At 42.5% G+C, this 144,179-nt stretch overlaps 2 protein-coding genes across 2 annotated transcripts in view; one reads left to right on the top strand and one right to left on the bottom strand.

Moving 5' to 3' along the window:
- Positions 1 to 38,481: 38,481 nt before the first annotated feature.
- LOC132990763 (retinoic acid receptor beta-like) lies at positions 38,482 to 113,351 on the top strand. The gene is made up of 8 exons (XM_061059163.1): positions 38,482 to 39,065; positions 51,876 to 52,024; positions 68,461 to 68,602; positions 82,145 to 82,305; positions 93,703 to 93,879; positions 102,651 to 102,855; positions 107,400 to 107,558; positions 110,932 to 113,351. The coding sequence occupies exons 1-8, from the start codon at positions 38,909 to 38,911 to the stop codon at positions 111,264 to 111,266; spliced, it is 1,485 nt and encodes a 494-aa protein (XP_060915146.1). The 5' UTR covers positions 38,482 to 38,908; the 3' UTR covers positions 111,267 to 113,351.
- Positions 113,352 to 118,895: 5,544 nt separating this feature from the next.
- The window catches only part of top2b (DNA topoisomerase II beta), a 29,330-nt gene continuing 4,046 nt past the window's right edge, over positions 118,896 to 144,179 (bottom strand). The window contains exons 4-36 of the mRNA XM_061059158.1: positions 141,779 to 141,842; positions 140,001 to 140,146; positions 139,654 to 139,751; positions 138,748 to 138,960; positions 138,448 to 138,621; positions 137,564 to 137,665; positions 137,332 to 137,469; positions 137,074 to 137,212; positions 136,102 to 136,259; positions 135,047 to 135,172; positions 134,856 to 134,966; positions 133,912 to 134,017; positions 133,694 to 133,803; positions 132,974 to 133,066; positions 132,534 to 132,648; positions 132,165 to 132,286; positions 131,924 to 132,072; positions 131,601 to 131,832; positions 131,215 to 131,349; positions 130,908 to 131,108; positions 130,347 to 130,542; positions 130,174 to 130,265; positions 129,744 to 129,899; positions 128,540 to 128,623; positions 127,502 to 127,696; positions 127,283 to 127,418; positions 125,671 to 125,835; positions 124,252 to 124,447; positions 123,889 to 123,971; positions 122,028 to 122,111; positions 121,460 to 121,594; positions 121,282 to 121,367; positions 118,896 to 119,350 (exon numbers count right to left, since the gene is read on the bottom strand). Of these exons, the coding sequence (XP_060915141.1) occupies positions 119,195 to 119,350; positions 121,282 to 121,367; positions 121,460 to 121,594; positions 122,028 to 122,111; positions 123,889 to 123,971; positions 124,252 to 124,447; positions 125,671 to 125,835; positions 127,283 to 127,418; positions 127,502 to 127,696; positions 128,540 to 128,623; positions 129,744 to 129,899; positions 130,174 to 130,265; positions 130,347 to 130,542; positions 130,908 to 131,108; positions 131,215 to 131,349; positions 131,601 to 131,832; positions 131,924 to 132,072; positions 132,165 to 132,286; positions 132,534 to 132,648; positions 132,974 to 133,066; positions 133,694 to 133,803; positions 133,912 to 134,017; positions 134,856 to 134,966; positions 135,047 to 135,172; positions 136,102 to 136,259; positions 137,074 to 137,212; positions 137,332 to 137,469; positions 137,564 to 137,665; positions 138,448 to 138,621; positions 138,748 to 138,960; positions 139,654 to 139,751; positions 140,001 to 140,146; positions 141,779 to 141,842 (4,496 nt within the window). The 3' untranslated portion in view covers positions 118,896 to 119,194. The remainder of the gene's footprint in view (positions 119,351 to 121,281; positions 121,368 to 121,459; positions 121,595 to 122,027; positions 122,112 to 123,888; positions 123,972 to 124,251; positions 124,448 to 125,670; positions 125,836 to 127,282; positions 127,419 to 127,501; positions 127,697 to 128,539; positions 128,624 to 129,743; positions 129,900 to 130,173; positions 130,266 to 130,346; positions 130,543 to 130,907; positions 131,109 to 131,214; positions 131,350 to 131,600; positions 131,833 to 131,923; positions 132,073 to 132,164; positions 132,287 to 132,533; positions 132,649 to 132,973; positions 133,067 to 133,693; positions 133,804 to 133,911; positions 134,018 to 134,855; positions 134,967 to 135,046; positions 135,173 to 136,101; positions 136,260 to 137,073; positions 137,213 to 137,331; positions 137,470 to 137,563; positions 137,666 to 138,447; positions 138,622 to 138,747; positions 138,961 to 139,653; positions 139,752 to 140,000; positions 140,147 to 141,778; positions 141,843 to 144,179) is intronic.

Below are 144,179 nucleotides of genomic sequence, written 5' to 3'. Positions count from 1 at the left end.
AAAGTATGTGCAGTATTAGCAGTATAAGAGCTAAGTGTGAGATCAGTCTTAACGTTAGAAACTGTAATGATGAGGAACTGCACATGCATGCAGGTTTCAGGGAAATCTGTTCCTTTAAAGCCCGGGTTTCATTTTCACATATGATTAGGTCTAAAACTGATCGTTGCAAACATTTTGGAATTGCTCCTGAACATTTCTTCAGACTGCAGACAATAACACAAAAACATGTATTTTGTATTTTCATCAAAACATGTGAGTTACTGGTCCACCACTGCCTCCATCACGTAGTTTGTATGTGTTATTGAGCGACTTTAATGTTTTAAATGGAGGGTTTGGATCAAACAGAAACTTGTGTAACACCCAATAACACACAGAAAAGAGCCGAGGCAACAACTCCTTTGTTCACCAAGGTAAAGTCACTGTTGATGGAATTTGGTGGCTTGAAAGAGAGACTGACGTAAAAGCTTTCAACAGTAAAAAAAAAAAAAAAAAAAAAAAAAGCATCTCACTCCTTAATAAAAGATAAAAAATCTCTGTAGGAACCCTTTCTGTTGTCAGTTAGAATAACACTCCTGTGTGTAATTTGATTGGGCCAATTGATCCTGAAATGTCTCTTAAAACTATTTTACCCAGCAGCCCCCCTAAAGAAATCAAGCAGAGCACTTTCAGTTCCTGTACCTATTATTCATTTACACCTCGAAATTCTGATAAAACATGACCCAGTTTTGAAGAGATTATTGGATTTGCTCAGGGCTTTGTCATTAATATGTAAATTTAAAAGGAAATCCATCTATTGTAATATATGCAGATTATTGCACAGTATTTCAGTTATTGATCACTTTGGCTTTAGGCAGGAATTAATCATCTGAATAAGATTGAGTTCTATCTTCATTTTATTCTGTGGACAAAAAAACAAATTTGTTGGTTGCACGTCTTGCTTTATGAAAATACTTTATTAATTTTACCTTTTAATCCTTTTTCTGTTTGCTGACTCTTTTTATTCCCTCTTTGTACCAATAACAGTTTAATGACAATTCCTTCACCGACATATGTTACTCAAACGTATGGACAGTCACCCACGTACAGTGTGTGCCCATGATGACAATAACTAATCTGACCAATACCGATTTATTTTCAGGCTGTAAACATGTTTATTTATGCTGTAAAAACTGGCTTTTTGAATGTGGTGTGTAAGTGACTTCCGGGGCTCGTGGAGCCAGCCTCAAGAGGACACTCGACAGACTGCAGGATTTTGCACTTCCGCATTGGTTTCATTTTTCAACACCGGAGGTTGCAGCTTTGTTAGAAAGGAAGACAGCAGACTATCAACAGCTGCTAAAAGGCAACATGATAAAAGAAACTATATGAGAAGCTAAATAGAGGATGATCCAAAGCATATTTATCACAATCTGTGAGAAAATTCTTCACAACTGCTTGAATACTTCACATAGTGACTCACTCCAAGCTATTTAACATAGATATTCAAAGTGACCTGAAGCTGATTATTGCTCTCACTGGACTCGGATCAGATTTTTTTTTTATGAGAGTGTGAACAGAACAAGTCACAGGGAATCTGATCTTTTCAAGTCAGATGTGGGCCACTTTCATGCGAGGATTCCCAAATTAGGTACAGGTCAGATTTTAAGTGAAGCAAAATCAGTCTGAACAGCCAGGACAGAATGCATTGGGACTTTAGACATCACTCGCTGGCAGCATGATGGGCGGGAGAGGGAGCTTACAGGACAAACTGTGTTCGACAGACCCGGGCTTTCACGACCATAGACAAGTCTGCTGTCAGCAGATCAGCATTTATTAAAAATTCAGAGCAAACTGCAATTTAAAAAAAATATATGATTAAGTTTAACTCATGACCCAAAACCAAAAACAGCTGCAGCTAGGACTGCACACTTTGATTTTACACTTGCGTTGTGAATGCAGCCATAAATACAGATTTGTTAACATGAAGAGCCAATTAAAGACCAAAGCCTGAAGTTCGGCCTTCACTGTCACTGACCATATTTGGACCTCAGCGGGGTTACACATTGCTTCACCTATGACCTTGTAACAGTCAGAATATTGTTGTATTACCACAAAAGAGGTGCCTATGTTATGTTTTGAGTTTACGATGGAAAAAGTTGTTGATCTCTGACAGCCATCTTTTCTGTGTGTTAGACCGCGAGAGGACTTTCAACCTCGGTGATGAGTTGGTGCAGGTTATTTCTGTTTTTCTGTTTTAAGTATCATTGAATATAGCGCCGTAGAGACCTGGCTTTGTGTGGTCGATATTAAGTATTGCAGAATAAAAGTGCAGTGTGGAAATCCCCACTCTGTTGCCTGTCAACTGTCCAACGCTAACCAGCTATCCCGAGACTTCTGCTAATCGCTACCTGCCGCTATAGCATCTCCACCTGTACCCACCACGTTACAACCAGGATGTAGCCACACCCTATAGCTTACCCTGATTTTATGCCTATTTGACCCCAAAAAGGTCCATAACTTAAATGTTAAACATTCAAGTACCTGAAAATAGATATAGGACCATTAACTCATTTAGTAAAGGTATAAGTTAGCTGAGAGGATATCAATTTTTCTCAGATCAACACATCTTTTGGCAACCAGCGGGGTCGCCCCATCTGGCTACTAGAAATAACTTTTTTAGATTTAAAGCATTCCCACTTTAGCTTCACTTGAATAACCAAAGGCTGTGTCTATTCTTAATGCAGTCTAATTAGCCGATTAGATAAATGTTCTTCTTTTCTGAAGAGCTGATGCAGATTTATGTCTAGACTCTGCCTGTGTGAGGGTTTAAAAGAAAAATTACACATCATTCAAGCCTTAACGTCCCCTTGGCAGATGAAAAGAAAATCATTCTGACCTCTGACACACACACAGCACCTCTAGTAGTCAACCTGACATTTCCTCATCGCTCTTTCCGCAGAGCTTCCTGCTGTACCTCAGAGATTTTCACAGATTTTCTCGAGTCTGGAGGACCGGATTACCCTCAGGTTTATCACTGCTTCAGCTGGATCTATAATCTGCTTGTAATGCATCACCATGCTCCTCAAGGAAAGTGTTACCGAAACAGTTTCTCAGACTTGAGAACTTTTCGCCGGAGCTCATGAGCAGGCAGAGCTAATTGGACGGATAGAGCTTAATCAGGACAACGGCGCTATTGAGGACAAGGCTATTCCATGCAAAGCAGACAACAGGATGCTGAGGGGGGAAACAGGAAACAAAGACACAGCCACTGTTGCCAGTACAGCTCGTACTAAACAAGGTGATGAGCGGGGCGGGCTGAGCCCCTTAGGGTGTGAACGAGGCTCTCCTAACTTGAGCACTCGGTGGTGACAGAAAACAGGCGTGAAAAGCCAAACATGGAGCTGAAATATGTTGTTTTTTGTTTTTTTTTCCCTTTTTTGTTGCTGTTGTGTGTAAAGCTGCGATAAAGAGCTGAGTTTGTAGATCTGTGAGTGTGAGACAGGAGGAGAAAAGGCCTCTTTCCTCTGAAGCCTCGGTGAGAAATGAAACAATATTGTGCCTGGCTCAGATCCAGGCTCAGCGAGGGGACGGACAGCTCGGGGTGGCTGGGAGTTTATGAAAACAGCCGAGGATGTAGCTGTGATGGCTGGTCTTTAAGTGTTTCTCTTCAAATCTAAAAGGGGGCTTATGTCCCTCAGAGCTGGTGTTAACATGCTGCGCCTCCCCTCTTTATTGGCATCTTATCAGGCACTGTGCTTTCCTGAGCCTGTTTTTATAGCAAACCCCACTAATTACACCATTATGTAATGACCCCATCCCTCGCCCTGATGAAACGAGAAACATAATGCTCAGCATATTAGACGTCAGAGTCCTGATGGAAGCTCTGTTTGTCTGTCAGCTGCTAGTCGCTGAAGAATATTTGTCTAGTTGTGTTGACACTGATGATAACATCACACATTACATTAAGTATGTTTTCTTTAGAGCTAAAGCTGCAAATGTGTCACGATTAGCAGTTAGTGTATCTTCATGAATACAGTTTCCCTTCTGTGTCAAACGGGAGCGCTGATAGGGCTGACAGGCTGCATGGAGAAGCTCTAATCCACATTCGGTGCAGCAAATTTGAAATGGGACTGAGCTCCTCTTTCTTTAGATTTTACTGTAATTTACTGTAGCTTATTTTAACATCAAGGCACTGAAATGAGAAATGTTCTAAAGGACGCTTGGACGTCATGTAGCTTGCTCGGAATTTGGAGTCACTTGCAAATTTAAGAACGACTGCGTGGAAAAGGGAATTAAAAGACCTGAAGATGGGGGCGCCAACGGCCTAGCAGTTTTGTTACGCCCGCCCGATGTACAGACGCTATAGCAGTTCGAATCCTACCTCGGCCCTCGCCCACTCTCTCCTTCCAACATTTCCTGTCTCTCTTCATCTGTCCTATCAAACTAAAGGCAAAAAGGCCCCAAAAATAACTGGAACCTGAAAATGAGGTGCACCTCAGACAGTATGATTCCAAATATGAACTCGTAATTTATGTCAACCTGAATGAGGAAGGTAGTGCATACTGAAGTCACGTACATATGAAATTCAGAGAAAAAAATTGAGAAACTACAGAGACTCCCTTGAAACCTGATATTTCACCCTGATTGGCCTACGTTTGTAGCACACAGCAGTGCATGCTTCAGGTTTTTCTGAAGCATTTAGACTGCTAAATAAACTTTTTGATAGAGGAAAAGTTTTTTTACTGTCTTGAATTTTGTCCAAAAGCTTCTTTTATTGAATTATTTTCCTAATGTGATGTCATCTGCTTTTACTCTTTTTTTTTTTTTTATATGCCACAACAACAATCACAGAAACCATGTCCTGCACCGTGTTTGTGGCTTTCTGCAGCCTTCGTACTCTACCGCATCCATACTGTACCCGCTGCAGAAATACATGAACACATCACAGCAGCGACAAAGGCCTGAACCGGCTGCTTGTAACCGTGTTTCCTTCAGAAGTTATCATCACAGCCATACGTGTGTGTCCCGAGGAGACGGTGGCCAGGGTTGGTTAGTCACACTTAGCATGATTAGGAGCAGCTTTCAGACATTTTTCCCGGCATGCCTCTGTGTGGAGATAATAACAGCCAGAGGAAGAGTTCCCTGTTTGGACACCTCTCTGAGCTTGTCACTCTGCCAGACAGGTATCAGAGAGTTTGGGGAGGTGAGCTCTCTGCAAAATAAACCTACTCAGCATTTAAAGAGCAATACCACCCATATGTTTTATCATGTTAGCTATGGAACCATTTTCTCTGTGCTCACTGTATTAAGCTCTCAGAACATGACTTGATTTTAAATGATGAAACTTCAGCTGACTCTATTTACTGTTTACAATTTGGAGTCACGTCACACCAGTGTTAACCCTTCTGCATATAGTTAAAACTTGGGGTAGCTTGTTGGCTGGATTTGGTCTGATATATCAAGATTAAATAAATAGATTAAGAGGTAAATAATAATTCTGAAAGCAGCCACCCACCATCAGTATGACGCTTACTGTATGTGTTATTTTTCCCCCTAAAAAGTCAGTTTTTATTCTTTTACAAGTACTCCTGTTTTTATCAATTATTCATGAACTTATAATAAGCTATGTTCTTTATATGACAGTTGCTGATCTTAATAGCAACCTTACTTTTCTTTCTTTTTTTTTTGTTTAGGATAATTCTTCTCCAAGAAACCCGCCAGTACAGTCTGAGATAATGACTATATTTTCCGCAGTGCAGGCATGTGGGTGTGGAGTGTTTCATGTTGTTATGACCAGGGGTGCATGTGAATTAATGAAACCAGTTGTACTGTAACACCATGATACATAGAACGGGTCCCCAGACTCCCAGCTGGAGCAGCTCCACACTCCACATGAAACGGACGCTCCCTGCATGTCTACCACACTGAGGGGCTCCCTTCATGTAGCATAATGAATAATGCACAGGGAGAAGCCTGCATATCTCCTGTATGTATAATGAAGGTAATGTGTTTGTGCAGTTTGTCTGATTAGGTGAGAGCTGTCATACATCTCGCCCCTTAAGGGTGCAGAGGCGGCTCGCTTTGATTCCCCTGCAACTGGAAATGATGCAGGAATGATTTCACAATTGATCCCACACTGACTGATGTACAATCAATTGTTGTCATGCCGTTGTTCGAGCCCCTCCAGCCTCTGACGGATGACGTTGTCGATACCTGCATTGCCATTCAGGTCTGTTGACCTTTCTCTGAGGCATGTTAGCACCACTTGGCCCGGTCATTATGGCGGAGATCCAGATGCCAGGGGTCAAGATCGAGAGAGCTTCCATCTATCAGAGAGAGAGCTGCTGGAGGGAGAGGGGAGAGAGATACTAGAGGAACAGAGATAAACACAGAGCGGTGCTGCACACATACACATGTACAGTACAGTGGAGGATGTTGTATGGCTGATTTACAGTATATTGCATCGGGAAGAAAAACAGACCTAAAGAAGACATAGCATCATCTTATTCAAGTGATAGGTGGATGTCTTTATACAAAATATATTCTAAGGGTACTTTCCCACCTGTAGCTTGTTTGCTTTGTTCTGATTCAGATGGTAAAAGAATGCATTGTTGCATTTTTCGGCCCAAAGGACACAGCCTGGGCTGTCCTTACACTATTATGTGACAGCATCCTTTCCCCAGGATAGGATAACAAATGGCACGCATACGGTTTGCTGTTTGCATTTTTGGATGACTCCAAGACGCTTACTAACATTAGCTTGTTAACTTACAAAGAAAATGAGTCGTGGCTTGACTTGGAGCACAGAGGAGTTTGGGTAGACGAGCGTGTTTGTCAAATGCCGAACACCACTCAGAGAAATACAGAAGTTTACAAACTAGTGAGTCAGCGCATGAACAAGAGGGGCTTTTAATGCTCCTCCAAGTGGTGACGCATGTAGGCCAAGAGACGCTCTCTGCACTACATGAAGGTACAAGACCAGTTTGGCAAAAGTGGAGGTTCTAGTGATGAGAAGGTAAAACTCTCCTGGTAAGACGAGCTGGACTAGATTATCTAAATTAAACAAATTGTTGAAGGAGTAGATGTTGTTGAGTCCTGTGATCTTCTGCTGATGGAGATGGTGAGTAATCTTAGCCTATCGCTCTTTTTATGCTGATTATTAGTTGTATTTGCCTGGTAGCTGTATTACTGCATCTATTACTATTACTCAGTGTTTCCCCTAGGTTTACAGCATTGGGGGGGGGTGGGGACAAGGCGACACGGCGACACAAACACTTGAAGCAGCCTCTACCATCAGTGTGTGAATGTGGAGGTGTGACATGCGGTGTAAAAGCGCTTTGAGTAGTCAGAAGACTAGAAAATAAATATACAAGCTCAAGTCCATTTGTGTTCAATCTGCAAACTACTGTAACACCTCCAGGGGTCGATTAGAAGTGAGCTTGTTGTTGTTGCTGTTGGGTGGCCATGTTGCACGCACGCACCATGTACAGAGGCTATAGTCGTCGTCCCAGCAGCCATGGGTTGGACTCTGACATCAGCGAGTGCTGCATGTCATCCCCTACTCTCTCCTCCCCACATCTCGTCTCTCTTCAATACTAATGTTTATACAATAAGTTCAGAGATCATTTTCCAAGATGATGGTTTTTAATGATGACTCATATCTGAAAACAATTTCCAAGGATTGAGTCATTGTAAAGAAATGGATACGGGTAGCACGAGTTAATATATGGATACAAATAATTCTCAAAGAACCTTCATGGAGCTTCAAACAGAACACACGCACAGATGAAAGGAGTCAAATGCACAATTGAGAAACTGTACTGTTTTGTGCAGCATAATCATGCCAAAAATAAGATGTCCTTGATGAAAAGCCCAAAATATGTTCGGTGAATAATGCAAAGCTCTGCACGTCGTAGCTGCAATCCCCAGTACAATAGCGTACAAATGTTCTTAAGTAAGCAACTCTGTCAACTTTTATGCATGCTTCAGTGCATCATATCAGAGAAGGATTTTTCCTTTAATCCATTACACTCACATCACAATGCTCTGTTTAGAACTGTAACATTAGCTGTCAGCAGCTGCTGCAGGAGCTCATGTGAGCAGCTCCATCAAACTGTCACTCCTCTGTGTGCACTAACTTGTTGTTTTTAATGCCTTTCTATTTTTATTCCGCTCGTGCCCGGCGCCGCGCTGTTATCAGGTTTCTATCGGCTACAGCAGCACGAGCTACATTTCTAAATTAAGCCTCATGAATTATTCTCACACTGCACTGCTGCCTCCTGTTTCTCCCCACAACGAAGCACAGAAAGTTTTCTTAAAGGAGCGTGTTTAGAAGTCACAAGGCCCGAGATGCAGAGATGCTGCCGAGTCAATAACAGCAGAGAAGCTGCAGTATAAACATGTCGGGCAGTATTCTCAGGAGAATCTGTCTACCTCCATTCGCTTTAACATTTTTAAAGCAACTCCTATGATAAGTCCTCTGGTTACCCCTCAGTTGGATCATGTTGACCTGTTTGTTCCAGAATACTTCAAACTGAGAAGAGGAATAGATAATGACCCCTGTCGAAGAAGTTCATTCTTAAAAAAAGACACTCAAGGGGCGCTGGTGGTAAAGTGGTTGGTGTGCACGCCCCATGTATGGAAGCTGTGGCCAAGCGGGCGGCCCAGGTTTGAATCCAACCTGGGGCTCCTTTCCTGCATGTCATTCCCCCGCTCTCTCTCTCTCCCTGATTTCAGACTCTATCCACTGTCCTATCTCTAAAATAAAGGCACAAAAAGCCCCAAAAAATCTTTTTTAAAAAGACACACTACTTTCTTCAGTGGTTAAGGATGTTTCCCTTCACAGAGTCCACTTAGAAAAGAGTGCCCCTTAAAATAAAAACATAGAATGCATTTTTATTACTGGAAGGGAAGTATATGTGTGTACACTTCCCCTTGAACTGCTGAATCTTTGCATTTGTATCTAAACTTAAAGGGACACTAAAAACCTTTTGTTCACAGTGATTGCTGCCCTTCACAATATCCTCACTGAATGTCACCTAAAAGTAAGACTAATGTTGTAATTTAAGTTTAAATTGTGATGGAACCTGCTAGCTCTGGCTGCTAATCCTGCTAACATTTTGTCCACAAAAAAACTGCGCTCACAGGGGGCAGCTGTGACCATGATTCTTTTATCCTCATTTTCACCAGAAGAGTTTTAAAATCATAACCTGAATGGAGCAAAAGCAGTGTCTTTAGTGTTCCTGCTGGATACATGATCTTCACAAAAACATTGTGCATAATTCCTAAAATGCCTCTAGATGTGAGAGGAAGTCACAGGATTATCTTTGAAAAATCTTCTGATAGGCATTAAGCTAGCGGATGTATTATGCCTTTGAAAATGTCTTGTATGTATATTTGTATAAAGTCTCTTTTATAATATTACCTTCTTTGTTCAAGTGCATATGCTCAAGGACGGGGATTGATATGTGAAGAATCAACTGAGAGAATTTGTAGAAGGCACTGAGAGGAAACTAGGAGACAGGAAAAGACTTATCCACCAATAAAATTTGACCGTGCTACACTTTTATATCCAGTTTAATCCCATGAGTTTCTCATGATGTTGACTTTGATTGTACTTCCATTCATGCACAGTTTCAGTCATCACCTGCTGTTCAAAGAGCTACAGAGATAACGACTCGCATATTCCACGTGTCTGTGTTACAGTGTTGATGAAAGCAGCCTCTAAGTCGACCTGGGTGACGGTAAACCCCACCACCATGCATCTCTGGAGTGCTGAGGTGGTACCACACCCGCTCCAGACACACTAACCACAGCCAGGGTTCACCCGATGGCCTCCCAGCCACGCCAGACCTCAGCTCGCTCAGTGCTCAGTGCAGCCTCCGCCCGTCGCTGTGATGAAGACCGCCAGCCGCGCCCAGCCCCGCAGCAGTCCTCCGCTGGTCCAGATGAGGCGCTACACACCCGGAGTGTACCCCTTCCTGTTCCCCTCGATCATCAGCTCCCTGCCACAGCTCCCGCCGCCGTCTCCGCAGAGGCTGCAGATACAGCAGCCGTCCAGCAGCGGCAGCACTCCCTCGCCTGTTGGTAAGTACCAATGCTGCATCTGCATTCATTCTGAAAGCACATATCTATCCAAAAAAAAAAAAAAAAAACCTTTTTTGAAGGGAACAGATAAGAGGAAGCAGTGTTGGACAGATTTTTTGAGTTCTACCCTAATCCGCTCTTGAAGCATCATCCAACAGACAATGTCCCCCCGCTCCAAACATCTGGTCTGGTCTTTGTTTGTCTTCTGAATGTTTTGAACAACTTGTTTTTCTGTTCATTGTCAGAGCAGGAGAGGTAGTGTGATGTTATTTTTCTGCAAGTTTTGTGGAGGAGATTGAAAGTATTTTTCTGTGTGTGTGTTTCCTGTCAGCAGTCAGCACTGTTTCACTTTTCTTTGCCAAACCTTAAACAATACTATTCCTGAATCTTATTCAGGACTTCAAAAATACTGAAATGTTTATTCTACAAATGGAAGAACCTGATGAGGTAATCTTAAGAACCCCAAACCTCACATTGGACCTGATGATTTGTGTCCAGTGCCAGTAAAGGAAGCACTTTGCCCTGAATGAGACGAGTTAAAATGTTAGAGTTGGAAGGTTGTCGTGGTGAATTGGTGTTTAAGTAAAGTATTTTAAGTGTTTTTCATCAGCCTGGGTCTACTAGTGTTGTCTAATTCACCCAGCAAACCCAGTTTAGGAAATCATTTAGCTGTAGTCAGAGGAATATATATATATATATGTTGTGTCGCAGGTAGCTGCTTAATAAACTAATGCATTGAAACATTTCTCAATCTAGTGTATGTAGTGTCTACTTGCCCAGAAATAGCTTTTGAGGTTGTTTATTCTTCAAATTATCTAACTATGCAGAACAAATGACCCCAACTGCAGCAATCCACAGCAGGGTGTGAAGCTCCCCACCATTTTTCTTTCATTTTAGGGACCATGAAGATCAGCATCTCCTGTAGCTAATACAGCTATTGAAAAGTATCTCATACAACCTCACTTAGGACAAATAACTATTCTTTTCCATGGGACAGCCCTGATGAAACAGATTATAATTCTGGCCTAAAGAAGAACTGTCTAGTGACCATGTGTGTGTCTAAAATGGTGTGTTCTTTTCCTACCAGTGTGAATTCTTCTGGGGTTACCCATTTGGACCCAGTTAAAAGTGAACTCTAAGCACAGTTGAAGTCTACTTATCGCATGCAGACCCATGTAAGCCCCCCTTGAGTGTGTTGGCTGAGATACTGACTGAGAACTGGTTGAAGACATGTTCAGTTCAGCACACCGAACAAAACTTGTAGCCCTGGCCAATTGGAGTGAACTGAAGTGGCTAACCAACTGAGCCACAGCCGGCCACTAATTATATAATAATAACATCTCTGCAGCTTCATATCTTTAATAAAATCATATCTTTAATTTTGAGTCCATCTCTTTTAAGTCCCCATACTCACTGGATAATACAACATATCGCTGTCAAAACTGTAGAAAGATTTTTTCTAATTTGTCATACTTTATTAATCCCTGATGGGAAATACAGGTTTACACTCTGTTATTGAGAGACATGCTCCAGGGCTGTTGGGAGTTCGGTGCCTTGCCCAGCGGCACCTTGGCAGTACTCATGAAGTGACCTGGAACCTTCCCAGCAGCCACAACAACTCCTGTGCTTTTGGTCCGTACTGGGACTTGAACTGACGACCCTCTGGTTCCCAACCCGAGTCCTTACAGACTGAGCTTCTGCCGCTCAGTATTTTTATTTTTCAAAAATAATTTCTGAACTTTAAGAATCAAGTTGTTTTGAATAGTGCTACTTTCCACTCTAAATCCCTCTTGAGGTTTTTTTTTGGTGGTTATCAGACGGAACATGGTGATAAAAATCTCAGTCAGCATTGAGTGATGCAGATAGCAGCGTTATCTCCTCACTGTAACCGTCCCCCCTGGTGTCTCCTGCTGGTGTGGAAATATTCTGACACACTCTTGTTTGTGTTGCCTAAGCCTGAGCTCTGCGCTGTTTTCAACTTCCAGCTCCACATATACATCCCTCACACTCGTCTCCTCCCTCTCACATCTCTCCTCCGCCATCCTTTCCAAAAATCTGTTCTGACATGAAAACCAGCAGGCAGCTTCACCCATGGGGGACTCCTCTCCCGGTGTACAGCTCAGGTGTGAAGCTCTGTGTGCTGCTCCACTCTGAAATGTAAATACACAAAACACAGAGTGAGTGAGTGAGTGAGTAGAGCGAGTGTCAGATATTCCTGTCTGGATTGTGTCCAAGTTCTTATTTACTGTAGACTCCCAAGCCAAATGGAAAAATGTGAAATTTCAGGATCAAACTGGAAAATCCAAGACCCACTTATCTGTCTAACAATTATTAACACTATTATCAAATAGCTAGTTTCAAAATAGTAACACCTTACAAAAGGTCAAACACAGTTTTCCCTTCAAAATAACTTCACTATTGTGTCTTTTCCAGGTGCCATTTAGCCTCTGCTCGAAGTCCCATGTATAGATTCAGATAGACCCATCCTTTAATGTACCCTGGTGTATAAGTTTCATTTTTTCATCTGTTTCAAGGAAACCTGTTGGGTCTGTTTCCTGGTACCCTCTGGGTCTGTTTCAAGAACCTTCTCAGTACAAACAGTGATTGAGAACGGCCTGTTTTGTATCGACAGTCACTTCCCTCCCTCAAACTTGTTACAGTTTCTTCATGAAGTTTTAAAGCAACAATGTGTGACTTTTCCATCTAGCATATAAGTTTGAATACACATTGACATACTCCACATGCAAACAGTTTGCAAACAACAGAATCTTAAAAGTCACTTTACGGTCTCCGCTCACAACATCTTCGTCACCCTCTGTTTGTCTAACTCAGAACTTGTGCATAGGGTGTCAGCTCTGCTTCGATACGGCTCAGTGCTCCCTCGTCCATCAACTCCCACAGACCGCGTTCTCAGAGCGCAGCACGGAATAGCACCGCCGGACAGCTGGCGTACCGAGACCTAGGAGATCCCGCGGTTATTACAGTATAACACGCGACAGTTCAAAATAAAACGATGTATGTGGTATAAAACCCTTCCAAACATAACAACAAACACACATAAGGTCGTTGTTTTCCATCCGTCAAAACAGAGTGTTTTAAATAAAACCTGAAAATGTCTGAAAATAAACCAGATTTTTTCATGTTGTTCCGGTGTCTGACTTCCTGTCCCGCTCGATCTGCTCCGTGGTAAATTGATGCGCCGTGCACCGAATAGCATCAGGTGGAATTTAGCAGGAAGAGTGGGCGATGTAACTGCACTTTGTGTGTCTTATGACCTTTGGTGGGCGCCAAAGCGGACCAGACAAAGTTCCTACATATTGTTGTTTTAAGTCTCTTTAAAGAGTACTTTCCCTCCGCAAACCATCATTCCTCCAACTCAAGGAGACAAAAGTTTGACTTTTTATTGATTGTATATGCTGGAAGTAAAAACCATATTGTTTGTGTTTAAAAATACCATCAAATAAAGTCAGTTCCTGTAGTTGAAAGAGAGATGAAGAGATCATCAATACATTTATACGAGCGCAGCGTTTTGACTGGAGCAGGATATGGTGTCTGAAATATTCAGCGCTCTGTAAGAGGAAAACAACAAAAACAAAAAGTAGATGAAAAGAATACAGATGCTGTCTTCCCCTTGATCCTCCTTTTGGTGTGTGAAACATAAAACCAGAGACGGTTTTATTCACAACATTACAGACAAAAGAATGAAAATGCCAGGCTGCTTGAAACACAAATATCTGATCACGTCTGAACTTCAGACATCAGGGGAGATGCAGATGAAACAAACGGAAAGGTAATGAGCACTGCTGTTCAGTGTGATTTGTGGATTCACACACATGATCAGGGTTGTCGCTGCGCCCCCCCCCGGGGGACACACTCGCTGTTGTTGGGTCAGCGGTCGGGTCCGCCCTGCCTGCGCGCCCGCTGCCTCCGCTGGGGGGGGATCTCAAAGGAAGCCGAACTCCTCCGGAAACATCAGAAACCTCCGGGGAACGCCGGTGTCCCAGTCAACAACGATGTGTGTGTTTGAATGTGTGAGATAAAAAAGAAAAAAGACAAAGGAAATATTGTAATCAAACGCACAAATTAACACATTAATTTAGAGGATTCAATTCACACTGCAGCTGTTTCTCTTAAAGAACAACAGCCTGTGTTTGTTTGTAATTCTGTTTTTTATTATTATGGTATTACATTTTCTCTCTGAACAGTTTTTCCTCAAATTGTATTTTCCCTCAAAGTAGAAAAACAAAGAAACCTCTAAGGGCGTTTTCAGACCTAACCTGTGTGGTTCGGTGAAAACAAACTCGACTCTTTCCACCGTGTTAGTGAGGTTCATTTGCGCTGGTGTGAAAGCTGTCAATCAAACCCTGTTGTGGACGGAACAACCGTATCGAGACCGCTTGAAAAGGTGAGTCTAGTTAATCCAGCATGAGCACTAAGCAACATTTAGCAAAGTTACAGTGGCAGTAAAGAAAAAAAAAAAAACGTCCTTTTTAAGAGGGCACAAACCTCGAGCAGGACCAGACTCATTTACTGCTGTATTTATCAGCTCCACCTTTAGGGAGCTTAATTCAGCTGTCTCTGGGACGTCAGATGGAGTTCACTCAGTGTGGTCAGAAGCTGTTTGAGAAAGGGCCATATGATATGTTTCAGGTGAATATTTCCCACTCCCACTCTGCATTAAATGGCTCCATGTAGTGCGCTGAAAGTGTCGGGGATGATTAAACACCCCGATTCAACGAGATGGTGAAGAGAGTTTAAGGGATCTGTCGGATAACAAGTGAACTGAAGGGGTTTGAAACGGGGTGACGATGTCGCTTAAGGATGGGAGACAATTAGATTCGATTTGACAAATAAATAAATAAAAGTTTGGTTTTAGGGCTCACGAGAGCAACAGGGTTAAAGCAGAAGATGTTCCCAAAGTCAGGTGAATAAGCTGAGGGAGCGAGCTGCTGATTGGTATAGATCTGCTCTTAACTACTTTAACAAATACTGTACATACTGTATGTTGATATAAGTACATGCATGCACACATTCTTTGCTTAATGCTGACTTCCTGTAATATCAGACTGATACTGCATGTCTGCACAGGAACCCTTCCTAAAAGAGTCTGGTTCCCTCTCAAACTCAGGAAATGCACACTCACACACCTACACATTCATCTTTTTTTATCCTCCTCCTCCTCTCTCTCCCTCCTCCTCCTTTGTCTGCCTCGCTCATTTTGAGTCTGCGGACTGTCTGTCAGTGTTTCCCCCGTTGTTATTTTAGAATCCATCGCAGGGTATTTGGGTCACTCGTGGTTTCTAGCCCTGGCAAAGTATGAATAATGCAGACTTCTCTCATTACACCATGTGCTAACCCTCTGGATTGAAAATCAATGTGCACTCGAGTGGCTGCTGAATGAATGGAGCGAAGTCTCCGGCCCCGCTCCGCTAAGGAGACGAGGAGAGCGAGAGTTGCATCTCGTCCTGTACCCTGAAGGTTTTTATTTGAACAGGTTCCAAGCTTTAACCAAATACAATATGCGAGTGTGAGAGAGAGAGAGAGAGAGAGAGAGAGAGGTGGTGTGTCTTCATTCACCGAGGGCTGAGTGTGATGAGAACAAAAAAAAATAAAATAAGAAAAAAGATTATTGGCCATCGACAATGCAGAGGAATGTCTGCAAACGAGAGCATTGTCGGCCTGTATGACTGATTGAAGAAGGGGCTGGGAGTTTCTTTTACCCCCACTGTTTTCAACCTCTCTGTGCACTCCCTCCTGCAGTTCAACCATAGTTCACACTGCTAGGAGTCCTCCCCCCCCCCCCCCCCCCCACCACCACACACCCCCACCTCCCCCTATGTAGCGCTGGGAGAATCCTATACATACATGCTGCTGCACATTCCACACATACACTGAAATTGTGTTTATGACCTGATATACAGTTTGTCTCGGCTTTGGAAAGGTGCCCGAGCTGCTGCGAGCTACACCGCATACCCACTGCGATCACACTGGCCATGGGGGGTGAGGGGAGTGGGGGGGGGGGAGCTTTAATGGTTCCTTTTTTTTTTTTTTATGGGAGAGAACTCCAGACATCTGGCACACATCTGGAGCTGTTTAATGAGCAGCTCAGTCTGCCTGACTCTTTACCTCGAGCCCACCATCAATCCGCTTCATTTCTGGAGTTGTCGAGAGATTTCAGCCCTCATCTCCTCTCTGACGGGAGCCAAACGATGTCGATACATGACTGATAACAGCCTGTGCGGGGGGGAACATTTGGGAGTCTTCACTTTGGAAATGCATCTTATGCGTTTTTTTTACTTCCCTAAAGCAATAAGCAACATGCGATCTGAGCTGTGTTGATTGCGGAGCTTACTGTAGTTTATTGATATGGTTTCTGTGCCTTCCTCCTGTGGGCAGACCGGGGGGCTTTCTGTGTTTGTGTCGTGAGGATCTGCTCGATAACAGGGAAGAGGTTGTTGCTGGGACTGAATCCAAACTCATTTTTAGATTTCTCTCCTGGAACATGCTTGAACTTCTTAGGCAACAACACAAATTGGTTAGACTCTTAAAGCCTCTGGAAACTCAAATCCACACTAGCCTTCTAACGATGTTATTTATAATCTTGTTTGCATCACAGAAAGCATTTTAGAGTTCTTACAAAAAGTCCAAATCTAAATGTGATATATTTGGAAATTTAGTTTCAGTTAACTTTCTGGTATTGGGTCTGAAGGTCACAGAACGGGCACGATGCGATCAGTGTGACTGATTTAACTACAAAATAATGTACAGCTTATGCTTTGCTGTTGATGCTCAAAGCAGCCATGTTGGATTCTGGTCTCAGGTTACTGAAGTTCCTCTGAGTTTACGAGTCCCCCCCCACCCCCCCGCCCCTGACTCTACCTCAAAAAAAATTCCAGCAAGCCCCCTAAATAAAATTCATTGCAAGCAAGCAGGAGGGGGGTTGTGACGTTGCTGTCCTGCAGCCTGCGTGAGAGCAGTGTGATCTCTGTGCACGTAAAGGAATTATGATTTCTGCTCGCCTCAGGTCGCCCAAATGTTGGCTCCATCAGTTGTAACCGTGAAGCGTTTACACAAGGGCAAATATTGGCATCATAGCTTCGCACTCTGTTGCTTGGTCCCCCTTTTCAGCGTTGTCCTTTTTACATCATGTCCCGTCTTCGGTTACACCCCCCCCCCCCCCCCCCCCCCCCCCCCCGCCCCCTCCCCAGCCTCTTGCTGTGAGGTGCATATGTGAACACATAACTCTGAGAGACATTTTCAGGATATGTGAAAATGCTAAGCATGTGAAACTGTCGAGAAAAGGGACGACACCACTACAGGCTTTTCAGAAGTCTCAGAGAAAGGAGCCTATTTGATTTATTCCTTCTGTCAACGTTTTTCTAATAAGTTAATGATCGCATTCTCTTGTTTCAAGTCTTCTTTGAAACAGCAATATGTTGATTTAGTTAACCGTGGTCCCATAATGAGTAAAATAGACGGCAAAGTGGGGAATGTTTCAGGATGTGGATGCTTTGCGATTTCTTCTTGAACTGTCAACCAGTAAAGAGAACAAAATGTGAATCCAACCAAAGATCCAAAGTCGATTTTTTTTCTTCCAAAAATCTAGGACTAGTTTGCCGAGATACTGGAACTCGGTCTTCAAAGTCCACAGTGTGTGGGTTTTAAACAAAAACTAAAGTTGTTATTTTGATCAGTTTTAAATTTTTATTCATGAAAGTTTTATCGACACTCAGATTCTAGTGAGATTCTAAAGTCTTACACTGTATGCGTGTGTTACTGCAGAGACTTTAAAGCGATGCTGTTGTGTGTGTGTGTGTCCGAGAATATAGATTAAATTATCTCAATGCACCTCTTAACGTATGTCCTGCCCTGCCTGTGGTCACAGTGCATTCTCCATGGTAGCCGCCTATAAATCAAGAAAATGGCTCCTTTTGTATGTTCATTAATAGGCACAACATGCGTCCATACAAAAGCCCAACTATTCTTTGAATGGACTTTGATTGAAAGCCGGCCTTTTTAACAGCAGCATTCTTATTCTTGCCCTGTAGCAGCTTGTCTAGCTGTCCAGCCTCTTATTTATTACCCCTTGAAGATGAGACAATGAAAAAGCAGTTCTCAGAGCCGTGTTTGCATTGAGAGGCCCGCAGCACAAAGCAGCCGCAGAGCATCTCATTGTTCCGCAGCACCGGCAGAGATGCGGCTCGCTTCAAAGATGGTGGAGGTGGGTGGTACGGGAGTGGAGGAGGGGGGGGGGATCCCAAACTATCCATGTGGGGTTGATTTCATCACAGGAAGGGATGTGTGTGGTGTGGTGCCGGGGGGGGGGGGAGGAGGAGAGTGGGGGCGGAGCTAGAGAACCGGGAGTCAAACATGGGCCAATGTGAACTTCCCAGGGCTAAATTTGGTTCCCATCTATAGGAAGCTTTACTGAGCTCAGGTTTGTGCCCTGCAGAGGATGCAAACACTTTGAAATGTGGCCGAGGCTCAAGATTTAGATCACATGAAGTATATCCTGCAACTGAGGTTTTTATAAGAGTCTTATGCAGCGATGCAAATAGAGCTCCGATAGATGCAGCAAAAGTGGCGAGCAAAGTCCAGTTTTCACACTGTTTCCCTCCATTTGATCTGGACCCTGAAAGGCGGAGGAAAAATGAGTGGTGTTCCTAAGCTACACACAAAGAATCCATTTACTGTGGGTGTGTGAGAGATGTGTGAATGAACCTGCAATTATAAGGCATGGAGCCCAAGTCTGCAGTCAGAGATAAGTTGGACGGGTGTTTGCTCTCATTCATGGAGAGCCAATGAGCTTCACTCAGCTAAATGTGCGACAGATACTCCACAACATGCAGCACTGCTCTGAAATACACACAGAGGAAATAGTCACACAGTCACAACATGTTTTTAATTTGAAGGTAGGGCTCTCTTACATTCTTAGAAAGGATGCAGGTTGAATATGAATCAGGTGAGGAGAAGTTTCAGATCATCCCAACTCCTCTTCATGGTTGTAGCCATTCCCCCCCCCCAATAGCTATAATAAAATGGATTTCTCCAATTTATTCCAGAGATGTGTGAACATGGCACCACTGCTGAAGAAGAAACAACTCCCAGACATTGATTCAATTGAGAAATATGATTGTTTATTATTTTAATCGTGTTTAAAGCAGTCTTTGACCACGGAAAAAGGAGGTTTTAACATTTTTTCTTTCTTTGAAAAATGTAGAAAAAATGCACTGATGGGTCTTAGAGTTAATTAATATCTCTTCTCTGACGATAACAAAGTGCGCTGATAAACTGGAACCCTTGATCCAATAGTTTTTTAAAATTACATTCTGCTTGTTGATACAACAAAATAAAAAGGCAGATTACTTCGGCTTTGTTAAAATTGTTTTCAGAGTCCATGTTCGAATGACTTTGAGGGCGCAGACGGCCTATAGCTGTTAGGTTGCGCCCCATGTACGCTGGCTATAGTCCTCCTAAAGTACAGTATAGTCCTTCCAAGCAGGCGACCCTGATTCAAGTCTGTCCCTATGGCTCCTTTCCCGCATGTCATTCCCCTGTTTCTTACTCGATCCCCTGTTTCCTACTCGATCCATTGTCTTATCGAATAAAAGCAAAAGACACAAAAAAGGCATTTCTGTAGGATGATCCACTTTGATCATTCTACCGTTTTGCATTTCAGAGTTAATCCCCTTGATATAATTACAGTCCAAGACGCCACAAATAGATTCCATAAGTACCATGACATTCTCATGGATAGAGATTATGTCAAAACGTATGAAATTTCATCCAAGTTGTGACATACCATTTTGCAAATCCAGATTTTCATTTGAACATTGATTCCATTTATGCTTTTATCTGCCAACAAAAAAAAAGAGTCTTTAATACATTAAACATGCAAATAAATGCATTATGAACATAAATGAAGACTAACTGATTTTGAAAAATGAACATTTCATAGCTAGTGCATCTCAACTCCCTCCTAAATAGCAACTCAATTTTTTTATTTCTCTTAATTTTGTGGCAATGCTCGGGCCTCTTGCTGAACTGTAAAAATGTTTCTCTATGTATTTTTTGTAATTTACTCTCAATGAGAGAGGGAATATGTTGTAAACCAACCAAACCAATCCTGCATGATTTTAGAATTTTTTGTAAATCCAGGTTTAGATTGATTTAATTTCTAAGAATTTAATTTCTATGCAAAAACATCAACCCTCTGTATGCTAACTTTGGGAATGATTGTTGATATTGTACCTCATCATATGGTCAGGTCACACTTGGTTCCCACAGACACCGTGAGTCCTGCTATCAGTGCCGTGATCCGTCACGCTGTGGTGTACACACTGAGCGGTTGTGTTTGTTGTGTGTCTGCCTCTGTCCAGGCCTCTGTGTAGCCACAGGGCTAAATTTAGCCTCCGGTCACAACGTAGCAGCTAGCTCATCAATTACATTAGCCTGAGCACACTCAGCTTGTGGTTGGATGCTGGTTGGTATGTTGGATTCTTGCAGAGATAAGTTATAGCATTATCAGAGCGAAAGAGGCGTCACATGGAAGCAGCTGTCTTCAATGTCTCCATTTGGTTCTTGGCTTTAGGTTCCCGGGCTCCACCAGCACACACAGCCGTGAACAGATCCCTCTAATCGAGTGAGTTTGTCTTGGGGGAAGGCCAGCAGACTGTGGAGCCTTTCTGTTTCTGGTGGAGAGCGTGAACAAAAGGTTGTTTATGTGTGAAGGCTGTTCTCTCATACAGGGAGCCGGGTTGGCTGTGTGTGTTTGTGCCGATGCAGGCAGGCTGGCTTTGAAAGGCGCTAAGCCACATACTCCTGAGGTTCTGCGGAGCGGCTGTTGCGGCGGCGGCTGCAGCGCTGTAGAGCTCCACGACTGATTAACAACCGCTGGATGTATGGAGTGGAAAACAGACAAAAGACAGACAGAGAACAAACGGCTCAGAGACAGATGGATGCTTTCACTCACAGAATCATTGTTCCACACTGGTTCAGCATCATTTAGAAAAAAAAAAAAAAAAAAAGGCATGAATACATTTCAATGAGTAACGGCATGCAAGGAAACAGAACACCAAGGGATGATATGGTGCACGTGGATTTTTCATAGTTTTTAAACATCAGTATGATCTCACAAAGGGAGAACCTTCCCCGAACAGTCAAGCTATTTTCTATCTGTAGAGATAATAAGTCCCTTCATCCCCTCTCTGAAGGACTCCTGATGCCTCAGGCAGAAGACTTGACCCTGTGCCCTGAGCCCGCTCATGAAGGAGAGACCTCTAACAGAGAATCTATGAGGCTGTCCCTAGATGTTTGGAAGGAGCCACAACAACCAGATTTAGTTTCCCTGTTTTCATAGCGAGAAAATTTGGATTAGAAATGTGGCCGTAACAACACGACCATTAATCCTTAGGTTTGGTTTCATCTCGCTTGTGGATACCCAGGACATGAAGCTTTTTGGGCTGGATGGAAACCTCTAAATTTAAAACTTTCATGTTAAGATGTTTACGAGGTGAAAATAATACATCAGACTCAATAACAGTTTGAATGTGGCGTTTTTCCCAGAGCTTTTTGTGGCGAGAGCGGTCTGCGAAGAACTGTAGTGATTGAGGTTGAAAGAATGGAAAGAAAACTAAACAGCAGATTCCACAGCGTCTGTGAGCGCAGCGTTCCTTCTCCAGCGGCGCACACACTTACTGCGCTGGAGACGGACTGTGGTACATGTTTCGGAAAAAACGAGCAATGCCTAGAGAGGGTGCGATCAGCTTGAGAGAGTGTGGCGTGAATGAAACGCGGTGCAAACAGATTCTGTGAAATCTGTCGTAAGTATGCCAGAAACAAAAGTAGTCTGTGTATAGACACTAAAGAAAAGAAGTAGACGTAGCCACCATGACATCTCCCATTGGTTTGTGGACTTTCATTTGATTGATTGAATATGACATATTGGATGAAATCTTAGTTTTCAGAAAAAGATGTGATGATAAGTACTGGACATTCATGAGGTCAAGTTCTGTGTCTGAATTTGCTTTGGATGGACAGCAGACAGCTAATAGCAGCTACCTGTCATCCGAAACAGAACTCTAAAGCTAGGTATACTGCGGGCCGACTGTCGGTAGTATGTGATGGTCAAGGCTGTCAGAGAGAGTCGGTGGTTTTGGTCGGAGTGGTGTGAGTATTTGGCAGATTCAACATGTTTGAACTTCTATTGGAAGCTTTTCCATTCTTCCTAACTCCGATATTTCCAGCATTTTTCTTCTTCTGGGAAACAACCAAAGTACTGTTCACTCTGCCATCAAAGTGGAAACGTTCTTTGAGAGAGAATCAGAAAAAAAAAAAAAAGAAGGAAAATAAAGATGTACATAGCTGACAACAGAGATTCCAATTTGACCTTTCTATCACTCAACCCTCCCTCAGTACATTTTCATTGCACTTGAAAATGAAGTAAGCTGTTCGGTAGAGTAGAAAATGTTCATTGCAGCTTGTAAACACAACGTTCAAACTGGGCCCCTCCTCCTGGGCTCAATAAGCACACGGCCACTGCAGGACTTAGCGTGTATGTTTACTGCTCGTACCTACACTGCAAGCTACCTGATGATATTACATTTATTTTAATGGAAAAGCTGATCATTTAGCACGCTATAGCACAAACTAAACGCTGCTGTTTGGCCCGTGCCTGTCTTGCGTCTGCTAAGTGAATTGTAGAATTGTATAAACTCCGAGTTCGCTGGTAAAAGCCAACCTAAGGTCCACCCTCGTTTTGGAGCAAGCTTTGTTCGCTCTGAGTTCTGCCTCACTATGATTACATTTTCTCTTCTTTGCTTTACGTTTGCATCGGTCATTCTTGTCGGATTAAGTGCCATCCAATCACTGAATTGTATCCACTCCCAAACCCACTTGTGCACACCAGAGTCCCCACCCAGAAATGCCCAGAGTCAAACAAAAAAAAAAAAAAAAACATGAAAATCCAGGAAGAGGACAGGGTCTCTGCAGACACAGTCCCCACCACACATGTATGGAGGCCCATAAGTGATGATCGAGCGATGATGAAAGCGCTTTGGCAGCCTGGATTCACAGTTTGATATCAGGTCAAATACACAGTTCTAGTTTAGCCTGTTGGATGAGACATTTGTTTGTTTAAATGTTTAAAACTCTACACCCAAAATGTTATTTTGATCAGAAGCATTAACATTAACCAGTACCTTAAAGGAACTGAGGATTTGTAGGTAAGACACTGAGCCTGAGAGGAGCAGAAGGAGCAGAGGGAAAGGTTCAGAGTAGAGGTGGGGGTTTGGGGATGTTAGCCATCCTCTGGGCAGGCTCTAGTCCGGGTCACTGTTGGCCCTCAGGAAGGCCCTTCTGCATTCTTGTCCTCTGGGTGACCCTTCCTCTGGGGCCGCGAGACGTATTGGAGTAATCAGCTCCTGTCAGCACCTTGGTTATGCTGCATGGACTCAATCCAATAGATGAGAATGGGACGTGTAATAGCACCTGATGAAAAGTAAGTTTGTTTGCACAGAAAATAGTCCCTCCGACTTTTTTCCTTTTTGTCCAGGTTTCCGTTCCTGCTCTGGGTTTTTCTTTTCTCCCCATATCGCTCTGTTTGTATCACAAACGAGCGTCTGTCCAGGGGAGGGAGGAGGGAGGAAACCCAAACTAGTTATCAGTGCAAAACAAGCCTTTATATGCTGTTGTTAAATATTGATATCAAATTAAAAAATAATAAAGCAATATGATGAGGGTTTAGACAGATGAATATTCTTATAAAGAGAAATGTTAATGGAGCTAGAAAACAGAACTACAGTGTTTTTTGGGTAACGTACTGGAGACATATCGTCCCTGGTGCTGGCATATTGAGAAGAATATTACCCAACTGCTTAAAACATCAATTATATATAAGAGGTGGACAAAGCTATCACCCATTGGTTGGGCAAACAAATCTTCCCTGGTGCCACCATCAGACCAACCTTTCACATTTGAATATCTTAAAATGGTTTATTTAAATATATGCAAACGGCACATATGACGTTGTCATTTTGACGCACAGGTTTAGCTGCGTGCAAGCCGTGCAATCTTTTTGTGAATCAGGCCCCTAATCTTCAGTTTTCAACTATTGGATTCCCCCCCTGCTGGCCATTACTAAGAATGCAGGTTTAAGGGTCTTCTTTGTTGCTTCTCTTTTGAAAACGTCAACCACTTTCACACAGGGCGGGCCCGGTTCTGCGAGGGTGCAAAAGAATGCATTGCACCCTCATTTTAAATTTCTGCCCTCGTCCAATGAATGGATGCAAAAAAAAAAAGAAAGATTTTTATAATGGGTGTAATCAGGGTTTTCAAATCAGTGTCATGGTTAACAGTGACTCATATTATCACATCCATGATCTGATGGTCATGACAAGTGCACGTGACCTCTCCGTTCACCAGTGACAACATGCGGGACCATTAACACCTACACTACTTTTCACTGAAGCTGTACCCCCTTTAATCTTAGATTGCTCCCTAAATCATTCACAGGGCCCGACCCAGTGTGTGGCTTGAGTTCCTGTAAGGGTTAACTGTACACCATTGCATGGGCCTACAAAGCGCTGTGGGTCTTGAGCACATGACTCTGTTACCCCCTTGGTTGAGGATTAATGAATTCTGTTACTAAATTTAGCAAAACAGCGAAGACATTTAAGTCGTGTTTTAGTACACTGAATTGTTTTTGATTGACTAATCGACAAGAGATGCTCACATTTGGTTTAACAATGTTCATGTAAAGAATGATGTATAAAGATAAGAAGAAGAAGCTGAGACAGACTTGGCTTTGTGTTCATGGTGTGTGTTGCTATTGTGCTGTTTGGAGTCCTCCTCATCAGACTCATGGGGAGAAAACAGCAGAAAAACGGCGCATGGATGAAATGTATTGATTTTTCTGGCACCGCCCTGCTTAGATTAAGAAATGCCAATACGAGGATTCCACCCCGACTCTCTGGTTCATGTCGAGTTCACTTGTCATTTTCTATAATTCTGATAAAATCAAGATGCTTAGCTGGTGATGTAGTTAGCCATGCTGGGCCGCCCTGGGGCTTTCTGATTGAATTAGACGTCTGTGTTCCGCCATTTGGTACCAGTCTGAAGTATTCCCAACACTTAATGGGGGCAGAAGTTATTTACTGTTTTCAGAGACGGGATTAAAAAGAAAGACAATGCAGCTGTTCATAAATTTAGCAATTAGGTGTCTGTCAGCCTTCTTACAGCTAATGTAAGTGTTTACATTTTCCTAACAAGCCTGGCTGCCTGTGTGTGTACTCTGTGCACACATACATCCGCAGATTTCAGATGGGATTTAGAGTCTTAAGCAATTGCATTCCTGTTTACTTACATTGCTGCTCCAACCATTACTGTTTTGGTCTGTTGTTGTTTGTCTGATACACTGATGTCAGGGGAAATGGCTTTTTGATCCTCTGTGTGTCCTGCACATCTGGCAGACTTTTCATTAAGGTTACTTATCTCTCTCAACCAGTACTGGGAATATGTCACTTAAAGGTGCATTGTGGTCATTTTCAAAGAAAACTTTCAAAAAGGAATTTTAAATACTCAATGGTGAGCAAAAATGTTCTTTTCTATTGAACTTAATCATATTATCTACCTACTTAAATAGTTTTAAATAGACAGCGTGGGTCCATTAGTGTGAGACCGCACTGAAAATCTCTGATATTTTACATAAACATGTTAATAATATGAGAGCATTGGAAGTATTAACACCAGAAGGGATGTCGTGAAAAATATAAAAGAAATGTTTTAAGGCAGGCTTGGTAATTTTCTCCAGATTCACTTTTTAAGATTTTGGTTGAAATTGTCTTTAGGTCCTGACAGACGTTAATAACTCATGTTCTCTGAAATAAGGAACAAAGAAAATCTGTCATCTGTAGCAGTTTGTAAGTCTGTAAAAACTTTGACCAATGTCTGCCACGAGGTACCAATCTGATGAACCAATCAGGCGCCTCCCTGTCTCCCTGCTCGCTCTCTACCCCTTTGCCTGCTCTAGCTCTCACTCAAAGCACGTCAACGATGACGGAGTTCATACTGTGAGTTTACTTACCGCTGAATGAGACACGAGACGACGTAGTTTCTACACAATGCAAGCGATGAGCTGAGGTCCGCGCCTGGACCAATGACGCACGAGCATGTAAGTGAGAGGCGTGACTTTTGAGGGCACACAGAGGGGAGAGGGTGGGTGCAGACCGACCCTACCTTTTAAGATACTGCACTATTTGTAGGTCAGCAATCAGTAAGCAAATAAGTTTAAATAAAAATAAAAATAAACTCTTGTAAAAAAGATTTAAATGTCTTTAAGCTGTATCTTTTCTTCACTGAAGCATCGTTTCAACGTCCTTTTTAGATGACAAAATGATGATCAGGTGGATATAATGCACTTGACAGGTTCATTAATCTCTATTCACTGATTCTGCATAAAAATATAAAACCAGGCTAACCATGTCCTAACTCAATCATTGTACCTAATGCAAAGACTTGGGATTGTTTTCAGTCTTATCTCATGCTCACTAAGGGAGTAAATTAGCCTCATTATCTGAAATGTGGAAATCTTTCATGCAGCTATCTGCAGAAAACTGAATTAGCTGAAATTAAAACCATGAACTGGGAAGTTCCCAGGCAAACGATGAATATTACAAGTGCTTCATTTGAAGCACAAGCAAGTTACTTGATCATATTGTCCTTGCATTACACCATGGGGTTCTATATGTGTGTGTGTGAGTGTGTGCAGATGTGTGTGTGTCCATGTTTGTGATGGCCATCAATAGAAAGAGAGTGGAGGGAGAGATTAGGCAACTTTGTGCGTTAATCCCTGTGAAATCACGGGCCCCGGGGTGAGGTGGGGAGATAGGCGAGTGCCTCTCTGATCAGACGGGCTGTGGCTCACCATGTGAAGCCGCGTGAATGCCCGGTAATCCCTCCCAGAGCCACAGAGAAGCCCGGCTGACTGATGGGCAGCAAACACCGAGCTGCTGCCTCTGAAACTCTTCATCGCGGCGGGGGAAGGGGGAGACTGGGGGGCGGGTTAAGGAGGTGAGGGCCGAGGTGATGTTTAGTGGGGAGAGCTGAGGAGAAAGTTGATTCCACTGTCAGATAAGCAGCGCGTTCACAGCGGTGAGTCTTTGGTCAAAGGATTGAGGATAAAGTATAATTAGATTTAAAAAGAGGTAAGGATTGGTTTCACTTCTTGAGTTATCATTAACTCTGTTTTTAATGTGTCCACTAGTTGCACTGACAGAAATAACCATGCGACAAAGAAGCCTTGATATCTGTTTTTTAAACTACACTAGCGTCACAAGATGCCCCCCAAATGATGGTTATCACCCAAAGAAACGTAATATTCTTCAGACTGAATGTGATATAGGGCTTTTTTTGTAGTATCATATCACTGTTAGACTGTTTGATAAGAGATGGTTGGTCGTCTCTCAACCGGAAGGTTGGGGGTTCGATCCCCAGTTCCTGCAGCTACATGTACGATGTGTCCGTACACATCCCCCAAAAATGCTCCTGCTGCTTCGTCGGCGGCGTATGAATGGGATTAGTTTATACTGATGGTCACTTTACACAGCGGCCTCTACCATCAGTGTGTGAATGTGTAGGTGTGACCTGCGGTGTAAAAGCGCTTTGAGTAGTCGGAAGACCAGAAAAGAAATATACAAGCTCAAGTCCATTTACCATTTGACAAAATAAAAGATTCTACATACTTAAAAAAAAAAAAAAAACCTCTGCAGAGTGAAAACAACAAAATTGTCTAATACTGATAAAATCTTTATACTACAGTAATTACCCTGGTACAATATAGAGAATAAAAACACACACACACACTTCTGTACATGCATGGTGTGACACACACACAAACACCCACAGGTTTGATTGGAAATGAAAAAGATTCGTCAGTCAGTGTTTTCCAAGAGACGGAAAAGTAAACAATGGAGGCAGTCACATTAAGACACTTAGACAGAAGTGTAATTACTGCTCCTCCATCGACCCAAATCTCCAGCAGGGGACCCATCTCTGAGGGTGCTCAGGCTGTTAGCGCCAAATGAGCTCACTTTATTGCCTTCTAGTTTGTAATGGGTCTCTCTTCCATACCTCTGGCCAGCGGTGTTCGTCTCTAACCAATCACAATCAGCGCTCACAGTCAATGTTTATTAGCTTTTGTCTTGTACAGAGCAGACAATAATGCACGATTGACTTGCGGTGCCTCGTCATGACAGTGGGAGGCTGTAGGTTATAACTTATAACTGCATAGTTCAGTCTCCAGCTGTGCAGCTAAGAGGTGGAGGAAGTTTATTACATCTGTCGATCCAAACAGTTGTTTGTTGTTGCTTTGTAGCTGTTTCATTTTCTGGTCAAACGTCTAAAAACTGCAGGTCATCAATGTTTAAGACAGTAAAAAGGAGTTTACTCTGAGAGTTAAAAATTAAAGTATGTCCCACACTGAAGTGATTTCAATAAAGAAAGTTCACTTCACAGATTTAGATGAAGTAGTTCATGTTCATAGTTCATGATTTTCCCAAGAGGGAGAAGATAGAAGAAGATATTTTTATTAATCCCCGAGGTGAAATTATTTTTTTTCACTCTGTTGTTAGGACATGCTGCACACACAGGCTGAAATACACAGGAATACCCAAACATGATCTTTTGGACATGCACTACTGGAGAGATGCCAGAGTGAGGGGCTTCACATGAAAAAAGTCGAGGGTTTGGTGTCTTGCTCAAGGGCACCTTGGCAGTGCCCAGGAAGTGAGCTGGCACCTCTTCAGCTACCAGACCAATTTACAAACTTGTTCCGCAGCGGGGCTAAAACCCTCTGTCTGTACAGATTGAGCTTCTGCCACCCGTATATTTTAAATCAAGTTCATGGTCCCAAAAAGTGAACTAGTTCACTTACTTATTTTTTGTTCCTGCTGCAACATTTAAGCTGGCAAGCAAGTGGTGGCGCTTGATGACATACAACAGCGCGCAATGCAAGCGAGCTACAACATCTGCTCGATTCCATTATTTCCTGTTAGAGTATCCTAAAAGCCTGCGAGCGACAGAGCGTAAAGCAACTCAGTCGTCAGTACATGCTTGTGTCACCTTTAGCAGAAAAAAGATGAGTGACAGCGCCGAGACACATGGTTACCTACTGTACTGTAAACAACATTTTGGAGCTTTGGGGACCGACCGGCTGACCAAACTGACTTCCTGACGAGTTTGTGGTGTAAACAGGCAGCTGTTTCAGGTTTAGTCAAACTAGATATATATATATATTTTTAATAGAGAGCTGCAGAGTCCAAAAAGCAAGAAGAAGTTGATTGTTGACCGAGGATGTGTGGTACAAACATACATTGATTTCACGTTGAACATGCTGTCTAGTAATCAAGTAAGAGTGCTTCCGACTATGTAGGAATTCCATACAGTACTGCATTTTATATATTTATGAAGACACAATGATGCATCACCAACACCAAGACTGTATTTACAGCATGTTGCATCAGTCCATTTCTGCCTAGTGTACATGCTGCAAGTACTAAAACCCTCCAGATCAGATGTGTGCATCAAATCATGTCTCACAATATCTACCATGAGCCGACATTGTGTTCGTCAGGATTCTTGTTCTGACGCTATGAAAACAGTTTATGTTTGAAAAAGAGGTTTACAAAACCACCTTTCAACCCCCGAGAGCTTCAGCGTGCTTCGGTCAGTCAACGTTTACGCCACTTGACAATGATGAAGTCGATGAGGGGAAACAGCTGTCAATAACAGATCCAGCGAAAGCATTGAGTGTGTGTTTTATTATTGTTGAAATGCAGTATTGTCTCTGAGCGCTGTGCTGAGCGAGAAGGAAGGGGACACCGAGAGCCGGTCTCAGGGGTCAGGAGGTCACGGGGAGCGGGTGACCTACAGGAGCACAGCCGACTTCCTGTGTTGTTATCAGAAGCAGACTTAACCAAACACCGACACACAATCAGTGGAAAGAGCTCACAGAGCAGTGTGCTGACACTCTGAACCACTTCGCTACAAACTGTTTCATAAAATCACGAGAGTGTTGCTGAAGACGACGCATGCTCCACGTGATCGAACTATTTGGAGGTATTAGTCAGACTCAAGCTAACAGGGAAGTTTGATGATGTGAACATAGTCAACACCCAATAGGAGCCCTCTCTCTCCAGCACGAGCAAGGAGGGACTCATGGGATGGCTTACGTCACTGTGTCCTATCTGAATGTGATTCCATAATTAGATGCCGATCTCAATCCTGACAATGATATAGCCTCATGGAGAAATGGTGAACTTTTCAGGGCTTCTAATGTAGCCAGCAGTTAGCTACAAAGGACTGCCAACCAAGACTTCCTTTGCCGTGCATTAGCCTTCTTTTTGCCTTTGTTTACAGTTTGACTTTGAATTTGAAATAAACACAAGACACTTGTGCTCTAATGACATGATCAGTGCTCATTGATGACCCCCCCCCCCCCCCCCCCGATACCCTGGCTATTAATGGCCACCGCAACCAAAGCAGCATTTCCACCTTCAACAGACCCAGGTTCCATTTATGCGAGGTAGCCAGCTTGTGACAATGCCCCTCATTGGATCAGGCTGATGACTATTGCAGCTTGAGAAGTGAGCGGGTAGCTGGCATGAAAAACAACATCTAAGACGTTTAGTCTCTCTTGCATGCGGTTGTCTTTTTAAATACAACAATTAAAGCGAAATCATCATTAGATGGGATTGCATGAAAGTTACTTGGGTTCCATCCTTTTCCGATTTACACACAAACTGTTTTCCCGTACACGGCCAATGTGCATGAAACAAAAAAGCGGGTGATGCTACCGAGACTACAAAGAGAGGCAAGAACGCCGCAGATACAAAAACTGAAAGTTCAAAGCTCATACCAGCAAACACATGAACGAGCACTGCCTCACATGCGGTGCAGGGTGAGTCGACAAGAGAGAGTTTGGAGACAGCTGTAGTGTAGCCAGAGCATCACTGTTCCTTTCACACTTTAAACAATGAAGAGGTCACAGATTATGTAACGTATGTGCTGCTAAGTGTCAACAGAGGGTACTGTTACCTCCAGGGTGTTCTTTGGATTAGACAACACTCTAGTGAGATCATGTCCCTCTTTAGTTCTGGTTTTTGCCCTTTTTCATGATTGCAAAGGTTTTCTGAAAGTTGAAGTCATTCTGTATTTTCAGGAAACTTAGTCACAGTTAGTTGTGAAGCCTCCCATACACACCCGACTTGAACCGCACATTCTCACTGTCCTCATACCTCAATGTCAAACTACTTCCTGATTGTGTGTATCCTTCCCGTTCTCTTTCCCTGATGGGAACACTGACTTTTCTTACTCTGTATGCAGATGCATAGTTTTTAAAAATGTGTTCATTTCACAAACATTCTGCAGACTTTTCTTTGTCGAACTGAGGATATGTTTAGTTCTGCGGCAACAGATGCTGTATATATTTCATGAAAAACAAAATACAGGTAGGGGAGGGATGCATCTTTTTCATCCTTTTGGGTTTGTTTGGTTTGTGATTTTTTTTTTTTTTTTTTAGTATAAAGCATCCCGGTGTTTTTGAGCCTTTTCAGACTCACTGCCTTGTTCTGGCTGCAGCTTTGTTCAGTCAGCCTCCATAGGAGGAGACGCTCTTTGAACGGTGGAGCCAGACCAGAATAAAACAACACTTTAGAAAACATTTTTTTCTTTCTTGTTCACTTTTTCGTTGACAGTTTTAGGGGTTAATATTGCACAGCTGCTCTTAACAAGCACTCCACCTATGGCAGATGAGTTCTTAATTTTTTGTTGTTGACAAGTTTTGATTTTGTTGCTGCATAAAGGAGTGACTGCTTGTAGTGACAATATGAATCAATGTTTTAATCCAACCTGATAGGAACAGGCTGTTAATCCTCCTGCCTGCTCACACCTCTGCATTCGCTCTACATGAATGGAAAATAAACATTTTAAAACCCCTCAAATCTGCAAAAAAAATATCCCCTGGCAATACATTTGTTATAAGATAAACTATTTCTGTAAAGCAAAGGTATCTAAATCCATAAATTCTCGCTTACTGTTTGAATAGGAAGATTTTATACTAATGATGCGGTGGGAAATTAATCCTAATCTTCAATTTCACTCTGCGTATCATGTTGCTACACAAAGGCATGATACACAACCCAAGTGGAAAATATATTTCTTTCTGCCATGCAGCTTCAATTAAATTACCAATAGGCTAAGTGCAAGTGTAACTAAATATAGCTGTTTGAACGTTGTTTGACCCACAGAGGAATTGTGAGCACCAAATTCAGCTGGGCTCATAAATATAAAATGAAATAAAAGGATTCTAGTGGAGAAGAAATGGAATTTCAAGTGTACCTGAAAGCTGCAGATTTTGGTAAGTTATCCACTTTCAGCTCATTTTGCAGCTCAGTTACAGACGGAGTGAAAATAGCAGCCGCTGCATGTGTGTCGTCCTCGAAGCTGTCAGGCTTTACCCGGCCTTATTAAATGATCAGCTACGCTGTGTATTGTCACAGCCTGGTGAGTTTTGGCAGCAGCGACCATGAGCTGCGGAGCACTGATGCCAAAAAGCGGCTTATCTTGATGGATGGGTTCATTATCACCTTCTAATTACAGGTGGATTTTCAGGTGTATTCATTACCTGCGCTGACCGGGGTTGTTTGGTTGTGTGTGTGTGTGTGTGTGTTAAGAGAGTACAGGGGTTACTGTTACACCGGCTGAACTGTAGGGGGTCAGCTGGTGTGTGTTAGGGGGAGGGAGGGGGGGGGGGTCCTGGGGTTCCTGTTTCAGCTCTGCTGTAGACTCGCTGCAATATTCATGAGCTCCGTGGGGATCGGTGTGCCGTGCAGCGCTCAGGCCGCCTCTCACTCTCAAACTGCCGTCTTTACCCCGTCATACACCATCACAGGAGTGAGTGTGCATCCGGCTCTGAGCATACTGATCAGCTGTGACTGCTCTATATCAAAACTATACTCACTATATGAGGCCCAAACTGTCTCTAAACGTTTTACATACAGCTTTCATTAGCCTTTTTTACACATGAACTTCTGAAAATTGGGCTTTTATTTTAGGGCAGATAGATAGAGATATGACAGTGGATAGAGTCAGAACTAGGGAGAGAGAGAGTGGTGAATGACATGTGGGACAGGAGCGACAGGTCGAATTCAGACCTGGGCCGCTAGTCTGCATGCGCACACCACCACTAACCAGCGCCCCAAGTTTAAGATCATTTTAAGCAAAACATGTTTAAAGATCATCAGGCTGAAACGGCACAGAAATGGCTATAGTAACTCATTTCACTTGTCCTCTTCAACAGCTTACACGATGCGTATTTTGATAAAGTAAACATATCGTTCAGACCACTGGTTGTGTCATTTAGCAATAAAAATCAGTGCGAGCTGAGAGCTTACTTTTTGGAGACTAATTTCCATCAGGCTTTTGCTCGTGCAAATAAACCCAGTTAGTGTATTTTTTTTTTTTTTTAAACTGATGAACAAGTTAAAGCTTCATCAGCTTCAAATATGGCGTTGTGGCTGTCACCATCCTCATTTTTTGGTGCCAGAAAATACTATATTTAAACTGAAGGTTGGATATGAGGAGGAGGGAGGGGTTAGCAATTCATGCTAACATGTGAAGTAGCTTAGAAAGCAAAGTGCAATGAATGTAACTATGGTAATAATTAGGAGATTTATCTTTAACAAGCGAACAAAAACTGCCTTAAACAACCTGTGAGTTGCAGGTAAAAAGTGAAAGTGGTAGCCACACCCCAAAACAATAAACTTTAACTAAAAACTAAGAGAGATTTTGTAAATACAGAACAAAAAGTTGTGCATATTTTATGTTTAGTTTTTTTTCATTCTTTGATAAAGTGTCTTTTAAATCAAACTCTCATGCGGACTCGAATTACTGTTATACCATCAGTCAGCTGAAAAAATAATGTACCAAACTTTTAACCTGTATTCAAAAGGTAAGAAGATTAAATCCTGTATTACTTCGTGATAGTTAGCGTTATGACAACATGATGTCATAATAATGAAGTGCAGTCTGTGTTGGAGGTTTCATGTTAACAGAGCAGCTGTTGACTTTATTATATCATTGATGTAATCTGTGATTAATGCCTCTTACTGTAAGTGAATTATTTGATTGTGAATCAGCCTGTATTGCAAACAAACAAAAAGAGGAACTGATATAATGGACAGGACTGTATGTGACTTTCAGTTCATGGAGTTTAAACTCCAAAATAATGAGTCATTAGAAACTCCTGCTGTTGCAACACCAGCGTGCAGCACAAACAGCACGATGAGCCAGGAGGTTTCACAACACTATCATCGCTTTGTCCTGCTACATCAGCGAAGGGAGCTGCCAAGTTTCACACTTGAGATATTACAGCTGAATGCAAACCTTCATACAAAAGCTTGATTATCTATACTTTACTATGGCAGGAGTGTTCCCAGTCTTTTTCTGGCCTTTTTGCCGTTATTAGATAGGACAGCTGAAGCGAGACAGGAAATGTCAGGAGGAGAGAGAGTGGGGGATGACATGCAGAAAAGGGCCGAGGTCCGACTCGAACCCACAGCCGCAGCGACGGGGGCTATAGCCTCTGTACATGGGGAACGCAACCCAACCGCTAGGCCATTGGCGCTCCATTAAAGGCGTGTTTAAAGCGATGAAATCCTTCTAATGGCAGTTATCGCCTGTAGCTCTGAAGAGGTAGGTTAGGTGTCTGAATTTTCAAATAATGAAAATACAACAGTGAATATGTTTGTGGATGTAACAGGATGTTAATATAACCATTCAACCTTTATTTAACTCTCAAGCAATCATTTAGGGCATTCCCTGATTCTCAAGGATGCCGAGAGGGCACCAAAAGAAGAGATGCGCACAGAGAGAAAAAATGACAATAAGATATAATATGAAGAAGACGTGTACTTCATTTTCTGTCGACATTTGAAAAAGACCAAAAAACATAAAGCCCACAAATGCTTTTAAAAAGTTCAATGAACAAACTCAAATCAGTGCATTTCATTTGTTTTCATGTCTATAATTGATTTTCTAACAACTTGGAACGGAATAAAGCGACCCTTTACGTTACAGTTCAAGCTTTAGGAGGAGAAACTGTCGTCTTTATCTGATCGTAGCAGAGGAAGAGCAGCAACTCCCATGCTGTGCGAGGTTGAATGACTTCCTTTATTTGTCTGATTATTTAAATGTTACACTGTAACAGCTGTTTCTGATAAAAAATAAAAAATAATTTATATATATATATATATATATATATATAAACTTTAATAATCCCAGAAGGGAAATTCAGGTTTTAATTTAGTTTTTGAGGGACACACACAGGCCTGAAATACACACATGTACATACTGGACCTTTGGACATACATTAATGGTGAGATGTCAGAGACACAGTGAGCGCACCAGGGCTGTTCGGGGTTCTTGCCTTTGCCCAAGGGCAGTGAAGTGGACTGACATCTCTCCAGCAACCATTCCATACTTTGGAAGACTTGAACCGGCGACCCTGCAGTTCCCAACCCAAGTCCCAACAGACTGAGCTCCTGCTGCTGCATTTACCCTGAAAGATTTCTTTGCCTTCTTTACAGTCTGTGTCCCCGCTGCCAACTCATAATATCTTGCCATATGGTGGAGTGATTCCAAAACATTTGGCACCTTTTTGTCATTTCGACACAAAACATGTCACCATGTCTTTAAATTTAACAACACAGAATTTACCCTGCAACGTGTTTCCATCCACTATCTTTTGGGGCGTGAATTTCATTGAAGGAAAACAGATTGTTCCTTCAGGTCAGCTGCCGGCTCTGCAGGGTAACGTTATGCAACTTATTGTCTCCTGATTTTGCACCCTGGACTCTCCCGTGCACTATTTGTCTTCACTTCAGGCTTTTTAACTGTTTGTGAAGGCGGGTGTTGTCATGCTTTACTCAGTTTTTATCACACTTAGTGCCAGAAGCAGCAGCATATTCACGCTCCATTCTCGTCAGGAGAATATCAGTCACACGTCTTTTTAAAAAGTAGCAAAAGTTCAAGAAAAAAGTAGAAAGTCCTCACCTTAAGTGGAAGAGTAAACATCAAACTGTAGCCTTCATTGCAGCCTAAGTCAGAGTTTGATATCTTATTGTTTCTGATGCATAAGCAGCTTCTCTGTTTTTGAGATGAAGTCAGACATTTTGCTGCTTTTATGTTGTTGGTAGTTTAATTTGTTACTAAGCATCATATTTTGTGTCATAGACATTTTTTTTATCTGTTATGCAACGACAGCTGTCAATCAGACGTAGCTCATGTTGTTGTATAAACACAGTGATCAATTACTTAATCAGCTTTTATTTTGTTTTGACATTAAGGACTCTGTTCTTTCCTCCTCCCTGGTGTGTATGACCTTATGTAACAATGATATAACAAAGTTTGAGTGTGTTTGAAAAAAACATTATGTGTCAAATTAAATTCACACCGATCTTTTCACCTGACATTTCAGTCTTATGAAGACATATTTCACTTTGCACTCATAATTCAAAGGGAAAAAATTGCATTGAGTCACATTTAGAAAACATGTGACTGATATTGATCGTTGCATAAACGCTGTCTGGTAAGTCTTGTTTTTACAAACAAACCAGGAACCAAAACATGATCCAACTACGGAGTCGTAACCCAACAGAATGACCTCAGTATTAAAAAAAAAAAAACACGGATCCAAACCAGGAATAGAGACTAATAACTACAAAATGTTCCTTTCAAATATTCAAAAAAAAAGATCACAGCAGGGTAAGGACATTTTTACAGTAGTCTCACCTCATCGTCTATATTCAAGTCAGATTTTGTGAAGTTCTGATGTGTCCAGGATGGCTGGGATTGCTTTCATTACTTTAACTCTTCAAAGCATCATTCAGGGGCGCTGGTTGGCGTGGGTTCAAATCCGACCTGTAGCTCCTTTCCTGCACGTCATTCCCCACACTCTCCTCTCCCTGATTACAGACTCATGTCCGCTGTCCTATCTCTAAATAAAGGTTTTTAAAAAGTCCCAAAATAAACCTAAAAAAAACCTAAACGCCCATTCAGATATTAAGACTCTTTATACATCACGTGAAGATGAGTTTCTGCCCCATGATTATGTAATGAAAAGTACAGCTTAAACCACAAATACTGTGTTTTAAAGAGCCTGTTTTAAAATGTCTGAAATCTTCCATTGACTCCTGATCGATCTTCAGCTCGTTTTTAAACTTCTTCAATTATTCAGAACTTGTGCTTGAACCAATCGCAGACAGATAATATTATACGCTTTAAATTCTTCCACTACTGTCCATCCTGAATGCAAAGGTTTGTTAAAAAAACAAACCAAAAAAAAAAAGAGAATCTTTATGGAAAGCTGAGGTTAGGATGGTTTACAGTGTAAAAAGTGAGATTCTAAAAGTCTGCGAACACCAGGAAAACAAATAAACAGGAAACATTTTTCTTGTGAGTTGTTCAATGTGATTACAACACCTTTCTGTTTTTCCTTTAGTCACTGTTTTGACATTCAAAACAAAGCAGGACTTTGAAAAGAAAGTTAAGCAACCCCCCCCCCCCCCCCCCCCCACATTAAAAGAAAACTCAACAACCTCGTTGTAAATCTTTATTTTCTGTTTCCATGTTCAGCAAGTTTTTTTCCGGTATTTATTCCAAAAAAAAATCCAAACAGAAAGCTGACAAATGTCATAAAAAGAAGTTTTAATCAGCAAAGATTCATAAATCATTTAAGACGAAACTTCTGTCCCGATGATTGATCACACAGAGCAGATAAAGACATGTGAGCCATCAATCATTGCCTCGGTTTGTCAACAAAAAGTCTGCTAAAAGAGATAAGACACAGACTTGTCTTTCTGTCTGCACTGTAAGTTAAATATCGCTCTTTCATAAATACATAAATCAGCTCCATGCTGCTTTACACGCTCATTAATCTGTGGAGGAATGGAGCGTTTACTGTCTCTGCGCGTAAAAACAAACATCCCTCAGAGCGCGAACAGTTTCGGCTCTCGTCTCAAAATGAAATAAACTCGTTTCAAATGTCATCGTTTATATAACATGTTCTCGTATTAAAAATGAAAAAGATCTTGATTTTCTTTCCCTGTCCTGCGTTTCTTCCCTCCGCCTTGTTCCGCGCTGCGGAGCTGCAGTGATGTCAGCCCGCCTGGGTCATTTGAAGGTCAGCAGCCTCGAAAGGGTTCATACAAAGTTCACTCGCATATATTAGGCAATTCAATCTTTCATTCTCTGTGGCAAAACTAGTTGGAAATGAGCTGCACAGGGGGACGGAGAGGCCATTCGTCATCGGAGAGGAGAACGTGAGCTTCTAAACGCTGTCCGTGTTATTTTTGATCCGAGGAAAGAAAGAAAGAAAGATTCTCCGGTTCAGGCTGCTTCAGCGCTGCTGTCTTTGCTGTCGGTAACCGGGACGGGCTGACTCACCGAAAGCACGTCGGGATATTATTGTTGTTAATATGGAGGAATCCCGTTCAATGTCAGCGGTGACGCGCTGAGTGCACACGCTGCGAGAATAAAATGGACAATAAGCGTTTGGAGGAGCATTTTGTTCCCAATTAATTCATGATTCCGGTGCGGGACGAAGGAGAAGACGAGGAGCGAAATCTGCCTTGCCAAGAAGAAGAAGAAGAAGAAGAAGAGGAGGAGGAGGAGGCAGAGGAGGAAGAAGGGGAGGAGGGGGGAAACAGTGGAGTTTGATGGAGTTGTGTGCGCTTATGCCGCCGATTTTTATCCATAACGCACAAGACTAGCGGAACGACGCGCCGTCATCATGTTTGACTGCATGGACGTGCTGGCCGTGAGTCCCGGGCAGATGCTGGATTTCTACACGTCCAGCCCGTCCTCGTGCATGCTGCAGGAGAAGGCTCTGAAAGCCTGCATCAGCGGACTGGCGCACAGAGAGTGGCAGCACCGGCGGAGCGCACACTGTAGGTCCAACTTCTCATCATGTCTGTTTGTTGTTGTTGTTGTTGTTGTTGTTGCTGCTGCTGCTGTTGTTGTTGTTGCCTCAGTCTGAATGCTGAAGGACTGGAGCAGGATGATTCACAACAAGTTGCCATAAAGGGCCTCCAGGTCTCATAATTATTGCACAAGTGATTATCTGATAATGATCATTTGTATCGCTCAAATTAGGGAAGTTTCCTCTGAGATTTTAAAGGGAAGTTCTTGGAAAATCAGAGCGCATGAACGCATCATGAAATATCAGGAGGGCTGATCACAGAGAATAATTGTAAAAGTAGCTCACTGACATGATGGAGTGTCATTTAAATCTGGCGCTTTACTTAAAACAACTTTATTTTTGTAACACTCAGTGGAACTGAGTAGAACGTAATTTTTCTCTCTCGCCCTCATAAATCCTGATCGGTGGAAGCAGCCGGGGACATGCTGATGTATGGCTGCTCTCAGACCAGTTTGTGCTCAAGAGAGCTGCAGGTTCTGCAGGAATGCACAGAGTAAACAGAGGCGGCCGCGTCCAGCCGCCTCCTCCCGGCCGCGCATGACAGGAGGGCCGGCCTGGCGAGCCGCGACCTGCATGCGCTCCCTGACACTCATTTAGACAAATGACCCCGCGAGCTTTTCAACAAGATTAGCGCGCGGCTATCGGAACATGTCAACCTCTTGCGTTTAGCAAGATAGATGGACTGCTGCTTAGTATTTGTCCCGAAGATTAAGAGGATGTTTTCAGAGCTGCAGCTGCATTCCGAGTGTGTTTTAAACCCTTTCCTCCCTTGCATGTCGAAAAGTACAGAAAAAATGAATAATCCAATAAAAATAATAACTTAATGACAAGTTAAGACATGGTGTTAAATTTAGGATATTCCTGCAAAGACACCCCCCCACCCCATAAAACTTCTTCTATATCATTTAAAATGTATGGAAATAAGTCTACGTCATCGTCAGATATCAGTCTTCTTGCAGCTCCTGAGCCACTTGTCTCTGTTTGTTTTTCCTCTGTCTCCCGCCGCTGCTCCGTGATTTATCCTCCTCCATGTGATAACGAGCAGCCTGAAGCTGTCATTCCTCAGGAAGAGTTTGCTAAAGGGCACTCAGTCAGGACAGGACAGGAGAGGCTCTCCTTATCAGCACAGGGGGAAAGTGACAGCTAACACCTTTCACCTGAGCTGCATGCATGACACTCAGTGACTCTGCAGGTCAGGCTTTGATGTTATAATAGGTCCCTGAAGGCAACATTTAAGAGATGACAGAAAACGGCAAGAAATGACTCAATTCATTCAGGTTCTTTGTCATAGAAGTGTGACTTAAAAGTGAAAACTATGAGGTCAGAGTAAAAGTAAAGCTGAGCAATAACTCTAAAACCTAACTTTGTTCTCTAATCGTCCAGAGAGTCTAACATTTTCTGTGTTTCAGAAGCTTAAAAGTAGCAGATTCTGGCATTTCTGTTTTAATTGTTATTAAAACTATTATTAAATCAAAACCACTGCCTTTAAGTTTTCAACCAGTCCTCGTAATGTTTCAAACTAATCGCTCCAGAATCACAAATCAACAGAAATAATAAAGTTATTTCTGACTCAACATAAATACTGATGCTGAACATGGTGATATTTGTGCACAAAAAACAAAGACATGAAAAAGGGATTTATTGTTCTTAAAGTTTTTCTTCGTCTTATTATCTAAATGTAACAAAAAAAACATGTTTTAAACTAATCTGACATAGTGTTTTAATTCTTAAACAAAACAAAATGGGATTTCATCCCTGCAAAGAGAAAACAAACAAACTAGTTTTGCTTATATTCTAGTTCGATATTAATAATTATCTTTATATTATATTATCCAGCTTCCTCTTTAAAGGAACTGAAGGCTCTGTCATTACTCATAAAATGTGACATTTTTTGTGTAATTTGTGAATTTTAAAAAGTTTTCCTGAAATCAACTCTAGGGTGTAAATGTGGTCCAAATCTATTTCATGTTTTCTATAGTATGAATGACTTATTGCTCCTCACATCTTTAAATATTTAATCAAACAGAAACAAAACTCAAAGAAACGCTTGTAGATTTTTCTGTATTTTAATGTCAACACTTTAAAGGATCAGCTTGCTTTAATTAAAGCTTCAATCAAAACTATTTAAACTATAAAACATGACGTGTGTGTTGGCAGACTGAGAAATTTCACCTTTAGAGGCAAATTTTTCTCCTTTAGAAATAAAATCGGTTGATTTTCATTTTGAAAAAAACCCAACTTATTGTAGAATGTTTTTTTTTCCGTAAATGAGCTCTGACCACTTCAGATTAATCTGCTTTCAGTGTCCGGCTGTTCTTTCAAAAGGACCGCGGCCAACATTTAAACAATACTGAGGTCAAGATCAAGTCCCTCCCTGCACAGCTCAACCCCCTTTTGAAGAATTCGGCCTGAAAACAAAATGAAACCGTCTCCAAATTGTTATCATTTGTGTTTAAATCAAGGTTATAAGGTTGTTGGTTGGTCTGACCAGAAGAAAAGAGCTGGACGAACACTTTACCTCCATAAACAAAGAAAACATTTACCTCAAAGACACTCTTAACTGAGGCTCTAATACGCCCTCCATCTTTGATTTTTCACTTTTAGGATGAGCTCCATATTGGCAGCCGCTCTCGTTAATACTGAAGAAAATTTCAATTTATGTTGCCACAGAATTTAAAAAAAAATGAAAATGTGAATTCTATTATTTATCAGGGAATTTAAATTTGATTAGATTTTTTCTATGCACTGGTTAGAAATTAAATCATTATATTTGAAGTCATCTTTATTGTTAATCTTTTGCCAAACATACTGGACATACAGAAAAATAAAAAATTCTCTCCGAACCAAGGTGCAAACTTTAGAAGTATAAAAAGATTTGGAAAAAAAAAAAACAATACAAAAATATAGAGTAAGAATAAAATATAGATTTACAAAAGTACAGAGATAATGTGCAAAAAGGTGTCCAAAAAACAACAACAACAAGAAATCTTCATGGACTTGTAATTTAAATATAGATAAATATAAGGTCTTAACTCAGTGAAAAAAGAAGCTCCAGTATATTTGAAAGTCCTTTTGTCTTTGAAGTAGGGCTGCAGAGAGCCTCTGAAACCAGAATTTAATTAACCAAAATATTTGAAATCGTGAAATTTGACTTTCTCATTTTTATGGAGGCTTTCTGTTTAGTATTCAAGTCATTTTGGGGATTTTCAGCCTTTGTTATTAATAAGGACTGGATATAATTCAGCGTTTACAATGAAAGCTAAGTGTTGTGTTTCTCTGCACCCACACCTCTGACCGACCCGGCCTTGAGCCGCACAGACAATATTTTTATTCACCTCATTAACCCTTTGACTTTACTCTCGTTAAGCACTTACCAAAAATATTCTTCTAATTTTCCCCTCAATTTTCTCACGCTGAATTCGCCCTCGACCCCTCAAAGCTCCACGCTGGCCTTTGTGCCGTCATACAGGACACCCTTACCCTCGTCCTGTTTGAATAGGCGCTGTTTAAATCAGACTTTGATTTGTAGAAAGCCCTCTCCCAGGGTCACTGAAATGTTGCTTTATTAATTTATTTGCTCGGGATAATGGAAACCTCCTGGGTGTTAATTAGCCGCATTGACAACGAGCCGACCATTAATGCACTTCCTCTTCCAGTTTGGATGTTAATTAGGAACGATCAAGGAGCCGCTTCACACGTTTTCGAGGCCGAGGAGGATGTAGAGCCGCACATGATCGCCTGGAAAGACTGGAATGAATTCAAAAGCATCCAAACAAATCCAGAAGCCATCAGACAAACACGTGTAAATGTGATTGTGCGTTATTGTGACTCAGAAAGGCAGGGTGTGATGCGGCCGTGTGATGCGTACACAGCTGATGTGTGTTGTGGGATAATTGGGGCACTTTTTGTCTTGAAGGCTGCAGCGCCTCTGATATGGACATGAAAGGCCATTAGCACAGCTTGCACAGCGAGCTAATTTAGTGGGCGTGTGAAATGAAAGGCGGACGGGGGGAAATAAAAAGCGATGTACAACAGTGGAATGAAAGGGGGTGGGGGGGGGGGTGGGGGTGGAGGGGGGTCGCTCTGATGCCAGCCATGTTTAATGGACATGATTAGTGCAGTGTTAGGGTCCCAACAGGGTCACACTGATAATGTGTGTCTGCCACTTTAAGAAATCATAAATACCTCGACGGCTGTGGGATCCAGAGCTGCACACAATAAACCACACTTACATATTTCAAAAGCTCCTCCGCGCCGTCAAATCGGGGCGGCCCAGGTTCAAATCTGACCTGTGGCTCTTTTCCTGCATGTCATTCTCTCTCTCTCTCTCTCTCTCTCTCTCTCTCTCTCTCTAAACACAACAGGAGAAAATAAAAACACAACAGGAGAAAATAAAAACACAACAATCGTAAATAAACAACAGTCGTAAATAAAATCGTAGTAAATAAAAACAACCATAAAACACAACTGTGGTAAAATGAAAATGCAAAAGTTGTTAATAAAAACACAATAAAAACAAAACAGTCATTAATAAATCGTAAATAAAAACACAGTCATTAATAAAATCACAACAGTCGTTAATAAAAACAAAACAATAAAAACACAAAGCCGTCGTAAATAAAAACAATGCTCTTATATATCCTTACTTTTAAGTGTTATAGTTACTTTAAAGTTGAAACAGAAAAGTTTTAGGACTCGATTGAACTTCCTGCTTCCCGACTTTTGTTCGGGATGAAGACAGAAAGCAAACACGGGACAGAGCAGCTGAAAAGGTCAGGATGCAGCAGACAAACTATTCAGTTCTTTAAGAAGCAACAGTTTCAGGTCTTTGACAGACAGGAAGCCCTGTGCACAGTCTCAAACAACTGGACCATCAGTCATCTGAGAGACGGCCTTACAGTGGTCGGCTCTGATAAAGATGAAAGCTCGGACCAGTTAGGACAGGACTCTCTCCCGCTTGTTCTCTGATACTCACTCTTTGTCTACATCACACAAATCTGCTTTTGCAGGAATCGACTAGTGGTTATGTCATGCACCCCATGCACAGATGCTTTGAACCCAGGTCCTCTTAGCGGCAGACGTGGGTTCGAATCTGACCTCTGACCCAGCCCCATCCGGGCTGCCCGCCTGGAGGACGATGGCCTCTGTTCCTGCTTTTATGCCTTTATGTGGAGAGAGAGAGAGAGAGAGATGCAGGAAAGAAGCCACAGGTCAGACTGCATATAGGATGCACAAACTGACCACTAGACCAACAAATTATGAAGCATTAAGCATTTTTTAAATCAAAATTGTAGATTAAAATGGAACAATATGAGCTTCCAAATCAGACATTAAAATGTAGAAGGCAGACTTTTCCTGCTGATCTTAAATAGTAGTTTTCAAAGACAATCTTCCTAACGCCTGATAATGATATCTTCTGATATTTAATTGTTTTTTTTTTTATATCTCGGTTTAGTGATGTGTCCCTCGGCCTGAACATTTTCATAGTTGATTTAAACGTTTCCTTTCCTTTGCCACACCCGTCTCCCGTCTCCCAGCTTCACCTCGTCTCTCTCTGTTTCCTAACCGACACCAGAGTCTAGTTTCATGTTCGACTTCTGGCAGGAGAAGAATAAAATCATCCTGGGCAAGCACTGTGCTTTTTAAGGCCACAAATTCCTGCGGATTAAAGAGAAACCTCTCGCGTTTCAACCACCTTATTTCTCTCCACTCGTTCCTGAGCTCTCTCTCTCTCTCTGTCTCTCTCTCTCCTCTCTTCTGCTTTTATGGCGCTCAGAGTTCCTCCTTCACTTTTTATGAACGCTTTGAAGCAAACTGCACCTGTTGTGTTCGGCGCTGCTGCTGCTAACGCTGCTGCTAACGCTGCTGCTAACGCTGCTGCTGCTAATGCTGCTTCCCGTCAATGTGCAGTTTGACCCCTGTGCTGCTTCGCTCCGGGGTCAAAGAGAGGTCACGGAGGGGGGGCTAAGGGAAGGGTATTGTATGTGGCTCCCTAAAACCAAACACTAGTGGTATAATCTGGAAATCTAAAAAGTGAAGGCAGAGTTTTGGGTCCGTTCTGTCAAATGTTTTGTATGTTTCCTGATGAAAAGCAGATCTTCACCTCTCTCCTCTACTTTCCCGGAACCAGACATGAAGTCAAATGACTCTTCCTCTTTGTTATTTTCTTCCCCTCAAGTGTTTAAAGCTCCTCTGAGTATATCCCTCTCCGTAAACCGCGCCAGAGAGCGGCGCAAAGCTGCTTCTAATTTGGTGTACTTTGGGTGAACTTTGACCATTTCCTCTGACTGGGGCCTGTTGTATGTGAGCAATGCACCCGGTGCTCCTGCAGAGAAAAACCTGCAGGAAGAAAAAAAACACTTCCAGACTGGATGGAGCGTCAGCTGAGAGCAGGAGGAGGAGGAAGAAGAAGAAGAAGAAGAAGTGGAGGAGGTGGAGGAGGTTCAATCCACAGACTGGGAGTAATATTCCTTTAATCCTCACAGGCTATGCCCACCACTCCACACCCAAATCACCACAGCTTTCTCCTTAACACAAACCAAACACACAAATACCCAGAGGAGCTTCAGGAAATGCCTCTCCTGCTCCCTCTCCCCCCCCCCCTCCTCTTCCTCTTTCTGCTCTTTTCTTCTCCCCGTCCCTGCTTCTGAGGGGATCTGTTATAATTTGTCCGCTTTAATTCAATCCCTAAGATTAATGGGGTCTTGCTTTCAATTGATTTTTTATTTAAATGAAAACTAAGCCTTAGATTTTACCTTTCCCTTCCCATTTATCTGCAGCAGTAAAAGCAGCTTTGTCCTCATTTGGAGTGCGGGCGTCGTTGTGTTAAATGGCCTGTGTGTGCAGAGACAGACTTCGCTGCAGGTTCTTTGCCATCTGTTGGTCGTGTGCACCATGTGGGCAGAGTTTTACATGTCACTGGTTCTCAGACTCGGGGAACTGGATATAAGGACGTGGAGGGCACGGAGAGAGAGGGGGATGACACTGCAGCTCTGCAGATTATCTCCACATTAAGTGACTTCACATCCTGCTGCACGCTCTCTCATTAAGAGCCGAAAGCAGGGTCAGTGTGTCGGCTTCTTTAAACTGACTCCGACACCTTTTCTTTTCTTTCCCCCCCCCCCCCCCCCCCCCTTAGACAATTTACAGTAATGACTGCTTTTTATGGCTTTCTGTCTCAGTCCTGAGCATGTGGCAGACTTTGCAAACAGCTTTTCCCCCCCCCAACTAATTATCATAATATTTTCTTGTAACATAGTAAGGTACGGAAGCCCTAAGAGGACATGCATCCGTACATTTGATTTTACTCTCTTTTCTTTTCTGCTGAAAGCGAGTTTATTTAAGTTGTTTTCTCCTTATCATGTGAAAACCATTTTTACTATCCCTGAGATAAAGAGAAAGATACTTTCAGATATTAAGAAAACAACATAAATGTACTCGTTATCACAGAAGTAAAGTGTATAGATTTATGTCCACTTAGGGCTTCCGTAGCAGGGAAATGAATATCACAGAGTAATTTATTCAGTAATTGTGTGATTGCTGGTGTTTACACTACATAAACAAAAACGTCTGTGGAAGAAAATCCTTTTACAACAAGTTGGAACTGATGGCTTTGGCTGTTAATACTATTTATTATTATTTATTGTACCAGGTTCAATGCTGACATGTAGTTACCCTCCAAGTTGGCATGAGCTAAATTCAACTGTCACAAAGCTTATAAAAACACAGGAAGTAAGACTTACGTTGTGATGACTCAAAGTCAAATGCACCTTTTTGTTGAACAGCAATTTTCAATTACAATTCATAGTGGTGATGGTGACACGGTGCGATGGAGGACGTAGAGATGAAATGATCAAAACCATTAAAAGGTTAAAAACAAACACATTTTCGAAGTAGTTGAGAGGACGTTTTCTGGCCGCAGACATTAAGCAGGTTTAGTGTTTGTCAAAGACAGGCTCAGATTGTTATTCTTCAGAGTGTGACAGCAAAAAGGAAATACATTTAACCAGATAAATATATGTTTTAAAGAATGCTGATTTAAAAAAGGATCAGTCGTAGTTGTCTTTAAAGGAGATGTGAATAAACTACATGAAACAGGAGTTGCTGATTTGGCCCTTTTTTTAAATTTTCTCTGATAACGTGATTTGTTTTCGATATTTAAAGAGGTTTTGTTTCCGTTTTTCAACAGAGTCATTTTCGAACACGCAGTAACACAAGCAGGAGGACAGGAGGAGACAGTCAACTCCTGCCCGATAAAATGACTCGTTTCTATCAATGAATATGTATTCTTATATCAGCAACAAATACGATCAATATTATGATTAACATATGAAACAGGAAGGTTGTGTTATTGGTTGATTATTGATACTGTGGGGATTGTCCACGGTAATCCTTCACGATTAACTTGATGTGATAAAGTCTTAGCGGTGTCTTTATCGGATCAGGACCTGATGAGATTATCACATCACGTCTTAATGTTGTCTGCTAAAACAAACTCTAATTTAAAGCAACGTTTTCCAATTCAAATGTTGTTTACATTGAGCTCGTCTCTGACACCGACCGACCGGCTGATCTGAAACCAGTATCAGCTCTCTCTCTCTGTGTGTGTGTGTGTGTGTGTGTGTGTGGTTCAGTCTCGTTGTTCGGGGGCCAATCAGAGGCCCTGTATTCTCTCGTCTTTTCCCTTTTTGGGCCTGCAGCCTCCAGCAGGGAGTGTGTGCTTTCCTGTTTGACCCCGGCAGCAGGTTCAGCCAGAGGCTAAGGGTTCAGCCACAGATTTCTCCCTGCCCGCTCTTCAGGCCAGTCTGGCCCGTGCGCGCTTGTCTGTCACCAGTCTTTATTCCTCTAATGGAGCTTTCTGTGTATGTTAACATGCAGGGAAGTCGACTCAAAGTTTAATCACGCAGAAAATGTGAAAAAAAAAAAAAAAAGCCTCTCCTGCACCTGATAGGGCCTATACAGAACCACACAGGTACCCATTGACCACCGCCTCCTTCCACTTCCTCCTCCCCCACACACACACACACACTGAGGGGTGTAATGAATCCAGGTTTATGCGTCCCATCTGTCTGCAGGTGGTCACGCCGCCTCTCAGATGCAGCCATGAGTTTCAAATAGGCTGAATGTTGGCGCTGCGTCTGCTCAGTGTGTGGGACTACCCAGCCGTCACAAATGCTCCCGCAGAATATCAGCAGCAAAAAGTATTTTTCCTCTAGATGTATGTTAAAGTGTGCCGCACCGCCCGCATACTGCTAATATACAGTACATTGTTTCTGTGCTTCAGTGGTCATACATCCTATTCACCATCTGAGCTCAACACTTACATGTTTGATACACGACGGAGTGTGATGTGATGGTGTGCTTTATGTGTAGAGAGGAGAGGGAGAGATATATGGAGCTTTTCGGAACAAAATTAGCCCTTTTCATACATAAATATCCACATACACACACAGTGCTTTGTGAGATCAGACTGGTGGGAATTGAAGATTTTCCTAAATCTCATGCGCAAACCAAGCCAAGATAAAAATGTGAATTATTTCAGGAATAGTGTTGAGGTTAAAGCAAAAGGTTAAAAATGAACATATAATGATGTGGTATTTTAACACAAAACTAGAAAGCTTTAGATTAAAGTCTAACTCTGTTATTTTTTTAAACCTTGTCCCAATCTTTACATATCTGAAAGTTCATGTTTTTTTTCTCTTAAAGAAGAAAAGATTAAGATGTTTTGTTTGACCATAGACATTCCTTACATCACTCTCTTCAATGCCACCAAACTCCATTGACAAAGCTTCACCTCCTCCTGCACTACCGGTTGTTCGTCATTTGTCTCGCTTCATAACTCAAACTTCAAACGTTTCTATTCCGTCATAATCACAACGTTTTCTTCAGGTAGGGTCACACCCATATATATGTAGATTTCAACAGAGGCACTATGATGTCAGGTGTCGTCAAACGTTCAAAATGCGACTTGTTAAGAAAGTGTGTAGCTATATCTTCTGCCTCATGCTGCTGTTTTTGCTCTGCCTTGCACCTATGCGATGTGCGTTTAACTATCCCCTGTTTTCTAATATTTGCTCAATGCCATGTCTTTTTATGCTCTAATTGTTATAAATGTTTTGTTTTGAACTCCGTGCAGCTCTTTGATTTGATTTATGTATGAATGGTGCTCTTTTCATAAACATTTATTGCCTTGTCAGTGGCAAAAACAACTTTTTTATTGGACTTATTTTTATTCAATGTATTCTCCCCAAAAAATACTTTTCAGCTTTAACAGCCTGAAGCTTTTTATTGGATTAATATCTCACCGTTTGTCCCTTTTTTTTTTGTCATTTAGAGTAACTTAAATATATAAAATCTTGGGCCACGTGCAAAAAAAAGTATTTGAATTCGTGTCTGGATTTTAGTCATCCCGAGACTTTGGTTAATTTGTTTGTTTGGTACAGAACGCTCCAGTCCATTTGAAACCAAGCATTACATCTGTTATATTTGTTCATAGATGCACCGAAATGTAGAAAAAGCTGCACTTTTCCCCTCTCTCCTCTATCAGACAGCTTGGTGTGTCAGAAGTCTGGCTCCCCTCCAGTACTGTCTCTCACCATACATCTGCTTTATGTGCAAGCTGCTCTGACTGCTCTCTGCCAGCAACAGAGGGAAGCCATTTGGAGCATTTGAGGCAATGAGATGACCCGACTTCAATGAGAACAAACGTCTGTCTGTCTGCCGCCATCAATGAAACCAGGTCGCACTGCAGAACGGAGGAAAATATCACGGCTGACTCCCTCTGCTGAAGTTGTTTACTCTCAGATGAATAGCACTTGAAACTCAGACCAGAAAACTTTTTTTTTTTTTTTTTTTTAAATCCAAACGCAGCACCATTATGTCAGCTTTATGCAAGTCTACTTAAAGATTCTGCAGAACTTTTTTTTTAAGCAGACGACGCCCAAGGAGTCGCAGCGACTTCTCCTTGAAGCTCTTCAAACTCCGATAAGAGCCAGAATCGATACATTTATGAATCATCTCTTTCTAATTAACCTCCGTGGCCATCTCACTTTCTCATCCCTTATTACAGTGGTAACATTTTACCCTCGCATTCAGGCCTGCGCGTGCCGCAGACAGGTTAAGTCTTCCCTCGAGCCACAGAAGTTGCCGGATGCAGAGCTGCAAATTCGACATGCACAAAAAGTCACACGGGGTGAATGAAGAGGAAGATTAGATTAAAGCGCGAGGGAATTCCACAGAGGGACGCGGGTCCAGTAATTATAAGAGCTCGTCCCATACCATCAGTAACTGAGTTTACCGTGACAAAGTACGGAAGGGAGTAATCTAATCAGCAGAGAAGCCGCAGAAACTGATCTCCATTTTCTATGCAGATAGATGCGTGCAATGTCAGGACAGCACTTTGATTTCTGTGTTGTTTTTTTTTAAGTCTGGCACATTTTCACTCTGATGTGCTAAGTGTGCTAAAATGACCATCGTCCGCCCGGAAGAACTGCTGGTACTCTACCATCCGCTCACAGCCACATATGAAGGATATGTTGCATTGGCAGAAAGAGGCTCTCCGAACATTCATTCAACTTCATTTGTTTACCTCATTACAGAGTCGAGTATTAGAAACACATAAACAGGACTTCTATGACTTAAATGTTAAATATGGGGACTTTGAAGCTTTGTGCTGATTCTAAAGCACTTTGAGATTTGCTTTAAAGTTGAACTTCTGTGTAAGTTAACGGGTTTGAGTCTCTTGGTTTGAGCTAAAATGCTGTCTCGTGTGAGTATGGAAATTAAAAGTTGACCTTTTATACTGATCACCATTTTAAAACTCACCCATGGTGTTGCAGTGCTGGATGCCCATACAAAACATGGGCAAAGTTTCAGATCACGATGTAAACGTATGTTGGGGTAATCCCAGGATAAGCCTGCAGGGGGCGCTAGGCAGCTTGTTCTGCAAATCATGCGCTCGCTCCCCGTTATGAAACAAAGAATTTCACAAGACGGCTTCAAGCCTCAATGTTAGACATTAAATCCGTTATACAACTCTTCTTCCTGCACTCAAGAGCAGCCCTGCCCTGGCAGCGTTCTGCACCCACCCCCCCAGAAGTCTCCCAGAGAGCTGGCCAATCAGAAGAAAGTGGGCACATGGGAAGGGGACCTTTAAAGAAACATAAGCTGAAATTAGCATTTTTATGGTTGGCAGTATGAGATAAATAAAGAGTTTCTTGAGCTGCAAATCATACAAAGCTGCTCTATAGGTTGCACAGACTGACAACATGAACTAATTTTACTGCTGTGCATTGAGCTACGTTGTCAACAGCATGCTAACACCAATTCACTGCCAGAGCTAACATGCTGAAGCTTAGCAGGTGTGTTTTTGCACATGATCGCTAAGCGTGTTAGCATGCTAATGTTTCCTAATCTGCAAAAGATGTCATTAACTTTGCAGGTATTTGGACATTAACCAAAGTATTAGACAAATAAAAATAATAACAATTCAGGAGGAAAACAGTTTTCTTTGGGAACATGAGGATTGTCAAATGTCAATGGCATGGTATTATCCCTCTTTGACATTTAGAGCAGGTTTTTTTTTTCCAGCAGAAGCTATAAAAAGCTGAGAAAACAATTGTCCTAAGCTGCTTACGTAGACTCATATTCTTGTTTTCTTGTCCCGTCTAAAATATGAATGTCTTTTTCTAAGTTCCAGCTGTCTAAATGAATCTTTATGTCACATGTCAAAAACATGCCTTTTTTAAAAATCTTTTCCTCTCGTTTGCATTCCCTGCAGCCATTGAAACACAGAGCACCAGTTCTGAGGAGCTCGTCCCCAGCCCACCGTCCCCGCCGCCCCCTCCGAGAGTCTACAAGCCCTGCTTCGTCTGCCAGGACAAGTCCTCCGGATACCACTATGGCGTCAGTGCTTGTGAAGGCTGCAAGGTAGGATTTCATCACCTCCTCAGTCTACATGATACACTGGGCTTTCTCTCTGTGAAGGGCAGTTCAGACGGAGTTCTCCTGACAGCCTTTGTGAAGTTAATTCAAACAATGAAGGTTATTCTCTTTTTAGAGTATAAATAAGGACATGTAAATAGACTTCCTAAGATTAGACAAAACAGTCTTCAAGTAAAAGCAGAAGTTTAACACTCTGAAAGTTGCATTCAAATCCATGATTGTTCCTTTCCTGGCCTTTAGAGTCCTTGGTTTGTTTTGGCATGGTGGCTCAGTAGTTTTTCCCCTTTTCCTCAAAAAATGATGGGTGATTTCCATTTCCGTTTTATTTTTAGCTTTCAGCAGCATCAAACAGTCAACGTCAGCGGATACAGTTTGATACAATTTATAACTCTGGGTAAAGTATGTACATTTACCTTAAATATTACTAATAAAAATTACCCTCAATATCTCAGAAAAACATTGAGGGAAAAGCTTCAGAACTGGCACAAAAGTTCACATGTACGCAGGGTAGAAGTGATCAGATTTTGGTGTTTAAAGGTCAAAGGTTAAGGTTTCAGTTGTATCTCAAAAATAGATTCCTCCTGTAAATGATTGTGGTGAACTTAGGTTAGGCCTAGTTTTGCTGTTTTTTTTAACTTTCTCACCACATTTTTGAAAATGATTTCAGTATAGAAATATCTAACTCGTGTATCTCCATACCTGCCCATAGCTTCTCGGTTACTCTGTGGGAAACTCTAAATGATGTAAACACAAAATGGACTGTGGGTTGGCATCCATCCTATAATTTAAATGGCATATGTTTGTATTTTTTTTTCTGACTGTATTAAGTGATACGGTGAAGTTTTATTAGCTCTTTCAGTTACTTACATGTATAGCTCTCCCAGTTCATCCCTGCAGCATTAAAATAAGGGAAGCGTGATGATGCTTGGTTTTATTTGTGCAGGTTTTTAAGCACATTAAACTCATGTTTCATGTACCTCCGCTGTATCTGGGTACCCGCAGACATCCGATTTTTTTTTTCTGATTCGTTTGTCTGAGCTGTTTCTTTAAGACCCGACAGTCTCAGTCTGACGCTCTCAGATGTTCTACTTTTAGAAATTCCTCCCAACATCTGCCCTGCCAGCAGTCTTGTCTGTCTCTTCCCACTTACAGCAGCTGTTGCTAGGCAACAGTGCACACACCCACCATGCACGTGGATACATGAAAAGTATTCAATAGGGCTTGTCACGGCTGCTATATATTGTATAGTGTACCTTAAAGCAGCATTAATTGGTTCTTAAATGTCAAAGATGTGGAATATTAAAGTAAAAACTCTGTTATCCTTGTTATTAAATTACAGTTTTCCTCTCTGGATTTCCGCCCATATATTTCCGCAGAGTGTGTTATTTCTTCACAGGCGGTGCAGTTTTTCTGTTCTTCCCCATGCAGGCAGTCTGCGGTGTGTGTCCGCTCTCCTCCTCCGCCTCTGTAATTGAAGCGGTGGTATGTGAGGAATCCTTTGGAGTTTTTGGCCCAGAGGGAGGTGGTGATCAGCTCACTCACCGGGCTCTGGGTCAAACCAAGTTCTCCTTTATGTGTGCCAATATAAACCTCTGACCTCTGCTCTGACTTTCACTTAAAGGGGAATCACACCATTTTTTTTAAAAGTCTGGGCCCTCTTATTCACATATTTGTTTAATCTGCACACATACAGGATAGAGAAAGAAAATGTGTTGTTCAGTACATTTAAAAAGTAAGGTGAAAAACAAATAGATATCTTTTTTTAGAAGATGGGGACTTACAGCTGTGTCTGGTTTTGCTTCTTTGTCGTTTAGTTACTTAGAAGTTTAAGAAGTTTTCACAACAATTTTAAGAGGATGTTTGGGCCTGAATATCATTGGCGCTTTGTGAATTAGACCTTCAGAACAAGAAGACAGAGTCAGTGAGAAACTGTTAATGCTGATCTGAATACAACTACTACAACCACTACTACATAAACATATTATACATATTCATAGATTTAAGTGTACAAAATAGTTTAGATTTCTTAAACTGATTGCTTCAGCCTACAGTTGCAATACATGCAGGCGGTAAGTATTGGTTGGTGGTTGGTTCAGATCTACTGTAACACAATAACGCACACAAATCACAGATCAAACACGCTGCAGAAAGCATCTTCCACGCTCTGTAGGGTAAAATGACTGTCTTTATCAATGCAGTCTGGTTTGCTGGCTTGAGAGAGAGCGATGTTGCGGCTGTTTCTGGTTTAAGAAATACGGAATATAAGGAAAATAAGGCAAGATTTTAGGACATAACTCATCAACAGGATGTTTTCTTTTTTTCCCGCAGGGGTCCTAACTGTAACTTTGCCAAACCGATCTGAGACACAGCTGATAATTGAAGCTGTCTATTGGAGCAGTTTGAGCGAATGAGTCAAAAAAAAAAAAAATGTAAGCAAAGGGCCCAGGTTAAAAAAAATAACAGAACTCCCCTTTAAGGGAAACCCCCCTACAAAGAAAACAGATGGAATTGATCTGTGCTGAACATGAAATGAATAGTGTAGAGTGTGTACAATAGCTTACTTTACTCTCATTCACACTGACAGAGAATTGAAGACTCATCACATGGCTGTGGGACTGAGCACCCTGAGTGCTTCCCTAATGACCGAGTCAGACGCTGCCGAAAACGAAATCACTGTCAGAGGGGCTTCGCAGAAAACCGACAATTTCACAGAGTTTCCTCCCTTCCATCTGCTCCGTCTGCACAGCGCTGATGTAAAAATAGTTCAACGCATGGCAGAATGGCCTTGATTTTTGTAACATCCTGACTCAAGAGGATTATGCAGCGGATTATAGCTTTTTTCCCCCCCGTGTTGTATTCCTGTCTCCATGGCAGAGGCATTGTTGTCTGCAGTGCGAGGGGCAAGCCCCTTCTATTGGACGGATGCAACCAAGCATGCCGTACAGCTGTAGGCTTTAAGCCAGCAAGGAGAGCCTTTTACTGCCCAGTGAATGTGCCAATTAGAGCCACAAATAGACTCAAACACACACCACTGGAGTGTTTGTGTGCGTGTGTTTGTATTTGTGTTATGCAGGCTAAGTTGTTTTCATTTGGAGCACTTGTTACAGTCAACTGATGCTTATTCATATGCATGCACATACGCAGCACTGTAATCGACTCCCACTGCACAGAAGGCCGGCGCCGGCTCTACATAAATAAAACTGTTACACTAATAAGTGTCCACAGTTTGTTTTTGTTTTTTTAATCCTCACAGAAACATAAAGACATTCATCTGGTATTTCTAAATCAAGGCCTAATATTTTATTTTGGTTCTTTTAATGAACTAATATGACTTTGAATTTCTACACAAGATAGCTTAGGTCGAGAGCTTTAAACAGGAAGTAATGGTTACATGGTCATCCTTTGAAGAAGGTGGAAAAGGTGACAGTATTTACTTAATGCGAATATGACCTTTTATGTTGAGTTTATTGGGACAAAGGGGACAAGAAAACGCGCTCATGGCCTCTACGCTCTGCCAATGAAAAGTGTCTGATCCAACCGTCACAACAGGGTCCTAAGACGCTAACTAGACTCTTCTCCTCTGTCGCCCCCCCGGTGGTGGAACGGACATCCAAACTCCATTTGATCCGCAGTCCCTCTGCACCTTTCAATAAAAGCTAAAGACCCAGCTCTTTATGAATACTTACGCACTTAATGATATCGGTGATGACTGGTTTTGTTTGATAGTGACGATTTTAGGAGGTTTTTGATTCCGATTAGAGCTCTCAAGAACAGCTGTGGATGTTGTGCTTTTCCTCTGGTCACTTCCTGTCAGCGCCTGTGTTTCCGATCGGACTTAAAGCTGTATGTTTGCACTTACTGACGTCGTTTCCTCCTCTCTCGGTCGTTGCAGTTGTACTTACTCTCTGATGTACGTCGCTTTGGATAAAAGCGTCTGCTAAGTGAATTGTAGAGTTGAAGAACAGCATCATTTAGTAATGTTGTGTTGTAATGCTTCCTTTGAAACAGCTGTGCCTCTTCCCAGTTCATTGTCAGATTTGAAGCATTGCAAAGGGCTTTAAAGGTTATATTACGTCTGTTATTAGTTACAGATTAAAGGGTATAAACCAGTAGAGTAGATACAGTCAGAGGTAGATGTACAGTAGGAAACGTGCCGTCTGGACGATATAACCAACACGTGTAAATATCTCTGAGTCATGACTATCTGTGAGTGAGACGCACAGGTCTCGCTGTCTGACCTGTCTCTACACCGTATTTACATGGACGGGACGTCTCACTGAGGGCCGTGGGTTCGAATCCAGTCTCATCCCTTTGCAGCGTGTTATTCCCCATCTGCTCCCGGCATTGCCTGTCTCTATTCAGCTGTCATATGTCATAATGGAGGCAAAACTGGCCCCCAAAAAAAGATCTATTTAAAAAAAAAAAAAAAGACTAATGTACAAAATCCACATGAAACAGAATGTATACAGTATGATTAAGTGCTACCCTTAGCGGTGATTGATTGTTGCATGTCTGAGTTGGTGCGTCGCCCGGCCTCTGCAGACCTGCTGTGTGGACAGAGCTGATTTGAATTGTTAAAACAGGGAGCAGGCATATGGGCGTCCAGAAGCACATGCATATGCAACAAGATGACAGTTTCATCTGTGTCGACCCAAAGTCAAGGAATCCTCCAAAGTCAGGGCAGCCTTCACATCCAGTCACCCCCACACTTCCTGATCGTTTGACATCTCTCACTGTGTCCTTCTGAAAAGTCCAAATACAAAAAGTTCACTACGTGCCCCAGATGCCATTTTAAACTGTCAGAAGGAATCCGATTAGAGTTCCTGTAACTTTGTCCGTACTGTTTCGCTTTAAGTGACCATCTGTTTTCATTCAAGTGACAAAGTGGGAACCGAAATGTGAAATGTGAGTATTTTTCTAGACTTCATTTTGTGGCTGGTTTTTATTGGTTGTGATTGGCTGGTTGTGGCCTCTTGTATTTTTTGCATTTAACCATAACAAGCATGTACGCAAGGCACACCTACTTTTGAAGAAAAAGTCCAAACAGAAAATTAATTTTCATGTCTGCAAAGCGTCTCACTTTAATGCTGCAGGAATGTAACTTTCCCCTCAGTTGTATAGTAGTAAAGGCAGAGAAACCTGAAGAATCGGTCGTACTAGATATCACCGAGGTAGGGTTGGGGCAGAAAAAGCGTGCAGAGCAGTTGACATCTTAACATTGTTTTGCATAAGCCCTGAAATGTCCATAAAAGAGAGACGGCTAGAATGTGAACGCGTGTCGTCAGCGCTGACAGGCCTTTCGGGATGAAGACAAAACTCTGAGCCGTGAACACTCCTCCCCCTCTCTTTTTCACTTGTTGGGTCCTGAGGCGTTGACACAGCGGGATTAGTTTGATGGAACTGGTTTGACAAGCGGGAGACCATAACCTCTTTGAATAAAACACAATTCAGAATGCTCACACTGGAAAAAGAAACACTCCTCTATCTGAACCCTCAGCCCTCGCTGCACACATTTTTTTCCACTTTAAACCCACAGGAAGGGGTCAGGGATAGATGAATAAACTCACCTTCACTTCTGATTTTTTAACAAAACCACTTTTTTGTCATAATTCTCGGGAGAGAATCCCTGACACTATGTGGACTCACATAAAAGCAAAGTGCATTTATGAGAAGAAAGAATGCTTCACCTTCCACTTATACATATAACTACATATAACTTAGGATACTTTTTGTGTTGTTGATTATTTTTGGGCTTTTTGCCTTTATTGTTGAGACAGGACAGTGGATAGAGTCAGAAATCAGGGAGAGAGAGAGAGTGGGGAATGACATGCAGGAAAGGAGCCACAGGTCGGATTGAAACAGACAGTCACAGTTGAGTTTTGCAGGTTTTTCTGTATGAACAAAACTAAAACTGATATTTAAAGTAAAGAGGTCTAAAACATTTGTATCCTTCTTTAAAGCCAGGATAAAAAACATTCCAACTTGTTGTTGTGGAGTTAATTTAGGTCTTATAGAAGTACTGCACACAGCATGCCCCCCCCCCCCCCCCCCCCCCCCCCTCTCTGGATGTTGAGATATCGTGCTGACTAACAGACAAATACAATCAAGAATGCAGTCTCTCAGTCTCCGGTGTAACGATGCATTATGCAGGAGTTTATAAATCTGGTAACAAGATTGAATATTCATTTTTCTTTTTCCTTTGAATAATAAAAGACTGATTTTGGGAATCTGCACAAACACTTGTTTTGCGTTCTTTGTATGTGTCCCTGGGTAGTTGTAAAATGCACATTCATCTGTCATTTACATAGCAAAAAAAGTTGTTGTTTCTTTCTGTTGTTTGCCATAATTATCATTACTGTTCCCCTGCTTGTGTACACATCACCCACCCCTCATGTCATAAGCCTCCTCCTACAGAGTGTCTTTTCTTTATTTACCTCCAGCTGCTGCAGCAGGACGGCGCTGATGTCGAGCTGACAGAATGCAGAGATAGAGAGTGAAAATAGGACATGCATCTCCTGGTTCTCTGCCTGCGTTCAGCCTGTCATCATAATCTATACAGCCCCCCCCCCCCGAGGCTGACGCACACTCCATAACGTGATCCGTCAACGTTGTGTAACATAAAAGAAGCACGAGCGCTAATAGAGAGAGAAAATCAAACGGAGAGGGTCACGCTGCAGAGGTGTGACATTAAATAGATATGATTGTTGTTCCTCGACGACTCTCTCCTCCCTGCAGAGCAACCTGCTGCTCGGCTGCTCATACTGACTCAGAGATGGAGGTTTTGATTGAAAGCGTGCGTTTCCTGGAGTGTGCGCATACTTTGAACTCAGGTTGTCGGGTGTGTGTGAAGTAACGGTATGCGAAATGCTCCTTCACATCCTGCAGTGGAGGCCGATTGGTTGTTTGAGGAACCGATGCTTTCTTTTAACCGTCAGGAGAATTAGCACTCGTCTGCTAAAACAGCTTTCCCGACTGTGAATGATGCTCTGTAAGTTATATTGCGAGAGTTTGTCATTAAAGGAGCCCTGAGTTTTTATTATGAACAGATGTTTTGATCTAGTGGACATCATTTACAGAGAAAGTACTAAGACCATAAATCAAATTATTTTGTCTTTATTATAGTTCAAATTTAAAGACGACATTGTGAGTTTTTAATGGATTCTTTTGAGGCAGCAACATTTTTTTTTTTTAATTTGAAATGCCAACATTTGTTCTTGTGTAAGCTGTAATTTCTATACTTTCAACGCTTCGTCCTGCTGTCGGTTAGCGTTGTCCTTTTAAGCACGACACACATTTTTCATGTGTGCTGCAAGGCGAGGAATACAGAGCAACAGTTATGGCAACAACAATTGCACGCAAAGGCAGACATTTGTGTTTGGCCTGCGTGTGCAAAAATGTGCCAAACAGAAGGAAATACATTCAAACAAAAAAGAGAACATTCAAAAAATGTAAAACACACTTAAAAACACAACATGATCCTGGATATTTTACAAATCTGCCTCACAACATCGTCATAGTGCTAGTTTGCCACATTGCTGCTGGATTATGCATGAAACTAGAACAGTGACAATAATAAATAAATAAATAAATAGTTCATGTCTATCCTGGATATCTGGTACAGAGGCGAGCTGAGCCTGAACGAGCCAACAGGTCTTCACACTCGACGCACTGGTCATCCTCGAGTTGTACGCAGTCTCGTTCAGCATCCATGTCCGCCTCCAGTTAGAATATGATGTTGAAGTGACTCATATGAACACTAAGATCTGTTCAATAAATGCTTTGCGGGGACAGAAAAGTTTTCAACACAGCTTCTCACTTTTTATTGCTCTTGAAATGTCAGCTCATCGATGAGGGGAAGGGAAAAAAATACATTTTAATGGAATCACAAAAGTTTTAGTAAAAGTAACAAACCAAAGTTTTTGTTTGTTTAGTTTGTTAAAGGTTATTTTTGAAGTGGGGTGCTCTTGTTGATAGTAAGTGTATTAGCCACAGGAGATGTGGGTCAGCTCAGCCACTGAAGCTAGGCTACACATTGTAAAAGACGGGTTTGTTTTACACCCTGTAAGTAAATCAAATCAGTGTCATAGTCGCCGTAAAAGCCAACCATGTGTTCGTTGTCTCTTTCAATGCCCGCAGAACCAAACAGCTGATCAGTGCACTGCCGGCGGAAGAACATGTGGTGCGCTTGCTAGTGGAAAAGTAAAGTGCTGCGATTCTTTTCATTAGCACATTTTTGCTTTGTAGCTCAGTTTGTCTGGAAATTAGCAAAGTTACATGGAGCGAACGATGGTTTACCTTTCTGCTGCAATGGAAGCCTGCTTTCAGTGCCTGCACTCCTGCCGCTATCTTAATGGAGGGGCTTAGCTAACCAACATCGCCTGAAGCTAATATACTCGCTACTGACAAGTACCTCATACAACCCCCCTTCAGCAAACCCAAACTATCCAGTTAAAGAGCTTCAAATGTAAAGTGGGTGAATCAGGACGTCATAAATGTCGTGTGCAGTAGAATATTTAGAGTCAACTAGAACAGTAAAGCTGGTACGTTAGCTTCATGTTTAGCTAACTCTGTGCTCGGTGAGAAAATAAACTTAAATGGAGGTTGTCTTAACTGCTGGTTGAGCTATAGTGACATTATATTCAAAGCTTTAACCTAACTAAATCCTAAACATAACCCTCTGAAGAAGTTTGCCGGGGCAACACAGTGGTGTGACTGTGACAGGTCAGCAGCAGGTCTAACTCTGTGTGCTGTGTTAGTGTGTAAGTGAGCAGAAAGGGAGGGGAGGGGAGGGGGGGGGGGGGGCGCCTCCCATCGGAGAGCAAGAGAGCTTAAAGATGGCTTCTGATCGCTCCGGGGGCCCCCGGCAGGTCCCGCGGCCGAAAGATGAGCGCTGAATGGAGAGCAGCGACCTGAAGAATAGGGCCACAGTGGGGCGTCTGTTGAGGACCGGGTGATCTGAAACCTCCTCCGTTGTCTTTCTCTGCCTCTCGCTCGGCTCCGGCTCTCTGTCTCTCTCTGCAGCTATTCAGAGCAGGACGGTGAGTCACACAGCTCCTCTGTTCCCCACTCTCACTTGCTATCTCTCCTTTTTTCTTCCTCCTCTTTTTTTTTGGCCTTCTCCTTTCTACTCTCCCCTTATTCGCCTTTCAATCTCTCCTGTATCTGCTGCTCCATCTGTGCACTTCAGGTGCTCGGATGGACAGATAAGCACTGATTGGGTTACTGAGGTGGGGGAGAACAGGAGGAACAGAGAGGAGAAGGAGTGGGGGTCTGAGAGAGCTCTCTCTGGTTTTCCGTGTTGTAGCTGTTGACTGCCGCTCTGTTTGTGCCTTATCTGTCCAGGTTTCACATTTGCGACAGTAACAATGCAGCTCTTTGTGCAGTCCAGGGTTCCTTTCTGTCCAATTGTTTTGTTTCTTCAGTTGATACAGCCAGCAGGTTGAACAGCAGCGTCACCGCTCTGTCCCCATACGATGTCTCCAAAATGTCAACTTTTAGCTTAAACAAAAACCTGCATGGCACAAAGTCAGTCCCTGACGTGTTCACCTTGAGAAAGGGTTTTGTGTGACATGCCTCGTAAAAGAAACAACTCAGTGTTCCTGGGATGAGCCGGTTCAAAAAGTCTTTGTTTCCGTCAGTCAATCCATCTCTGTCTTTTATCTTTTGTGGAATTTCTACAAATGGCTTTGTTGGTCAGTGTAAAGAGCTGCATTAAGCTCACAATGACTCAAACAGTTGTAGTTATGAGTGATATTGCTTTACGCCCAAACTCTTTGATGGCAGATTTTCTGTAGTACCTCACGCTCTGATTTAACACAAACACTGCAGGGTTCTTCCTTTCAGTTAAGTTTCAGTGAAGTAAATATTAAAGGAGCAAAATGTAAAGACCCTGACACACCCAAGCAGACGGCAAAGAACTAGTGGCGACGAAGGCTGACTGTGGCGCCGTATTATAGGTAGCCATACTAACGGAGAATAATGTCTGATTTAAAAGTTGAAAATGGCGCTGGCGTTGGCAGCCTTTGGTCTTTTAGTGGAAAAAGAAGAGGCGGAGGCGACAAATAAGGAGAAACCGCTCAAACGGGCGAAAGCATGGAGACTACAGCGGCATGCTCAAGGGGCTTTCCTGAACCTGCGTCGAGAGCTGGAGAGAAATGAGACCTCCGAACAGCCAATCGGAGAGATTCCTCTCGCCGACCGTCGACGCAGATTCTACATGTCAAATCGGCCAAAAAAAGGCAGACGGGAGCCGACGGGTAGCGACAGAGCCAGACGCACCACATAAACTAACTAAAGTCCAACTAGGACAGACGGCCGACGATCTCCTTGGTGTGTCAGGACCTGAACTTAAAAGTTTTCATGTGACAGCTATCGGTGACTTCTTTCCATTTAATTTACTAAAACCGGACCGGATCATTTGCTTATCTGGTCTCTTTCTGCCAGCAGAGTCCCCGTCCTGAACTCTGCCATGTCTTTCCAGTGAACTGCAGGTGTAAGTAATAGCCTGGACTGGATAAACTGGATAAATATCACCCTCCCTCCCTCCCTCCCTCCCTCCCTACTCTCCTCTTTACTTCTCCTCCTCATTTTTCTGGAACCCCCCAGGGTCTCCAGTGTCCTCTCCACTTTCCACGGCAGTGATAAGATGTCGACACGATTAAGAGCGAAAGCTAATCCGGCGCTCTCTCTCTCTCTCTCTCTCTCTCTCTCTCTCTCTCTCTCTCTCTCTCTCTCTCTCTCTCTCTCTCTCTCTCTCTCTCTCTCTCTCTCCTGGCTGTACTGAATGCTCAGGCAACACAAAACGCCACGGCCGAGTCGAGAGAGCCGGACAGCCAGTGGATGGTAGGAACACAGAGAGAAGGGAGGGGGAGAGAGAGAGAGAAAGGGGAGGAGGCCAGGTGGACAAGGGGTTGGATTGTAACTAAATAATTAATGGGCGGCACTTTCGTTTTTTAATCTGTAAATGAGAAGGCCTAAGATGGCGGGGCCGCTGCTCTGACACCCGATCCCCGGCCCATTAAGATAACAAGATGTTGGATAATGATCTCGGTTAAGGTGCAGTTTATCAGTCCGGGGGGAAGTGGCCTCGTCTCCCAGGTGGCTGGGCTCGTGTCCCCTGATGCCCCGACATCTACGAGGCCTTATCTGCAGTACAACATGGACAGATCTGGTATGAAGAGCGAGTGTAAACATATTCACAATTAACTCTGCCATAAGCATTGATCGTAGCTGGGAGGTGAAACACTGATATAATACACTGTGCAGCACATCAGTTTGATAGTTCATGTCCTTGATTTTTTAACTGATGCATTTACTTACTTGTATACAAAATATTTCACCACATAAGATGATTTTAAAGATGAAGTATACTTACTGATCCTGAGGGGAAAATTGCCAATTGGCATTTCAGTAACCTGACCTGCACGGAGGCTGGAGGGAACAGCTGTCTTTAGTTTAAAAAAAAATTGTAACTAGTTAAAAAGAGGGGGTGACTGAGCAGGTAACTTTGTCACAGCATGCAGCAGTAGGAAGCCTTTTTTGGGGCCTTTTAATGGAGAGATATGACAGTGGATAGAGTTGGAAGTCAGGGAGAGAGAGAGAGAGTAGGGAATGACATGCGGGAGAGGAGCCACAGGTGGGATTTGAACCTGGGCCGCCCTCTTGGAGGACCATGGCCTCCATACATGGGGGCATGCGCACTAACCACTGAGCCACCAGCGTGCCAGGAACCATTTTTTCTTGCCCGCCAAGTGTGTGTCTACGGAGTCTACTGCTTGCAGGAAAGAAGTCCCCCTATTAGGTCACAGGCATATCGAACAAAGCCAGAGTTGTAAAAAAAAAAGTTGCATTGTGGTTAGGTTTAGGGGAAAAAAAAGGTGTTGGATATAAGTTTGCTAATGGGAGTTAATCGTGTACGACATGACTTACCTGTCTCCTGTGTTTGTTTGACCCACTTGAGGCTCCAACCTCACCTAAAACTTGCATCTCCTGACGTCTGCTAGCTCTGAATGGTTTGTAATAAGATGCTGTATTGCAGTAGGAAATTAATTCCTATTAAAGATTTCCATAAACCAAAAGACTGACTGAGGAATGTTTGATCCACACAGAAACCATGTAGCAGCTTTAATAGAAACATATGGAACTTTGAAGATCTGGTAGATGAACTGCTGCATCGTGCACAAACGAACTATGTGATGCATTAAGCAGCTGCGTCGTCTTCTGCATCCTTGTGTTGGACTTGTGAATCCTTCTCAGCGCGTCCCCACAGCTCAAACCTCTGATCCTATCATTTATTTAGCCCGGCAGCACCCGCTCCTCCCCCCTCCCCCCTCCCCGCTGCACTTCCACCAAGGTAAACAGCTCTGTACAACTCTCGGCTCGAGGGTGTCCTTTGGTTGCACATTTATAAGCTTCAAATGAGTAAACCCCGCAGGACATGCGGCGGAGAATATCAGAGCAGTCTGCAGTCTCAGGTCAACAGCCGTGTCCTGTGGCGGAGGAGAGGAAGATGTAAAAAAAAAAAAAAAAAAAAAGACAGAAAGGAAGAATACAGATGAGTGTAGAAAAAGAGGTGTGTATAAAAAAAAAAATGGAGTCAAAGGAGCAGATGTGATGATAGTACGAGTGTCGGTGTCACACTGCTGTTTCCCCCGAGGCTTGTTCAGATGGAGTGATCTGAGTCGCTGCATCTGTTCACGACTGCGGCTGAGATACACAATGTAACACAAACAGCCCCCTCGATGCACACACTATACGCACAATGACAACCTCCATACAGTAAACACGCTTCACCTATGTGCAGAAACAGATTGCTTCGTTACGTGACAGTCACGGGTTCAAAAGAGTTGCAGCCGTGGTTGTCATGGTGAATGATTATTAGAAACAAAAAGCTTTCGCAATTCCTTCGGTGCACTGTTCAGATGCCGCAAAAATAAATGTTTTTAAGTGGCTGCAATGGAATGCTTAAATACACCTGATCAACGTGCGTCCACAAAAAAGTTCTTCTTTTCGCAACTGACGGGATCAAGTTGTTTATAAGTCTATTTGGCAAGGATCGCTATGGAGACGGACCTTTTTGTTGAAGAGTAAGATACTGGTTTAACCATTACACCGCCGTCTTCAAAGCCACCAGACTCCATTTACGCCCCCGCCTCGATCTCTTTGTGGTTTTTGTTTTTGCTTGTTAAAGAATTGTGTGAGATCCAAACTAGCACTGACGATATGAAAACCATCTCAAACCGTCACATAAGCAAGACTTACCAATGGAGGCGGAGGCACACCAGCAGCTCTTGTTTACTACAAGGTCAATTCACGCTGTCTGTAAAGGGAGTCTGGTGGCTTTGAAGAGAGTGATGTAAAGGTTTTTTCAGCTTTACAAGAACTATTTCTCTGCTTGTTTATGTTTCTCTCACAGGCTCAAACATGTCATTTCAGACATTTTTTTTTCTTTTCAAGTTTACCCCTAACCTGTCCAAACGTTAACTCTGCCAGCACGTGGTGGAAGAGAGATGGCCTTGTTCACAAAGGGAAGCTGGAAGGCATCAAAACAAGAGAATGACTGACGGAGAACCAACAAACTTTCCAAACCCAAACGGAAGACTTACTGTGGCGTAAATAGACCAACAGATAACAACCGGATCATCTTAGAGATGCGTTTCATGACTTGACCACATATCTTGTTTACAGATGTTTATAGGCACTCGTCCGCTGGTGTCTCTGCTGAACAGGACGGGAGGGGTGGGGGAAGTGTGGAGGGAGAAGGGGAGGGCGGGGATGAGCTTGGAAGAGATTCTTTGTTTTGGTCTGAAAATCCGCTCTGAAAGTGGCATATAGTAAGTTAGTACTTTGGTCCCTTTTTGATAGAGGAAAGAAACTTGATGAAGGGGAATAATGCCAAAACAAGCCAATAGGTGAGTCACAGAGGTGTTAGTGCACTTCTCATTATCCGGCTGTGATACAGACAGTGCAAGATGCGAGCTGTCACAATAGTGACCTTTATTTTGGACTTCCCAATGCAGCAAAGTTTGAATAAAGAACCCTGGCGCTCGGGCGATGAACCAGCGACAAACCTTCACTAAATCGCTTTAGCTCACGAAATGCAAATCTGTCTTTGGGAAGTGATTTGCCGAAAGGGCACAACACACAAACTGTAGCAGCTCTAGCTCCAGCATAACCCCTAACACACTGTACCACACTTATCACACACACACACACACACACACACACAGATTTCCAAGGCTAAGTGACCTGAATGCTCTCAGCTTTGAATGACATAAGTACCTGAGGGTCCTTGAGTTCTGCACCCAACCTGAACGCACTCATATGGCGACTGATGGCGATGCAGGACGCTCCTCCGTCCATCCATCAGAGCCTGCAGGTAATGTCTGCGAGCTCACGTAGCTTACATCAGCCAGGATAAAGGCCTCTATTAAGAAAATGAATAATACCAACTGAGGGGAGGTGACCTCGCACCGGTCACGTGACGTCAAGGCTGAGACACGATTGGCTGCTTTTGGCTAGTATGTTCTACCAGGGGGGGGTGGGGGTGGGGGGGGCGGTCTGGAGGTTGACGGATGCCCGAGGCCGAGTGGAGATGGGCTACAGAGTCAGCCGTTTCAGTCCTGTGATCTAATCTGTTACCCATCATGCATCCTGCTTCACTAATGAAAAGGCAAGGTCCCATTTGTCACAGGCAGGGTAAATGGAATTTTAACCCCCCCCCCCAACCCCCTTCTCTTTTCACTGAACGCAGCGCCTCAAACATGTGCAAACAGGCCGTCGCGATGGGCGGTCATTGCAAAAAAAAGAGTTCAGAGGAATTAATATCAAGAAGAAGAAATCTAGACTCCTTCAACGTCCTTTAAATGCTTCTCTGCCTTCTTCTACTTTGACTAGAAGCAAACCGGTTGAAAGCCTCTGTCTGCGTGTATCAGGACCTTTTAAGGAGGATCTGTGTTGTCTTGGTCATCGCTCTCCGTTATGTAGGCAGCCCGGCGTCACCTCATGAAGTGTCACAGCACTCGGTTGCAAGTGGTAGCAGCTGAAAACGGCTCTTAAAGGGTCGATCCTGACATCACACGAGCAAACGTAACGGCTGCAGCATGAATTGTGTGCGAAGTTGTGCGCGAGCATACCGCGTTGGCCTTGTGTTGGTTTCTTGACGGGGAGGCATCATGCTGATTGAGAGGTTTTCAAAAAAAGTGGGAATGACCTCCATCAGTCAGATGAATGAATGTTGTAAAGGCACAGAAGGCACCTGAGCTGAGCTCGTTGAGACAGAAAGAATACTACCACGGCACAGGCTTTCGTATATATGCTTTAAAAAAAAAACACGGTGAACAGGTCAAAACTCGTCAGGTTTTGTGTGTTTAATTGATGCTTTTGATCGAGTTAATCATAGAAAGTTGTTTGTCAAGATGATGGAAAGACGAGTACCCAAATATATTGAGAGATCCATGAGACGTTGCAAGGTAAAGAGAGGCCGTAGTCCCCGTTTGAAGTAAGTAATGGTAAACAGACTTAAGCTTGTACAGCGCTTTTCTAGTCTTCTGACTACTCTTAGCTTTTATAAAATCAAAATGTGCGAGTTATAAACAAATTCACCCCCAGTAGAGTGTATGCCTGTAAAGAAATCACCTATTTATACCAAATTCTTTTCTAAACCAGGCTGTAAACATGTTGTTTTTTTTTGCTGTAAAAAAAAAAAGTCATTCTTGAATGGTTGTTAAAGTGATTCCCAGGATGTTTACAGCCAGCCTCAAGTGGATACTCAAGGAACTGCAGGTTTTTTTTTTTTTTTGCACTTCGCCACTGGCTTCATTTATCTTCTCCGGATGTCCCTTGATTAAACCAAATGTTCTTGTATTCATCTCTTTTTTTTCTCTCTCTTATTAAGCACCCAAACATTCAGTAAGGCCAATAAGGATCCATTATTTCACTGCTGGATTACAAAGGACTGAATGCTTTGAAAAGAAAAATGTCTTTGGCCTTCCTCAGAAGCTCAATGTCACCTTGCTGAAACAAAGTCCCCCGGTTATTCATCCATATTTTAACCAGCAGCGTCTCTGTTTGATACCCGGAGGTTCTTTTCTCTCTGTTCCCTCTCGTCGTCTTTCTCTGAGCTTAAATCCAGCACTTGAAGCTCCTCAGAGCTCCCAGCAGGAACACAGCGACCCTCTTTTCTCTCCGCCTTAACGGCAAAGACGAGACAAAACGCGCAGCTCGTTGTTCCACAGGCTGCCTCGGTGTTGTGAAACCGAGCGGCAGGATTTTCAAGGAGCTGTGAGGATGTTTTAGAAAAATATGGCTGCTACAGAAGATTAGAAACAAAATGAGGTTAACGTCGTCTCCCTTTTCATAAACCCCCACTCTCTCTCTCTCTCTCTCTCTGTCTCTGTCTGTGCGTCTGTCTGTCTCCTCAGGGTTTTTTCCGCAGAAGCATCCAGAAGAACATGGTGTACACGTGTCATCGGGACAAGAACTGCATTATCAACAAGGTGACGAGGAACCGCTGTCAGTACTGCCGCCTGCAGAAGTGCTTCGGAGTGGGAATGTCCAAAGAGTGTGAGTTTGAGACCCAGTTTGCAAAATGTGACGTGTAGAAACATTTCGTCATGGGATTAAAAGGAGTGGTTTAGTAACACGTGGGCTCTGCTGTTTGAAAAGCTCTCTAACAAAACAACGATTGACAACAATGGAATGAATGGTCAAAATGTCAATCATGGTTTTTGCTGGAAAGAAGTGAATAACCTTTTGATGCTGATATACCACTGTGATGCACTTTTACACAACTGTGACAAAGTTAAGTTTGTTAAAACATATAATGTAATAGTTTTCTTGTTGAAATGTACGTTGCAGCTTGTAAACGCAACATTTAAACTGGACCCCTCCTTCTGGGCCTGAAAGGCACACACTCACTGCAGGACGTAGTGTGTGTACCTGCAAGCTGCCGCACGCTAACACAAGCTACGTGCCGGTGTTTGGCACCTTCCTGTCCAACAGGAAGCAGACCAACTCAGTATAAACTCAGATTAAAGTTATGAACAGCTTTAGTGTATTATTACAACTTTATGGAACTGTTCTTGAAACTGAAAACAAGAGGTTAAAAATCTACCCAAATCATTTCATTTTCTTACATAAAAATACAATGAATGCATTTATTGTGATCCAGCCAGGTCCAGTTTAAAAATGCTAAATGACTCTGAAAGCTCAGTGCAGTTATCAACGTTTGCACACCGAAGAGGCTCTCGATGCTTCAAACCAATCAGAAGAACAAAACATCAAGCAGCAGTTGTTTTATTGGCTGGATAGCTCGTTCAAACGTCCACGTCGAATGGCTTCTTCTTCAATATAACACGCAGATGCCTGACATGACAGGATTTAGTAACTAAATATTTTTTTTGTCTCATCCAGAGATATGCTCCAGATTTATTTTGGGGACCAAATATGTCATTTTGAACAATGCCCACTTTTGGAGTTTTTTTTTGTAATGCACTACAGTCCAGACCCATAACCTCTCACATTATATTCTAAACTTTTAGCGATGACATTGTTGAACCCTCAAATGTGACGTTAATGTTATTGAGTACTTTACATGAGGGAGGTCACGGCCTCCTCACAGATCCGATCTTTTCATGCGCTGTCGTCTTTGTGTCTTCAGCAGGAGCTTCAGAGATGTTTGCATCACGCACGTTATGCTCGTCATTCTTAATTCACTAAATCTGTTTTCGTTGCACTTTGCTGCATTCTGCTTTTATCAATACATCACTTTTTAACCTCGGCTAAGCATAAAAGCTGACACACACGACCTTTATTTGGACGCAGTGTTGTAATGAGGGTGTGCTAAAGGTCTGCAGGGCTTTTAAGGGAGTGATTCAGCCATATTTAATTCAATTTCCTGCCTGCCTGCAGCTTGAAGACGCAGTTCAGCGTTGTTTGCTGTACATGTAAAAAACAAAGGATTTCCAGTAATAGACTGTGAGGAGAAAATGAGATATTATATGCAAATTAACTGCAAATGCAAATGATTGTGAAGTGTGGTGGAGCAAAGCTGCAGTAACAAACAAGCCGCTGTGATTGGATTTTGACCTAGAGGTTTGTCTGGTTTTAAAAAACTATTTGGCGTTGTCAACAAAGTCCATCTCTGTAGGAATCCTTTCTGAGACTAAGAACAACAATCTCACAGTCTGTCAGTGACCAAAACAAAAACTTTGAATATCCACACATGGATTACATTTCAGCCCTGACAGTTGTTCTTACCAAAGCGTATTGTATTCACATGAGAAAATAGAAATCTGCTCTTTTTTTTCTGAATTAACAAGATAATTATCTCGGAATGACAAGTTACTTTTTCATGAAAAAAAATTGCTCTGTTCTTATAATTAACAAGATTTTTAATTAAAAATGTTCTGAATTAACGAGACACCAGTGGGCTTCCTCAAAATCCTAACAGAAGCTCTCATTTAGACCACTAAAAGAGGAAAACCTTCAAAGACTGCTCAGAAGTTATTTTGGTCTCGTTTTGGAAACATGGAGAGACACGCACGTCTTCAGGTTACAAAGATGGTGCTGTTATTAGTTCATCAACTTTGCGCAGGTAACTTGGATCTTTGCAATCCATACGCAAACCCCTCTCTGATCTGTCAGGATCATCTGATCTCATAAGTCATGTTTCACTGACAAAACGTAACGCATTCGAGCTGGCTGCGCGGAGACTCGAGAGACATTCAGGTAACTGCTGAACACTGGATCCCCACGCAGTGCAACTGAGGCCCCGATGTTGTGCAGAGAAAAGCAGGCGCCGCGTAATCTTTAATTCTGAGATAATTATCTTGTTAATTCCGAAAATCAGAGCAGATTTTATTTTTTAATCACTATATTGCAACGCTCATGCACCATCGTCATTCCAACCAGTTAGATGTTATTCTCATGTGAGTGCAATACGCTTCTTTAGTTTCTGCTGAGATGGTTAATGCAGTCTGGTGGATTCATTCAAACACAGTTTTTAACCCGTTCTTCATTTATATAAAAAATATATTTGAAAAATTGTTTCGCCCAGGTATGAAAATACCAGTTCCCTTCCTTAATATGATTCCCACTATCACATGCAGTCTTATTCTGAGATTATTCATTCAGGCCTGCAGTCTCCCAGTAAAGATGCACAGGTTTGCATATTATCTAGAGGAATTTAGAGGCGAGGAACGGTGTGCAAAGAGTTCTATTAGTTTTGTTCCCTGAATAAATTATCACCCACTTAAACCTTTCTAACAGCTGCAATTAAATAGAATTAAGTGGGATTTTATGTAAAGGGGGCTGCACAGTGGTTAGCTCTGTTGCCTCACAGCGAGGAGTTGGAGCTGGTTCAAATCCCCGTCTGACAGGAGCCTCTCTGTGTGGAGTTTACATGTTCAACCCCGTGCATTTGTGGGTTCTCTCCGGGTTCTCCGGCTTCCTCCCACAGTCCACAAGACATGCTCGTTAGGTTAATTTGTGACTCTAAAATTTGCAGTAGGTGCGAGTGTGGCTGGTTGTCTGTCTCTATATGTCAGCCCTGTGATTGACTGGCGTACAGCCCAGAGTGTACCACGCCTCTCGCCCAATGACAGGCTGGGATCGTCTCCAGAACCCTGCCACCCCGAACAGGAGAAGCAGTATAGATAATGGATGGTATGTCTGTAATGGACCACCATAAAATGATCTAGACTTGTAAAAAAGGAGGGGGGATATCAAATATTAACAAACAAAAGTATGAATTAAACGTTTAAGTGCTTTTTTTTTTTAAACTCTGAACAAATTGAGCTGCAACCACTTCCTGTTAACTTGTTTATCCAACCTGCTGTTTGGACTTTGTGTCCAAACAACAGAGAGTCCTAACAGGATCCACGGCCTGACACCAATTAAAATAGGCTGCTTCATGTCTTCAGACTCCCTTTATAAAAGGAACTCGGTCACCTTCTGCGCTCAGAGCCCTCATGTCCCCTCTGCTCCATTGTCATCTATAGGAACCGTTTGCATTTCACAGGTTATTGGCATCCTTTGATTGCATCAGCATTTATGGCTCAGGTCCACTTCATGCTCCATTAGCTTCAGCAGAGGAGTCATGGAAAAGATGATGACTTGATATCCTGAGGCTAAACCCCCCACAGAGTCCCTGATGAGAAAAGGGGGACTATTCCCCTGCTACTATGGGTGGAGGTGAGGAGGGGGGGCGGGGGGGTAGCATCCTCACCTTGCTCTGAACACCTGAGGGTCTATGCTGAGACGATTCTGCTTTTGGGACTACAGGGTTGGTACATTTATTTTTTTTTAACTATAACCGATACATACACTGTATATAGAGCTCAATGGTGTGGTTCAGGAAGTAAAAATCCAGTTCATTTTCTCCATAGCGGATTTGAATATTAGCCGTGACATCATAACCATCCAAGGTAGACTTACCACGAGCTCCCTGAGTGTCAGTGTGAGACGAAGGTGTATGCTCCAGAAGACATGCGTTCCTATGACAATAACATTGTTTAAAGAAAAACATGGTTTATTCAGGATCACGGGGAAAGGAACCACACTACCCACAATCCTAGAGTATCACAGGGACGTCTCTGATTGGTGAAGCCCGCAGTTACCATGGAAATGTAGATGGAAAGAAGGTTGGTGTACGATTTGAAAGAAGCGCTCTAAACTATTGTTTGTTGGGTCTCGTTGGAATTGCAATGGATTGTGGGATGCGTAGTTCCTCCACACCCAGAAAAAAATATGCATACCCTCTCGTTCCTTTGACTTTTTCTCCATTTTACAATTGTTGTTTTGTACCAAATCAAATGATTTAAAGTCATAAGTATTCAGGTATGTGGTTGGCTAGGTTCAAGGATTAAAAATATTGTTACAAGGATTTACTGAAAAGTCAAAGGAGGACTTAAATGGTGACTTAACGTCATTATTGTGTCTACTTTTTAAATTACAAATTTCACTAAAGACACGACAGCTAACTCATCCGTATAGCTCGTCACATTATGGAACAGCTAAGATCATTCCCATTTGGTTAGTCTACAAAAACAGCTTATATTGACCCAAGGGAAGAAACTAAAAATGGCGACCACAGGCTATAAATGACCTGAAAGCTTGTGTGTTGTGTTTGTGGTTATTTCATAATGAGAGAGTTGAGAGCTCGGTCTGAGGCCTGAGCCAGAAATGAACATCTGCTCCTGGACACTGGACTCGTGCTATCATGTGCCTCTGCAGATAACTGAACGGATACTTAGAGTGGAGCACAAAGGGGGCATTATTATGAATGTGTGTGTGTGTGTGTGTGTACATGTGATTGTGTCTACGAGTGTGTGCTAATGCTGCAGCTCCAGCAGGTATGGGGTTGTATGCGTCATTACACAAGTTGTGTCTTTGTACTTTTTATTTTTTAGTGGTTGTGCGATCATGAGTCTCACACAATCATGAGTGGTGATGTGATGTTTTATTAATCTGGTGAATCTGCAGCGGGAGAGAGGGAGGAAGACTGTTAGACTGCTGTGTGTGTGTGTGTGTGTGTGTGTGTGTGTGTGTGTGTGTGTGTGTGTGTGTGTGTGTGTGTGTGTGTGTGTGTGTGTGTGTGTGTGTGTGTGTGTGTGTGTGTGTGTGTGTGTGTGTGTGTGTGTGTGTGTGTGTGTGTGTGTGTGTGTGTGTGTGTGTGTGTGTGTGTTCGGTTGCATGGGCCTTGAGTATTAATAGAAGTCATGTGAAAATACGGAGAATAGAAGAGCTTGAGTTTTTGAGTTTGACAACTTGTTTAATGTCTTGTGTGAGATTATACTTACAAAAAGTTGCTCATGTTTTTTAAATGTATTTATAAAGAACAGGCCGAACGCTTTAGAGTTGTGTTTGCATTCTTGACCTTTGACCCGTGTGTCTGTAATCTCTTCCAGGAATTTAAAATCCTTTATTCAGCAGTTACAGCCGTTAGCTACGTTGCTCTTTTCAAAAAAACACCTGACACTTTTAGATCACGGGAGTTGCTGGTCTACTGCTCACTTTACCAAAGTCTCACAACATACAGAAAAATAACTGGCCGAGGGAGAGGTACAGTACTTAAAGGGATACTTCACCTGTTGAAACATGAATCTGTATTGACATTGGGTCATATATGTAGAAATGTGAAATACATTTTGAAGTTGGTGCCCTCTTGGCCGAGAAAAGGCAGAAAGTGTCTTTTTGGCTCATGTGGATGAAAGACTCCAAATCCCAGAATGCACAGCACCGCAGGCCACTCCCACATCAACACATACGGCCATTTCCTCAACTGATTCCGAGATTTCTTCCTGAAGGAATTAGCATCTTGGAAATTCCTGTCAGAAAACAGACTCTATGTCTGTGTCCATAGGCAAACAGTGAGAGCACCGACACTACCAGGCCGCCCCAGCTCGAGCCGGCCCGGGCTCCTCGTCCTCACTGCTGCCGACAGGCCTTATGTCCCGGCTGTTAAGCTGGCAGCGGCCGGCGGCGGCCAGCAATATAGCTGTGAGACGGCTACTGCCGACAGGCCGGTTTTGTATCTCGGCTGCTACGGCCAGCGGCGGCTAGTGGTAAGTAGCAGCCAGCGCCGGCCAGCAGCCAACGGCAGCCGCAGCAGCCTAGAAACAAGACCGGCCTGTCAGCAGCAGCCTTCTCGCCGCTGTATTTAGATTTTTTCGCCATTATCAGCTTTCTCCATAGAGCCTGTTAGCATAGCTTCCAAGCAATATGGCGGACGTTAAGTTTCGATTCTGGGAGTGAGTTCCCACCCACTGATCTGTGATAGGTCTGTAGCTTCAGTGGTCGAAAATATGAGGAACTAGCGTTGTAGTTTCACCCCGCTAACCGCAACAGCTTCCGATGACTTAAAATGCGTCATCGGAAGCTCCTTGTCAGACCTAAAAATACAAAGATTTCCCATCTCAGGGGAAAATGAAGGCGGGATGCACGACCATTCAAAAATACTAGCAGGTTTCTAATGATACAAAGCTCAATGCAAATGGGTGAAGTATCCCTTTAAGAAAAATCTAGTTTTGGGCTAGCCACTGTTTTTAAAAATGGAATCTGGTAGTTTTAAGGGAGAGGTGGTTCAGAAAAAGCAACATATCATTTAACCATAAGGTCAGTCTATGTTGGGATACTCTCTGTGATGTTGTCACACACTTAGAATAACAATCTGATCCTGTCATTTGCAAGAAAATGTGTTGAAACTCAAAATTCACACATCATGAAAAATACACTTTACCATGTTTTTAGAGTGTGTGTTCCTAGTCTGTCTACAAACCCCCCCCCCCCCAATGATGAGAAAAGTCCATCCTCTCCGTCTTCTGCCTGCTTCACTTTTCAGAAAATGTGTGCTCAAACAGGCCGTTTGGAGATTTTCCTCCTGTTCTGTTTGTTAGTCATACCGGTGTGGGAAAGCCTCGGAACTGGCCGGGAAACCATCACGAGACAAACTTGATTCACCTCTGTTCTGTGCCCCAAGGTCAAATCTTAACAAAGCAGGTTTCCCCATCTGACAACCCCACCCCCACCCCCCTCCCATCCCATCAAGACCATTAGCTTAAACTCAACATTTAGGTGGCAGCGATAAATAATTACGGTTGCTCGACACCCACCTGGTTAGTGTTAAGTGCCGTGGCAGGCGGCCCGGGCTGCACCACGCGGGCTGCAGATAGATGGTGTTTATTTACTGCTGCATCTGTTTGCTCAAAGAGACGCTGGGAGAGCCCGGCGGTCTGCAGATGGCTCGTCTGAAGCTTCTCTTAACCGTCCTCGACTCCATCGCCGCCTTGACTTAAAAAGAGGACAAAAGATGGAGGGTGGAGACATTGCTCATTAACTAAAGGAGAGGGGGGGGGGGGGGGGATGAGTGTCTTGGATAGCAGAGGGATTTTAGCAGCGCTGTGAAGAGTGTATTTAACAGCTCCACTCAATGACCCTTCATCCCCTGCTCGAACACTCAGGAGAGCTCTTCAGAAACACTCGACTCGCTCGTTCACAGCAGCTCAAGCAGAGCCTGACAGAGAGGCAGGGTGCAGGCTCTTAGTGAGAGCCGAACACACACACACGCGCACACACACAAGCGCTTTCAGTATTTGAAAACAGTTTGTTCTCTGGTTTGTAAAAGTCAGAGAGACATTTCAGAAAGCATTGTTTCAAATCTTTGGTCCAAGTGGTATGGAGTCTGGCTGCAGCTTTCTGGACAAGTTGTATAGAAGCCTGGTTGATACCAAAGTAAAGATATCACGTCTGGACCGTGACTTTTATGTTTAGGTCTAAGTGCGTTATGCCTGTTCTGATTTTTAGAAATGATCCTGAGTTGAATGCAGAGCGTGAGAAGTTATGAAGCTGAACATGCACTGATTTACCAGTGACGATAAAAGATGCAGAGGCTTTGAATGTGACAGTCGGGAGCAGTGATCACAGGAACAACATCCAAGACGAGTCTGTGTGCTGCATGGTTCCCTCGGCCCCCTCTGTGGGTATTAAAAAGCTGTATATTTTCACGGCCTCTTGTCCGATGCATCATTTGGGTGTATCTGCTCATGCTTGCAGTAATTTGCTCAGGGTGCAGAGGTAATTGATTGCCCAGTGTGGGTGGGTGGGGGTGGGGGGGGGTTGAGGGGGTGCACTTGCCATGTTGCTGTCTTCCTAAATCACGTCTCGTGGCTCTCCAGCCTCTGTGTGGACCACAACCCCCTCGCCAGACACTCTTTGTCACCTCACAATGACAAATGACACACATGGACAGATTATTTACCATCCCCCCCTTTCTATACCATTATCTTCACCAACCCCCCCCCATCTCCCCCCCCCCCCCATCCATGGGGCAGAGTGTTTGTTTTTTTTACTGTCCGTCCTCTGTTGTTGAAGTTACATTTACAGGATTATCCAGAACTTTGGCACACCATGTGTGTCCTCTGGATGTCTCTTTACTGCAGATGTTTTTGTTGTGATCAGGATCAAAATATCATTTTTTGCTTATACATGATAGTAAGAAAATCCTTTATCATTCACCGGGAAAAGAGACAGACATTTTGAAGGAGAGGGAACATCTCTCCTGGAAGACATTGAGTTGCATCTAAAATTTAAAAAAAAGCACGGTTGTTATGTGAAAATGGAAACAGTTGCAAGAGGTATGCAGAATCTGTTGGCCAGGGAGGACATTTTGCTGTCTGAACATCTGGTTTGTGTTTGTAGTCCAAATTATCCAATCACATCTGGGCGTGCATGTTTACAGTCTGATGAGAGCGAAAGAGACCCAACCCAGCGGCTCAAATGCGTCAACTAAGTCTCAGAACAGTTTAGCTTCCAATTATGGGTTGTCACCATGTCAGAGTTTTAATCTTTCTTATAATTGCAGTAAAAATCAAACAATATTGATTCATATTTCGTTACCATGGCAACACCGTTAAAAGTCCTATAGGCACCCAATAAGGGATAGTTTCTTGTTTTGAATCACTTAAACGTGCATGCAAACTCCTGCATGCTGTCTAAATTGCTCAAATTACTTAAATGTTGCCAGCGTATTCGTGCATTTTAGACAGAGCTTTAAGCGGATGTTAAATGACTTGGAGGGAAGACACATCTGGCTGTAGATATTCTGCCTGATATATTTATTATTGTTAGCGATCTTGACAAAGATTTTCTGTTTTACTTGTTATTTCATGTCTTCAGTGTGTTCATGTGTCTCATGTCATATTTGTAAGTATGGCTGCGAGTTATTTGTTGCAGACTTTGTTACCTGTGCTGCCGCCTGTCTTAACCAGGATACTTAAATATAATTTTTTTACGGTTTGGTTGGAGTTCATTGCAGCGATTTGTAGAACGTCTCTAATCTGAGGTAGCTGTGTGTTTATTTTGATCTGGACTGAGTCGCATATCGACCCACTCCTCTGTTGGTGTAGCCCCTCCCCCTGCCCCCACACTGACTCTATAAACCACAGTGAGCGACAAGGTGACAAGGATCAATTCTATGCTTTTCATTTTACTTTTCTGAAGATTACTTTTAGGACATGTGCAGCAGAAAATACCCTTTAAATCTGGTCTAGTCTGTGCCCAGACTCGACTTGTTTAGGATAATGTAGCCAGGCTGAGTGTTTAAGCATTTCTTCCTTTTTTAATGAATTATAATAAACCTTTCCACTGTCCTAATGTGCTTCACTCTCAATCCAATCATAGTTAATGTAGCTCAAAGTATACATTTCTATATGCACTGTGTACATATTTAATGGATATGTAGGTCACAGATGTAGGTCAGTATGTATGGAGTGATTAATGTCAGCACTTTGCTGCTACCTCTCGTAGTGACAGACATCTGAACGAGGCTGCAGCTGACCAAAACAGTCAGACTAATTCTGTGAAACAGGAAATTATTTTGACTCTTCTTTCATTTCAATGCATTAAGATGATCCGACGACGATGAAGAGAGCACTGGAGATTTGAGATGAGGGTGTAAGATGTAATATGTATATCAATATGAAACATACATAAACAGCATATGGACACTCTCGGGTACTTACATATTTGTCTGATAGGACTCCAGCTGTGTGTTGAAGGATGTCGATGTAATGAATGTGCGTAATTTCTCTCAGACGCCTTCGGCTTAAGAGAAGGATTAGACTCCTATTAGAAAGATAGGTCCAGTCCACACACAGCAGCTGTAGGCTACACGCTCCCCGTTTGCTTTCTTTATGACATACAGAATATTGGACCCCCAAAGTAAAAGAAAGTTGAAGCGTAAGCAGGAAAAATGGACACGGACTGAATGCCATCACCCATTGGTTGGGCTTTGAAAACCCATTGATTGTGGTTGCCATGCTGGAAATGTTGTCTCAACCTAACTATCAGTAATCTTAACCCAAGGCTTAGAGCTGCAGCTGGGTGGGTTTTTAACCTCCTGACATACAGCTATAGTGTGCCTGCTCAACCACACACTTTATTAAGAATAACTCTTATCATTCATAAAATCAAAACTGAGGAGTGATGTAAAATGTGACCTCCTGTTCAGTGTGTGGCTGTAAAGATATGATATTTAAACATGTTTATTTCTACTGTAAAAATGGGCATTTTAATATGGGTGTGTATGTGACTTCTGGGGCTTCTGCAGCCAGCCTCAAGTGGACACCCAAGGAACTGCAGGTTTTTGCATTTCCGCATCAACACCAGAGGGTTGATGCTTTGTTGTTGCACAATAAAATCCTAAAGCAGAGAAGACGAGAGTGCAGGGAAGCAGCTTGAGTGGTGATTGGCTGAAGCTGGATTTTAGGATATTAGCAAGCGACAAAATATCAGACTGCAAGCATACATCCAGATGACTAGCAGAGCAAATTTAAGTGCAACAGGGTATATTTGAGTGCAAGGGCAGGATTTTGAGGGAACTTCTTTCAAATTCTGAAATCAACCATTCATACTCTCTAACTGGAAGACTCTGCTCTTACGTAAAGATTGGAAAATAATCCCAATATTTAAGGGCATAAAACATTGTTGAAATCTCAGATTAGATATTTGAGGTTAAACACAGTGGGGTTAATACCTGATTACGGAAATAAACGTAATCTGTCAGTATCATAACCCTTCTGGCCATCAACACTCTGAGCTGATGGCGTTGTCGGTGTGGGGTAGAAAAAACTGCCAGATGTTGACGTTGGTGTCAGGAGCTCTACGATAAAGTTATGCCAACACATGGAGGCTGATCCCTAATCACACATCAGTGCGCGATGCTCAAGAGATTAGAGTTTCTAGATTGCATCAAGCTAAAAATAGTCACCCACCACTTATCAGGCCAGTGGAGTGACGAATGTGTTTTGTACAGGAGTGGATGTAACGCTCTGAAGCCGTGATGTTTAGCTGTTACATCTGTTGTGGTGATCTACAGATGGCGCACTGTGGGTTTATCAGAGGTTTTTTTTTTCACTGCTTATAAGGAGCCTACAAGATGACCAGAATCTCCAGTTCATTTTCTATTTGACGCCGAAAACTGTCATTTTAATGAAGTTCAGTAAATAATAACTTAAAGCATGTGTGAGGACTTTTTTTTAACTGGTTAAAGGACAGATTTAACTCTGACCCCTAGTGTTTCAAATGGGTACTGCAGTCCAAATTCAAAACATTGCAGAGAGCCGTCGCCCCCTCCTCTCTAGAGTGGATGCTCATGCAGGTTGCCATGTGGTGGACACTGAAGCTTCAGTGTTTAGTCAGCTCTGCATCGGTCTGTAAACCTTTCTGTGTTCTAACCTCTCTCCATTTTTCAAAAGCATCTCCAACATTGATCCTAGTTTGAGCACGTTTCTGCTCGTGGAGCTTATTAGAGTGTGTGACTGTCGTGTTGCCAGCCAATGAAAAGTCCCTCTGCACCGACGATGAGCCCGTCTCCCCTCCTTGTTATTTTAAAGTTGTGCGTGCAGCTGATTACAGATGTGTGATGTTGGAGATTGAATAAAAACTGGCCTGTTTGTTTGAGTCTCCTGCTGTGATGGACTTCAAAGATCTGCTCCAAATGCAGCACGGGACTCTGTGGACTCGGTCTCTCAGGGTGCACTTCACGCACAACAACCTGAGCTGCTGCTAATGAAGCGTGTTTGGTACTGTGAGTCTCTCTCCTGAGCGTTTCTGCACACAACTGAAAATACAATGATCGGTTAGAAAGGGCATTTCAATCTATAAAAATATAAGACATAAGAAGCTGATGACATTGGTAAACAGTCACTCTGTTGGTGGTTAAAGAAATAACTGTATGTTGTCATAAGTCTTATTTAAAATAAATAAATAAAAGAAAAGAGGGGTGGAGGAGGTGGGGAGAGGAGTGTTTAGTTAAGGTATATGTTTATCCATTTACATGATCACATCATGTATGAGGATGTTTCTACAACAGAAATACAAAGTGATATACTGAGAGCTAAGACGAGCAGTGAAGTCAAGGCATCACTGGTCACGTCTTGTGTGAGATTTTTATCATCCACCATCACTGTCACATCGTTTTCTTTAAACAGATGATTATGGCACACTGAGTGAGAATAACTGTTACAAAGTAACACCACCGCCCTGGTCTGCGTGTCTGCAAGTTTGTGTGCATGTGTAAAAACAGCTTCTGATTGGTTTTAAGTGAATAGCATTTGTATGCGTCTGCTCGAGCCACAGCCACGGCCAGTGCATGATGTTTACAGGTTATTCATTCATTATTCTTTGAATGTGATTACTAAGGAACACCTGGAGGGAATATCCTTGAATGTGGCACAAACATCCCCGCAGACTGAAGAATGGACTGCATGGGTTTTTTTTGGCCAGCAAACTCTCAAAAGATTTAATTTAGGCCAAACACAAGAATGTATCCACTTATAATGATATCATTTATCACAAATCTTATTAACATAAATATGAAATTATTTAACTTTAATCTTAAATTGGTTAAATTGGCTCAGTTGGTGGAGTCGGTCGTTTCTCAATTGGAAGGTCGGGGGTTCCATCCCCAGCTCCTGTAGCAACATAGTCCGATGTGTCCTTGGGAAAGACGCTTCACCTCAACTTGCTCCCACTGCTTCGTCGGCGGCATGTGAAAGTGATTAGTTCCTTCTGATGTTCTCTTTACACAGCAGCCTCTACCATCAGTGTGTGAATGTGTAGGTGTGACCTGCGGTGTAAAAGCACTTTGAGTAGTCTAGAAAATAAATCTACAAGCTCAAGACCATTATAAAGGTTAAGTGAATGAATGAATTTACAATTCTTCCCCTAGCTGCACAAAAATACAAAAATCGCTGTAAAATGAAATTGATCGAGACAATTAGTCTGCAAAAAAAAATTCAAAATGGATTTATGAAGTGCTTGAGTTTTCACCGACACTTTAGTTTTCTGTCTTTTTGAGACTTTTCCAGCAGCACTAAGCTGACAGAGTCTGAGCTGACAGAGCAGACTGCAGAGAAACTTTCTCTCTTTACAACGCCCTGCATGCCTTAGAAGTCAGAAGAAAAGGCTTAAAGCAGCAAAGTTGTTCCAAGAATTGTCTTTTATTTGCCTTCAGTCCATCCACATCCAAAATTTGCTTCTGACCATCAAGTCATCAGTTTTCAAGTCATTGTTGACGTTAATCCAAATCCTTTGTTTCTCCTTCAGCTGTTCGGAATGACCGGAATAAGAAGAAGAAGGAGAGCCCAAAGCTGGAGCTGGCAGAGAGCTACGAGCTGACAGCCGAGCTGGAGACCATCATTGAAAAGATTCGTAAGGCCCATCAAGAAACCTTCCCCTCCCTCTGCCAGCTTGGCAAATACACCACGGTGAGTTCACTGTCCGGCTGTGTAATTCGTAGTAAACAGCAGATCAATTAAAGCTTTGGGTGCATTTCATTTTGAATATTTAACAGGAGCTCCAGTTTAGTCATTTTTTTAATTTTATATTTCTTTATATTCAGGTCTAATTACAGATTTTTTCCTCAACTGTTTATAGGTTCTTGTTTAAATCTCACATCTTTTTTTATCCCTGCACGGGTTATGTACATTTCTCGTATAAATCTATTTTTAATTGCACAGTTTAAGTTTGATTCATCTAGGGGTATTCTTTAAATCTTTTTTCGGGTTAATATATATGTATGGGAGGGAGGGGCGTCGGTTTTGTGGTTTAATTTGTAACAAATGTTTCATGTCATGGACGTCCTGTAACCTGCTACTATCTATCTATCTATCATCTATTACTCTAATGACTCAGACACCAGGCAATTCAAAGTGCTTTACATAGGCACAAAAAGCATTTCACAAGATAGTAAAAATACAATAAACAAAATCTAAGAAGGCAATACAAGTTGAGGTAAAAACAGTGGGTAAAAATAAGATTTGGATACAAATAAGTTGAATAAAAAGTAATTGACAGTAAAAACGTATTGTAAATACACACATATACATATCTGTGAGTAAAACAAAGCAAAGCAGGTAAATGTCTCTAATAACCGACATGATGGCTTACTCAAATGCCACATAGAACAGAAATGTTTTGAGCCCTGATTTAGATGTGTCAACTGTTTTAGCACACCTCAGACTCTCTAGCAGTTTGTTCCAGAGGTGTGTGGGGGGGGGGGGGGGGGGGGGGGGCATAAAAACCAAAAGCTGCCTCATACTTATCCGGGGCACAGTGAGGAGGCCTGCCCCAGACGACCTGAGTGGTCCTTGTGCGTCATACGGTGTCATACGGTGTGAGTAGGTACAAAACATATAGAATACTTCGGTCCCACAAGCATCCCGTGAAAGATCTCTGCTCATCCCAAACATATTTTCTGACGTCCCCAAACCACCAGAACACTTTCGGTTTTTATAGGGTTGATTATGAACTTATAAGCAGAGCTGCAGTTTGCATCTTTGGCTCCATAAGTCCGGGTTGCTTACGGCTCCATTATGCTCCTTTGATCCACTCTTACACAGTAGCTGTGAGTGCCGAGCTCATAATGATAATCAATCTCTTGTACTGTACTCTAAATCCCTCTCTAATGCAGCTGACTGTCCAGGCGAATCCTCGCCGACACTTCGTCTTCTTCTGCTCACAAGAGCCATTGATTGGACATTAAGCGTGATGGGGAGACAATAGAAATCATGCATTATGCCAGCTACCGTGCAGCTAACACATCATGACTTCCAGCGGCCCCTGGTGAGACAGATTCAAGATGGTAGCATTGTTTGTTTACCCCAGTTTTTATATACGCCATGCAATGGTGAGAGGGGAAATTAAGGGAGAGCTGTCAGGACTGAGAGATGCTGTATGGCTGCAAACATCAAACTCTCATCGGGGGGAATGTTTGCAGCTAGGCAGCTGCCCATCAGTCTGCTGGAGGCGGGCGTCAAAAGAGCCACCAGGTTTTGACATGTCTGAAAAGTGGAATAAATTCAGCTGATCCAACTTGTGTCATTATCTGCTGCCATGAATCAAAAATGTGCGCGGAAGCAGTGGATCCGTCCCCTGGTGTGCGACAGCGCTAAGCTGGGCGTCGTGAGGCTTGTCGGGGGTTTGTGAGAGCTTTATTCCTCCCGTCACCTCCCAGCAGACGTCAAGGTCTGCGGCGTCCCTGAACCTCCCCCCAAACCCTCAAACCCCAGGCTAAACTAACAACTCACGAAAGGCCAGATATGGAGGGGAACGTAATCCTCGCAGGTCCTTGAAGAAGAGACTCGTCAGTTGGACACATCTGGCCCTCACTTGTCCGCTTCGCTAAGCCCGTCGACCCTGTAAAAGGACACATTCTGAGCGACAGATAGCGTTTCTCCCCCCCCCCCCCCCCCCCCCGAGGGACACGTCTGCACTTGTCATGACTCAGTGCAAAAGTTGTAGGTCAGACTAGTGTCGAGAAAAGCTCCAGAGCGAGCACATGACTCTGTAAAAGCCATTGTTTTGTTTCCACTGAGTTTCATGAGGCTTTGACAGGCGAGCTGTTCGAGCTGCAGGACCGGGTGCAGGTTTGATAGCTAGCAGAGATAGCGGTGTTTGATTGACATGTCGGCGTGGCAGCATTATGCAGGGAGCTGACAGCGTCTAATGTGTTTGTTTTGAGAGATGACTTACATATAGATTCCAATGAGAGATGACTGACACTTAGGGGGTGTTTGGAGCAGGAAGGGGGGGGCGGGGCATGTTTAAAGACTCTGCGAATGCTAGTTTGGAAATCTCATGACAACTGTCACTCATGTCAAATACAGTCTCTAGTAAGAAAAACAAACCTGCTGAGCTGCCATAATGTGCAGTAATGTCTCTCTTGTTGCAGTGATGAAAGCCATTCAGTCACTGACAATAAACCCTCCGAGCACAGATGTGTACGAGATGCTTAAGTGGAGCAAATTGTCACACAGTGCAGCGATGAGCTCTCCACTGTGTGCAGCTGCTGCTGTCGCTTCAATGTACAGTAAGCCTCCGTCTCCATAACTCTTTTATTTTCCCCTTTTCAAACCCAACACAAAGCTCCTAATCGCTGTAACCCCTCCCCACTCCACCCTCATCCCATTCCCTGATTTTTACAAAATAAACAGTCTGCTTTCAGGCAGCTGAAAATAGGAGGACAAAATAGCAAAAAGCTTGCTCCCTGGTTGTGATATAAGCCAGTGTTTGCTGTTTGTTGGAGTGGCAGTCGGGCCTCAGATAAAGCCTTAATCTGGATCAGTGGTAATTATGCTTGCTCACAGACTGTGAGAAGTTCCTCATTATTACAAGCGATTGGATCCTGATGCGCCTTTTGAGTCCTCCTCGTCGGAAACAGAAGAGGAGCTCCCGCGCCCCTAGATTAGGTTAAAGCTCCAATTATGTGGTGAAATATTCAAATCCTAGTCTGCAGTGATTTAGGAGTTCATTGCCGGGTTAGTTGAGATAGCTGCGCGAGTGAGAGGGCTTAGCTCCACAATGAATAACGCTTCATTGACAGTGATGGTGATGAAAAACGAGCCCGGCACTTTCAAAGACAAAATAAAACATTAGCGATCAGGCGGCTGCAGGCAGCTGCTGTACAGTAGCTCAGCCCTGTCTGGCGATATTAGCCACATTACAGTTTTTCTGCCATTGCTATCCGTCACAGGTGCTGCCTGCTTTTACTGCCCTGTGCCTCCTGCGTCTGTACACACAAGCCTGCGCTGCCTGCGTTTACCGCCTCCCTCTGTACACACAACATGCAGAGCCCTCACTTCTGCTCCACCAGCTTGTTTTTTTCCAACATCGTAACTTGTCTAATTTGTTTTTATAAATGTTCTTCAATGAAATTAGGAATCCCGTGCAACCTCCTTGTTTCACTCTATTGAATTATGGGACTTGTGTAATTGACTGAGATTGCAGGAGGGTTGAAACAGCAAATTATCCTCCTCAGCTCCCCTTTTCTCTTCCCTCTCTTTCTCTCCACCCAGAGGGAAGAGAAAGATAAGTTGCTTTAATATCAGAAACCTCCTCCCCCCCAACATATATGTGCACTGTGCAAACTCTCTCTCTCTCTCTCTCTCTCTCTCTCTCTCTCTCATGTCTCTGCACCTCCTCCCTCCCCATCAAACTGGACGTCAATCAGTGGAATGTGCGTCCGTAGTGCTGTTGTGTCGACTGTAGCTCGTTGTGTGTGATTTAAGCACGGCCCTAATGTGCCTCTCACTTAACCCCAGATCATGTTTAATGATCTCTCCCTCTCCGACTCTCTCTCTCTCCCTCTCTGCTGTCTCCCTTTATCTCCACTCCCTCCCTCCCTCTCTCTCTCTCTCTCTCTCTCTCTTGGGTGGCCACACAATAGATTTTATTTGCTGGTGACAGTGTCCAGCAGCAGGCGCGGTGCTAACTGCCTCACTGTAACGACCTGGGGGGGGATTGATGTGCTGAGGAGCAGAGGGACGCTCCAGCTGTCTGCGCTGGTCGTGGGCTGCAGGCGGCTGCTGTGTTAAAGCCATCTCACACTGAACGAGCTCCCCAGGCTGGGCTTAGACTGATGTTAACGTGAGAGTACCAACATATTGAGTACATATTGGATTTCCAGTAAAGGATGTCATATTAGTTGGTCACTTTTTTTTTCCACCTGCTGATCTTTCTTCAGCAGCTTCAGGGCTGGAGAACCTTTCTCACCTTCCTGCACATCATCATCAGTTCTTTGTCCCGTGTTATATTCTCTTCAGTCCTTCTTTGTAACCGGTCGATTATGATAGGATACAATACAAGACAATATGGTACGATGGGATAGTATATGACACAGTAAGACACAATACGATACGGTATGATAGGATAGAAATTATACGATCTGAAATGACACAACAAACGATACGACCCAGTAGAGTGAGTTTGGGTGTCTCATGATTCGATTTCGATTCTTGGGGTCACAATTCGATTCAGAACGATTTTGGATTCATGATTCAAAGTCTATGTATGAATCAGTACATACTTCAGGATCTACTCCAGTCATCTGTGAGACTGGCTGAATGTCTTGCTGAGTTAAAGAGCTAGCCTTAGCACTTAGCAGGGAGTGACTGATTAGCCCATTTTTTTTTTTTAGATTTTTGGAATTAATTAAGAGAAGAATCTCGATTTTTACATGAATCCATTTTTTTTCCCCACCTCTACGACACAGTATGGTATGATAGGATAGCAAAGTATAGGATAGGGTACGGTATGAAATAATACCACACAATACGATACGGTTGTGGAAGATAATATTACTGTTTCTGCCAATGAAGTCTGGTGTCTTTAAAGAGAGTAACTTATCAGTTGTTTCTGATTTGATTGAAATTGGGTCTTACTCTTTAAGGAAGAGATCCAAGCACGGCGCTACACCAGGGCGCTATAGCCCCATCATAGATCTCGGTTAAGCCCCCTCACGTATTTTGGTAGTTTTTAAATAAACTGTAATAATAGCAACCCAACATAAACGTCAAACTCCCCCTCAGCACCGAGAAAAAAAAAAATCCTGGCGCCGTCCCTGAAGAGGTCGACCACCGAAGGGATCTTTTCCGTAATTCAGACACTTTGCATAACCATGGACGCCTGTCAGTGTCAATTACAAGAAAAGTTTTTGTGCCTACGTATTTGTCATTTTGTGCCAAAGGATGTAGAATCCCCGATATATATTCCCCTTATAGCTCGCACATATAGAAGAACGTGTTAACGAATGTAATGGTTTCAGTTTGGCCTTTTCTGAGTTTGGAATAAAAACACAGAAAGATGAATTCTGTCGTATTTGGAATGAGTTTAAGGATTATATAACACCCCTGGGACGGGGGTTAACAAAACTCCTACAGTCTGTCTTTTCTCTCGCTGCATCCCTCTGAAGACTGCAGAGTAGACATGTGTTCCCCTCTGGTTCCACTTTAAAAGTTAAAATATGAGAATTAAAATTTAAGATTGACTCATCAGACTGATATTCTTATTTCTCTCTAACTTTAATATTCTCTTTGTCTGGGTTTTGATGTGCTTAAGTTATTTAAAGCTCCGTTTTCCTGGAGTTCATCGCTTGCCTGCAGTTTATAATTTATGTGTTTGTACAATACTCGGTTTGACATGGCAAACGCTACAACTGAGTTATATTGTTGTTTTAAAGGCAGAATGTGCAAGATTTTACACATAAATACGGCAGAAATGAAGTACATCCTGTATAAACGTCTCTGAGTCATGACGGTCTACGATGAGTGAGAAGCTCGGGTCCTGCTGGCTCTACTATTGTTGGGCCGTGTTTACAAAATGTTTACACAGAGGGGACGGCCTTGTGTATTAAAGCTGTTTTAGAAAAGAAGAAGAACATGCTCATTGCTTATTTGGATGTCATGTAAGTGTCTTTAGATCTCGGTCATTCTGTGTCATGTGCAATATGAAGCTATGAGTTAACCAAAGTGTGCTAACATTAGCATGCTAACACAACAGTGTAGACCACAGGTGATTGCAGCTCGAGCACAGGACAATTTTTTTCCGCCCCTTGCGCTAAATGGAGTTTAATTATGGTGCGTTCTAATTCATAACTCCTTCGTGTGAACGCGTGGAGAGGGGGTTGGCAGGTGTGCCGCGGGAGGAGAGCGGAGGCTTCAGAATAGCGGAGGTGTGGCCAAACAGCAGTTTGTTTTGGTTTCATGCTGGTGCTCGAGGGCGACATCTACTGGATCAAAAAGTCGCACATACTTCCTTTAAACTAAATGTGACAAATTACAAAGTACTGTTGGAGGAAACTCTTGAACTTCAGCCGCTCTTCAAATGGAGGTTGGTGCTCTCAGAGAAGGACCTTTGACATTCATGTTATAATTCAATGGACTCCTTCAATGGGGGAAACCAAAGGAAGAATCGGAGCACACAAGTCACTTAAGACAAAATGATTTTGGTTGTAAAGGACTAACGTTTCGATACAGTTTCTGAGGAAGGAAGTCCTTAGCCTTAAGTGACTCGTGTGCTCCAGACAGTACTTTCTTTGAGAGAGTCTGAGAGAGAATGAGTCCTTTGAAATATAATTTGAAAAACAAATTACAAGTCATGACCAAAGCTGTAACTTAAGGCAGGCAAAAAGCGCACTGTCCACTCCACTCTGATCCTCCTGTTTGTGAGAAAATCCCGTTTGATTAGAGGTCATTTCCTTTGTGCAGCTGGCTTCATTACAGCTTTGAATGCCGGATAAACATCTGAAATGTCTAAAGAGTGTGTTCAGAGACACAATTCACTGTTTGTCAGCGTCTCTTTGCAGATGTATTTATGAACTGAGAATAAAAGGCTATACTTCAGTCATTCACAGCAGCACAAAGTCTTTTTCCTAAGGCCTGTGAATCATTCTGTTTACGCTCACAACATCGCTCAGTGTTACTGCAGGCCCCGAGACGTTGCTGTAAATGCACCTTTTTTTTATCCGTGTTTATTGTTTGTTAAAATGCACAAGCTTTAACTCTGGTACATAATTTGAGAAACACTCTAAAGAGGGAGAGTGGACTCCAAAAAGGAAACAGTCACTTAAAAATCATGTTTACTACACAAGACCAAAACGGATATCCAATGAAAAGGATGAAGCACAAGTCGGTATAAACTTAGAAGATGCCTACCATACAATGCAAACTGCTTTTAAACACATTTTATTAATCTCAAGATGTCTACAGAGACACAGACTTTTTTTTTTTTTTTTTGCAAAGACTGGGGATCTTGCAGTGTTGTTCACAAGATTTAAACTAGCTTCCAATTGAGATATTTACCATTCATCCATCAGGTGGAAATTAAGAAGGAGATAAAATGAACAATGAAGCAAAAAAAGACGCAGATTTTTGTTACAGCTGTGTGCAGTAGTTTATATTATATTACTATATTCGCTAGGTTCGCAATACAAGTTAAGCAAGGCATTTCTTCCTTCCTCCAACAAATGAACTGGAGCAAGCAGCTAGTCCCTCAATGCTTACCATCCACCTGTTTTGCTGCTTCCTGTTTTTTGTTGTTGAGGAACTATTCATTGTTAAATGAAAAGAAACCTTGTTTTTTAAAGCAAACCTGAAGCAACCTTTAAAAAACCCAAAACTGAGAGAGGCCGCTGTAGACCAGCAACTACTGTTTTCTTCAAGGTCCAATTAGAACTTTTTGTCAAAGGAGTCTGGTGGATTTAAAGAAAAATGACTTAAAAACAGTATGTGGCTCTTTCTGTAATGTTGACAGACACTGGGAATAAAAATCTGACCCAGTTTGTGCTACATGAAAACACTTACGTTGACTTACTCTGATGCTTCATGTTGCAGATGTTACAGCCTCTCTCCCACTGCTGTCTTCTGTTGCAAAACCAAAACTGTTTGTTTCTTTTGGTCATTAAGATCCAAAATATCAATAAAAAAATTATCAAATGCATTCACCTTGGGGCGTGAGCTGATACCAGCTGTCATTGGGCGAGAGGCGGGGTTACACCCTGGACTGTTAATCAGCCAATCACAGGCCTGACATATAGAGAAAACTAGACACACTCACATTCACACCTATGGACAATTTTAGTCACCAGTTAACGTAACAAGCATGTCTTTGGACCGTGGGAGGAAGCCGGAGTACCCGGAGAGAACCCACACATGCACGGGGAGAACATGCAAACTCCACACAGAGAGGCTCCTGTCCGTGGGGATTCGAACCAGGAACTTCCTCGCTTACCACTGCACCCCCGTGCAGCCCAAGTTATATAGTTTCCACAGAAAATGGCCTCCTTATCAATATAGAACAGTATCTTCATCAGAGATCTAGAAACCAGAAATGTTGGGAAACTCAAGTTTATGAAAACTTTATTCCATTAATTCAGTTCTGACCATTAACGGTTTTGGTAATACTTACACGCTACTCGCTGGCTAAGTTCATAAACACAGTGACATGGCTGAAAAGAAGTCCAATTAGAGCCGAAACATGTTCAGTCTGCAGATCACACAGAGACCTGAACCCTGCCTGCACTCATGAAGACCAGAGCCAGCTCAAGACCTGAGGCCAGATTCTTATTCTCACTTCTTCAAAGACTTGTCGTTGCATTAGACCAATATTAAGGCTGTTATTTTAATATTCCAAAAATGTTCAGAGCAGCTGCTGTGTTTATTCCAAGCTGCACACAGCAGGTAAACACAGACTGTTTATTTCTCATCTGAGCTGAACGGCTTAACGTTCATAAACCCTGCGTTAGCTTCGTAAACTCACATGATGACTTCAAACGCCTCAACTGACAGACTAGTGCAAAACATTCACACTGTGAACTGATCGTTCTTTCATTTATAACCATTATTATAATGCACTTTATGCTCTAATGTCTTTTAGAATTGATATTAAGATTATTTTATTGTTTTTTTAAATATCTTAATGGTCTTGCTCCCACCTATTTATCCCACTTGCTTTTATCTTATGAGCCCACCAGAGCCCTCAGGTCTTCTGGAAGTGGTCTTTTAGTTGTTCCAAGTGTCCAAACTAAAACCTACGGTGAGGCATCTTCTTATTACCACGGCCCCCGTCAGTGGAACAATTTACCTGGAGACGTGAGGGCAGAACACAATGTAAACATTTTTAAAAGCAAGCTCAAGACCTACCTTTTTAGTCTAGCTTTTAACTGAATCAGATTTTATCTAGTTTTATTACATTTTTACCCTCCTGTGTTTCCTCATTAAGAATTAATAATAGTGTTTCCTCAGTCTGTCAGTACCTGTTTTTATAGTAGTAGTAGTTATTTTACCTTAGTTTTTGGAGGGAGTCATGTTGTTGCTGTTTGATTTATGTTGTTGTAAAAGCACTTTGTTATACATTGTTGTATGAAAAGTGCTATACAAATAGATTTTGATTGATTGATAATGCCTTGTGCGTTTGAATTCAGTGTATACATGTTTTTTTCTTCACAGACTGAATCATTTTAGTAATAGGGAACAATAAGAAAGTGTCAAAGAGACCTACAAACAACCCTAAATTTAAGAAAACAAGAGAATGAGGTTGGTTAAAGCAACAATATGTTACTTTTCCCCGGTCAGCCGCTTTCAGCACTTTGTTACTTTGACAGCGAAATGAGCGATGTAGTCTCGAGTAAGGAAAAGTGCGTACAGCTTTACATCAGTGGTTCACACACACACCAGCCTTCAGCTATAACAAAGCCAGTCTGTCTGATACAATGGCTGAGGCTAAGAGGACGGTGACGGATACAGCTTAAAATAGAAAGAGAGAGAGTGACCGAGCGAGAGCAGAGTGTACATCCCTGTATCGTGCATTGTTTCCAATTCAGTTAGCAACTTCAGAAGCTATGGTGTGTTAAGATAAAAAGCGTACTGAAATTCTCTCATCCAGACATGTCAGGAAAATAAAAGCTGCCTCTTCATTATTTCATTTCATCCTTCAGAGTAGCTACAGATTCATCTGTTTCTGGTGAGTCTCAGTTTAACTGTAAATAGTAAGTTACACAGAGGCTTCACTCTGGCTTACTTAAGCAGTATGAAACTGATTTCTTGTGATTTACTTCAATAAGCAGGGCTTAAGCTTGCTGAAATAACATCATGATGCAGATTTGTAAAAGGTTTGGCGACTGGAGATCGGATTGGATGGATCCATCATTGATGATGCCTTACAGGACGTCAGGAAAAATTAACTCTGCTTGTATTTTTGATGAAACATCATCAAACAGATGTGGTGTGCTCAATCTAAAATGTTTGATGTCACTATGGTAGACGTCCTTCTTTCTTCTTTTGCTCTCCATACAGACTTCTCATACTAAAAGCCAGACCTCCAGAAACAGATTCTGCATTTCATTTACAGATTTTTTTGGATTCTAACAGGATTACACCTGGCAGAGATATCTATACACATTGTTTTGTCTGCAGCTAATGATAGAAGTAGATCATGCATGAGCCCTGTTTGTCCCTCCTCGTCTCTGATTAGATTTGCAGTAGAGATTAGGTTTTTGATCTAGAGGCAATGATGTTACAAAAGTCAACGGATTTATTATGAATCACTGCAGCTATGAGCATGCAGTCAAAATATCATGCTTATTTGTCATGTAGCATGAAAGATAGGTTGCAGCAGACATACATGCACAGACGTGAAATTCTACTTTAAAACTGGTATTCAAAGTTGAAAACGAGAGCACGCAGAAGCTATTGCAGGATTCGGAATCAAAGGCCTTAAAATCAACAAACTGATGATTCATTCTCACCTGAGCTCACACATCACCTCCCTGGAGAAAAAAATCCTCCCTTAATCCCTCTCTGCTCTCAAATACTTAACTTTCCTCCCTTTCATCTGCCATTTCATCTCCTCCTTTCCTCTCTCTGGTGCCTTACGGTACTTTTACCTCCACTTTTCCCCCATTCCTTTTCCTAAGTCTTCATTCCTCCCATCCCTATAGCTCCCTCTCCAGTCTGAGTGTGTGTCGGGTTATGGACCATATATCTGTATCAATGGCACCTCTGGCTTCAAACCACTCAGTGCTACCTGTCACAGCTCTGTTTCTGCATCCCGTCATTGCCAAAGCATCCCACTGACACTGTTAGGCTCATTATCTCAGGGCCCGGCTCGGCTCGGCTCGGCTCAGCACAGCTCAGCGTATTCACAACAACAATCCTGCCAGTGTGTCTGCGAGCTCCGGTTTATGGAGCCTATTTACTGTGTAAGTGTGACACATATAGAGCAGAGTGAGGAGATCATTAGCAGCCGTCTGTGCAAAGTAGCTGCCTCGTCATCCCCTGGCGTCTTACCCTTTATTTCCTTGTGTGTGTGTGTGTGTGTGTGTGCTGCAGAACTCGAGTGCAGACCACCGCGTGAGGCTGGACCTGGGCCTGTGGGACAAGTTCAGTGAGCTGGCCACTAAGTGCATTATCAAGATCGTGGAATTTGCCAAACGAGTGCCTGGCTTCACGGCGCTGACCATCGCGGACCAGATCACGCTCCTGAAAGCTGCCTGCCTGGACATTCTGGTGGGTGCTTGTGCTTTTCTTTTTACAAAACGGAACCAACTTCCTGTTTAGGAGATTAGACGTGTCTCTCCGTTGCCGAAGTTTGCAGCATTTTGATGCTTTTTTGTTTTGCAAAGTTGGTAGAAAACTCAGAGCTACAGTTTCTGACATGCTTGGTTAAAAATTCATACAATTACCACCTCATGAAACATCTAGACTGCTTATGTAAAACAGTGTTTTTTTTAAATTTTGACAGGGAAACCAGAGACTCAGATAGGCTCTAGATTATTGTTGTTTTTACTGACTGGAAAAAAGGACGAACATTGAAATATTTACTGAACAACTTGAACACAATCCGTAGTACAGCCCTACGGCACAATAGGAGAAACACCTGTTTGACTGGATGGGAACTTTAAAGAGAAGTAACGGGAACACCAGAAAGTAAGGGACATTTAACAACAATCTAACGGTTCCAAAGTTCAAGAAGATATTTCCATGTTTACTTTATTCTTTCTTCATTAATTTCCTTTGAGCGATGAATAAATATGAATATCTATAGTCATCGCCCAACTTGGCATTCATAATATTTTAAGTGGAAATGTGTAAATATGTGCCGGTGTTACCTGTATAGCTGCAGACTTTATGACGAGTGGATGAATCCTCTTGTTTCAACAGTGAAGCCAATGAGGAAGTGCCTTAAACTAGCATCTTTGCTAGTGACCTATTACTGCAGTTTCGAGAAACTGGTCTGACTTCTCGGTTGATTTATTACCCCGGTGAACATATTCGTCATGAGTTTATGATACCATACCATATGATGCTGTTAAATACACGTTTCTGTTCTCTTGGGGATATTTGTCATTGACTCCAGCGCTGCACACAAGCAGCTGCCTCTACAGTTGAATCAATAATAAATCAAAACAACGTAAACAAAGATCAGCATGTAAACAGAGAAGCGCAGCAACATCATGTTTTCACATTCACACACATTGAACAAGATCAGCATAGAAAACAAAACATATAAGAAAAATGTTAAAGTCTCAATCTTAAATTTCAAGCCTTCTTCGGCGCATCGTGATGTCCATTCTGTAAACTTGAATTCAACACAGTCACATCGAGTATGCTTTAGGGCGGGACTTCCTCGTGATTGATTGATAAGTAAGTGAGTAAGTAAGACTTTGTTTATATAGCACTTTTAAAACACTTAGTTACAAAGTGCTTCACAGATAAAAGCAATCAAACCATTTATACAGTGAGAATTTTTTTTTACATAAATGAATCACAAAGTCGAACAAGCCAAGGTTAAGAAGAAGGAAACACACACAAAAGAGTACAAAAGAGGCACAAGAAAGGGTTTAGGGGTTACATGAAGGCTCGTCTGTACAGGTGAGTTCTTAGATGCTTCTTGAAACAGTCCAAAGATTCTGCTGATCTGAAGGTGTGTGGGAGTTGATTCCAAAGAGTGGGGGCTAAAACAGCGAAGGCACGACCACCTTTTGTTTCATAATTAGAGCGGGGGAGGGAAAGAAGCCCAGGATTGGACGATCTGAGTAGACGAGGGGTGGAATATGGTACGAGGGGGTCCGAAATGTAGCCGGACAACTCTTGTCCACATATAGTCACTTTTGGTGCCAAATAACCACGGGGGTATAGCACCGAACATGCCAACACAGATAGTTTAGCAATGTCTACTTTTGTACAGTTAAAGTCCACAGCTGATGTCCCAAATCCAAAATGTTTGAATACTTTGGAGTTCAGACTGCGGCCAAAGGAATCTCCAAAAAAAAAACGTTGGGGTCTTGGTATACTTTCATTTCACGTTTGAGTCACACAGAGTCCCAGTCTCTTTCCTGCTTTTTTATGTACATTCGTCATCAGACTGTGAACTAGTTTACAAGAGTTAGTCTAAGATACACAGTTTAGATGCTTCTTCAGTGGAGTCTGAACTCTAAAATATTCAGTGATGAGCTAAAAACCTTCCCTGAACTGTTCACAGCGGTGTCGGTTATATAAACACACCTCTTTTACACATCAGGAAGTTTCCTTCTTGATAGTGTTTATTTTCTTATTTCACTCTTGTTGTTCTGTAAGAATCCATCGACTGTGTTGGTGAATCGATAGCCTTAGATCTACAAGGTTTAACCTCAAGCTCAGCTCCCATTAGAGCAATCCTCAAACCTCATTGGTTGACCTACTCGGCTGGCCAATAAAAATCAAGAAAATCCGTTGAATTGATCACGCCAGTCAATTAGATTCTTCATGAGGAGTAGCCGTCTGAAGCAGAGATTAGATTGCACACGCATTTTTCACATGGGTCAGTCTGTCGCTCTGTGTTTGTTAATGTCGCCGAGTGTTTTTTTTTTTAATGGAGATCAGATGTGGAAACATCTGTGGAGCCGGCCGGCTGGATGTTTGTTTGTTTATTATGTGGGAGTTGTTAAGTGGAGCAATGTCCTGTACTAATGCAGCCTCTGTAATGAGATGGAAAAAAAAAAGGTGAATGGCTGCGTCTCTTCCTCTCTTGTCTCGCTGTTGTCGACCAATTAAATTATGCTTCATGGCTCAGAGACAGAGGAAGGAAGAGAAAGTGGGAAGATAGGCTTGTTATGCCTCATCAAGACCATTTTTGAACTGATGAACAAATCAGTTTGACTCTGAGGAGGAGTATACTAGTAATATAACCAACCAGATATTCACTATCTCATGCTGCATTTAACTTCTGGAAGTTCAAATTAAATACAGGCTGTGTTGTCATGTTAGTGTAAACTTGCCTGGCCTGAGACTTGAGAGGCGTGTAAAGAGCTGAGCTATGAGTACAATAACAAAGTGAGCCGTATTGACATTTATCGTAATATATTATTTAAAATCAATTCCAAATATGGGGGGCCATATAGCCTAGCGGTTATGTCACGCGTCTCATGTACAGAGGCTATAGTCGTCTTTGCAGCCACGTTGGGTTCGACACCGACGGCGACCGGCGCCCTTTGCTGCATGTCACCCCCAACTCTCTCCTCCCAACAGTGCTGCTCCTGGATTCAGAAGGAGCTGAGAGCTGATCTGCTACTTTGGTCAGCTCCGCTAGCGCCTGATAACTTAAGATCGAGCACTCGGCTGAATAAAACATTTTTTTATAGAATAATACTTTATTGATCCCCAGAGGGGAAATTGGGGATGTTATGTTGTTAAAGCCAATAAAATTGGTGTGATGATGTTGTGAAATGAAAGAGAAAATAGTTGGCTATTTTAAATCTATGACGATTGGACTGATGAGCAGTAATATTTATTTATCAGGCTAAACAATGTTTTGTTGCTTTGTGTGCTCTTCATCTTTGTTGTTGGAAAATGTAGCTAGTGTTTGTTGACCCTGTACCGCACTACTTGGTCAATAAAGCGTCTAAGCTGCTGAAAAGTGGGGCGCTGGTGGTGCAGTGCTTTGTGTGCACAACCCATGTACGGAGGATATAATAATAATAATGATAATAAATTAGATTTATATAGCGCTTTTCTAAATACTCAAAGACGCTTTGACAGGAAACAACAAAAAAAACAAAGCAAAAACTAAGAGAACAATACAAAATAGAAATAGTGTCAAGGGAAGAGGATGAGAGTCAGTGGTTGTAGGCGGTGATGAAAAGATGGGTTTTTAGGGATTTCTTGTAGGAAGTGAGTGTGGGGGAGTCTCTGATGTTTTTAGGGAGAGAGTTCCAGAGGGTGGGAGCTGCAATGGAGAAGGCCCTGTCCCCCCAGGACCGAAGGTTGGTCCTGCAGGGGGGGGACAGGAGGTCTGCGGTATCCACAGACCTGAGAGTGCGGGTGGGAGTGTGTCGGTGGAGGAGCTCAGACAGGTAGGGGGGGGAGCCAGGTTGTGGAGGGCTTTGTAGGTGATGATGAGGAGTTAGAAGTGGATACGCTGGGGGATGGGGAGCCAGTGGAGGTCATGAAGGACCGATGTCATGGTGATGAAGAGGTCATGAAGAATGATGTGATCTCGGGTGCGGGAGTGTGTGAGTCCAATGTAGTCCTCCTTTTTGCCTTCATTAGATAGGACAGCTGAGGACAGACAGGAAATGTTGGGAGAAGAGAGTGGGGGATGACATGCGGCAAAGGCCTTAGGTTGGATTTGAACCCAAGGCCGCAACGAGGACCACATCTTCTGCACATGGGACGCCCAACATAACCGCTAGGCTATCCCGCACCCCACACTTTCAGTTTTTTAACATAAATAAACAAGATGAGAAAAATAATCTCATCCCCTCCAACTTTCCCCCACAAATATCTGACCCCATTGGACTACTCACTACGCAAGGGACTATAACCTCTGTACATGTGGCGCACAATATAACCACTTGGCTACCGACGCCCTACTAGCGCTGCTTTTTGAAACACTGCTGACAGCCAGTGCTTCTTTTAAAAAGAATATACAGAATATGAGATTGTATCTTTTTTAATTAAACATTCTTCAGCATAAACTCTTAATTCACAGCTCACAAAAACTTTATAAAGATTGCCCTAATTCATATCAAACCTGCCAAGTCTGCATCAAAGTTTGAAATAAATTTAAATTTTCAACCCACTTCGGCAAACAAGCGTTTCTCAGACAGAAGTTTCGCTCCTGACGGAGTGAGCAGCAGCCAACCACTAAAAGAAGCTTGCAGATAGCTGTCTCACATTGTTGTAATATCCGGCAGACCGCTAAAGTTTCCTTTGCTCTAGTTCTCGTCACCCCTTCATGTGGAGCAGAAACACTTTTGAGGAAAAAAAAAAAAAGTCTGAGTCAAAGAGAGTTTGCACATGAAGGCAGCGCTCCTCCGGTGTCTGGGCTGACGTCAGCGCCACGTTGTCGGGCTTTAAACACGGAGCAGACACGTCGTGAGACCTCTTTGATTCTGCTCCATTTCCAGACGTTCGGCTGCATCAACCCAAATCTACCATTATGTAACCGACAAAAATAGAAGCATGGCTTATTTTCACTGTGATGATTATGCAAGTCTCAAGTCTGCAGCAGTTGGTTTCATACTTCAGGAAAAGGAGATGAAATGATGTCTGCTGAGAAGTTTGGAAACACATTCAGAAGAGTGACACACTAAAGTTAACTTTCTCAAACAGTCTGCTGTAATGTTACTTAAGGTAATGTGTGCTATGTAGCTAATCGGCTACATTTAATGCTAATGCACCTGCTTGTTATTACTCTTAGTGAAAGTGCTTTTAATGTACTTTATAAGGCAGCATTTAGAAAGAGAGAATAAGAGTTCCCAGCTATACAGGCCCTCAGTATGACTGACTTTGTTAAGGTTAAATATATTTTATTAATTTAAATTTATGAGTTTTATTTTTTGAATTTTATATACTTTATTGATCCCGTAGGAAGTTCTGGTTTACTCTCTGTTATTGAGACATGCTTCTCACACACAAAGGCCTGAAACACACACATGCACAAACAGGATCTGTGGACATGTATTAGTGGAGAGATGTCAGAGTGGGGCTTCACACTGCTAAACACAGGGAGCACATCAGAGTGATTTGGGGTTTGGTGCCTTGCTCAAGGGCACCTCGGCAGTACTCAGGAAGTGACCCGGCACCTCTCCAGCTACCAGACTAACTGGTACCATATTATGGTCTGCATCAGGACTTGACTAGGCGAGCCTCTGTTTCCCAACCCAAGTCCCTACAGACTGAGCTACTTTCTTAACAAACCGTTACATGGCGCCCGCCTGTCAATCAGGTCAGCTACGCGCCTAACTATGGATAACACGTATCGTTCATAAAATCAATGATGACACTAATCAGACCTTTTCCGTTTTTTCTACCAGGCTGTAAACATGTTTATTTATGCTGTAAAAACTGCTTTTTTGCCAGTCATGTGACTTCCTGGGTTCCTGGAGCCAGCCAAGTGGACACTCGACGTACTGCAGGATTTTGTACTTCCGCATTGGCTTCATTTTAAAAGATTTGAGGTTGCCATTTGTATTTAACCAGCGCTGTGGGCCTAAAACAACAAAAATATTAACAATTAGTTTAACCGACTAGTAATACTGGTGCCAACTACCAGGGGTGGTGAGATTGTTCCTATAATTGTTCAATTTTTAAATGGTAATGGGAAAATGGTTCCAGGTGTTAAAATGCCAGAATGATCCTTTACCAATCACAGCTGCAGACATGGTTTAACATCTCATAACTGCACATTTATAAATGTACAACCTGGCAACATTTTCCTATTCCTCTTGTTACTGGCTTATAACTGATATCTGTATGATGTGACTAATTGTATACTCACTGATAACGCACGACTTCATAGAGGGTGTCCTTTTAGGGAATAAACACTCTGAGAAGGTTGTGTTATTTGCTCTTAAAGGACAAACGAGAGACAATTGAAAATTGAGAGAGGAGCTGGCACAGGGTACAAGATGATCTGCATGTGGGTGAGGGAATACAAATGAATGATTAATGCATGAAGATGCATATTTATGTGAGGTGTAAATGTAAAATAGCTTCATCAGATCAACCTGGTTAAATGAATGCTGATGTAAATGAGGATCAGTGTGCGCTGCATACAGTGTCAGTGATAATGCATGGGCTGTGGAGTTTGTGTTGACTCAGTCATACTTGTCAGATGTGACAGAGCAGTGAACTGAACTCCCAGAGACTCAGAGGTGAGAAGTTGAAGGCCGGCTGTGATGACTTTCTGGCTCTCGCTCAGCCATCAACATCCGCTCACCAGCACAATTCTGTGGTGAAGGGCGTACGTATTGTGCACGAGGGCTGGGTGAGGGAGTGTCAGAGTGAAAGATCAAACACTGTGTGTGTGTGTGTGTGTGTGTGTGTTTGTGTGTGTGTGTGTGTGTGCGTGTGTGAGAGCGAGCGCAGGCCTGGCCAGCCGGTGCGAGTCACCGCCAGTAGCCATGTTTTATTCTGTTTCATGTTGCAGACACGCCTGCCACTCACTGTCAGAGCCAGCCCACTCAAATAGCTTCAAAGAGCTTCACATCAGCATCAGTGGCTTCATTAGGTGTACACACACACACACATGCAGTGCAGCAGGGTACACAGAGGTTATTCTCTATGAGTGAGTGGAAGGTCATTGTTTTTTTTTTTTTGCATGCTGGTTTTTATTGCTCTATATGGAAACTTGTCAGACTTGGTTCAGATTTGGGACACAGACTCTCACACTTGAGTCTGACTTCCCCAAATTAGCGGTCAGTCATGTTCTGTATGTTTGGGGGCTAATACTCTGAAAATGAAAGCTTATAAGACTTTAAAGTTGTAAAGAAATTATCAGATGTTTAAGGTCTTTTTAAAACAGAAAAACCTTCCATTCATTGTCAAGCATTGGCAACTTTTAAAGGATCACTCATGAGGTCATTTTATGGAAAACATAAAAAATGTTGATGGCTCATCCTGCACATTGAAGTAATACTTTTTTCTATCTATTTTTTTACACTTTATCAAATGGATATGTGCCTTCCACTCTCATCCAGGCAGGTTGCCCCATGAACCATGGAGTTGCTTTTCCTCTGACTCAATTGTTAGTTTGGTGTTTTTGGTGGGGAAGCAGCAGAATATAGTTTGTGTCCTCATCACTGCATGCAGATTTATTTTACATGCCGACATTTGAGGAGTGATGAGATAATATCGTTAACCCTCTAGTCGGAGCCTGCAGGTGCATGTCGGGGAGGGGGTGGTGGGTCTGGCAGTATAAGCACAGTAGTGGTATGTCAAAAGGCACTGACAGAGCAGAGGGAGAGACGGGACATTTTTCAGCTTTAATAGACGGCCGAATTGGGACTACTGTATGTGTTTGTCAGGTGATTGTGAGAACAGTGCAGCAGGGGTCGCCTGCCTGAACTGTCTTGTATCACTCTATGTTTGTTAAGCACAGTGACACAAAATAACAAATTCTTTCAGGTAAACTACCCCTGAAATCCTCCTGAGTTGCTTGTCACAGCCGATCATCCACCACATGCATGTCACAGCGGGAGACTATCCAGGCTGTGTCCAACACAATGACAAGTTTTGCCTTTATGTCAATGTGGTGTGCACGTCAAGAAAGTCACAATTCAGAACATGCTGGTGGAATGAAAACATAATGACGCATTTTCACAACGTGCATGGAGATCGTGGCGGTCGACTGCATGCTGTCAATAATAGTCGTGTGCCAGTCGCAGCATATACACGTCACCGCCCCCCTCCCGCTCGCTCACAGTGAGTTTTTTTTGGGGAGATTTGTGAGAGTGTTGAAGAACCATGAAAGAGCAACTCAAGGAGTGCCTGTTAGCCTAGCGGTTATGCTGTACATGCGCTCCCAATGTACACAGCTTCACAGCTGACGTGGTTTCAAATCCGACCTCAACCCTTTCCTGCATGTCACCCCCCCCCCCCCCCCCCCCCCCCCCCCCCCCCACCCCCCTCTCCCTCCATCATCTCCTGTCTCTCTTCAGCTGTTCTAAACAATAAATGCAAAAAGCGCCCAAAAATAAATTTAACAAAAGAGCAACTCAAAAGTCTTTGAGCAAGTCATTTACCGCTAAAATTAGTAAAAAAAAAAAATTAGATTCAGGATTAGAAATTGCAGAATTCATTTGGCTTGTATCAGAACCTTTTCCACTTTTACAGAAATGATCATCATCAGGACAGGCTGTGAATGGCGTTCACACCCATGCAGCACTCCAATGCATCTGATTTTGCATTACACTAAAAGGAGCTCAAAGCTAACATGCTCTTTGTCAGATCAAAACTCTGAATGTCACAAAGTTTTCTGTCCGCTCATTTCTGCTGACTTATCGTTCCTTCCACAGATCCTGCGCATCTGTACGAGATACACCCCAGACCAGGACACCATGACCTTCTCCGACGGGCTCACCCTCAACCGAACGCAGATGCACAACGCTGGCTTCGGCCCGCTCACCGACTTGGTGTTCACGTTTGCCAACCAGCTGCTGCCCATAGAGATGGACGACACAGAGACAGGCCTCCTCAGCGCCATCTGTCTCATCTCTGGAGGTGGGCGAGCCGGGGCATTTAGTGAGGGGAGGGGTGGGAGGACAGCAGGGCAGAAGGATGTGAACTCAGATGGAAAGAAAAGGACATAGATATTAAGGAGAAGCAAGTTTTCTTTTTCTTTAGACCGGTCATCACTTGTTGAAAATGTGAGGAAGTGGACTTGCCTTATCGTACTCTTGCAGTTCAAACTTTAAAATTCAAACTTTTTACAAAATAAGAAGTTGAAAAAGTGACATTTGTCACCGTAATAAATCTTAAAAGAGCAGAAGAAGGCATTAGCTTCAAATGATCCCTTTACTAGTTTAGAAACACTGTGTATGAGAAGTACTGCTGGCTATATTTAAGATGTATGTTGCTATTTCACTGATACTACTAAAAGCCGTTTTCACACATGCACTCCTAAACATTTCTTGGCATTGGTAGGGGATGGGTTTGGGGGTGAAAAAAAAAAAAAGCCCCAGGTCCATATTATTAACAACTTAACCAAGATGGCATACAAAGCAACGGAGTCCAACACTGTGGCAGTTAAAGCCTTCATACCGATGCTCTTAGTAATTAGACGTATTCACAGTATCGTATAAAGAGGGGGAAAGAACATGCTGGCAAGCAGAACACAGTCGGAAGCAGTTTTATTACGTGCACCAAATTTTGGCCGCTCAGCAGTTGCAGAATAGAAATGTCATCCCCCTCACCCCCTCACTCAGTCACCCCCTCACTCGCTCGCTCGCTCGCTCACTCACCCCCAACTGTTTGATAACTATTTCATAGATTTATAATTTATATATATATTAACAGTAAAACCAGTAGGAGACATGTTTTCCCCCTCACTCACTCACTCACCCACCCACTCGCTTGCTCACTCCCCCCATCACTCACTCACTCACCCACCCACTCGCTTGCTCACTCCCCCCATCACTCACTCACTCACTCACTCAGTCACCCCTTCACTCACTCCCTCACTCACTCACTCACTCACTCACTCACTCACTCACTCACTCACTCACTCACTCACTCCCTCACTCACTCACTCACCCGCCTGCTCGCTCGCTCACTCACTCACTCACTCACTCACTCACTCACTCACTCACTCACTCACCCCCTCACTCACTCCCTCACCCCATCACTCACTCCCTCACTCAGTCACCCCTTCACTCACTTGCTCGCTCGCTCACTCACTCACTCAGTCACCCCATCACTCACTCCCTCACTCACCGGCTGAATCGCTCACCACATTACTCACTCACTCACTCACTCACACCCTCACTCACTCACTCACTTACACCCTCACTCACACCCTCACTCACTCACTCACTCCGTCACCCCCTCACTCACTCACTCACTCACTCACTCCGTCACCCCCTCACTCACTCACTCACTCACTCACTCACTCCGTCACCCCCTCACTCACTCACTCACTCACTCACTCACTCAGTCACCCCCTCACTCACTTGCTCACTCATTCACTCACTCCCTCACTCACTCACTTTTTCCTGTGTTATCCCATTCACCTCGGTCCATCAGCACTCTTCATTATAATGTCCTTAACGGGAGATTTTGCATATTTTCAGCAGAAACTTTTACCCTGATTTAGGTCAATAGTTTCATATGTTCTTTGTATATCTCAGCATATGTGCAAAATGTATTGTTAGTCTAACAAAAGCATGTTCCTTTGAGTTAGAGGATGTCCTTGAAGACTTACAGAGTGGTTCAGCTTCTGGTCTTACCTTTGCTTAAATTCCACACTAAAAAAAAAAAAAACTACACTTCAAACAGAGAAAATGACAATGACTGAAAAATGAGGGCAGAGGATGTTATGGATGGAGAGACATTCTGCAAGTTTTGGTCGACTGGGCATTCAGCTGACTTGTTATGTGCCTTGGTGTGGCTGGGAAAATTGCAGCAGAGCGAAGAAGATGCTGCAGCCGCTTTTGCAAAGTTTCAATTTGTCCTTGCACTGCTGGTGAGGCTGCAGCACACACGGAGAAATAACTTGCAACATTTGACTCCAGTTGCCATCTTCACTGATTTTGGATTGCGCATAAAAGATGGTGAAAATAAAGCAACTGACTTCTGCAAATCTTGGGAAAGAAAGGCAAACTCAGGGGGCTATTGTCCTGCAAAGATTAAAATAGCACAGCTAAGTGCTAAGTTTTGGGGTTTTTGAAAAACATCCTGACAATTATATTGTGTCGAGTCTCAGACAACTCGAGCCAGAGTCGATTAGATCAGCGTCTGTCTGCAAAGTCGTGTAACACTCGCCTTGTTTCTACATTGGACACATCAAATTAAAATGATTTTGCAGCGTGTTTGCATCATATATTTAGCATAAACTCAGATTTAGAGATATAGACTGATATGAAAGATAATCAAGTGGAATGAACGAACGAATCCGCTCCACATTAAGCCGTCCCTGACTGCTCTCTGTTCTACATCTTCAGTCTGTATTGATTCCTCTTGTTAAATATTGAGCGGGGCTGCAGCTCAGTTTGGCAGGAGAGTAAGCCAGGCTCCACAGGAGTCTGAAACCAGGTCAAACACAGGTTGATATCAGTGAGGCAGCACAATCCTGACTGACAAACCATAGGGAGGGGGGGGGTGGAGAGGTGGAGAGGTGAGGTGAGGTGAGGTGCATGCAGGTGTGTCACTGCAGCATCAGTTAGCTGAAATCCAGGATACAAAATCTCTTATGTCAGGATACACACACACATATTTGTATTGTGCCTACAGACAGTCCCATACTGTACTGTCAGTATGTCAGTACTGATCCAGCCCTCCGACATCTTCATCTCTGCTGGGTTTTATTCTCCAGTATATATTAAAATTCTGAAACCTCTGAGCCTCAGCAGATATTACCGGCTCTTGCATAATCCAGGGACAGTGTGAGACGCTTCTGATTGCATCTGCACTCGCACACCTCCACCTGCTGATTCCAGAGCACACACTGCCACCCTATGGCCGAGTCAGGAAGTGTGGGTGCGTGTTTAAGATCAGATCCAAATTGTAAAAGTTCTCATCAGTGTTTTAAGTCTTTTTTTTTAAGCACTTTTCATTTTATTTTTAAAACAACTTCCTTACTTACATGAGGAATATAAATATCTTAAACATGTCAAGGCTACTCTCAGACATATTTAGAGATTGTTATTTGGAAAACGACTATAAAACCCAGTTTGATGTTTTTTTTAAATCATAGCCCTTGTTCTTTAAAGTAGACTTGCAGTTTCATTAATGATTTATGAATATACTTTTTGATTATTTATTTACTCTACATGTCAAAAACAATTCCCACCACAACATGGGACTCTGGAAAAAAAAGCAGTTCATCTTCTTTCTAGTTTAAGAATTGTCTTTTAGGATAAATCAGATCATTTCTTTCCTTTTTTTGCATTCCAACCCCATAAACTGAACTAAACCACTCCTGGGTCTTTCATTTCAAATGTTGTGTAACACATCCTCCAAACATTGATGATTTCATTCATCAGTCAAGTCGACACTGAGCAGCGTCGCACTCTGTCCGTCAAACTTCTACTGAATTCCCGGTATGGTTTGACCCTGAAACGTAGAACAGTCGAGATTGAAGGCGGGGTTAGTGGCTTAATATGGATTTGATTTGATATGGGGCAAATGTAGGGGGGTCCGACTCTGTTACTCCTGTAAACTTAAAAGAGGAATGAATGGTGTTTCTTTAAACTTAATGTGACACTATGTAGGTGTGGTAGGGCAGAAAATTAGCCACTAAAATGTCTTTAACCGGAAAATAATTAAAGGTTTTATCCAAAAATCGAAACCAAAAGTGAGTTACCTGATGTGTCCCGATTTCAGGATCCTTTATTTGCTTTCCTCATAACTTATTCTGATCTTGATCTGATCCTGTCAGAGAGCTGAAATCCCATCAGATCACACCCGATGAGGGCCGGTCTTTCCAGTGCAGCTCCTTAATATGGTGTTTAATACACTCTGCGTTGAAGGGAGGTTCAGAGGACAGGTGCTGTGTTGGTCCTCAGTGTGCAGAATCCTGGTCTCTGCATGGCTGCAGAACTTTGAATGAGACATCTGCGGAGTTCAGTTGTTACTTCCTGCTGTTTGAGACTTTAAAACCCTCCATTATCAGAGCTCAAACGAAAGGATTCAAATTGCTTTTCTGCTCAACTTATCTAATTGTCAGAATCTCCCCTGCAGTAAATGAGTTGACATAACGAGATAAACTCCGCTTCTTAATCAAACGGGCTCCATGCTGCGTTACACGCGTCCGCCTGCAGCTCGTCTCAATCAGATAAAGCCCCAGAAATGAATTTGTCACCGTCGAGCCACAAGTCTGACTTTGTGTGTGTGTGTGTGTGTGTGTGTGTGTGTGTGTGTGTGTGTGTGTGTGTGTGTGTGTGTGTGTGTGTGTGTGTGTGTGTGTGTGTGTGTGTGTGTGTGTGTGTGTGTGTGTGTGTGTGTGTGTGTGTGTGTGTGTGTGTGTGTGTGTGTGTGTGTGTGTGTGTGTGTGTGTGTGTGTGTGTGTGTGTGTGTGTGTGTGTGTGTGTGTGTGTGTGTGTGTGTAGACCGTCAGGACCTGGAGGAGCCCTCGAAGGTGGACCAGCTCCAGGAGCCCCTCCTGGAGGCTCTGAAGATCTACGTGAGGAAGCGTCGGCCCAGCAAACCCCACATGTTCCCCAAAACCCTGATGAAGATCACAGACCTGCGCAGCATCAGCGCTAAAGGTACAGGAAGGACATCACTTATTAAGCATGTGTCATTTTAGAGTTATTCCTAGCAGTCCTGTCGGGTGAGAACACTCTACTGTACTTTTGCAATGTTGACACAATGATGGAACAAAATCATGTTTTAGCCAGAGTATGAAATGCACTTCCACATCCATACACATTTAGCAAATCTCTGTTGCATCGTCGGAGACATTTCCAGTCGCAGCCTCCTTTGTAGAATAATTGTTATCCACCCACTAAAGTTTTACAGTAACTGGGGTCTTGAGGTCCATTTTACCAATTTGTACAAAAAACGTTTGGTATTGCTCCAGTAGATCGTTTCAGCCAGCCGCAGTGAAACCGGCTGTGACAGCTTAATGTGCCTCATTAAAGTAGATCAACTTGTTTCTCCATGGCAGACTAAAAGTGTCCGTCAATATTACATAAAGGATCCATGCAGAGGTAGACCTGTTTGAGGTCGTTTTTAGCTGGTTTATGAAAAAGACTGAAATGAATATTGATGCCTCTATGTGACCAACAAAAGCAAACACGGCTCCAGCATTTTAGGGCCTCTGTCCCATAACGCTGGTGTTTGTGCTGGTAGCGCCCATTTTCAATACATGACCAATCAGAACCAAGAAGGGGCGGGGCAAAGTGATAAACTGCATGCTGCAGAATCAGCTTTAGTTCCATTGGCAATGGCAAAAATTCTTGATGGGTGATGAACTCACAAAAAATAGATCTTTAAAGAGAGAGTCTTTATTATAAACCAATAACATCAGAGACCTACATTACTTTCTTCTAAGCCCCCAGACTCAATTCGCAGAACCAGTGATTTTATGAGAAGAATACCAAAGTTTTTTGTCCACAGACTGCTGCCTCGATCTGTTTGTGTTATTGAGTTGTGTTGTATCTGAGCTGATCTTTAAAAACACAAAAGCCACGTTAGAAACCTGAACAAACCAGCAAATCAACGCCATGTTGGAGAGTTAAATGTTTTCTGCTAGTAAAGTCTGGTGGCTTTCACGTGATCAATGTAACGGCTGTTTAAAGATCATCTTACTCTGTCTCTGTAGCGATCCTTTCTGTAATGTTTTAGAAAAACACACTAAACAGTCTAATAAAATATAGAGGATAGCAGCTAATAGATGAAACACCTAGCAGCTATAGGCTTAATTGTTTTTATTTATGGGTTGTGGAGACATGGGACCCTCCCAGGATATGATTTAAATCAGTGGTTCTCAACTGGTGGGTTGGGACCCAGAGGTGGGTCGTGGAGCCATTATAAGTGGGTGAATGTGTGCCTTAAAAAAAACGTTTGTAAAAAAGTCTGTGCAGCCCTTTTGTTTTTTAAAATCAGTTTCTTAATTCTGTCGCATGTTTTATAGGTCCACAATGCACAATTTTCAGTAAATAAATTTAAAAAATCAGATATTTGGTCGCATTTTTTCAGTACAGTATTCCTAAGAGCCTTCGTTTTCTTCAAATAAACTACAGCTTTAGTTGCTAAAACAACGTCATGATAGCGTTTTATTGTAAAGGTAGTGTTTGAGAATGGTTGAGTTCCCCTGTAGCTAATAACACTTCCTTCATGGTGGCGTAAAACAAACGTTCACATATGAAGATTGTATTTCATTCCCAGCAGAACGCCTCAGTTACAGTAAGAACGTGACCTCACATTAACTTCTCTGCACTGGCTGCCTGATGCTGATTTGAACTCTCCAACTTTTAATGCACATTCTGGACCGGCTCATAGTGCTGAGCCTTTAACTCTGTATGAGCCTGAGTACACTTAAGATCCTCCTGCCCCTCTGCAGACCCCCCCACCGCCCCCGCCCCCCTGACTTTGGGATGACCTGCCTGAAGACGTTACTGTAGACGACCCTGTACTTGATCCCCTCTGTGTCTCGCTCTATACCCTGTCTTTTACACTCTCCTTTTTGTGCGGTTGCATAGGTTTATCTTGCTGCTTTAGCAGCTTATGTTCTTACTGATACTTTTTTCTGTTTATTTGTCTCATAATCCTTTGTGTGTTGTTTTTTTTTTAAGAAACACTTATTCTGGGTATCGCTCTTTGGTTTTATTTCTACTTTTCATTTGACTTCCTCTAAAAGCAGCTTAACTTTTGCCTTTGAAGTTTACTTTACAAGTTAAATTATAGATGTTGTTTAATTTAGACGTTCCTCCAACTAATCACGTAATGCCAGAGGAAGCATGAAAAACAAGCCTATCAGACGGCCTTATTTTACATAAGACACACAAAAATCTGAAACTAGAAAAAAAAAAACGCAGACTCTGTGTTCAGTAACTTTAATTTTTTGAAAGTTTTGACCTTGGCTCAGGGTCTTTATCAGTGGATGGAGCTTGCTTTGTTGTCATGGAGACAGGTCAATAATGACTAAATGCAATAAGAATGGAGACTAGGAGATTTGGTTGAGGTGTATTCTGCACTTTGGGGAACTTTAACTATTTGTGATCCAGGAGTGAGTTAATTTGTGGGGTGTAAATGACTAATGGGTAGAAAAAGTTTGCATCAGCCAGCAGCTTTGAAACGGGCTGTAATGGCTACAATGAAATCCATCCAATAAGAGTTCTTGTTTTGTTTTTTGTCACTGACAGGCTCAGATTGTTATTTTAAGTGTCTGAACAACTCTCTCAGACCTAGACATGATGTTGAGGTGTAAGCTGCATTTATGAAACAAGAAACACTTTTTGCACAACTCTTCTGAAAGTAGCCACACTGCAGTGACAAATAACAGTTATTGTATTTTAACCTTGAGGCCTTGTGACCTATTGGTTTATCACTGCCTTGATCAATCAGATTGTTTGTATCTTTTTGTTGCTTTGCTTCTTGAAAAGGTAAGCTTACATCCAGCTCCAGCTCCAGCTAGAGGATGAAAAGCCACCCCTTCATTCTGGGACGTGAAAATCACGGTTTTCATCAATTACGTTTGGCGGCTTTGAAGATGGAGATGTACATGTTTCTTCTTTTTAAAGAAAGGGCATCTTACTCTTTAACAAGAGGGTCTATTTCTGCAGGGATCATTTCTGTAACTTTGTAAGACACTTACAATAACAATATGAGCCTGTGTGAAACAACAGGAACTCTTAGTGGACGTACTTCGATCAAGTGCAATCCAAGGATGTTGTTGCGGCCATTACAGCCTGTTTGCAGCTACCAGCTGAGTCCAATACTTTTTGTTCCTATTAGCACTGAAATTAGCGTTTGTTTCAGTATAAATTATTACTAGTTACTGGACGTGCTTTGACCAGTCCAAGGATAATGTTGCAGCTATTACAGCCTGCTTCACACCTGCAGGCTAATGCTATTTTCAGTATCAAGAATGAGCATTGAACTTCATACTAATCACCCTAATTTTCTGTCTTGCAGGAGCTGAGCGGGTCATTTCTTTAAAGATGGAGATCCCTGGTTCCATGCCCCCACTCATCCAGGAGATGCTGGAAAACTCGGAGGGGCAAGACGGTCAGAGCAGCAGCAGCAGCAGCAGCAGTGGTAGCAGCAGCAACGGCAGTGGTAGCCGCAGCAGCAGCAGCAGCAGCAGCAGCACCAGCAGCAGCAGCAGCAGCAGCAGCACTTCAGCGGAGGCGGCGGCCAGTCCCAGCAGTAAGGACAGCAGCGCCGAGGACGTCCCTGCTGCTGAGTCACCAGAGTCGCCCGATGACACAGAGGGGGCTACAGCCACACCTCCCAGCGATGAGCCCTAGGAGGTACCCACGGGTGACTCCAAAACTCTCTCTGACATTCCTTTGCACAAAAAAAAAAAAAAAAAAGGAACAGCCGGGCAAGGCTCCGAACCTCCTATAATCCCCTTGACCTTTCTTCTTTGCTTGGTATTACGTTATCTTTATATCCTATTTTTCTCCCCAAATATTTCCTCCTTGAAAAGAAAATGTTGACACGGAGGCGTCAGAGGATCAGTGCTTTGTGTATAATTCTGAATTAATCTCTTATTTGGTGTGGCGTCTCTGGGACCGGGACAGTGACAGGAGGGCATGGCCCCCCCGAAATCCGCCAGAGTTGATACTCCTCAGGTCTCCTGTGTAAATTCTTATCTGCATGACGGGAGTGATAAGTGGTTTTACTCCTCTCTCTCTCTCTCTCTCTCTCTCTATCTCTCTCTCTCTCTGTCCTCATCTCTTCATCTCTCGTATTGTTGGCATACATACACTGTACATACCATTGTATGGTTAGATCTCTGTTTCTATGATGAATTTTGTGGTGCTTTTTTCATTGTCTTAAATATTCTCTTTGAGGCGATACGTTAAGGTTTAAAGCGGGACTAATTGTAAGTCCCTCGAAAAGTTATCTAGAATGTTATTGCATATAGACATTATGGAAGTCTAATATTTTATATTTGTTCCTATATTTAAAACTGTTTTTTGTCTTTTATAACACTTCATGTCTCTACATGAGTGAGTGTACATCCACACCGCCAGAATGCAAAGCTTCTCTCCATATCGACAGCTGAGTCTGTTCAACTGTTTCCTCAAAGGAGGGAAGCACAACAGCAGAAGCCTTTGATACACACCCATCAGACCGACCGCGTCTGTTTAACTCGCAGTCTCGACGCGAACCGCCGAGACCCGTCGCACAAGATTAGATTTAGAATAAGTCCGTCTATGAGATCAACTCATTTAGTGTCTGTATCCCCTCACTAAATCAGTTTACCTCACTGTCTAAACAAATCTGTTCAATTAGGTTGCTGAAAGATGCCGGAGATATTTCCGCAGCAGGCTGTGATCACAGAGGACGTTTCTTTCTGTTACACTTTAACCGTGATTCAACTCATACGATGACGCACTTTATTATCATCATCTGGGCGGATTACGAGTCTGAAAAAGCGGATGTTGGGCCACAATTTGTTGACCCACAAGCTAAGACATCTTGAGTATTAGGCGTCCACATGTGCATTGTGGAATAAGGCTGGCTTCTCAACGGTCTACTTACTATTTATGAACCCCATTTCCACCAAAATGATTGAGTTGTTCTTTTTTTGACTTAAAAGTCTGCAGGGCGGCAAGACATGATGTAAAAAAAGAATGCAGAATCTTAGATGGAGGTCGAGGCGACAGAGTCCGACACTATGATGACATATCTTTTTTTTTTTTAGCCTTTAAAGGCAGGGTTAATTGTCGAAAACTAGCATGATTTTGAAAGTAGCATTCCCTCAGTGCCCCGTCTGCACCCAACCCCGCCCCTCTGTGCTCCCTCTAAAGCCACGCCCCCTCACTTACATACACAAGCGCCGCTAGTCCAGATCCGGACCTCAGCTCATGCTTTGAGTGTGGGCTCGTGCACGCAAGGGGTAGAGAGCGAGCAGGGAGACAGGGAGGCGTGTGATTGGTTCATCAGATTGGTACCTCGTGGCAGACATTGGTTGAAGTTTTTACAGCCTTACAACTGATACAGATGACAGATTCTCTTTGTTCCTTTTTCAGAGAACATGAGTTATTCATTTCTGTCAGGACCTAAAGACAATTTCAACCAAAATCTTAAAAAGTACAAATTACCAACCCTGCCTTTAAGCATTAACAACACCAACCAAACTGACCTGCTGTAATACTTTTAAAAAACGTCAAAAATGATGGCTATACAGTCAAAGTGTAGGTGTTAAACGGAGCCTGTTTCTGTTTCGACTAGCTAACATGTAACCCTTAATGCTAAACAGAAGGCAATGATAGCCTAGCTTTAGCCTTTCCTAAAACCCTGAATCCAGGTCAGGTTTTGTCTTTGCAGATGGGAATCTAAAAGAAATCCCAATCTATAACCCCCTTTCACAACATTTTACTTTGTCCTAATACGTCAGTGAAGACAAAATAACGAGCCAAAATTATGGCCAAAACTAGAAAAAAGATTTCTGGAATAAACTCTTCGTCTTAAGCACTTTTGTTGCTGACACGTCTACCGCCCTTTAAATTCTTGCTGTCTTTGTGACAGTTTTGCATTTGGGCTTTCGATCTGATCACAGCCTTGTGGAAACTTTGATTTTCAAACAGACGTCGGTCGACTGAGTGTGTATCCACAGCTAACAGCTTGTACTACCAACTGAACGCACGTTGGCTCTGTTATGGCCTTATAAACAGAGTTCCTGAACCCACTCTCCCTTTTCAGAAGTGTCTTGATTGAACTGGTGAAACACGTTGGGGTGGGGGGCAATGCAATCCTCAAAACACACTGATGACCGGACCATGTGGGTCGGGACGATTGTACACTAATGTAGAAAGCACACGGTGGAGCGGGATCCACAGATCCCTCTCTAAATGCTCGCCTTGCTCTTCAGACTTGACAGTGTAAGCTACATTTAACGATGCAAAAGGAGATTCCAGATGACTTTTGAACCCCCTGAGAAGTGCAGTCGAGTAAAGCCTCTCTTTGGACAGCCGATCCAACTGAGCTCTTAATCTCATTGGCAGGGAAACAGGCGGTGTGTTTTACATCAGAGGAGGTGAAATTAAAAGATCCTAGAAAGCTGCTTTTCTCCACACAGCTGAGGTCACACATGACACTCAACAATAAGAAATAACCTCCATTTTCTCCACTAATAGGACCCAGATCCCTCACTGCCCATCAGCTCTCCCTGCAGGATAATAATTGGGTTTTTTAACAGCATAAGGGTACAAAACTAACTGAAGCACTTAAACATATTGAACCCTTGAGAAGTAGCTGTAGCTCTGAAGCTCCTGCAACCAGACGAGGAGGCTGGAAAGTTTAGGTTTAAAGAAATGAAGCACAAAAGTTACATGTGATTAATAATAATGATAATTGATCTGTTGGACTTGGTCAAGAGCACAACAGATGTCTCAATCTAACTCAAATGAAGACATTTGTGCCAGCAGGTGTTGTATTTGTTTAGTCTGAATTTTCTCTTTTGTCCATCAACTATATTTAGTGAAAGGACGCATTGGTTTCTGGACCTCTTTTGAAGCCTGGGTTTAGCATTTTGGACATGCACTTTTCTTTTTGAGGGCCAGAAGTGATCACATTTGGACTAGAGGTTGGACACATGTAATGCTGTTAAATTAATCTGCACTATTATTGAGTGGATGTCTTTGCAGTGAGACAGTTTTTGCTGAGAGCAAAAGAGACAGAATGCAACCCCATAACCCATCAGAGATTGTGTGATGCCGATTTAGCTTTAAACAAATTCCTTTGAGGAGATATTTGGTCGTTGAAAGTGTCTCTAAAAATCAAGAAAAAGTGTCTTGTCCAACATTAAACAATCGCAATTGTATGCAGATTTTGTTTGCTACACCAGAAGCCCCAGAATAGTTGCAGACGCCTCGTTGGGATAAATCTTCATCCTACGTCCGCTAATGACACCAAATTGAAAAACCTGATTTAAAGGCAAAATCCAGTTGGACACCTGATTTTTGGCACAAATGTCTTTCCATACCTGCGGTCCTGAAAGCTCAGAGTTTTACGGAGGTATAGACTGTATATGTGAAACAGTTCCAGTGACTAAATAAGTCGCTCTGCCTCGTGCAGATGATTTCAAAAAAGAAAGTCAGACAACCCTTCAGGGCAGTGACGGGTTCTGGGTCTCAGCAGCACATAATAATAACAAAAATCATCTGCATCCCATCCCTGCTCAGAAATACATATCATAAGGGAAACCAGAGCTGTTTCAGTTTTTTTTTTTTTTTTTAACGTGTTTGAATGTGAATAATGTCATGGAGTCTGTCAGAAGAATGATATGCAGTGTTAAGGAATACTTACTTCTATCTCAATGTAACATAAGAAATGCTCTCCCTCGGTTCTCTCTCTGTCTTGCTCTCCTGGTGAGAGATGAAGGGAGGCATCTTGGTGTTTTTTTCTTTTTTCTTTTCTTTTTTTATTCTTGAAGATGGAAAACCTTCACAGCCGAAGAATGTCCACACCCACCCCTGAAGCATTAGGCTCCGCCCTCAGGCGCCTGACCGCAGCAGGGACTGTTATCTGTTCCTTTCGGGAAACAGCGTCACAATGCTGAATTACTCTCGTTCGTTTCTGTTGAATGTTGTACCGACGTAACTGTAATACTCTACTATCTAGCTCACTGCAGAGATGTTATATAAATGGTGTGTGCTTTGCATTCCAATTGGCAGCTCTGTGGAAAAGACGCTCTGTTATTTGTCCTTGGTAACATCGACACATCCAAGAGAGGGGGGGGGGGGAGAGAAAAGGAGGAGGAGCTGGAACTGCGTGGGCTGATCCGAGCTCCACACGACACAAACGTTTGACTGAGGACAAACAGAAGCCCGCAAGTAGAAGAAATGGACGAACCAAGCCACCTCAGCAGATATCGTTGATATGTTCTGTTCCTGTTTCATGTCGAACAACAGAGCTGCCCCCCCCCCCCCCTCTCCTCTCTCCTCAGCCAGGACGCCAATCAGCTGTTGTCAATCAATCAAACCCAATCAATCGACAGCTGTTTGGTTAAAAGGTCAACTAATGGACTAGGGTGTGATCGACATGGGGCTTTGAAAATGGACATTTAATCAGGTATAGTTGATGATGAAGGGAATAATCGATCAGATGCTCATAAACCGTTTGAGGTGTTTAGTTCAATCCTTTGACCCAAGGCCTTCAGGTTCTTCCAGACAACCCCCAAACACTGGTTATAGGTGGACAAATCAATACGTAATATCACTGAATCAAATTACTACAGAAATGTGTAATTTAGCATAAACCCAGAGAGCTAGGTCAGCATCCTCTGCAGCCTCTTAAGTGATTTGTTTTGGTTTTCTATCCCATAATTAACTTTGGTAAAAAAAAGCTTAAAATCAGTCCAACTTCCAGAAGTTACTTTACAGTACCTTTCCTGGCATTATTAAGTAGTTCAAGTATAGACTATTGGCATCTATATCCCCCAACATTGTAGCTCCAACCTAGCCCTACTGCTCTGTGATTGGCTGGCACTTGTTGCTTTATTTCTTGCCTTCAGGGTCCCAATTCGAGGGCTGCTTCTATCAGAGGACGCATTTAAAGACCGACTGCGTCACAGAACTGTGTTGAAGGCCGTCCCATTTCTAAGGCTCATTTGAATACAGCCGACATATTCGTCCACCTCCCACCTAACAAAGGATCCATTCAGCGCATCCTTCACGGCAAAACATACCCCAAGGTTTATTGTGCACCTATTCAAACAAGCTGGCTCACTTTAAAAACTAAAGGGGCCCTAATTCTTCAAATTATCTCTAAAAGAATAGGTCAAGTTACCTGATGTTAGTTATGTTGGCTAGTTCTGTTGCAGCTGCTGGGGTTGCTAGGCGACAGAGGTCTACACAGACTGGATCCTTCTGAGGATGCTAAGTTTTTTCGATCCAAGACTTCGGGAGAAAACTGTGCGTGTCGAAAAGTCCACTTTGATTAATCCTGTGACCTGTAGGTGCCTAAAACTTACCAAGTTTTGAACATTTCCCAGAGTTAACCATGCATGTGGTTCAGTCCAGGCACAAACATTACCATGCCAACTTTTGAGGAACTTTAATTAGTTAAACATTTGGTTTATCGGGTCATGAACAGCGGTCTCCTAGGTGACCTATTGGCTCTTCTAACTAATGACAGCGGATGAACAGGGTGGTGGTCAATTGAAAAAGAAAATGCTGAATATTGAACTTTTCATTCTGTCAGAAACGACACTGAATTAAATGGATCTATAATTATATTAAAACGCAATGACGTTGTGCTCATAGGATGTTCTGTCTCCCCCAAGTGGACAAGTTAGGTGTTGCAACTTCTTAGTAATATTTGGCCAAAAAAAACTACTTGAATAAGGAAAAAATACTTAATACTTTTCTTTAATTTTGGCTGTAGAAATACTTGTTTTGTCTTCTAAATTCTCAAAAAGGGAAAGATTACTAAGAGAGTATTTACACTTGGGAATGTCAGCGGATGAATAACCCTTGTGATGTAACATTTTGTGGCTTTCAAGTAAAATCCTTTTATGTCCCAAGAGTCACATTTTAAAAAATTGTTTTAAGGACATGTTATCAAATGAAACAAAAGAACAGTGAATCATTTTCATGTGAATCAACTGAGGTGTATAGAAGTGTAAATATTGGCAGCTCTGGAGACAATTTGCCGCATGTATTAGTTTACATTTTAAGTAGGAAGCTGATGTCGATTACTTCCCGCTTGCTGAGTAGCATTACGCTAACAGAAAACGCAAAGAATAGCAGACTGAAAGGTCACTATGAACCCCACATGTCGGTCTAACCCTAGTTCAAAGGAGCCAGAAAACATGACTGTGAACCTCCAAATCAATCATTAGCAGCAGTTCTGTTGTCGTCCGTCCTGAAGGTGTTCTTGGTAAAAATCACAAACTGTCCACAGTCGCCTTTTTTTCCTCTGAAAAACCCCACCACCAATCACATGCAGTGTTGTATAGTCGTGTTAATATGAGACGAGAGGGTGGAGCAGGCAAGGGGGTGTTAAATGTTTTTTTCCCATCAGCCCTTGCTGCCGGCCCGTAAGGTGAATTGGACCTCAGGAGATGCTCCGAGGTCTGAGCTTCGATCTGAATCAGCTCTCCATTTAAATATTGTCTTTGTTTGTACATTAACATATGCTTTTTATGTTCATATACTGTTTAACTTTACCATGAACTGTCCTGGCAAAGTAATAAAATATATTTATTTTAAAATATGTGTTTGTGCATCGATTAAAGAAAACAAACTCAACTGTACGGGTGAGTTGACAGCAGAACAGATTCTTGTCTGTTTGGCACATTTCTATCACTTTCCGCTCTCATAAAAATGAACTCTAAGAACTGACTAATGACAGAAACCATGTTTGAGAAAATGTTTTGTGCATTTTCATTTTATAGATTGAACCCGGTCCCAGCTGTTTACATGGAGGAGGCGGGGCTTACGACCTACGCTGCAGGCAGTCATAAGAAGGACCGCAAAATGTTTTGGCTTCACTTTCTAAAGATGTCATGTTGTCCATCTTTTTATACAGTCTGTCAGCAATGTGTTGCTAACTTACAAGCTAGTTTTATTACTTTCATCAACAGCTACAAATTGCATCTTTTTCTTAGATCTGTTTGGGGTGTTACTCCTTAACTTGGATAGGACTGTAGAGAGAGCAGGAAACAGGGAGAGAGAGTGGGTTAGGGAAAGGAGCCACAGGTCAGATCCAAACCCAGGCTGCCCGCCTTAAGGACCAGCCTCCATACATGCGGAGCAACCCAACTGCCCCAGCATTTCACACTATTGGTTTACATGGACCCCTCCTTCTTTTTGTCAACAGGAAGTATGATATCCACCGAGTGTGACAGCATTAGTAAAAGAAGTTCTTTATGTTATCCTACAGTAGGTGAGTCATGAAAGAATCAGGCCGGAAACAAAACAGTCATTTCATTGTTTACTTTCAACTTCATGTTCAAAAAGTTTCGCATTATTTTAACAATTAAAATGTGCTAAAGCACAGCGTTCTAAACTTCTAAAAGCCGCTTTCGGACAAATACAGAACATTTCAATGAGCATAAAAAAAGAAACCTGTATATGTATAATAAAAAGTGTAAAACACCTACACATTAGAAATCATTGACGACACCATTAATGCAAATAAAAGGAAACAGGAAATGTACAAAAGTCTGAGGGAAAACAGAGGGAGAAGGAGTGTGTTGGGAGTGTGATCAAAGGTTGCTTTAATCGAACATGTCGTCATCGTCGATGTTGGCATGCTCGTGGTCGGACTCCACAAAGTATTTCACCTCCTTCTTGGCTCGGCCGGCACGGGACGAAGTGTTCATCACACTCAGGCTGTCGTCGTCTTCAAAATCGGAGGGAGCTTTCTGCGGTTTCTACACAGAAACAAAATAAAACACTTTAGTAAAGATACCATGTAGCTCATTAATGTAGTTGCCTGAGATCTGTAAAGCTGCATTTAACACATACAGACACATACATTTTGACAGAGTCAGAGGAAGATGTCAGACACTAATATAAATAAATACTTCAACACTGATACACTAAAGGCGCACTCACACTAGCAAAGATGTCCCGTACCATACTTAAACAGGACTGCCTGCACTCACACTGCTCCAGGACTAACCGGGCCTGAGCACGGTTACCTCTTGTACATTACGTCATAATACAGCACATGCATGACTTTACGTAATTATGAAGCGTGCTTAGTTTACAAAACAGGCGGACTTGAGAGAGAGGGGGTCACACATCAGAGAAAAACAGACCATGACATCTACTTTGTGGCTTATTTTGAGTCATGTTAGTCAGATACAGCCAGAACACTCCGGATTTCTTGATACTGAAGGCTGTCAACGCTCTGTACCCTGTGCTTGTGCTAGTGCATGAACTATACCGTGCCGAAGCACATCTCTTAAAAGCGTGCCAAGGACCAAGGAAGTGCACCGAGCTTGTGCATGGATCGGAGCGCTCACACTAGTCAAATGCCTAGTTTGAGTGCGCCCCTATTTACAATCTATATCTCCGCATGAAACAAAGAGGCTTGGACTGAGCCACACAATAATAGACTGAGGATGTTAGATTTATTTCATTGTTTTTTTTAAGATATGATGATGATGTTGTGATGTTAGTTTTAGTTTGCACATCGCTGCCGGAACGGATACGCTGGCTCTTGAAGGACTTTTCCTTATTTCTGCATGTTAGGGTTGCAGCAGCAACGGTATCAGTAAGTTGTAACTCACAACATTATTAATGTCTTTGAGCTTCTAGTGACTTTAAGTAGTAACTGTGATGCTTTAAGCCGGCCTTTTACAAAACTGAGAAAGCTACATCCCACTTTGAAATGTGGTTCACTGAACACTAGGGGTGTAAAGGTACACGTACTCGGACTGGACCGTTTTGGTACAGGGCTTTCGGTCAGGCGGACCGATCCGAGTACAGGCGGAACAGAAGGGCTTTAATCTGTGTTCCCACACGGACCACAAAGCGGAAGCACACCTCAGGGTGGAGGAAGGCTGCGTCCCGCTGGTATGGGACACAGCTTTTACTTAGTGACTTGTAAAAAAAAAAAGTTCAAACATAAACTGTGCAAACTGTGCAGATTACTAGTTCCTCGAGCCCTGTCGGGAAAATGTACCGAACCGAAGCTTCAAAACTGAGAACCGTACCGAACCGAAATTTTTGTGAACCATTACACCCCTACTGAACACAAATACTCTTAGTCAGACGGACCTTGATCTAAGAAACAGTCCTTTGAAATGCTGGTCTTCTTCTGGCTGTGTTTAGTCTTATTCCTTCCCGAGGTTGTACGGCTCCTTTACAGACCCTTTTGTGTAAGAGAGGGTTTCTTTTCAGTACGAGATATAACAGCTTTCTTTCAGCTCCTTTTCTCAAAAAAACTAGGCAATGGAACATGTGCTTCAAAGGATTTGTTCCTACAGACGTACTGCACACTACAGCTTGTTTCATTAAGGTGCAAAGCAGAAGATGTAACTTAACATTGATTATATGCACCGATGCTCCTGTAAATGTTTACTTTTCTGACCAGATTCTGGAAAATACGCATTTCATGGACACCATCTAAAGTTTTTAATCGGTTCTCAACGTTGCTGGCATAATATCAAAACTTTTTTCCCCTCCAGGAAGTTTTGGGAGACCTTCACAATTGGACTGCGACTTATATACTGGTGTGTCTTCTAATCCAGATTTGATGGTTAGTTCCTGTTAAACGTCTTCCCCATCACTGTTTCAGTAGCATCTTTTATACATTCTACACGTCACACAGCAGCGCTTCATCCTCACAACTCACTCTGGCCGCTGATCTTGGAGTTTTCTTCATTGGACTGAATTCCTCTTCAGAACCGGAGCCCTTCCTCTTCCTCCCCCGACCTTTACCTGCACAAAGACCACCAGAACAAACTTGACCAAACCCGTCACCACCAGGAGGAATGTGAATGTGCTTTATTTCATCGTTTTTTGTTGCATACCTTTAAGAGCTGGTGATGGCTTCTTGGACCCGGTGTCAGAGTCGGAGTCCCAGATGGACTTATCTGGTTTCTTCGCTTTTGGTGCTGGTGATTTCTTGGGTTTGGGGGTTGTAACAGAGGTTTTCTTAGCTGATGCTGTTCACACAAAAACACACAAACATTATAAACAACACGTAAACCTCAGCACTTTGCTGCATGTCAATCTCTCACTCTCTCCACCCAACATCTCCTGTCTCTCTTCAGCTGTCTTTCCAATAAAGACAAAAATAGCCCCAAAAATATTTTCTAAAAAAAACCATCTTATATCACAACTGAAAGGTCTATCTCTGTCGGAGGTCCTTTCTGTAATTGTGTCACACAAATAATTAAAGTTAAAGTCTACCTGTGGCAAGAACTAGCACTTACAGCACTTGCATCACTTTAAGCATTTCCCTCAGCGGGTTAAGTAACAGACATTACAGCTTGTTAGCAACTGCCAGCTGCAGGAGCAATTCCAACACAAGTGCTTTGTAGTGTTAGCTATGATCTCCTATTAGGGCTCCCTCTGGTGAACACTGGGAGTCATTACCTTTCATTTCTGGCGTTAGTTTGCTGAAAGAGGAATAAGTGGAAAAGATGCCCCGGTCCTCCTCGCTCTCTGACTTCGATCCATCTGTAAGTCAAGCACAGGTCAAAGTTCAGCTGCAGCACGTCCTGAGCATGTAGAGTAGATACATATCTGACTGTTACGGTAAAGCAAATCATTCCCTGTGTGTTTAGTTCTCACCCTGCTGGCTCACTTTAAGAATCAAGCATTTCTATTGTGCAGAAAAGACATACAGGTGCATTCTCTTTCTCCACATTTTGACTTTGTTTGGTGCTTACTTTTTTTTTGCATGAATGTGTCAAACAAACTGATGGAGCTAATTAAGCTTAGCTAGCTCCAAAATACACCTCTAGTCTGCAGTGCAAGATGAGGAGAGGACAATAGCACACCACTGTTTTTATGATAGTTATTTGTAGCTGTTATTTATATTATCCTAATAATAGAAAAACTCTGTGTTGTTCTTAGCTCCATGCTAAAGCTAAATAGCATCACAGTGACATCTTATCGAGGCTGCTTCGAGTGATATTACACGTTCTGTGATTTTGAGATCAGTTTTCTTCCATTATGAGCCACATTGAAACAATAGTTTCTTTTAATAGACTTCTGTGCAGATCTTTGTAGACATCTTTGTTGTTATTCCACATATTTACAATACTGTCTAAATACTACATTACAGCATTCATGTCTTATTTTTTGACACATCTGCTGTTAAGACTATGCTACCTCCCGCAATCTAATGGTTCATGGTACAATTTTGAAGATGTTGTGATTACTTTCCCACCCCATATCCCACACCTTTATTCAATGTTCTTCAACTTCAATTTTCAATTAATATTCATTTACAGCTCCAGCAAACAGGAAATGTGTGATTCTACTTATTATTTTTGCGTTGTGTGTGACTTTGTGTACGGTCAGGCTTTTAAAAAAAAAAAATGTAAATAGATCTCAGGGTGCATTCCCACCTAAGCTGTTTGGCACGTTTGAAATGAACTCTGGTGCCCTCTGTCGGATAGTTCGTTTGGTTTGGGATGTTGTGAACGCTCAAATGAACCCTGGTGCGGACCGAAGAACAGTTATCAAAGCCAGAGAAATCCGTAATTTTATAGTTGTAAAGTTGTGTTGTTGTGGCGGTCTCCATGACAGATACAAATGTTTATGGTTGCTATGGAAACACACAATGTTACGTCAAAAACCGCTGCATAAGGAAGCGTGAGCTGCTGCTGAAAGCTGCCGTACTGTTGCTGTATGTGCTGCTGTGATAAAAACGTCATGTAGATCATACTTTGATACATTAGCTTGTCGGTAAACATGTTCTCTTCCTCAGGTCGGTTTCGCCCCGGTCGTCATGACTACGGTTATCTTGGACTTGGTTTTATTGCACGTTCATGTCTCTTATGAAGACAAAGAGAGCAGAGGATGTGACACTGTTATTTGCGACGTTTGTGCAATGACAGTTTGCAGGAAAAACAAGAAATCACCCAAAATTAAGTGCCTAAGGCTTTTATCTTTGTTGCCGTGGTATCAAAGCAGGTATCAGTAGTGTTTGATACAACACAAGTAGAATTCAAAGTGTACATTTTGGAATCGTGACGACCCTATATAATATTAAGGTTAATATATATCGGTCTAGGACTGGACAGCCGTACAGAAATAACTTGTATTTCACAATTTTCTGGTAAAAACAACAAATGTAGTTCAGTGTCGCCCTGAAAATGACAGAAAACTTCTAAAGTTTAAGAATTTGAATCATTACGCAGACAAGATGATCACATCACCGAACTCTACACTACAGGTTAGAAACCATGGACGGGTGTGACGACCACCAACACTGATCTGTACTCACCGCTGTCATTGCTCTTTTCAGAGAAGGTCGATTTGGTCGAGAAGAAGCTGGTTGTCTCTTTCTTTTGAGCTGCAGGTGTGGACCTTCAGAGAAGCAGAAACAACTTATGTTCATCGTCATTTTCTTTTTATTCCGGGGCGTTTTTTTTGCCTTTATTTGACTTCAAACAGGTGAGAGGTGACATGAAATGACGGGGACAGAGACGAGGCATGCAACAAAGGATGACATGGTGGTATCATGGTGAGTTTGTTAGACTCGGTGCACAAAGACGCTGCAGAGTGTCAGTAAATTTAGCTTTAATCTAACACAAACAAACATTGTATCTCCACAGGGTCAGATGAGCTCCTGCTGTTTGAATCTTACGTGGTCTTTTGTTTGGAGGGAGAGAAGCAGTCTTCATCATCGTCGTCGTCGTCGTTGTTGAAGCTCTCCTTCGTCGCAGAGGAAGTGAAGTCGTCTTTGAAAGACCTCACAGGAGAAGAAGGCACATAGTCCTCCCCGTTCTCCTCTTCGTCTGCCTCCTCCTCCGAGAAGTCAAACGTGTATTTGGGTTTGGAAGCTGACAGAGAAGAGCAGACTGTGTCAAACCACATTATTCTGATTGCTGTGGATTTCTCTTGTACAATAATTATGAGTGTTGCGGCTGGGTTGCATCAGCCTGCGCCCTCAGACGCCTGAAGCCGACAGAGAATAATCAGACCGGGGAAACGCAGACACAGTTCACAAGTTATTTTTGGCCTCGGGCTGCTTCGAGTGGAGTGAAATGAAATGCTACAAGTCGATGTGTAACCAGCTGCCTGGCGCTCGCCGTGCTGCATAATCAAAGAATTTGTACGCGTCGAAACTGAGACTGAAAGATACATAAATGATGTTGTAACAGTTTAACGAGATACAACAAGAGAATTATAATATCAAATGAGTGCTTTATTAAAACTTCAAACTCTTTGTGGGCTCAGCTCTTGATTAGTTTCAGTGAATGTATCCCAGCCGACTCCTCAAAGGGAAGAGTTTTCTTTTTTTTTAAATTACATATCCAAATGTAAATTGGAGTCATGATCGCTGAGGCAACCTTTATTAGAAAAGAAATGTTTTTGGTGGTGCCGGATAGCCTGGTGGTTATGTTGCACGCCCCCTGTATAGAGGCTATAGTCCTCATCATGGCGACCGTGGGTTCAAATCTGACCTCAGCCCTTTGCTGCATGTCGTCCCCCCACTCTCTCCTCCCTGCATTTCCTGTCTTTCTTCAGTTGTTAAATGGTTATTAGACATTATTAGCAGACACCGCTTCCTTAATGTTTCTGCACAAAAGTTATCTAAAAAACTTTTCTAACTAAATCCTTACTTTCTAAAACCATTTTCACAAAATATTTAAATCATTAATTCATCATTTCAGGAGGACTGCTCCGGAGACTCTCCTGGCTTTGCCGCTCCTCAAAGCGGGAGACCAAGTTTAGCCTTCATTGTGCTTGACATATCCTTCCTTCTCTATAAATATCAAAATATGCAGTGTGCTTAAAAAAAACAAGCAGACTTTACTTTTTAATCAAACAAGGCGGAAATAGTGTGGAGGACGTGTTGGCTACAACTGCAGCGATTTCAAGTGAGGGTGAGATTGATGTGTTTTCATGTTCATTAGATTACTCTTCACCCCGTGTACACACAATACTTGTTTGTATTCTCTGTTAAATGAGGCTTTTATGACAGGAGGAAAAATACCAGATCTCATTACCCTACAAGATTTAGACGTTTCTAAAGGTTTTTTTTTTTTGGTTTTTTTTTTACCCGATTGCCTCTTGGAGATGATCTCTCGGGGGATGACGACGGGATCAGCCTCCTCCAGCTCGCTGTCTGACTTGGACTCGTCTTCAGACCAGGGGTTTCTCTTCTTCACCTTCTTTGCAGAAGAAGAACCTTTGGGTCCTGGAGGTTTTCTGACTCTGGGAGTTCCTGCAACACAGTAAACAAGATTACCAAGATTTTCCTTTTTTTTGTAGACGGTCGGTTTTCTCACTAAACTCGGAGGAGCTCAGGGTTGTTCAATAATGGATTACAGTTTTCTCACAGTGCTGCAAAGCTTCAAAGAGACCCGTGGATAAAACTGCTTTCAAATCAGTCCAGCACAGTTTTCCTCGCAGAGAGAACGCTGTGTCATCTCTTGACAGTGATTGTTGACAAATATCCGTCTGTGCTGATAAATCATTTATCATCTGATACGGAACAGTTCTATCAAATCTTCAACACTGCCTTCAAACTTCTGTCTCAAAAAGTTTGCAACTGGAAGACATTTGACTTTTTGTCCTTTCTGGATTTTTAAAGGGGGATTCTGTGGCATTCGCCTGTTTGGACTCGAGTATCTGATCTGACAACATTACAGTGTGTAAGTATTTTACACAGGTCTGCCATTAGTATTGTAACAAAGAAAGTCCTTTTTATATGTAAAACTGTTTGTGTGCTGTCTTGTGAAGTGCTCTTTCATGTGTCCTGTCGTTGTAACATTTGTTTTATGTTTTTTGTAATCACATATTATCACCCGTTTCTATTTCAGTCCTGCTCAGAACAGGCTGTTTCTGTGTCTGTAGCTTTAAATGTAAATGAGCTGTGTTAGACCACTCCCCCTCTCCTGAAGGGCTTGGGTGACTTGGACTTTCTTGCACCATGCCCTATTGTTTACGGTGAGAAGGCAGACTAAACACCTAGCTGTGGGAGTCAACCCCCTGGGGCTTGTAGCCAAGCTAGGGACACGTAGTCGTGTTAAGGAAACATGGTGAAGTGTATTTTGCATGATATGTGACCTTAAAAACTAAAGATGAAATAGCTATTGTGCTAACTGCGGCATACTAACAGAGACCGATATCCCTTGTATGATGGTTGATATGCATTATTCTAACTAAATTATTCACTACACATTTAACTCCTTAGATAGAGAGACTTTCGTTGGTTGAAGAGAAAGACTTTGCCTTTTAGGTTCCACTAATGAAACAAGAACTCGACATTGCAGGAGTCGCTGGTCGACTGCAGTCTCGATTAGTTTGTTGCTATTGCTGACAGATCCTGACATTTTAAAATCAACATTTTCAGGTAGCAGATATGCATATACACACTATTCAATGAGAGTTTTAAATACAGCAATATGGCGGTGGAAAAGAAAGGTCAACCGCAAAGTTAAAATGCAAGTCAAATGGTTAAAGCCCTGGCTGAAGCTGTCTGCTTGAGCAATTCAAACCGCTTGATACCAAAATGTAAACGTAGCATTGACTGTAAAAAAAATAACAGAATTCTTAAAATGTCTACTTTTACTTACTTTACTACATTTGGACAGAAATGCTAGCTGCTTAATCTTTTAAAACTTCCAGGTAAAAAAGGAAATGAATATTAGTTCGAGTTGAGTACTGACCAGGTTCTTTCTTCTCCTTCCTCACACGTGTAGCTTTTGGCTTGACCACAGGGATTTCTGCCGGCGCTCCTTCACCGCCCAAACCAATGACATCATCATCGAACTCTAACTTCACTGCAGCGTCTGCAGCGTCGCTCTGATACAAAAACACAACTTTTAATAACCCTGGATTTTCTGGCGTCTGTCTTCTTCAACAAACATTACACGGATAGTTCTCACCTTTTTCTTTCTTGACAGTTTCTTAGCTGCGTCAGATTTGATCGCCTGAGTCGGGGGCTCCACCCTGCGACCAAACGGTGAGGGCTGGGTCTCCTCCAGGTTCAGCTTCTTCGCTTTAGGTTTGCCCACCTTCCCTTTCACCAGTTTGACGGCCTTTCCTAAAACCTGGTCCTCTCGCTCCTGGGCCTCCAGTTTCTAAAAAACATGGCAAATGTTAAGAAGCTATTTTTTAAGACCATAAATATACAAAACTCTCTTAACTATAAGAAGATCTGAAATAGAGGCGGAGGGACAAACAGAGTTAAAAATCTTGAAATAACCTTCACACTTATAGCTCACAGCACAGATCAGTCACACGCGGCAGTACTCTCAGCATCTCTTTAGATCAAAAAATATGTTTTCATTGAAGAATCTGGTTCAATCATTTCAACATTTTTCTGAAGACATTTCAAGTTTTATTCAGGCAGAGTGAGATCATCGCCTGTTTGCACCTTGAAACCTTGTACTATGAAACATTGAAGCAGTGATTGTTGCATCAGACGACAGTATATACTGTACCTAAATAAATAAATATTTAATTTCAGAGACAGGCTTTTTCGCTTTGAGATGAAGAGTTTAATACCACTACAGGTTACAACCTCATGCCGTTCCTTTAACATTTTTAAACCCTTAAGTACTTGTAACAATTTAACGGGTTAGATAAAACACCTGTTTTGTTTAGGACATGTTTATGTGCTTGAAGTTCTATGTTAAGATGATGAAGTACTTATAAGATTGAAACCAACCTCCACCAGAAAATTGATGAACTTTTACAAGAATAAAAATTTACTCTTTTGTAAATTAGCACAGAAGTAATTGAACACTGTTCAGTGAATGAAAAACCTTTCTCAGCAGGGAGTGGTGAATATGACATTTGTTGCTCCAATGCTTCAAAAACCACACTGTCAGGTGTTCTGAACTTTCTACATCATCTTCAGTACTGATTAACTTTCACAGTGCACGAAGGAAAAAAAAAAAAAAAAAGAGTGAACAACTTACCTCCAGCTCCTCGACGAACACTGCCAAGTCTTCCTTCCACAGATCCTCTGGACTTTTTCTTTGCAGCTCTTGAAGCTCTCCTCTCTGCACACAAACACACATTCACTTTGTTAATCAACTTGTTGGCTTCACAAGGTCAGACAATGTATTTGAACTCTGGTCCTGAGATCACACTCCACTGAGTTTGAGTGTGATCATTAATAAATGTAATCACTTCAATAAAAAGTCCTGGCGTGACAGATTATGTCTAACATCAGGTGACCTTGAGAGTTAATTGATTAATTGGAATTCATCCCCCCCCAAATGTATGTGTTTATGTCCTGGTTTAAAAGAAGCTACTCCTCGACGTCACATACAGAAAATGACCGGTACTTCTTTGAAAGTCTTGATTGTCTTTGATTGGACCCCCTGTTTGTCTCTATCCTTCTTCCTGAATCTCCCTCTATCCCATTCTTCAAGCCCAGTGCAGATTCAGCAGACGGCTGTTAATCATGAGTCTGGTTTTGCTCAAGGTTTCTGCCTCTTAAACGGACGTTTTTCCTCTCCTCTGTAACTTTGCTAAATGTTGCTAAGTGCTCATGATGGATTAACGTTGGGTCTTTGTAATATAGCAAAGAGTAAGGTCTTTTACCTGCTTTTTGTGAAGTGTCTTGAGGTAACATTTTTTATGATTTGGCGCTATATAAAGATTGATTGATTGCTGTGAGAAACAAACTAAGTGTTTCTTTTTCTGAATAACAGCTTTTGCATGGAGAGAAAGGCGTATTACTCTCACTGTGTTTGATCACAGACTTTATCGAACAGTGAGCACTTAAAGGCTACATGCACTCCTCAGAACTCCAGGGTTGCTTTTGTGTCTGCTTCTTTTTGTCATGTTGTTGAGACTTCCCTGTGTTCAAGGGGTCCAGTATTTCTTAACTTTAAAGTTTATTTTACACACACAGAGATCGCATAGAACTACTTTAAACTGTGTTTTTATGAAGTGTCACTTTATGTCTGTGAAAAAAAAGTTTCACCTTATGACTTTTTTTACCCTGACTATCCCCAGAAATTAAATCGCAAATGTCTTTTTTTTTTTAAAAACAAACTACATGATAAACAGCAGAATAGTCCAGTTCTCTTTTCATAAAAACACAAGCTTACCTGCTTCATCGAGGTGTAATTAGTGAGATTGAAAGAAATAAAAATGTATGATCAATAATACCTTTCCGTCCCTCTGTTTGAGCAGTTCGTCCACCCTCTCTTTAGTCAGGCACCACAGAGGCATGTTGAGGATGTAGTTGAAGTTGGGTCCTGATGAGGAGCCGGAGTCGATCGAGCTGTCACTGTCATCAGCGTCGCGGAAATCTTCTTCCTGAGACTGTCAGAGATAAACAGGAAACACTGCAATGATTAATGTGTAATGTATTAATGTACATCTACTCTATGATGTAAGTCGCTTTGGATAAAAGCGTCTGTTAAGTGAATTGTAACATTGTAATGTGTAAGAACAGCACCCTCTAGTGTTTGATATTAATATGACTAAGGGAAAAGCTTTTCTTTGGGAAAAGCATTATCTAATGTTTTCATCTGGTTGTGTCATTGTTGCATAAATGTGTGTGTGCAGATGTATTCCAAAGCCGTTGTACCAGTACCTTCTCCTGAGACTTGGACCAGGCAGCAACTGGATCAGACTCGAAACCCTTTGTGACCAGCATACGGATCAGCTCACGCTTGGATTTGTTTTCTGTAAGCACAAAGAAATATGGTTTACAAATGGAAACATAATAAATTAATCACATTAAATTGACATTTTCCTTGTTTTTACCGATTGAGATTTTCCCTTCGATCTTCTCCAGTACAAAGCGGGCCTGGTTGGACAGTTTGGAGGCCTCGGCTCCCAGGCTGCCCAGCGACCAGTCCTTCCTCAGTTTGTAGTAGTGCAGACGGAGCTCGAAGAACTCCTTGAGGATGTCCTGGACTGAATCGTACCTCTTCAGACAACCCATGTGGTCAAACAGCACCTGAGGAGTACGTGGTTTAAAATCAGTTAATCGCAAACTAAAAAAAACTTATTCAGGAATTCATTTAAAAACATGGCCAATTTTTTGTATAAATTTTAAAGTCTAAATGAGTAACAGGTTCAGAAAAGTTTTAGGATTTAATACGTTGACCGCTTCAAGCAGGCAGCAGCAAAATGGGCTGCAGTGGCTGCAGAGTTACGCTTGGCAGGCTCAGATTAGAAAAAAAAATATAGAAACACAGGCTAACTTTTAAAGAAGATTAGGTAAACTCCTGGGGCACTGGTGGACTAGAGGCGAATATCCTTGAAGATTCAAGTTTGACCTGCAGCTTTTTAATGAGAGAAACCCATGAAATCAGTGTTTACCATGGAGTTGCAGGTCAGGCTGGACTGCAGCTTGAAGACTTTGTGGAGTCCAGCTGCCTCGGCCTGCACCAGTTTCTCTTCAGACATGCGCACCACAAACTTGACTGTGGTGTCGGTGTGGTACTCCTTATAATCGTTGATTAGAGCTGGTGTTTTGTCAGTGCCCTGCAGCATGGGCTCCAGCACAGACTCTTTATAAGACTGAAAAAAAAAACCAGGGAAGAAACATGGATTATTTACAATGATAGAAAGACAATTAGGAGAAAATAATTGACTGGATACTTCAAATAAATAGGCCGAGTCTTACCTGTGTCCATGTCCGAACAGGAAGCTCTGTGATCTCGATGGTGTTCCTGTCGATGACTGACACCTCTCCACTCACCAGAAACTGGTTCTGACCCAGTTCATGGAGCAACCCTTTGAAGCCTTTGTAGCTAGGAAGCTGTTTCAAACGAAAATACACACAAGATGGATCTCAGAGAACAGTCAAAATTTCTACCAAAAAGGGAAAAAAATCTAATCTAAATAATTTGTCTACATGTTCAGTCAAAGCAACATGCCATGAAGTGAACCAATCAGGAAAGCTAATCTGTGATTTTACACAAGTTTTAACACAGTATGTCAACTCTGTCCGCCAGGGGTCTCTCAATCTCAAAGTTTATTTTTCCTGCTCTTAAGACTCAGGCTGTTTACCATTGGCAGGGGGTCCTGGTGGTTAAGCAGGCGGTTGATGTTGTTGACGATCTCTCGGGTGTCGTAGTTGGGGATCTTACACGCCCATCCTGTGCCGATGCCCTCGGCTCCGTTCACCAGCACCATTGGGATGATGGGAATGTACCACTCGGGCTCCACCTTCTGGTTGTCGTCAAACAGGAACTTGAGCAGGTTTGAATCCACCGCAGGGAACAAGAGCTTGGCGAGAGGACTGTGGGAAATGAGACCAATATTATTAAACTTTTGTAATCAAAAGATATCTCTTAATATAATACTTCTGTTTCTGTTAATGGGTGTTTTACCTGAGCATAGTGAAGATGTAACGAGGGCTGGCAGCGTCTTTGCCACCGTTGATGCGAGTACCAAACTGACCCAGAGGCTGCAGGACGTTCACGTTGTTACTGCCCACAAAGTTCTGAGCCAAGTTCACGATGGTTTGCATGAGAGCTGTCTGCAAGACAAATGGGAAATTGCTGCTTATTTATAGTGTGGATGATGCATAGAAATCTCAACCAATCTTTGAAGTCAGTGATCCAACTCTACCTCTCCGTGATGGTATGCAGACATCTCTGCCACTGAACCGGCCAGCTGTGCTACCTTCACTTCCCTCTTGTCATTCCTCTTCATGCAGGTGAAAATCACCTTCCTCTGGCCCGGCTTCAAACCTGCAGAAGAAACACAGCACATGGTTTTGAATATTCTTCTGCACTTCGACTTAAGGTAAGGAATAACACCCAGAAATCATTACACACACACACACACACACACACACACACACACACACACACACACCAAATAAATACATAAAAAAATCACAAAGAGAAGGTGAGATGTGAAAAATCTTGGCATTCTGGTAAACATAATTTAAGTTTGGAGCAGCACATCTTATTGAGGATTTTAATTCATACTAACCGTCAACCAGGGAGGGGATGGATCGCTCGTTGTCAGAGTTGGAGAACAGAATCAGCTCTTTGTTAATGAAGTCGTTGTAGGACAGATGCCTGGCCTGAGTCCCGTACAGATATTGCTGGAAAAAAAACACAATAAAAAAAATGATGCACAGACTTTAATCAGTGCTAAAATGTGTCATCAGAGAGGTTAAAGATGAGTTTCAGGAAAGGATTAATCCTCCTAAAAGATCAACAAACTGGTATAGAATATACAACAATTCGTCATTTAGGTAAATCTTTAACAACACACTAAGAAAACCACAAAGCTTATCCAGCTCCACTTCATCACAGAGTCTGTAAAGCTGGAACCACAGAACTACCACAAACGGAGCAGCACATAAACACATCTAGACTCTCTTTCCTCCATCACTGCCTCGCACAACTTTGAGAAAAGCCACAAACCTCTGGCAGGCCGTGCATCCTCCTCTGGCGTCTGTCCTCCATGAAGTTGGTCAGCCACTCCTTCCTGTCGTCCGTCTTTTTCTTACTGAAGGCCTGAAGCAAAGAAAAACACAAACCTAAGAGCTCAGCAACACTTACTGCAAGAATAAGAATTAACGTATCATTTGCATGATTAGGGGCGTGGCCTGGTTGATTGACAGGTGGGCGTGTTGTAGCCGTTTGCTAGAGGCTTTAAGCTGGCTTTAGCTAAACATCTTGATTGATAGAAAGTTGGGTTTGAAATTTCCAATATGGTCACCGCCATCGTTGGGCTTCAAAACATCGCTTCAGAAATCAATGGGTGACGTCACTGAAACTATGACCATGTGTTAAACGCTCTATGATTAGCCCCTGTACATTTTTAAGAAATGCAAGAGAATAACTGTGCCACAGATCTAACTTTTCAAGGGTTACAAAGGTCAGAAAGGAGCTACTGAATTTAGAAATATCTCGACCTAGGTAGACAAATGTCCAGCGTTTGAAGAAAATCATGAGAAATGTGCTTAAGTTCTTGCGCCATCGTGTTATCATAGCGTGAGGCGGCTATAGTGTGTAACTGAAATGTCGTCAGATGTGGGAGAAATTCAGATTTTCTTCCAGCCTGAGGTGGGCATTAGGACGCTGTATTGAATTGTTAAACAGCATTACACTGGCAAGTATTTCTCACTACTCATTACTCACCAGAGTGATGGCGGCGTCGTCCTCTGCTCCGCCGTATCGGAATGTGATGCGATGCTTCTCCATGTCAGCAAAGTATTCCTTTGCCTCTTTGCTTGTACTTGTACCCAAACCTGGAGCAAAGATTTAGCATCCATAATCAAATACGTACTCAGAAACAAACTCCCAGGTTTTCATTTGGACAGTTTGAATTTGTATATGTAAAAACTTGAGGAGCAAACCTTTGTAGTACTTTATATGCCATGTTTTATAATTCTCTGTCTGTTTCTTCCACTCATCGAACTCTGGGATGCTGTAGAAGGCCATCTCCTGCTTGTTCTTGTTAACCTAGCGATAACAATCAAAGAGGATATGTTTTACAATTCTACAATTCATTTAGCAGCACGTGCATCAGAGAGGAAGTACAAGACAAGAAAGGATCTGGAAAAGAGGAAACAACGTCAGTAAGTGCAAATGATCAGCTTTGAGTCTGATTGAACAAAAAGGTGCTGACAGGAAGTACAAAGAGGCGGAGCACAACATCGACGGCTGTTCTTGAGAGCTCTAATCAGTATAGGAGCCATCTTAAAATCGTTGTTATCAAACAACCATTGTCATCATCATCATTAAGGTCGTACAGTAGGTATTCATGACAGAGCTGGGTCTCCATTGTTGTTTGTGGTGAGTTTTTAGCACCTGCTACATCGAGATTGAGTTAAAGCAGCGTATCCAAGCTACTCCATCATTACGCCTTTGTACTTTTAAATTAAACCCAACAACTTTTATCCTACTTTCACAAAATGTTATGCAAAATATCTGATGCTCCGAATCGGAAAATCCACTCGCATGTCCCCTCAGGTTGGCACAACGTGTAAAAAGTTCTCAGACTTGACATCATACGACTCAAAAATACGAGGTATGAAAGTAAATTTGGGGTTTATGGTAAAAAGAAATAAATTAAAATGTGACTTTGTCGATGTGGTAATAACGCTCAGTTACTTTCCTGCAGGTCAGCTCTGAGGAATAAAATGAAACACATCATCTTTGTCACTTTTTGACCTCCTCTCGTCCGCAGTTTAGAGGTTCCTCATTTTCATATCCGACAATCATGTCTATTTGCATATTACAGATCTTAGTGCAGCTTCATTGTGAGCAGTAACTGTAAAATCGAGAGTCTCTTTCTTACTTTGACGATAGGTGTGATGAACTCCTCCAGGAATGTGTGCTTCAGCAGGGACGGCCAGTTGTGGTGGAAGAAGTTGATGAGCAGACCTTTGATATGGGAGCCATCTTGATCCTGGGGATAAGAGAAGAATGTTAGAACTGCTGTTTTTACTGTGAGCGTGAAGCTGTGCGAGTGTCCGCGAGAAAAGTCACCTGATCGGTCATGATCATGATCTTGCCGTAACGCAGGCTCCTCAGGGACTCTGGGTCTTCGTAGCTCTTCTTGTACTGAAGGCCCACGATTTTGATGATGTTGTTGATTTCGGCGTTTTCCATGATCTATTGAGAGAGGGGAAAAAAGTCAAGTCAAATGTTAGCAGAAAATAAAGTAATATTATGAAAACTAATTTAGAATCAGAATCAGTCGCAGATTACAGCTTATTTTAATAATAATAAAAATAAATTAGACTTTTATAGCGCTTTTCTAAATACTCAAAGACGCTTAACGTCTCTTGAAAAGGAATAACAACAAAACAAAACGATGAAACATTACAATGAAGAAATAAAAGAAGAAGGATGAGAGTTGAGATTGTTAGTGGTTGTAGGCGATGTTGAAGAGGTGAGTTTATGGGGATTTCTTGAAGGAAGTGAGTGAGGGGGAGTCTCTGAAGTTTTTTGGGAGTGAGTTCCAGAGGGTGGGAGCGGTAGTCGAGAATGGACACACGTCCACATAACCCCCGATGTCACCTGACAGGTCATGCGATACAAAACCGGGAACAATATACAATATACGCTATGCAAAAAAAAAAATCAGGTACCTGAAGCTATGCATAAACACTTGTGTGTATATGTGTGTTCCCGGTTTTGTAACACATGACCTGTCAGGTGACCTCAGAGGTTGTATAGATGTGGAGGTGTGTCCATTCACTTGTTCATTACTGATGAAGGGCGAGGGCCCGCAACGGTACATGGGATTTTTCCTTTAAATTCAATTTAATTGGAGCAGCTTCTGGTGTAGCTTCTGTGTTGTTTCTCCATTTAGAGACAGCACATTGGATAGAGCTGGAAAGCAGGGATACAGAAAGAGAGAGTGGGGAACGACTTGCAGGAAAATAGCCACAGGCTGGATTCGAACCCTTGCCGCCCGCCCGCCCACCCGGAGGACCACAGCCTCCACGCTTGGGTGAACGCACCAACCACCAAGATCCCCGCACCCCCATCCAGGTATACTTCTGTGGCAGAAATGTCCCAGTTATCCGGTCTCCTACCTGTTTGTGTGTTGCTTCTCGCACATTTAGGATCTTTCCTCTCAGTGGAAACACTCCGTAGCGATCGCGCCCGATGACTCCCAGTCCAGAGACGGCCAGAGACTTGGCCGAGTCTCCCTCAGTGAGGATCAGTGTGCATTCAGACGAGTGTTTGCCACCTAGGACATGAATACGGATGAAAAAATACATCAATAGATTACAACTGGTGAACATAATACTCGGGAAGCAGTTTCAACATTAAAGGGGACATATTATGAAAAATCCACTTCTACAGTGTTTTTGAATATATATTTGGGTAACCTGAGTGTCTACTGACCCACAAAATGTAAAATAAACTCATCCAGTCCTTTGGTGGTAGTCTGCATAAATCTTACAACACAGAGAAAAATGCTCCGTTTCAAATGTGCTCCCCTTGTGATGTCACAGTGGGATTCTGGTAAAAAAAAAAAAAATCCCCTCCCCTGGTATCTCCACCCATGGACTCCACCCCCAGCCTAGAGGAAAACTTTTGCGCAGGTCCACCATATTTATTCTCGCTACAGAGGAGTGATGTCTACTGGGAAAACTCAGGGGGGGCTCATTGCATTTAAAGAGACACACACACCAAAACAGAGCGTTCTGAGAGAGCTGGTTTATACAGGGTCACAAACCTCCTCTGGCGCTTGATTCATGTTATATTTTGACCAAAGCACAGCACAGATGTTTCATTTAGACCACAGGGGACTGTTTGAAAAAGGTGGAAAAGAGGGATATGTCCTCTATAAAAAGAGACCGCCTTCACTCTTCAGTTGAGGATAATTAAGTTTTGATGTAGTTCAATCCCCAACAGTGTGAATCACCTTTTCAGTAATCACACAATGTGTCACTGTCCCTCTCTCTTTACTCCACATCAACATTTCAGAGGCTTTGTGGGAGATAACCAGTCTAACACTTTCTACCACACATTCATCTATAATCACAGTGTTAACACACCAGCATCGTTGGCGTCGTCTAGCTTGGGGATGCCTTTGATCTTGCTGTACTTCACGGACGAGCACTTCTTATTCAGCTGCGTCTGAGCTTTGAACTTCACCCAGTTGAGGATACTCTCGACGATGCCGCAGTTGGTTGCCTGTGGGGGACAAAGACACCAAATGCTTTCATGACTGATGCCCAGCTATTTTATAACACTACTACTAGCGGAGCCTGGAATGGAGTGAGGAGATGAAAGTAACTGTGAATCATCCTTACAGCCCTGACAAACTTGTCCGACAGAAGGCACTTTGACCCGAAGCTCTTCGTCTGGAGCGTCATGTTCTCCTTGGTCTGGGAGTCGAAGGAGGGATTCTCGATCAGAGCGTTCACAAACACCCAGATGTGGTTCTTCACCTGAGGCCCAAATGACAGACAGATCCCAGATCAGTTTTCACCGCAGCCAACTGGAGTTAGAAATGCTGCATATAAGAATCGTTTGTAATCGTACCTGGAAGGGTTTGACAGACACTCCTGCCTTGTTCTTCTTCTTCACCACTTCAATAAGTTTGGAAACGATCTGGTCCACTACATAATCAACGTGTCGGCCACCCTGAAACAAAATACACACACCCTCGGGGTTAGAAGTAATAAGATAGTAGACTTGCACAGATTTTACACTGTCACAACACTTTTAACTAGCCTGGCACAGCTGCACGTTTAATAAATACAAACAGGTCTCACATAGACGTCGTATCAGGGTTACATGTGCCCGTTTCTATCGGATTATAAACGGTATCACGGGTAGTTGTCCAGCAGACTGATATCAACTTTCAAATTGTCAGGCGAGGAATAAACAAATAATAAAAAAATGAGTAATGACCTTTTAAATATTGCTTTCCCACACATGGAGAATATCCATGATATCCTTATATCTGTGTAAGATTGCCAATTGTGACCGATGCACTAATGTACAGTCTCCCCTTGCTCTTCACACCTCCTACACGTGCAAGTGGTGTTTGACACCCACTCAGATCAGAGGGAGAGCAACACCTCCAATCAAAAATCTGCTGTACATAGTCCTGCTACTCAAGCTAGTTCAAAATTCTTTTTATGCCTTTATTGAAGAGACAGGACAGTGGATAGAGTCAGAAATCAGGGAGAAAGAGAGAGCTGGGAACAACATGCAGGTCAGATTCAAACCTGTGCCGCCCCCTTGAAGGACTGTAGCCTCTGTATACGAGGCCCTTAAATCCGACACTAGACGACCAGCGCCCCAAAAATGTGGGCTGTTTTAGCAAAATTTTCGGGGAATTATTTTTATCCACCCGTGAATGAACCTTGAAAGTCACACATTAAAGCAATATGTTCTTCAACTGCTTTTTATAAGGATACCTTGGTTGTGGCAATGCTGTTCACAAAGCTGGTTTGCTGGAATCCTTTCTCGCTCATGGTGAGGCAGACCTCCCACCGATCGTTCACAGTCTCGTTCACCACCTTCAGGGTCACACCCGTTTCGTCCACTTTGTCCTTCACATACAGATCCACATAGCTGCGGAAGCCGGTAATCTTCACGGGCAGAGAGGGTAGACACAAATTAGATTCAATTAATAATATTCACCCGCGTTACACTTTTGCACTGCCCTCTAGAAAGTTAGGCTTGAACATGTAATGAGATTGACAGTGAGGACTTACAGGCAATTTTTTCCCGTTGAACGTGACTTTGACCCCCTTGCAGGAGCCGGCTACATCGTAAGCTCTGCGGGTAAGAAGCGCTACAATATCTTTGTCCAGTTTCTCCATCTTGAACTTGGACAGGTCAGGCTGGAACGTCACGCAGGTGAAATCCTCCCCATCGAAGAACTTGATCTTCGGCTCAGCGGTCTTGCTCATGTTGTTCTGCCACGTCTGAGGACGGCAAACAAGAAGATATGTCATATCCACTTCTACTTTTGTTCTACTTTCTAACAGACAAAGAAAATGCCACAAAGTCTTCTGTGCATACGTTTATACTTTATCAACCGTGACCTCTTACTGTAACAATTGTGCCCATACAACCTCGGAGGTGCAACCAAGAAAGGGGATAACATACACAACCTTACCTTAGGCATGAGCACATGTCAACACCTAAAAAACAGCAATTACTTCATTTAACAAACAGCTGTTGTAAAATGTAAAACTGGCTACAACCAGATCAAGTTGTCACTGTCTGAAAAACATAACAAAGATAACTGAATTGAAGTTGCCAAAGAGCAGATTAGCATTTTTTAAGATGTTTGTTGTCATGTCGGTTTAAGACCTACAATCATGTAACAAACATTCAATAACAAAATCAAGGAAGCTGTACTAAAATTAGCGCCTAAAAGTCTGCTACATTACACACATACACAGTACAAAGCAGGAAATATACATTGTTACTTGATCATTATAGCCATGCTCTGTATGGTACAGTTTGCTTTAACTGTTTGGTCTTAATTTGAAGCGTGTGTCAGCATTTTATATAAGATGCAGCCAACTATTAAGATGAAAAAATAGGCGATAAAAGTGCATCTTATACGCGGAAGCTATGAATTAACCTTTTTCAAAAAGAGACATCCTTACCTGTTTGAAGCTGTGTCTGTATTCCTTGCAGGCAGTTTCCACTGTGAACTTGGTACTGAAGATGTTGCAGAGTTTAGCACCGTACCCATTCCTTCCACCTGGAAGCAACACACAGAGTTAGTCACGATAACAAAAGTCACACCAGAAAAAAAAAACATTCATTAGTATTACAGAAGGTTTTAAAATATGGGCCTAATTCATACTTTCATACGCAGACTGTAAGAACAAAAAGTTTTGGACTTTCTCCACGGGATTGCTTTAGCACACAGGCTGTAAAATAATTTACAAACTAACAAAAGCTACAATTCCACGTTGAGAACAGCTGATGTTAAGAAGGCTCCTCTGACCTGTGACTTTCTTCTGATCGTCGTCGTAGTTGCTGGAGGTCAGCAGGTGACCGAAAATGAGAGCTGGGACGTACATCTTCTCGTCCTTGTGCTCCACCACAGGAATTCCTTTGCCGTTGTTCCAGATAGTAATGGTATTGGAGTCACTGGTGGAGGCAGAGAAAGGACACGGATGAGTTTTAAGAACTTATTGAAAAGGATCTGGTCATGAAAATTAGAAATAAACCAATCTGTAAAATGGGGAATTTCACCGTAAAGCGTGCTAACAGAGATGTTTCTTGGGACAAAGACAAATCTAAAAGGTTTGACTTCATCTTGGAGTTTTTGTTGATTCTTTTAATTGAAAAAAAGGGTCTCTGCACATCTCAATGAGTGACAGGTTTGTCGGAGGAGGGTGTAAAGACAATGAGGGAAAACTCCTGCACACAATCTCGCTTTCTGCTGATAAATTCATTGAAAAAGTGAAATATTGACATTTTACCCATCAAAGTCTAAAAAGTAAACTTCATCATCCATCATTCCAAGTACTAGTACTGAACTAAGTTGGGTAAAATATGAAAGTTTAACCTTTCTTTTGTGACTCATTATGATTTGGCTGATGATGCATCTAGCAGCTTCAGATGATCATCATTCTCAGTCATCCTCTGATTGGTTGACTGAGTCAGTCTAACAGGGGAGATGTCTTGATGCTGCCTTTACACCTGATGAAGGCCGTTTAGTCTGAAACATGGTGTGCTGATTCAATAAATATATCAGCATAAGGCGATTGTGAAGGACTTCTCCTCATTGTTTTTGATTGAAACAGTACATGTGTAACAATCTCTGTTGACCTGAAAGGATTGGACAGAAACACTGGCCCAGAAATAGTTTTTTTCCAGGTCATAACGATGTAGTAGTTCGGCCACTGAATCTATTTTCCTTTAAGATCTGTAGCAATTAAAGTCATGTCATAATAAAGAGCATAAATTCTTGCATTATTAAAATTTTTAAAAGATAACTCCTTTGCCTAACTATAAATCTGATCATCCTCGAGTCCAAGTTGGCGGTTATTTTATAAAAAGATATCACCTGCAGGGGGGCAGAAAACCAAGCGTATGCCTCAAGCCAAGGCTGCCGCCAGCAGAGAGGTATAAAAGTCTCCGTCATCAGTCAGTGCCCCCCACCTCTGATATGATATCATGCATCTGGTGTTGTGGTGGCGGAAAATACTGACACCAGTGTTTAATGAGCTCACCCACCAACAGGCTGAGGGAGCTGTGGAGAGAGGCATTAACATCTTTATAAAGCCACATTAGGCAGCAGAGACCTGAGAGCAGCAGAGCTAATGGTGTCATTTATACAGCAGCGGTCGTTACTGCAGAGACAGCAGCAGCTCGGCTGAAGGACACGCTACTGTTTAAGCAGTCTGATGTGAATTCGGTTGGCAGGCCGGAGGTGTGCTGCATATAAAGAGGAGCTCAGTGCATTTCAGCACAGGCTCATTATGCTCCTGTTCTGCTTGGATTCATGTCTCATATGTCCTCCATCTACTGCAGGTATTCACAACGCCTGGTTATATACACAGCCACCTGAACACAGTCAGGGCTTTAAGACATCGTAAATTACCAATAAAGAAAGAAAGACTCCCATTAAGACACAAATCTTTTTGCGTCCAGCTGCGAGTCGGTTCTAATGAGCTTTAAGTATTTAATGTCTTCTTAGAAAGGCAAAAAGAGACAAAATCGACTTTTGGTCACTAATGATACACTCTCCGTCATACTCTGAAACACCGTACTTACGGATCAATGGTGATCTTTATGCCGGTCATGTTCTTGTCTCTTTGTTTGTTGTCTGCTGCATTGACTGTGGAGAGAGAGAAATAAACATTTAATCAAGAAACATGATGCTGGAAAACAAACTTTAGGATATAGTTAGGGAAACCCAAAAAAGATGAACTGACAGTATTTGACATCTTATTAATCATAATTACAGCGCTGTACAGTGCGACATAGATGTCCCACCTGCTACAAGAAAAATGTTCTGTGCTACAAAGACTTCACCTCATCGCACCGGAACGACGAGAAGCAGAGAGACCCTTTATTAAAGATAAATTCAATGTCACTTATGCAGATATTGCAAGAAACTAATGATCTTAACAAATGGCACAACTAACTTGAGTCAGCAAGAACTCTGTGAGACTCAAAACATATTAATAACGTACGCCGGGAAGCGTGTTTTCAAACCCCACTCGCCTAAACAAGGCCAGGGGCCACAGAGGTAACTACATGCATGGGGAGATTGGGATTTGGGTGATGATTAAAATGTTAGAGCCTGTTGTAATGGGCCAACTTTCCAAAATTGAAAACTTATTGGGTGACACAAATTTGAGAAAATCCCGTATTTCAGTATTATAGAATACACTTAATAATAACAATGAAATACTATAATACTAAAAATAACCATCACTAAAATGTTACCATCGTTTTATCATGTAAAAATAAGTAAGGGTTGAGGAGAATATAAGTTTAACATTAAGATGGATGACAGGTTATGAGATCCCGGAGAGTCATCAACATTCAAATTCAAATTAAAAAACTTTATTTGTCACCGGGGGGCAATTCAAAAAGGCACACAGAGCTGCACTTTGGACTTTAATCACCTGCACTGTCAGTTAAGTAAATGAACGACAGTGCACGTAGACTGAAAATGTAAACCAAAAATATAAAGTGTCCACATGCTGAAAACAGGAGGTCACAAAGTCAGCCGATCTGATTTCTGTAAAATGTTTGTCGTTCACATTAAATTAGCAGCAACCTGGGAGTGAATCTTTCCTGAGTGTGTACTCCTCCTGACCTGTTCCTAATTATACAAACACAGAATTAAGAGCCACACAATGAAACTGTGTCATTAATCTAACACCTTTGTAATCACACAGGCTGAGATGAAAAGAAATCATCAACACTCTCATGTGAAACCTGATGACACTGGAGCACTTCTCTATCAGAGGTATCAGCCGCCCGGAGCATTACTCCCACATTTTACTGACTCATTTAAACCAACAGATAAGACTGTTAAACTACTGTATTAACCTTTATGGCTACACAAACGCATGGCACAGCATTGGAGATACAGCTCTTCAGTACAGGATTCCACTGCAGTCCACTACCATCTGATGGACAAACGATGACAAAGTGCACATCCTGGCCAAGGAAGGCCGTTGGTTTGAAAGGGATGCTAGAAGCCATCTGTGTTAAAGTAGAAAAACCATATCTTAACCGAGGTGGTGGTCTGAGACACCATCTTTCACCAACCTACAATGCGGTTTTGAAATCTCTCCCACAACAACTGAAGCCCCATTCCCACCTTGGAACATGTGACTCCAACGACCCTGACCACTCTAGGCGAAACTGGGTCAACGACTCTGATGGGAGTCATCCTTGATTATTACCAATAATCCAGAGGCTTAAATTTCTAGCTTTGTCCACCAGATAGTTAAAAATGGAAGAAGCTCTTCGGAGGAGGAGAGGTGAGACATCTTCAAGATCTTCAACCAGTCCAGTTGCCTCTGGATCAAGCTTTGGATTTACCCATGACCTGGATGACCTACACAGACATTAACCTTTATGAACTGAAGAACGCTGCCCGAGCATACATGCACTTAACCAGGGATCATAGGGCTGTACCTGCGACAGAAGTTTGTCAGTCGTATCAGATAAGGTTTTGAACCGCAAATATTGACTCCTTGTTCCAAACTTGTAAAATAACCTACACAAGTCTCATATTTGACCTTTAAGATGCACATTCAACACAGTTTTCCATCAGCGCTGACTGTGAGGCGTGCGTTACAACATTTCCACCCTTCTAGATTTCTTCTCATATTAAATAATTTTCACAAGTGAGGCCGGTTTTATTCACTCATGATTCGATTTGTCAACAACACTTACGTTATTTCTCTGTTTCCTACAAAATGTCTACATTCATGCAGCAAACGGAGCACAAAAAGACAAGCTAACAAACGGCTCCACACAGTCCTAGATCCATACTGCTGAACCGTCCCAACAGCAGGCTTGTGATTCAGTGAATGACATTTATACACAGATAATAAGCCGTCAATATCCCACTTACAGAAGAGACAAAATCTCAAATAAAAAATAAACAGTCTCGCTAAACTCTGCAGAAAGAGAACCGCATGTTTTCTAA

The sequence above is a fragment of the Labrus mixtus genome, chromosome 16 (genome assembly GCF_963584025.1).
Source record: "Labrus mixtus chromosome 16, fLabMix1.1, whole genome shotgun sequence".
Lineage (NCBI taxonomy): Eukaryota > Metazoa > Chordata > Actinopteri > Labriformes > Labridae > Labrus > Labrus mixtus.
The sequence above is the reverse complement of the archived record's forward strand: the minus strand, read 5'-3'. Positions and strand labels throughout refer to the sequence as shown.

Coding starts and splice junctions, on each gene's coding strand:
- LOC132990763 (XM_061059163.1), top strand. CDS start 38,909: ATGTTTGACTGCATGGACGTGCTGGCCGTGAGTCCCGGGCAGATGCTG. Junction 82,306..93,702: donor AGCTTGGCAAATACACCACG/GTGAGTTCACTG, acceptor TGTGTGCTGCAG/AACTCGAGTGCAGACCACCG. Junction 93,880..102,650: donor CTGCCTGCCTGGACATTCTG/GTGGGTGCTTGT, acceptor TTCCTTCCACAG/ATCCTGCGCATCTGTACGAG.